The sequence below is a fragment of the Serinus canaria genome, chromosome 3 (assembly GCF_022539315.1).
Source record: "Serinus canaria isolate serCan28SL12 chromosome 3, serCan2020, whole genome shotgun sequence".
Classification (NCBI taxonomy): Eukaryota; Metazoa; Chordata; class Aves; order Passeriformes; family Fringillidae; genus Serinus; species Serinus canaria.
The window spans coordinates 63,323,358-63,467,536 of NC_066316.1; the positions used below are offsets into that span (position 1 = coordinate 63,323,358).

The following is a 144,179-nucleotide window of genomic DNA, read 5'->3' on the forward strand; positions in this document are numbered from 1 at the left end:
CATCTTGTACCCTCCACACCTAAGTTAATTTTAAAGCATATTTGCAAAGGCAACTCTAAGCACTTTCTTAGACATTCCCTAGTTGTACAAGTCAGGTCTATCCTCTGTGTTAATGCTCAGATTCATCCCTCTCCTGACTCACTTTGGAATTAAGGGAAGGAACGCTGAGTTCCCTGAGGGGACCTCAGGTCCTCTGATGCTCCTGCTTGAGAATCTTGAAATCTGGATGTCTAAGTACATAAATGGCACAAACGACAGTCCAGGTGCCTCTACAGGAGACAAATTCAGTGAGTAACATGAGAAGGAGATACCAGAGATTGGGTGGAAAGAGAGCAATGTATCTAATGAAACAGATGCATTGCTCAATGTCCTCTAACCTTCCCCATACCCACAGGAATCCTTGGCCCTGCTTCATTGCAGAGACAAATAAAATTAATCTCTTGGGCTTGCATAATATGAGAGCTAAGATAACTTTAGAGTGTTGAATCTGAGCTCCTGTGTGTACAAGCATTCAGCTTTATGTTGCAAATCAAATCCCTTGGGTCCATCCCTCTCTTCCCTCTCCTGGTCCCAGCCTGCCCCTTGCCTTTCTGCCATTCGAGGGCTTGTTAGGTATTGTGGGTCAGCGCCAGTGTTTGGCTTTGAAGTTTCTGAAGGAAGCACTTCAGTAAACATCCCAAAGACTAGAGGCTTAAATTCTGCCGCGTAGTGTGCTGTCCAGATGTTAAAAATGGCAGGATGAAAGCTGCACACAAGTCCTCTGACTCGCTCCCTATGCGCACACACACACACACACGCACACACACAGGAGGGACGTCAGGCAAAAGGTGTCCATATCTCATTTTTGTGCTCATTACCAGGGTTTTCGTCATAAGAATCACGTAAAAAAATGAAATCCTCAGAGGAAATATGCTGCTCCATGAGGCTTGCTGGTTATCTCAAGGCAAAATATGAGGACACATATAAGCACACAGTATCCTTGCTCGTGTGTTACTCGATAAGATAGACTCTCTGCTTCGTCTGTCTTTCAGCTGAAGGCTCTTTTTTCTCCTTCCTCGTGCTGCTTTTTAACTACTGGCGAGCAGCAGGCAACAACTGCTACGAGGAATCACTCCAAGTCTCGCAACATGAAAAGGTTTTTAGTTCTCCAAGAGATGCTGCTCAGGTATTTTTTCCTCTGCATTTTGACAATTAAGTCTTTGAGGTATTATAGAGGGAACGTGCCATATGCGGATTATGTACAGTCCTTCCTAAAAAACTTTCATTTACATCTCCCCAAGACTTTCACAGACATTGCCAACGTGGTAAGGCATATCATGATATCCCACATTCCTTCTCTAAAATCCCTCACTGAGGTTGCTAAAACAGAGTAACTATATACAAACCAGGTTAAAAATCCATAACCCGTGTCTGGATTTTATCACATCTATTTTAAAAGAAAAGGGGAAAAAAACTTATCAGGAAGACCACGTGAAAGTCACCACTTCAGTAGCTGCAGCTTTTAACAAGGCATCTAATAAAGAAGCTTGCTCTGCTCAAACTATCAGGCATCAATCAGGATTTCCATATGAAAGCAAAACGTGTGGGGAAGGAATGGGACGCATCCAAGGCAAGGTCTCCCTGTTACTGACTTCTGATGCAATTTCGGTTCAGCAGAGGAGAGTGAAGCACACCTCGGCTTTTTCTTTAAAAGAGCTGAGATAGCCCGAGAGGCAGTGGAGGGGAGAGATCGCTTGTGGCAGCAACGAATCGGCTCAGCCCGGCGCTCACAACTTCGCCGCAGTTCCTCCTTCGGCTGAACAAGGTTACAAGTTGTTAAAGTGTAGCACTTCTAGAAATGTATAGAAATGTGACAAAAGAAAGCAAAGAATTCCTCCAGGCTGGAACTTAGCGCTTAAAGAGAATCTACGCTGTTTAGAGATGTGTGTTTTTAAACAAGTTCAAGCCTCAACGCAGTAACACAGAATTCTTAGGGCGCGGGAAAAAAGAGAAAAAAGAAAGAAGTGTTTTCAGAAAAAAAAAAAAAAACAAAAAAACAAAAACCACAAAATGATGAAAAAGGAAAACTTTCAACTTACCCTTGCTGATCAGCAGTGAAAATGGATCAGAGCACTTCTTTGGAGGGTTAAACTAAAATGGAAGAGCACGTTCAGGCACTCAGACCTGTCTATTTAAACTTTAAAAGTCTACTGCTGTTATGTATTCTTCATCCTTCCTTCCCCACTAATGAAAGAAAAGTGCTGATACCTCGTAAAAGTTTTTTCTAACTTGGAACACTGGGAGAGCTTTTAACAAGTTTTCAAGCCTCTGACTGTGCGAGAGGAGGGGAGAGGAGGCAGCCCAGGAGGAGGGGCGCTCTGCGGGCGGAGAGCTCGGAGCTGGGGGAGGAGGAGGGAGAGGATTGAAGGCACAGCAAAAAACCAGCCCGGGGAAAGTCAGAGAGCGTGGCAGTCCACTCTTGCTGATGTAACAAAACAAATACACGGGCAGTCAGCAGCCTCCCCACAGCCCCCGGTCACTGGGGCACCTGGGTGGCACGGTGACCGCATCTGGGCTCGCCTGAGACAGATGCAACAAGTGGGCTCTCTGGAGTGTGCCAGGAGCTTCACTGCAGGGAAAGGCAGAAATGCAGTGAAAGGCATTCGTGGATATTCTGGATGCTGGGGCTGCATCTCCTAGCCACCACTCAGGAGAGGAAGCCTTCCCAAGCCCTCTCTACTTTTTTGTTGCAAACACAACCTTGTTTACCGAGGTCAATTTCCTTTACGTGCGCACATGAAAGTACACACCAAGAGCAGCGTGTTTGTTTCCACGGAAGATACGCAGCACATATTTTTTTACGATTATTCGTATGTGCATGTATGTGTGTGTGTGTGTGTCTGTCCCACGGGAGAAATGAAGAAATGATCTCACATTCCAGGAAACTCTTTCCAGGAAATTTCAGAAAATAAAGCATAGTACAGAGAATCAGGCTTCAATAGTGAGAAATGTTTTTGATAATTTTGAGCACATTCGACACAATAAAAGCATGCTTCAAAACTGATCTATGCAATTGGAACAAAACTAATTTGGCTTTGCTCCTGCCTAGACCCTAGTTAAATGCTCCTTGAAAAATGCCTTGTCTGTAGAGCAGAGATTAATTTATTATTTTATTTTAAGCTCCACACACATGGAGTTCAAAAGTCGTTAGGACTTGGTCTTGTCCTTGCTCATGTCCTGGAGTATTAGCTGCTCCATAGGACTTAAGAGCTTCTCTAGAAGTGTCCTGGTCAGTTCTCCATGAAGTTTCACACTTTGGGTTGTACAAGGCTCACTTGAGTTTCAACTCATGTTATTCTGAAGAACTATTTCTGGGCTCAGTAGCATGGATAAGCATTTTTTTGCTCTTTGAAGGGGAGAAGTTCATAGTATATCGTATGGAGCTGTTCCTAGATAAATGTCGTCTTTATAGTTTATTTTTGAAATAATGAGTTACATTCTGCAACACAACCTAGATATTACTGCTTATTTTTCACAGCTCTTCCCTAATGTTTTTCTCCCAGATATCTCCAGAGAAGAGAAGTAAGTCAAGATCTTTGTAGAAACAGACTCAGCAGGGAGCTTTGAAGCGAGGAGCGAAACACACCCATCCTTGTTCTTGCTCTGGAGCAGTTAATTGCAGTCCACACTGCCTCCTGTTTGACAAAAAGAGCTAGTACACCACAGTGCACACCTCCCATTCCCTTTCTTCCAGGTGGTGACAAAGACAACTGGTTTGCTCAGTTTCCTCTTTTTCCTTTGTTAGTTTTTGAGTTTTGATTTCTTTTTTCCCTTCCTCTTGTTTTTACAGTTGTCCAAGACATATGGCAGAAAGAAACTTCATGTTTTCTGAAGGCAGTTTTCAGGTTGCCTTTTCTCATCACATTAAGGGAGAATTGGAGCTTTGTGCCTCACAGACTGTGGGCCCTTCTTCTTGAGAACAGATAAATTGTAGTTTACCAAACCATAGGGTTTCACTGTCTTCATGACTGTGGTATAGACAGTGAGCAGAGTACGTGTAGGGCTCCTGCTACTGTCTGTAAAACACTGGTTAGGCTGGAGCAAACTATAAAACCCCGTCCATGTGACTATGTGTGTCAATGTTGAGACACTGAGGACATTTTGGATGTCGTGCATGTTGGTCCTGAAAAAAGTGCCCCTTAGGAAAACAGAATTATGCCAGGAATAAACCCTTGAATTATAGCATGCAAGAAAACAAAGCTATCATTCCCTGTTGAAGCTGGCAAGACACAAGATCACAGGGTCCAGCTTGTCTGATCTTGCATTTCCCCATTATCTTCCAGTATAGGCTTTGCAATTTTTTAAACATTATGGTTTTGAAGGAAAAAGTATTCCTCCACTTAGATTAAAACTTCCAGCATTTGTGAGAAGCCCAGCAACCTTAAAGCCCAGTTTGGAAAACTAAAATGTGTACATTAGTAACAAGGGAAGAATGGTTTTGCAGCCATAGGACTTGGTTTTGCTATGGCATTATCTACATGCAAAAGGGAAAGGTTTACAAGTCTCCACTGCAATACTGTGTAGAATTAGGAAGGACTATTATCTGTCCCAATAAGAATTACTTGGAAATGTCCTTTAGAGTTTGGAAATGTGTCTTCATGATCACATTTTAAAGCCTATTACCAGAACATATCCAGCTTCAGGTGATGCAATGATCTACCATTTCACAAGGTTACAAGAAAATCTCACATTCATTTGCTTGCAAGGGGAGCAGTTGTTTCAGATGGAACAAATGTCCTCACACACAGGACATTTGTGTCCTTCTTCAGCTGAAACTGTGTTCAACAGGAAAGCACAAGGATGTCAGATCTGAGATACTTTCAAATCTGCTCCTAGTTATGGACAAAGAGAGGGGTCAAAAGGTCACGGTTAGATTTGAAACCTTGCACTGTAGAAAAGAGATCCTTTTCACATTAAAAAAAGAAACATTTTGGGGCATTGAACTGTCTCGGAACTCTCTTGCCATCCATTGGTGGTTTGCCTTTTGGAGCAAACAGCACTGTCTTGGCAGTGCAAGGACCCCAGAACCTGTTGGCCTTTGTTTTGACAGGCTGCAGCACGATCTGTAAGGGCACAGCTGCGCCTCAACCCAAGAGCAGTGCTGGAGCACAGGCTCTCAGTGCACCTTTGAGGCTGAACCTCAGGAGGACTTCCACAGTGCTTCTGTCCACTCTCTGCTGAATCCTCAGCTAAACCAGTGAAATAGTTCAGAGCCCACACTGCCCACTGCTGCTGCATTTCTATGCAGACTTACCAAAGGGAACCGAAATTTGGATTATTTAGTATTTCCAGCTTTTGTTACATATTCATGGTTAATACAGAACTCACTCCACTGTTTTCTTTGTAATTATTACCTTAACACAAGCGAAACATTTCATTAAAAAAACCTTTTTTTCTCATATTCCTTCCAAATAATCCCTCAATAATTTTTGAGCAACCTGATTCACTAGAAAAGCCCAAGTGAATGTTTCATTTGGAAGGCTCTATCCAGTCCTTTGACCATTACCAAACCCCCCCATGGATACCAGTGGGGTTCATGGTCTACTTCCAATTAAGCATGTCTGTAGTTTGTGGAGCTCTTAAAATGAATCACATGGCTTCACTTGTTTACAATTTGCTTGAAAAATTCACTTCCCAGTCCTTCCATACACGGCACTGTCCTCGTCCTGTGCATTTTGGGAGAGGAATCCACAGACCGAGTAACATGAGCTGAATATACAGTAAATAGAGATTAATACACACAGGCAGTTCAGTTTTTCTTTCTTTCAAGGTAGCTTTGTGGTCACCCACGTCCCTGGATGGCACATAAGCTTTGGCAGGCTTTCACTGATATCCCTTCTCACACATTTGGCTCTGAAGACAAACTTGTGAATAATGCGTGGCCCTGTTTCATGCCCTATGGAGGTAAAGCTTTTCAGAACATCCAAGGAACAATAATGTGGTATTTCATGACTACCTAAGCACATAAATTTGCAGACTAATGCTTTTTTTTTTCCTTTTGCACCCAGTGGGGTTTTTTTTTGCTTGTTTAAGGAATTTACGTCACATAGAAATACAACTCAGCTTTGAAGTAGCTGGCCACAGTGCTTGCACGTTCCTTCAGCTGGGGTGACTTGGTTGGAGCCCACTGATGCACTCAGCACTCCCTTGAGTCTGCAAAGCACAGCCACATCCACTCCACTGCCCCAAGTTTCAAAGAGTCATTGCTTGTTCAAAAGAGAGAGTTAAAGGCAATTGTCATCCTTCAGGGGGGTATCTGGTCCCACTTGGGTGGCACAGCACGTAGCCTATAAAAATATTGTCTTATAATAATTTTAAGGACAGTAATAATTAAAGGAGGATGATCACAAGACTGCCTCTTAGTGAGTTCACCTTCTATTCCTTGTTGAAACTGGTCTCTCAGATTAATTTAATTCAAAGGCAGATAATCCCCAGGGGAAAAGGAATCTTAGTCAGCATAAGATAGATTCTGCTCTTACTGCCTGCAAAGGAAAATGATTGCCATTGGAAAAGAGACCCTGCTGGAAAAAACAGCAGACTGAAGCAACTAAAATGAAAGTGGGAAGTTCTCCATGACAGATGCCATTGCATCAGGGCCCACCCTAGAGAACAGTCACCATTCTCTGGAAATACATTGCACTTTGAAAAGTCATCTGTCTGCAATCTCAGAGTGTTTTATAAATACTAATATAGAATAAGTTACATTATAGTAGCTTCTTTTAAGGACTTGGAAAGTTTGTCATGGAGAATATCAGGAACTCAGAAGAGTCACAGACAGCTCATGAGTCAACCAGAATAAGAAGCAAAATTTCTTAAGGTCAGGGTCCATCCTTTAAGACCCAAATTATTCTGATTTGATTTCTAGTTGCATTTTGGAATATCAGCTAGCAGGACAAACAACTAAGTAAGAGTTTCTTTTTAAAATTTATGAGAACCACAGAGAAGGAAAACAAAGGGCTCAAGACTTGGGGCAATTGTTTCCTTTCTGTTCTTTGTGCTTGCCACTTGATACCACTAAGGTCTCACCACAACTTCATGGAGACACTCAGCTTGCTCACTTTCACATGCTACATTTAGAAATATGAATTCACTCCTGTGTCACTGATGAAGAAGGAGAGAAGGACAATACACAAAGGTTCAGATGCTCTTCAGCTGTGCCAAGAAACTTCTAAACCTCATTAAAGACAGCTTAAACACCAGAAAAGTAGGTCTGAAAAGGATTTATCCCATGATTGTGACTGATTCCAATCAATATGTCCTCTGAACTAGGTGCCCCTCAAGAAAGATGCCAGAAAAGTATTCAAACAAAGATTGAAGTATGAGTTCACAGATCCTTATGAATTTGGCTCCACCTTCTGTACACAGTGAAAATAAACATGAATTATATTGGATCTCGAATGCCAGGTAATATCTTGCTGTTTATTTTATTTTTCATTTCACATTAAAAAATCCATGGTTTTTCAGTATTTTGTGAGCTTTTGTTTCTCTCTGTTGATGGTGGTGAGGATTCCAAGTCCTTTGGTCCCAAAGAATGGGAGAATTAAAAACAAATATGGCTATTTCATGTTTTCAAACCATAGAATAACAGTGTGAAAGTAACATTGTCTTTCACAAAACTGTCTTTAAATTCTTCAGGAGGTCTGGAAATGATGGAATTTATTAACAATTAAATGAAAGAAAATTTCAGGATATGTATTGACATTGTCTGCTACTTAGTCTAATGGGTAATCTCACAGAAGACAATAAATTTGCACCCATAAAGTATTATCCAGCAATATAAATAAAGGTTGCACAACCAAACTGCAAAATAATAATGTTCACAAACTAAAGAAAACCAGAATAGGTAAGTTCCCAAAATTACTACCAGCTGAAAATATTTCTGTAACTTTATTGACAAAAGAAATTATTATTAAAAAAAAAAAAGCTGTGCAATAATCATTGGGCTTTGGATGTTTAGAATAAGTGAGCTGTTTTGACATAATTCTAATACTTTTTATCCAGGATTTACAAACAACAACTGCTTTCCTATGGAAGTCTTAGAAATCTTGTAGAGATTGATGAGTTTTCCACATGTGGCTGAACTGAAGGACAGAAAGTCTGGCTACTTTCAGAGGAGCAAAGAGGAAATGGGAGAGCTCCCTTCCCCTCAAGGAACCATCCCTTTTCAATCCTGTTCTCAGAATATCCTCAAGTTGTATTTAATTTTGATTTTTGGTCCTATTTAAATAATTCCAGATTCACTCACCATTTGAGTGAATTTATTAGTGTGAGGCACTGTGTTTTATTAAGAGAACAATATTTTTACATTTAGCTGGGCAATATCATTGGTTACAGTGAATTAAACTGAGCTGCTTCAATATTTAAACGAGCATAGAAATCTAACTAAATGGATTTTTTATCTACAACATCAAAATGAAAATTTTTTTATTGCTAGTCTAAACATTGATATTTTTGGAAAAAAAAAAGTCCCTTTTTAATAAATTCTCAAGTAGAAAGAAACTAGAATCAATATTTTATAGGGTCTCCTATTATGTCATTCTCCTATTAGAATAAAGTGTGTTAATTATAATTGTAACTGTACATTATAATTTTAACTGTTTGGGTGTTTTTAAATTCTTCACAAGATTCAAGAATGCTTTTGGGAAGCCTTTTCCTGTAGATACAATTATGTTTAGATTGACATGTGGCTTCATTCACGTTTCACTGAGTGACTCTGCCCACTCACCTGCAGACAGACTATGCTGGTCATTTATTTTAAATTCTTCTCCCCACACAACTGCCAAGGAAACAAAGAGGTTTATATTTTCTGTCACTTTAAGAGGGTTTTTGCCTGCAGAAAAGAGAAATTTAGTGTCATTTGAGAGAATGGGCCTGAAGCGCACTATTTAAAAAAAAATTCTGAAAATCAGAGGCAGAGGGAGTGAGATGCTCCTGGCTGAAAGGGAAAGGTGCACTCACTGGGCTTCTTGATAGCACCACAGGGGTGTTTGAGGACATGAACATTTCAAGGTTTCCCACTCGTTTCCCCTACACCACTCTGTTACCATTTGCTGTATAGCTGCATGTATGTTGGACAGAATCACTTGAGGAACATAAATGCTTCTTTCTTTTGGCAGCCTGCAGAATTAATGGTGTTGAGGACATGAAAGGGTCTGCAAAGAACTAAATGTCAAGAAATTCTACATAAAAGCAAAATAAAAATTATTAATAGGGTTTACTGCTGGTAAAAATACAAATTGATTTAAAATATATTATTAACTAGGAGGTTCCCATAAGAACAGCTTTGGGAAAACAACTGGAAAATTAATCTACTGGAATTAGGAGTTTCTGTTATAGATTTTCCCAGAAGGAGATGTTCCAGTATAATCCATGAGTCATTTTTTTAGGCAGTGAAGAACATCAGGTCCAGAAATCTGCTTTGAATTTAAATGTGTGTACATTCATTAACTTAATTTCTCAGAGATTTTAAAATTAACTGAACTGAAAAAGAAATGTAGTCAAGTTACACAGTATATCAGTAATTTAATAACATATACAAATGATGCGTAAAGAACATCAAAAAATCCTGACTTCACAGTTTAGGCTGGGAACTGCTCATTAGTTATTACCAGCACTTTTCAGCAGACATGAACATAGGTGCAAAAGGGAAAACATCCCATAAAAGATAACAATAACTTCCAGCTATTAAACTTCAATACAAAGTACATTGTGTCAAAGAATGCTAAAAGCATGTTCAATAATGGGAGAAAAATTAGTTGTAATGTAATGAGCATTCAGCTAAGGGCTTTCTTTTACAAGGAAGTGTCAAATTTGAATGGTAAAACCCAGCAGCTTTACAACTTTCTGAGGCTGTATTTGAAATAAACAACTCTCAATTACCTGCCTTAAAAACTGACACCGGTGTATTATCCAAAAACATAGTTCTTGCACACTTGATCACACAATAAAACTCTAAATGGGTACTAATAATCTCAGACTTTTCCATAGGTACGGAATATTTTTAGAAGATGGAAGGTACAAATTAAATCAGTATTCTCACAACCAAGGTTTTTTTCTGGCAAATTCTGTCTAAAATCTAAGTAAAAAATAGTAGACAATGCCTGTAAGAAGTTATCTTGTATGGAAAAAAAAAAAGTCTTTATATAATAGCATATTAATGGTGACCTAGTGTTGTCAGCAGTGAGGATGAGAATGAATACAGAATTTAGGTCCTAATACAGACATGGAGAGCTGAGGCACACAAGTCCTAATTTCTGGTCCCGCTGCCTTTCTTCAGTGATTGCGAAGCTCTGAAAAAGCACAGATTCCTGCAAAGCTCAGGAAGCATCAGTGGTGCTCAAGAGGCCCAGAACCACCCCACACTGTGCTGCACAGAGCCCCCTCCCATCCCTGCTCTGAGCAGAAACCCCAAAACAACACAGATGCTCCCTTCTCAGAAAGTCCCAGTTTTGCCTCATTTTATCTGAAATATCCCAGGATGAGCTGCCATGTGGGGCTCCTCACACCATCCTCTTCTTCCTGGGGGAGGCTGCTTGTGATTCTGCTTCTGCTGCTGCTGAGATTTTTCCTAATTATTGGGTGATCACAACACTTGCTCCTGAAGTGCTAAACTTACTTGCAAACCCTGCTGAGACTGTAAAGTTCAAAGCAGTGTCTTTAGTGTCTGTAGCTTTCAAAGCCACTGCTCTAAATATAAAAAATGAGGACAATCGAAGGAAAACCAGTGCATCCTTTATTGCTGTTGAGAAAGCGGAACTATTTTGCAAAAATACAGCACTAAGGCTATGGTTTAGCTTGCCTGTGCTGGATTTATGGCTGAACTCCATAAAGGTCTCTTCCAACCTTAACAATTCTATGAGGTTGGAACTAGATGATTTTTATGGCCCTTTCCAACCTAAACCATTCTATGATTATATGAAAAAGAATTGAAAAGTTCAATAAAATGAGAAATAATTGAGAAAAAATATGTTTTCTTTCTTAGCATCTTTTTCAAAAATAGTCCCAAAAATAGGATAAGATTTTATAACACAGTGTTAAAGAAAGTAAATTTATTTCTGTCAATTTCAGATGATCACAGCACAAGTGGATACAATCTACATGAGTCTGAGAGGCCATTGGGCCACCCACTGCACACAATTCTGTGGAAATTGTGAGTGACTACTACATTTTGGAGGAACTTCTTTATTTGGATGAATTTCTTTACTCACTGTTCAAACTCCTCTGAGTAAATTCTTTCTCTCAAACCTGGAAAGCAGTCATGGGTATGAAGCCAGTTAAGCTGATATCTGTAGAAGATACTGCTGAAAATGTTTACTGATAAAGGAAGATCCTGCTGATTATCCAAGTGAGCCAGAGAAGAAGGGCTAATCTTGGCAGGGAAACACATTATAAACTGCAAGTTAAATGCTAAACCAGAAGTAAAATCTCTTTGGATTACTTCATGAACGACTATATAAAACACAGACCTTTTTATGATTGCTTATAGAGTCAAGTGATACTGCACTTGCATAATTTTTTTGCTTTTCCACGGCACATAAATAGCTCTTTGTTACTTATTCAGCCTTTGTTCCCTGCCCTCAATACCATTTGATTTCAAGAAGGAATTCTACATCAAGAACAAACAGGGTCTCTACCAGCCTTTGAAATGGAAATGTAGAAAGCTCAGTGTGAAATTGTAAAAGTCCTTGATATGCAATCTCTGCTTGACCCACAGACAGCATCTGAGAAGTGCCTGTGTTGGGAACCCTGGTGCCATATTTACTGCCATAAAAGAGCTCACTTTTAGCAATAGTCTCTGCTGTAACAACTCACCATGAGTTTTATAATAGGTGTTTTGCTCTGATGGTATAGATATGTGTAGATTTATTGTAAGACAGACATCTGGGAATTAAGTATTTATTGCATGTAATTATTGTGAATATTCATGAAATCTAGCACATTAAGGCAATAATATGTACCTAAAAATGAGTGAAACATCTTTTGGCTCCTCTATGAACTCCTGAGAGCAGGATTGATACGGAAAAGCATATTATTTCTTTTGTTCTATAAATTGTCCTAAAGAAGGTTTATTCCCATAAAATTATGGGTGCTTGCCAGTGTTTTCAACTTAGGGATGAAAAAAAAGGCAACAAAAGTATGAACAAAACAATTATAACATCATTGCCTTATTTTTTCCTTGAAGATACTAAGGATATTCAGCAAAGAAGCACAGTGAAGATCTTTGCAGATCAAGTCCATAAAAGGGATCCTTGCACCACAGGACTGGTCAGTACAGCCACATTGGTGACCACCACAAACACAACTTATTCAAAGTCTGCTTTAGCTTAGAAGGGTGCTTTCCTTACACAGACTGAGGCACCAAGCAGCTTCATGCTTTCAAGACCAGCATGCCCCTCAGCAGTCCCAGCAGGAAGCAATTAATGACTTCTCAGAAAATGAAGGGTCTCCAGAGATGGCAGTTGCTGCCTTGGAGCTTCCAGGCTATTACAGCAGGAGAGAAAGGCCTAAAACATAACTCAGCACCAGAAGCAGTGTGTGTATTTAACCAAAAATCTTTGACTTAATTCCAAATGTTACACTGAGACGTAATCTTTCTTTCTGTCCCCGTTAATTACCAGTTCTACGATAAGCTCACATTTCTAAGCAGCTCTGCAGACCAAGGTTGCAGAGAGATATTAGACACAATTTTCACATTGTGCCAAGAAGAATAACTGCTGCTGGGCAAGAAGCCCAAAGGACTCTTGACATCCCAATTCTAGCCAGGGTTTGAAGTTTCGGTGGCTAGAAAGAAGCATAATCTGCCAATACAGCAAATTAGCCTCGAAGACATTGAAGGACATAACATATGAATTTTTACACAGCCCCTATTCATATTTGCCCTACATCTAACTATAAAAGAAGCTCTATACTTAGGAAAAAAATATACATAAAGGAAAGATCGTTTCCATCAGGAAACGATCAAAATAAATATATTTTTTTATTCTTTTTTTTTTTTAATTTCTGTATTACGATACGATATAATTTAAAGATTTTTTGATTTATGCAAGACATTTTGATTTATGCGAGACAGGTTTTGAACGAGAAGGAGGCAGGAGTTTGGCCGGGGGGACCCGGGGCCAGGCAGGACGCCCGCGTTTCCAGCAGCTCCCGCCAGGGGGCGGTGCGAGACAGGGGAGCCCTCCGGGCCCGCGGGGCGGCGGGAGCGCGGCTGGCTCCGGGATGGCTGGGAACGGGGCTGGCAAAGGGATGGCTGGGAACGGGGCACGTTAGGGGCCAAAGGAAGGCTGTACACCAATGGGTTGTGGTGCTTTCCGTGAGCTTTTTTTGTTTTGGTTTGGTTTTTTTTTGGTTTTTTTTTTTTTTTGTTCAGTTTAGGATCGCCAGAATCTACTAAATGTTAAAAAAAGCTTCACTCAGACATTAGGAGCCTTGGTTCATTGTAACCATTCTCTTCTTAACTCGGGAATGGATGTCTGAGAATGAGAAACTAGTGAGTTCTGAAGGGTTCCCACCTGAAAGTAATGATCCAAATATATTTTAAAGTCTTTTATATCGTGGTCTATACTATAAACTTGTCATAACATTTTCAGACTTTGACAAACTGATCAACATAGTTTTGTTTGGTTTTGTTTTTCCCGTAAAAGCCAAGATGAGTTGACAGAATGCTTGACTGGCTATCTATCAGCTGGGATTATCTGCAAAATCAATTAATTTTCAAGAGAGAGAGAATACATCTCAGAAACTTAGTCCTTGCTTTTAACTCATGTGTCGTGTCAGGATTTCTGCATGTCACAGAATCACAGAATAAGCTGAGTTGGAAGGGACCCTCAAGGATCAAGTCCAACTCCTGGCCTTGCACAGAACACCCCAAGAGTCACACCATGCGCTTGGGAGCATTGTCCAAATGGTTCTTGAACTCTGACAGGCTTGGTGCTGTGACCACTTCCCTGGGGAGCCTGTGCCAATGCCCAACCATCTTCTAGGTAAAGATTTTCTAATATCCAGCCTAAACCTTCCCTGACACAACTTGAATCCATTCTCTTCAGTCCTGTCACCACAGACAAGAGATCAGTGCCTGCCCTTCCTCTTTCCCTCACGAGGAAGTTTAACTGCAGTGAGGTGTCCCCTCAGCCTTCTCTTCTCCAGGCTGAACACACCAAGTGACCTCTGCCAGTCCTCATACAGCTTCCCCTCAAGGATGCTATCTGATGGTTTCATCCCTTTTTTATATTGTGGCACCCAAAACTGCCCCCAGTGCGGAGCAATGTGACAATCCCCTGCCTTGCCTGGCTGGTGATGCTGTGCCTGATGCACCCCAGGACACATTTACCATTTACATGGCGTAGTGATTTGGCCAGTACCCCAGGGTTTTCAAGGTCTATTAGTACAACTAATTAATTGTCATTAATTGTTTTCTTGATTCTTTTCTGTCATTCATATTACTCTACTTAAATTTTCTGGTTCTTCTGGGAACAGCACGTTGCATACTTTTGTCAATAAACCTACAACACAGACATTTTTCATTAAAAGTGTCAGTCAGTTGCACAGAAAGTGAGTGATTACTTGTAATTGATTTGGTCAATTCCTTCTGGGAAATATGACAGAGCAAATGTTTTAACATTTTCAATTTTAGAGACTGTATGTCAAGCCTTAGTGTGTTCCTCTGGAGATTATGTTTACCTGCAGAAAAAAAAAAGTGTGCTTAGATCACTTGAGATTCAATTATCTCTAGAAGCATTGAAATTCCTTTACAGTAAGTTAATAGGAAAAAAAGTCAACTGGTAATGATACTTGAGGACATGTTCCCATCTGATGTCACTTCTAGAAAGGGCACTGAATGCATTTGGGAAAAAACTCCCCCACCAGGGATTCCACATATTACCCATGGTTAATTACCTCAGAACCCTGTTCTAAGGTAAATAACCATAGGAAATATGTGGAATCACTGGTGGAGGTAGGCAGCAAGAGTTTAAATGCTTTCTTATTGCTATTTATAGGATAATCAAAGCACAGGAGGCCCTCCATTTGTGCTGTAGATACAAGTAAATGTTGCAGTAAATAAATCAACAAAAAGTCAAGAATTCCATAAAAAGTTAAGACTTCCACCAGTCTTAAGTTGTTGTAGCAATAGTAAGTTATAACCATTGTAAACAGAATTTCTAAATAATTTAGAAAATTCATTTAGATATTTACATTATATTTTCAGGCACAGTTTGATAATCACAAAAGTATCCAGTGCTCAACACTATCCATTGGAATATTTACATTAATATATTTTAGGAATGTCCTGGGAATGCCCCTGTAACATGTAATTCCAACTCTTTACTTCCAGCATAGGTTATTTGTAAACTACAGTTTGTGGCTACTATATCATTTGACTTCTTAAAATCACAAAAGACCTTCTAGAACGTGTACTCCCCTTGTTCACCCCTACAAAAAAGATATATACACACCCATATACAGAAAATAATTGGGATTATAATTAGGCTTATCTTGAATGGCTGTCCTGAAAGAAATGTAGAATACAGAACAAGATAGTAGACAAAAGAGTGCAATCTAAACTCCAAACCAGTAGTACAAACAGAAATGAAGGATAGTGGTAAAGTTTGGGCTTTTCTTGTTTGCCTGATTATTTGGTTTTGTGCAGGGGAGGTGAGAAAATAAGTAATTGAAAATAAAAGGTGGAAATATGCTCTTGAATGAAGGAAAATATTTTCCAGCTGCCAGGGAATGGAAACTTCCTTTTGTTCTCAGTCCTTGTATGGCCTGAGTTGTTTATAACTGACTTGGACTTGAACACTCAAAAGACAGCAGTTTTGAAACAGCAAAACCATAGGTGAGAGGACATAATGAAAGCTATTTCCAGCTTTAAATCTTCTGATTTTGCATTTCAACAACTGGGGTCTTCTCCTTCATTGTGCTGGGGAGACCCGACATATAGTCATAGGAAAATGAAGGATGTCCTCTTCTTGTGTCCTCTTTGAAGGCTTTGAAGATCAGTCTCAATGAAGTGAACAGCATAAAGAGATATCACAAAAGGCATGCATGACTTTTTAAACATCAAATCACAGAAACTGAAACTATCTGAAAAGGAAACAGCACAGAGAGATGAAAACTCCTTATTGAAAGCCATGCACCGCATGATGGATATGCACAAACTTATCCAATATTGCTACATTTTGGCAAACTGCTGTCTCTTTAGAATATACATTTTAGAATTTCCTGTAGCCGGAAGGAACCCTCAACATGGAGTTGCTCTTAACACTGGTGCATCCTTCAGAAGTGTAAGGGGTTTTTATGCAAGAAAAATTTAAAAAAATTTACCATTGATAATTTGTACAAAAAGTACAAATTATCAATGGTAAAAAAACCATAGTGATGTGATTAATGTTTTAATATGGGCTATACTTCCGTAGATGTAATCTGATTTGTTCTTGAAAGAACCATATTGAGGCATTTGTTTTAATGTGATCATTACACTGACATAGATGTTCAGTTCGCCCTTTCAGTTTGGGTTTTTGTTTGTTTGTCTTTTTACCTTGTTTTCTATTTCCTCTCATGTTAAGGAGTGTGCTCTGCTCAGTATTAAAAAAATTTCTGGATGAACAAAGTTAATTAGGTCAAAAGCAGATTTAGACTGAAATAACCTGGACTTTAAATCATGGCTCAAGGTGGAGCAAATAATGGATAAATACAGGAAATGGGAATTATCTCAGTTGTAAGGGCTTCATTTGAAAGATAATCTCTAGAAGTATCTCATTTATGTGAGATTTAATGTTTGGACAGACTCAATAAGAAGTGTACCTCCATTATGAATTTTGTGCAAAGTTAAGGAGTGTACAAATGCCGTGCTGCACCATTAGTGGTTTTGGTAGATCTTACTCTAACTCGTTTGTTTGTCTTTTTCACCAGTTTTTCAAAAAATATTCTCTTTTTATCAAGCAGGGTTACACTTGACACATACCACCTCTGGCAATCTATTGAAGGAAGACATGGCTATAAAAGAGGCTGTATTAAAAGACAGAATCAACTTTTCTCAACATAAAACTTTGGTGGTACCTATTGTATCTACTGTATCTGGGATGGATAACCAGCTTTAAAACTCACAATTAGAAAAATCAAAATCATTGACATCTTGTAAGCAGGTGTAAACTTTTATTTGGAGGTGAAAGGTGAATAAGATAACCATTTGGGGACTATGAGTACTAAATAGGGAATGATATTCCAGTCTGCAAGTTTCAGTGTCTCCTCCCAAAGCTGAAGGTCCACAAGTCCTCCAGTTACCCTTGATCTAATTTCTTCTGTAGGTTAGCCCTTGCCATGCTCCAGATTGTGAACCAATAATTGCTTCCAAGGCTGAGCTTTTGTACAGGTGAGTGCACTAGCGTGATTTGCCAAACAATCAACAGGTTCATATCTTATTCCCTTATCTTAGTACTAGCAGTTCAAAAAACTTTTTTCCATTTTCTGAGATCAAAACTCCCAATTTTGTGGAGACAGGGTTTTTCCTAGCAGTGAAAATCTATGTGGTTCTAAGATCTGATTGCCTTACCCTCAACTTTTCCTCCAGGCATATGAATTCCTGTCAGGTGGTTTTCAAAATAGCTTGGTTATTGAAGGATTAGCATTCAATATCTGTTACATAGTGTTCTTCCATCCAAAGCATAATTTGGCAAACGACTTGAATTTTCTTTCTGTCTTGAACTGGCTGGTTTATGCATGTTTTTAATTTTGGAGTTTAATTACTAAAATTCTCAAGATTTGATTTTGCTGAATTATTAAATAATACTGCAGGGCAAGGTAATTTTTTCATGGTCTGTCCATTTAAAAACATGATGGCAGTTTAATCAATGTTTTAAAGAATTATTCATACTGACACCCAAATAGCTAGCTATTAATGTGAACAATTCTGTCAAACTGAAGCAAGGATATTGATGGCTGTGTATTTGTCAGAATGCAGAACAAAATTGTACAGGACCATTTTTATACAAGGCACTTTCCTCTTCAGCAGGATTTTAGCTGGAGTTTTGTTCCATTATTTATTTGCATAATGTAATAATCTGTTGCAGTGCAATTAAAAAGACAGATTGGATGGAACCTATACTTGGAAGAACAGGATATATCACTTTCTGCTGCTGTAAAAATTCTGTTTAATTAGCACTGAAATTGGCAGCACTTACCTTTCTACCTAAATTACTGCAGCCAACTAAAATGCAATGTTTCCATACCTATAAAATGTTCATTATAATCAGGATGGAGCAAGCTGTGCTTTAGGGTTTTCAGACTCTCCTACAGATGCGGCTGAATGCACTCACAAATAAAATCTTTACCAGTACCAAAGTAGCAGATTACAGAACTGGCAATAGTTTCAGATTTGTTAAAAGACAACACAGCTATTCAATAATTAAGAGTTGAATCCATTACTTTCTTGTTCTGAAAACAAATCTGTTATTTTAATGTTCGATGTGCTCAGTAGAGGCAGGCTGTGGTCTGTGTGTGATTACACAAGAGAAAGCAAGAGGAAAGCAAGACTCGCAAAGCACAGAAACATTAAAGCCCACATGTTCTCAACAGCTGCACAAGCTGGAAAATTGTCAGAAGCTGGGCAATATCAGCCTAGCAATGTCACCTGCCTGAGAGCCCAGGGTGCATGGTTTTAATGTCACAGTCAAATTGCTGCATACGCTGCTGTCTCAATGATTGTTGTGGAGATGCAGCCTGTTCCAAAGCACCCTTGATCTTTCAAATGATTTTAATGAAATGAATAAGAACTTTCTGCTCAGGAACTCCTGGAGAGTTTCAGTGGGATGACTTCCAAGATAAGAGACTGCTTTGCTGAGAAAGGTTGGCAATCGTTGTGATGGAGAATGAATTTGGAGCAAAAAGGTGGGAAAAGCTGAGGGATAAGATAATATTTCTTTAGAAAAAAGAGTTTCTTTACTTTTTGATAATTTAATTTTTGATAAGTTTCTTTATTGAGAGTATAAACTTCTACCTGGACATGGGGAATTTTAGCAAGGGGGAGCTGCACTGAAGGGGTTTGCTCCCAAAGCACTATGATTTTGTATCGGAAATATCCATCTGCTTGTCTGATCCTTCCAGCCACCATTAACCCTTCCTGCTGATCCTACCTCTCCCAGCAGCTGCAGGGCATGCATTTATTCCTATGGAATACCTCTTGTAGACCACCCTTGACACAGCTCAGGGACCTCAATGGAAGCAGCATGGTACCCAGTTATCAAGCTTTAGTAGCTCATTAACCCATAGAAACAATCAAATTTACCTCAGTAGAACATGGAATGAAATCTGTTTCTAACTTGTCACTACAATACCATAATTTTTTTTCTATTGACACATTCTAAAGCTCTGTCTCCATTTGTCTTTGAGAGGCTTGGAATTAAGTTCTGTGTTCCTGCTATGAAACTCTCACCCTTTTGATGGGCTCTGAACTGGAGCTCTGCCTGGGGCTTGTTAGAGAATTCTTCAAGGTGACTTGAAGAGTGCAGCTTTGAAAAATGTTTTTATAGTAGGAACCTGACAAGTATCACATTTCCACCTTGTGCATTTTTATTTTAAAATATAACTACAGTCAGATGCTAATATGCAAACATCCATGCCTTTCTCCTGTCACCTATGAAGAAGTATTTTCCTGATATAGAAAACTAGATTTTTTTTTTCTTCATTCCTGGAAAACAAAACTATGGATTCTAACTTGAGCTTACCTGGGAAAATTAAAAATTGATAAGAATAGCAGATTCTAACAGAGATGTTACTTGAAGGAAAAAACTTGTATGACAGAGGGGGTCTTTTTCTGAGCTAAAAACCTTGGTAAAATAAGGCACTGACAGAGCTAAATTGATCCTCCCATCAGAAATCATAATAATCTGTATTTTATTTATAAAATAAAGAGAAGGAATTAATTGTATTAATTTTCATTTGTTTGGTTTGTGTGTTCACCACTTTGATTCTACATGTATCAAGTGCCTCAGAGTTAAGGGGGATGAGTGTACTAGTGGAAAACAAAAAGACTGAACTAACAGGGTAGATTTCAGTGACAGGTACGCTTTCATACACAGGATGTAAGAGCCTAAACAGAAATTAAGTAGATGTTAAGGATGAAATCTAGTTGCATGAATTGCACATGGTGAGACTGCCTATATTTACAAGTGACTAGGGCCATTTGGTGCACTTAGGATATTCATGGGACTGTGAGAAAAAACAGAAATATAGGAGAGGCTCAGCTCTTTGACAAGATTTTCCTTTAAGTTCAACTAAAGTTTGTTCTTTTGTTAGTTGGCTTAAATCCAGCTTCAGTTTAAGCTCACCTGAAAGTGAACTTAAAATGAAGGATTGATTCAGCAGGCCCAAACAGACACCTACTGCCATTTGGGAATGCCTTAGGGCATTTCAGACACGTGCATGTGTCTGGCAGATGTGACACAGGACAAACAGGATGTCGACACTGTTCTGGAGCATCTGGATACCACACACTGGGCCCAAGAATATCTCAAACTAAAAGCCATTTATAGATAACTGAATTTGATGCTTATTGTCCCGCAAAAGCTTTCAAAACAATTACCCACAGAATTGTAATATAGGAAAAGAAGGCCACACTTAACCCAGGAATTTTCATGTGAATTGCTCTACAATAAAAACTGGATTTGGTTAACAGATGGATCATTTTCCCATTGTTATTTCTACATTGTTCCAAATCATGTTCCCTTCAATTGCAGGGTACTTTACAGTTCTCATTGCCAATGAAAACTCACAAATATCAAGTAAGATGGTTTTGCACTGCCCAGTTCTGCACAGCAGGGTGCTTCACATAGCCAACAGATCTACACTTGCCCACAGGCTACTTCTTTTTCGCCAGTCAGGGACAGAAACAACTTTATGAGATTCCTTTGAGTTCACTAAACAGAACGTTTTAATCAACTGACATTTGTACTTTCTTTCATTCTCAGCACTGATGATGTGGAAATTAATGGCCCATACACAGACTTGAAGCAAAGGCTGGGGGTTGCTGCAAGAGCCCCTGAACCTTGGAGCACTTCTGTCACTTGCAGTCTGTGGGGGAAAAGGGGTAAACAGTTACATTCCAAAGGAGGCCAGACAGAAAAGAACTTTAGTATGAAGTCTTTGACTCCATGTCTTAACATGGACTTCACCTTAGCTAACTCAGTTTGTATTTCCTTTGGGCTCTTGTTTACATGGTTGGTACTTACAGAGATTGTGAATGTAATTTTAGCCAGATTCTCTCATCACTTTGAATATTATAAATGGAGCATGACTTCCAATGGACTAACATGGTGGTGTAAAAAAAGCAAAAAACAGGGAGAGAAATCAAATAATTCTAGATTGCCTACATGTCTCCTATCCATTTACTACTATGCCACTAAATCCCCTCTGATTTTGTTTTGTTTATTTTTCTAGTTAGCATCCTCTCAGTTAAAGAATTCATTTTTGCCTTGTTTCTCTTGGAATAATCTAAAATAACTGACTTCAGTATTGTATAAACTAACTGGTTTATAATCCAGTTCCATTGATTTTTCATTTATGTACATACTTTAAACAAATTAAGTGTTCTTCCCTTATAAGGTTTGAGATTTACAGTTCTAAATTACTTCAGATTTACCCATCAGGATACGTAATAATAATAATAATAATAATAATAATAATAATAATAATAATAATAGTAGTAGTAGTAGTAGTAGTAGTAGTAGAAGAAGAAGAAGAATACAAATCAGAGTTAAAATAGGTAAATTAAAGAACTTTGAAGACTGAGAAAGTAATGGGAAAATATTAAATTAAAAAAAATCAATACTAACAATGTGACACTTTTGAAGAGAGGTGCTAAGTGTACAAAAACATTTACAGGGCAAAATATCTACTACGAAGAAAGCTTTATAACACTGCCAAACCGAAAAGCACAGGACAAATTTGTGAGTGTATGGAAACAAAGAATTCCTTACTGAAGGAATCCATTTATGGTTAAAGAAAAAAATTAGAAAATATTATAATCTCACTTTTTTTAGGAAACACAGCAAAAGCTTAAACAGAAAAGATTCCACGTTTCATCTAAGAATGGCAATGCTTTGTACTAACAAATATTAATCCATGCCACCCCCAACCTGTATTGCAGGAATCTGAAGAAAACAGAAAACCAAATCAAAAGAATCTCAGAAGGTAAAAATCACACAGACTCAAAAAGAAAGATGCCAAGGAAAAGAAAATGCCAGAGACTCTGTATTTCTTCAGGAATTTTTCTGTTATTTTTTTATCTGAAAGATGACTATATGCTGTGATAATGAATTGGAGTATAAACTATATTGAGAGTTATTTTCAAAATAGTAGCTGTGAGACTGGCTAAACAAAATGCAAATCTGATTATCTGAACTCTTACAAAGGTTGCCATTTCTGCCACATCAAAAAGAAAACAAAACAAGGCAAGCATGCACTAGAAAACTGTCCTGGAATATCTTGTAGGGGAAAATTCCTTGACAGACTTTAGGACAGAGTGTATGACCTTAAGAGCCAACTTTCAAAGGGCTTTTGGCTTTGGCTGTAAATTGAGTATGTTGCCTGCAGGCACAAACAGGATCTGTGCTTGCAGATAAGATTTTGCAATGTTCTCAGATCCCTGCTGGGTCAGCCATTTGAATGTAGTAGATCTGCAAGACACCATTAAGGACTCTTTAAAAAAAAAAAAAAAAAGTTGCTATGACAAGTAATTTCCTTCTCTAATTCAAGCATTTCTGCAACAGACCATGCTAATCTATGAACAGCTTATAGCAGAAACATGTACAGGAATGTTCCACCCTCTACATTCAGCAAGACACCATTTCCATCAGCAAGAGCAGATGGCATTAAGCACTGAGTTTATTCCATCAGCAGGCTCACAGCTTTGCACTACTGGGAAAGTAATGTCATTATATATTTCTAATGCCAACTTTAATTTCATTGTGACTTTGTCTTCAACCTACCTCTTTCATTGGAGTTTTCCCAACCCTTTTTGTCCTGGTCTTTCATGCTGGTCCTTCTCTCTTTTTCTGCAAAACTCCTATCTCCTACTCGAGCCAAAAGTATCTGCTCTGGGTCTGCAAGAGGCTGCAGGTTTTACTGTGCTTTCTGGCATCTTTATACTGAGGGTTTATTTTTAAAAGCAGTTGAACTGGAAGAATGCAAACTCTTTATTCAGCTTTCTTAAACAGAAATTTCAAATTTAAATTTCTTGCTGTTATGGACAAGCACTACAAGATAAACTGACACACCATTAGCTGGAGAGGAAGGGTGCAGGAACAGAAGTTGGAATACTTTATTCACAGACAATATTCTTTCTTGTGATGCTAAAGTGGTTCCTTTAATTAGTTTTGGAAGGCTTCTCCCATCACCTAGAACTGATGCAAGAAGGTAGCCTGAAATTTTCAGCATGGGCTGACAGCAATGTGTGCAAAGGAGACCCAAAGAAGCTTTGCAGAGCATGAACACATTGTGCTTCCTAAAAAGCATGCCCCACCAAAGTTTCCTGAAATATACTTAAACACCCCAAAAATCAACTATCCTTTCCGAAAACCCTCATAACCACCTTTTAACATCCTCATAGTGTCACTCTGAGTAAGCACTCGAAGGCAGCTCTGAATAAGCACTTGAAAGGAGCTCTGAATGGCCATCCCCTTTCTCCTCCTAGTGGAACCTTCTTCCATACCCACTGAAGTTAGTCATGTCACTTCCACAGTGATCAAAATTAACACAAGAACTCCAGTGTGTTTTGTTGCATTAAAGGAGCTGCCACTATCACTTTAAATCACCAAATTCAGGTGGTGTTTTGTTTCAAGCCTCCAGCAACCACTGCAAAACCCATGCGGCAGAAATAACCTCTCAATTCAAGTACACCTCTAGCCTCTCTGCCTTTCCTTTATGCTTGATGCAACCACTTCTTTCCAGCAACTTAACACATAGATTCTTTTTTCTTTGTATTCAGTCTTGTATTAAAATGCATTGAGAATTTGTTGTGTAGCTGTAATTATTTTTTGTTCTCTCGCCCTCAAAAGACATGCTTAAGGTGCAGCGAGGGCTGAGTGTTCCTTGAGTGTTATAATTGTACTAAACAATGCCAAAACTTCAGAATTAAGAGGAAATCTTAGCTAGAAGCACAATGCAAAAATGAGGGAAGTGTAGAAAAGATCATCAAGTATCTGTGTTGGAGCAGACCAAATCACAACTATAGTATCTGTACATTTTTTTTTTTAATTAGCAAAGAAAAATAATTTTTTCATGTGTCATTTTATTAAACATAACAAATCCAAATATGCTAGTGTTTTTGTTAAAGCAAACACACAGCCCCATCAGTTTTTTCTCTGATCTGTCAGAGGTTCATATGGCTCACTGGACCCTGTACAGCTTCCTTCTTACTTTCTTCAGAGGACTGCGGGTTTCTGTTCTTCGTACTAGTCAGACACAGGCTGAACTTCGGGTCAATGGCAGGGAAGGTTATATTGCTATACATTAGTGATGTAAGCACTATTTCTGACACCTATAGTGGAAAATTAAAATGTAATATAACCTTTCCTGCCATATGAACCTCTGACAGACCAGAGAGACTGAACATTTGAGTTGGCCATAAAGTTCCCACTTTTTCCACCTACGAGGACAGTGTTAGGCCAGTGCTGCATACTTGATAAACACTGATTATTCACCTTGCTATGTGTGCTGTGTCTGTGTGATTTAGTAAAAGTCAAAGCAGCCTCCTCTTCCCCTCTGTCTACTAATGACACATTTCTGTCCCATATTACAACTTACATTATTACAACTTACATTGCAATGATACAAAAAAAAGAAAAAAAGAGAAAAATGAAAAATAGATGGGGCTGTGTGTTTGCTTTAAAAAACACTAGCAATATTTGGATAAGTCACGTTTAATAAAATGATGTGAAAAAATTCTTTTTCTTTGCTAATTAAAAAAAAATGTACCAATACTGTAGTTATGATTTAGTCTGCTCCAACACAGATACATGATCATCTTTTCTACACTTCCCTCATTTTTGAGGTTGTACACTTGTATAGTGTGGGACTAGGAATACGAGACACTCTGATGCTGTGCTGAAGCAAAAGCCTAAAGCAATGGAAACACCTATTTCTTCTTAGTATTTCTGCCAGTATCACGTGATTATATTCTTAGACAGACCTGCTGTTCCTCCTGCTGGTAATATCCCACTCAGTACATGCATAATCATTAGACCCATAATAGAGTGGGTCTAATGACTTCTATTTGTAGCTAGGTCAGTGGCCACAGGCACTGGCATACAGACTGGTGATGTTTCCTGTACTGCACACTTTGTTAGGCAAAGCCCGTTACAAAAGGAGAAAACCTTCAGCCCTGCTGGGTGGGCAGGGATCCTGTTCTGGCTTCCTGGGACCAGCTTCCTATTGCAGGCACCTTGCATCTAGAGAGCACACAGGATTTAGATTGTGAATGGCTGAATTTATCCTTTGAGTAAATAATAAAGTTCCACTGTTTAAAGCTCACATTGCTGACTCTTGGTTTTTCCCCATTGAAAAAAACAGCAAGGAAAGGAATTCACTGTGTGCAGACTCAACTGGACTCAAAAGCAGCTCAGCTAACACTGGAGCACCATCTCCTCAGGTCCTCTAGACTTGTTAAGTGCCATCTGAAGGTCTGCTCAGGAGCACTGAGAGCAGAAGTCTTTACAACTATCTGTTCCTACTGAACAGATAGTTCAGTAATAACTGAACTATCTGTTCAGTTTTAATTTTTTTAATTTTTCAGTAATAACTGAAAAATATTTTGCAGCCTAGGGAAAAAAAAGAAAAGTAGGGATATGAATGAAATTACCTCTGACTTGTCTAGTAGTAATTTTTTTCTAGTAGCATTCTTTAGAATTATTATTATAGTAGTATTTTTCTAGTAGTATTCTTTAGAATTACTAATATAGTAATTCTAAAGAATAAGAATTTCTCTCAAAATTATTTTCCACTATCCCCCCCCCAAATCTGACTCAAATATTCATTAGCTAAATAACTGCTTTAGATTTAGTGTTTTGTCCTGAAAATCTAGGAAACTTTAGACTTTGTGGTTTTTTGGCCCCTCCAACTTTGTACAGACTAATTCAATCTATTAATTTTCAAAATAATTTAAGTAACTCTTACTGACCACACAGTAAGCTATATTTTGATGTAAAATTAGTTTCATTTTCCTGACTGTTAATAAAACCATTCAAAGCAGCCTTCAGTAATAAAGTGAAAGCAGGTCTATCCCTGTAACAAGTTATCAACTGTGGCGAGGGAAAAACAGTACAGTAAAGAAAAATACTTGATCAGGATGAATACATCTAAGATTCAACAAGCAGAGTATCACTTTACAAAGCACATCTATCCACAATTCTTCAATTGACTGTAAAGAATTAATAAGCTTTTTTTAAATGCAGTTTCTGCCTTTTAAGAAATAATCAGTGAGGCACCTTGTCACTATGCTGCAACCCTCTTGCTGCTTGGTGCCTGCAGACACATTTTTCTGTCCAATTTCATGCTTTTCTCTTCTCCCTCACTTCAGCAGACCACCAGACCACAACCACAGGCACAATGGGGAAATGTTCCTATGATGTGGTTTCTGAAATTTGTCTCAGTTTTGTTTCCTTGGAAAAGGCTTATTCATTTCCATGCTCTGCACCAATCCTGTTCCCAGTAAATGATAGCTGTGTGAATACATGTGAGTGCTGAATTTGGCTTTTTGTGTCCAGCTGGTTTCACAATGACTTTTTCTGCCTCAATGATCATTCTGGCAAATAAATTCAAATTCTAGTAAGTAGGCTTGCCATTTACCAAAATCTTTTTTTATTAGTAAATGGTTTTATTCCTACTACTTTAATTTGGTTTTCTTTTTTTCTGACATTTAAAATCAAATCCTCATTTTTAAGAACCCTTTAGAGTCTACACTAGATTAAATTTTTAGGTGTAAGTAACATATTTTTCAACCTCAACAGAGCTCAGTTTTGCCTGGTGCCTACTGTAAGCAATTTAAAGAGTTACATACAAGATAAGAAGAGTCTTTAAAAAAAAATAAATTTCCAAACATATCTATTACAGAATGCAGACACTGACAGTTGTGCAAAGGCTATATGATAAAAATGCTTGGGAGATCCTTGCTGCAGCCCTGCTACAGAAGACTCCGTGTTGGGGTTGGACTGGGGTGCTCCTGTGATGTCAAAAGAGAGCAGGTCCCAGGGCAGATACACTGGTGGCACTCCATTGCCACCAGTCTTCAGGTGAACACAATCCTCTAACTACTCCCTGTCCTTTGAGCCCAACCATCCAACAGCTTCTTAACCAACTATCTGTCCACCCATTCACAGTGTACTGACTCAACTTAGTTCCATAAAGTTTGAAGGAGACTCTGATGGAAGCCTTGCTAAAGTCAACGTGAATGGCACCCACTGCTGACAGCTTGGTAGGGTATGATTGATCACTCTCTGGAAAATCCATGCCATCTCTGGCCAATCACTTTCTTCTTCCCCTGCCACAAAATGTTCTTCAAGAGGACTTGCTCCATGGTCTTCCTTTGATCAGCATTCTGGAGACTACTCTAACTGGTAGAAATTGTTCCAGCTCCCATATAAGATAATTTGTATTGCCTATCCTTCTCTACTATTAGATAGATTTGAAATCTTCAAAGTGGATACAACATTTAATTAATCACTGAACTTCATTTTAAGTCGGTGTCTTCAAAAGCCCTATTAAATTCTACTTCTTTCATAAGATCTTTTGTCCATTGCTTGTCAGCAGAATTTAAGACTTAGTTTATAAAATCCCATCAAAGCTGCTGAAATCTATGAACATAGGGGAAGGAAGCTTTTTTTCTCCCGGAGATAAGTGATGACCATTATTAATTCATTTGAATTCAGTATAAAATGATGCCTTTATTTAAATTTATTATTAGAATGATACATTTATTTTCACACTCTTAACTATCTGTTGTTAAAGAAACCTGAGTTATGGTTTAAAAAGATAAACACAAAAAAAGTTAGAAAATACATTGCTTTGTTCATTAAATCTGTGTTTGGGGTACATGCCCAATCCTAAGATATGAGTGCTCACTAAGAAGTCTGAAAACTGGTTTTGCAGGAAAACTTCACTTGACATTTCCAATTTATGACTCAGAAAATACATATTTTTTTAGCATATTGCTTCTTGCTCTCTCCTATTATTTTTATTCTGTGACTGTAAACTGACAGGCACTGTTCTTTCTGTGTTTAGACAGCACCTGGGCACTGCAGCCCTGGTGAGTGACTGAGGCTCTTGGCAATAGTAAAAGGAAAGGATTTGTAACATTTATGTACTTGCAAAGTTCTAAAATACTTCTAGGTTGTGTATCACTGCCAAAAAGAGCTTTACCATAACCTTATTTCCTTCCTTCCCTTCTGCATACACATGTAGTTTAATATGATGAAATGGGGATTCCAATCACCTTTTTTATCTGGGAGACAACTAAAAATTGACTCAATTAACAATTAATTCAGCTTTTCTTCTCCCTGTTCCTGCTCTGCATATCATACTTCAGGGAAACACACAAAATGTGGGGGTACTGCAACAGATTTGGTGATAGAGTTAATTCCAGTCTTAACTGTGTATTTTGGCATTGCATGTTGGTTCCATTAAAAAGAATAACTGGGTTTTTTTTGCCTTGGCTTCTGAATCAGCCCAGCCACAGTTTCCTGGTCTTTGAATATTTCAGCTTGCTATCACAGTCTTCTCTTGTGGTCCATGAGCCAAAGAAGGCCAATAGCAGTATGAGGCATTTATATCTCAGCAGAAGCTTACAGAATTTAACAGGACAAGGAAGAAATATTTCATCAATTATAAGTACTCCTCCTCTCAAAATTCTCCAGAAATTATTTATATATAGAGAGAGTCTTGTAGAAAAAATTGCAAGAATGCTATTAATGCAAAGTATATAAAAGCCAAGATTTAACTGAGTTTCAAGATAGTAAAAGGAATGTAACGCTTCATTAAATCTCTGAAGGCTATCTGCAGAGGTATTAGCCAACAAAAATGAGGATATGCTTTAAGAACTGTGTCCAGTTTTCAACTCCACAACTCAAAAAAGACATGCACAGACTAGAGAGGATCCAAATGAGGGCCAAAAAGATGATTCAGTAGCTGGAGAACTTGACTTACTAGGAAAAATGAAGGAATTAGGCCTTTTCTCTCATGACAAGACTCATGTGACCTCAAAATTTTCTAGTACTTAAAGGGCAGTTAAAATGAATAGAGAAGGTTACTTCACAAGGACACACATGGAGAGGACAAAGGACAATGGGCTCAAGCTCCATAAGAACAGGTTTCATCTTGATATAAGAAATAATTTTTTTCAGAGTGAGAACAATCAGCAATTGGAACAATCTTCCAGGTATGTGATAGTCTCCATCACTGTACGTTTTTAAGATACCACTGGACAAGGCTAGATGTCATCAGGGCTCCCCTTCCCATGAAAGTTTCAATCAAATGAATTTTCTGTCTTTTCCAGCTTAGGCTCTTCTATTATTATTAGCCATCTACTACTTTTTTTTTTTAGCATTTGGACACGCATTATTAATCAGTTTACTTTTGCTGGGTTTTTTTTTCTTTCTTTTTTTTTTTTTTTTTTTGGTTGCTTTTTTTGGTTTTTTTTTTTTTTGGTGTGGTGGGGGGGAGTGTTTTGCTGGGATTTTTTGTTGTGGTTTTCTTTTCTTTTTTTTTTAATTCAGGAATTCCATCCAAGCTTGAAATTTAGAAGCAGATGGGACAATTTACCATTTGCTTGCCTGAGCAAGATAACATCAGAGATCTCTCCAAAATGTTTTATTATCTCCTTTGTCTCATTCTCCTTACAATTCTCCTGGATTCTAAATCAGATTTGATAAATTATTTGAGGATTTGGTTTTGACATGAACAATTGTCTTCTGCCATGGCTCCAATTCATAGTCACCATTGAACAAATGGCATATCTGCCTCACACTGCAAATTTTTGGCTGTCTAAAATAGCAAAATATCAGTGTTGCAGTGGCCTCTTTTTTCCATGATGAAGGATCATGCTGATGTTTTTTTAATAAAATAAATTACTTTGAACATCTAAGTTGGCAGGGATATGAAATTGGAAAAAAAATTCTACAGTTGAGAAATCACAGTAAAATGAGAGGAAAGGATTATAAATATCAACCAACAAAATGTATTTTGTGGATCAGCTCACATAGATTTCGTACTATCGTCATTTGATGTAACTTTAAAGCACAAATCCAGCACAAAACCCCCAAAGATTTAAAAACACAGGAAATTCTAGTTATCAAAAAAAAAAAATACTCCAGAGGATATTCTGATTTGTTACTAAAGACTGGAAAAATTGCATCCTGAGGTCAGAAGTAACTGTCAAAAAAAAAAAAAATTACAGAGAAAAGATCTTGTGTAACTTAAGCCAAGAACTCAAGAATACTTGGATATGCATAGTCAGGATATACGTGCCAAGAAGAAAATTAGGAGTTCCAAGATATGTGAAGTAATTTCTTCAATAGCTCATTAAAAATATTAATACATCATGCTCACCTTGTTATACAAATGTACCAGTCAAATATTGAAATTTAAATAGGACAATTTGGCTAATAGGTCGAGAATTTTTAAACTACTTTAAAGAAGTAAAAAAACATTACTAAATTAAGAAGTTCAGTGAAGAGTAACAGAAATGGTCAGAATGTTGGCACTAATTATATGTTGGCACTAATTAAACTTAGCAAGGGGATGACTGAAGGGTAACGTGACCAGTCACAGACATTTCTTTAAAAATGTTAACCTCAATATGATATGAACAAAGTAAAATTGGGGAAAAATTGGGTAATTATCAGTAAAAAATAAGAACAAGCATCTTCTGGTTTTCTTTCTGAAAAATCAAGGAAATTGCATACCATAGGAATATTTGGTATGTGAAGCATCATTTTAAAAGTGTAGATGTATTGTATGAATCAGTTGCCACTTTCTTATTTAAAAAGGGTTTTTTTCCTGTGGAAAGCTATCAAAATTTAATAATATTGTCATCACTGAGAAAGTTATATTTCCAATAGCTCAAGAAACAAGTCAAGAAAGAGTTTCTCACTGTAGTTACCACTTACTATAACAGTGAACAAGTGTTTTGGAGAATGAGGGTGAGCCATGGCATTTCCCTGGATTCCTGGATAAGGTTGTTATGGAAAGAAATTCTGACCAACACAGCCACGGTCTCACAGCCAGTACCAAAAACCTCCCTGAAATTACTGGAGTCTTTCCATGGACTTAAATAGACTCTTACATTCTGTGAATGAAGTGAAATGAACTTCTGGAAAACACTCAAAGTTCAAGAAAGCCCAGAGGACAAGGTCCTGGCCTTTCTGTGCTTAACAAGGGGAAAGGAAAGGATAAAAAAAAAAGAAAAGAACAGTAAGGGAGGAGGGCAGGCAGGAGAACAGTGGAGGCATAAAGGAGAATAGCAACTCTGGGCTATGTACCTCTTGGAGAAACTTGATAGGGAAGGGAAGAGACATGATGAAAGGAAGGTGGGTCAAGAAAGAGGGAGGAAGATGAACCTGGCACTGCAGAGGGAAATGAATAGCACAGTTGGAAGCCCCTTCATGGAGCTCTGATTAAAGCTGCAAGGTTAAACGTCCTCCAAGTACCTCTCCCACTTTCTTATTCTTATTGCAAATTCCAACAAAACTGAAAGCAAAAAAGCAAAGAAGACAGAGGAAAGCTTTTGCATTGATGGCAAGAAGAAGCAAGTAGGCTAGTCATGAGAAAAAGAGAGAATGCAAATCACAGACCAATAAAATACAGTTTCTTGTATTCATAAGTTAACAATGAAGAGAAGGTTTCAGCTGAGAAAAACACTTTGTGATTCAAGTGAAAGACACATAACCCAAAAAGATCATTATCTACAGGCCTGGTAAAAATGGTCCTCTATTACTCATGAGCATGCATGAAGCAGAATGGGTGGCCTTAGAAAGGGATGATGAGATGGGGAAAAAAAAGAAAACCCAAATCAAAAAACTGATTAAATCCTTCATAACAATAAGCCTACATTAAAAATATTTTAACCTAAGACCGCACTGAGAGCTGTAAAATTTTTCATGCTGGGAGATGGTGAGCAGACCAGCTTTTGCTACTGATGAAGACACAGATCTTCACTCAGGCACGGGTCATGGTCTAGATGACAGGTGCTTCTCAGAGCTTTCACCAGCAGTGACTTGAGTGAAAGGGTTTTGCCTCTCTTCCCCTGCCAGCCAGTCCAATCACTAATATTTATTCAAATGGGATAAACAGTAGAAACAATTTTTGGAAGAAAAAGAAATTCAGTTTATTAGGACTATGGAAACTCAATGCCAGATATTTAAAAGTATAATCAAGCCACTTAAGTCTAGCCATAACATTTAGATTCCATTTAATCCTAATGTATTTTTGTAACTGATTTTTGATGAATCAGCCTTTTAAAATTTTTTATGTAAACTGTTCTTTAGATTTATATGCAAATACTATCCTTTGTAAACTGAAATATTGGCATATATTCCTACCACAATTTACAAGTAGCCTAACTATTTACCCTTCAGATTATTCCTATATTTTTTGATGGTAAATAACATCCAAAGAAAGGAAAGTGTTACCTTTTGGTATACTATTACAATAAACTTTTAGACATCACAAAAATTCCCTATGTTAACATTCTTGCTAGAAGGCTAATCTGAACCTGATGGGTTAGCTCAATTTTGATTTGATTGTTTGCTTAACATACACATTAAGAACAGTTTGGGAAATTACTACATTATATATGAGCTACTTCAAAGACTGCTAGAGTTTGTCAAAAGTCATGTCATCTTGCAATGTTCCTAGTTGACCAAAATTGTACTCTTACCTCCAGTTGAAGTGAGAGACCTAAATAGCACAAAATTCAAAAAAAGGCCACAAAGCAATCTCTTAAAGACTTGCTGATCCTTGTATGAGGTCTGTTCAAAAAAAGGGCATAAAACCTTTCATTTTCTCATGTGCCCTGTCTGCTACAGCAATGTGTGCTTCTCAAGACACTTGCTTCTACCTACTCCCATAGGAGCTTCCACACTTACATGTTTGCCCTTGTGCTACAGATATTTTCATCCCTGTCCAGTAAACTGGAGTGGTCAAAAAAGTCAGAGAGCTACAGAAAACGAAAGTCACAGTCTGACTTAACAGGATAAGCAGTGAGACAATGATTTGGCATAGCTAGCTTTAAATATAGTGAAGGGCCCAAAAATGGCCTGCTAGAGAGAAAAGGCCCTAACCTCACCTTTTAAGAGGAGCAGAGATTCAAACTTTATCTTCCATCTCCTCAGATTTCCAAGAGATCTTCCCACACTCTACATTACGAGTGACAGCGAAAGCTGTGATTTCAGTGAAATGTTGATAGTGTTCATTCTGAATTTTGGTGCAGTCTATAATTACAAGCTCCTATAGAGGCTTTCAGGTCTATTTAACTTCCTTTATGTATTTCTCATAGTGTAGAATCACAAAAATACTCCCTCTGAGTAAAACATCCTGCTTAACATACAGAAATATATAAAACCCCTCCAACAACACATTGCTACATTAGGCACCACACTGCAGGTCTAAAATCATGTCACACAATTTTTGGCTAGTACATTCTATATAAACACCGTCAAATATCACATTTGAAATGCAAACATAGAAGATAAGGCATAATTAAATATATACTATATATCTATCTAACATAACATAAAGACAAAACAATACTTTATTTTTCTCATCAGCCAATTAAATCTTGCTCCAACAGACACTATGCATAGTTAGGATTTAAGGAGTGAGACACTTTGAAGAGTTCAGACAAAGCTCTATACAATACTAAAATTTAGATAACAAATGTAACAAGGTTTACCTAGGGACACTTTCATTCCCACATATGTTCTTTAAATGTACTTTGTCCCTTGGTGGTGCAGAAGCAAATTAACAACATGGGAAATCTACTAAGGAAAACAGAAGGTGTACATTAATTTCACACCTAATTATTAACTAATTTTCTCAGGCTCTGCCAGAGTAATCAGCACTTGAACAGCTTCACTTGTTCCCAATGAGCCTCTGCAGTGCTCGTGTTTAAAATTCCAGGGGGGCACAGTTGCAGCAGGATGAATAGTAATGATTGCAGGGAGTCTGAGCCTGGCTTGGGCACTCTTTCCATGGAGCCAGCACCGCATTCCTTTATAGTAACAAGAATGATTTGGACACTAATGCTAGGGCAGACATGTAATTTCTTTCTGATAGATGTGCAACACTAGCATAAAACTGAAGGGGAGGATGATGCAGGTGAAGTAGCTCCATTGGTTTTGTGTTGCTGTAAAACTGTAACAGTATTAAAACAAAGTCTGTGTTATTCACACTGAAAAAATTATTCAGGACAAATGAATCTGCGTGATGTACTATGAACCAAGGCTTTGGTGCTCTGATACAAACAATATGTAGTGTTGAGAGATGACAGGTTCAACTAACATTAAATAAAACACAAATCATCTTTGACAGAGAGATGACATGAAAGGCTGACAGGAATTTTTCTACATGCTGCCTCTTTTGCAGATAAAACTTCTAAACATACAGCACAGTTCCTTATATGTTTGATCCAGATGGTCTTTCAGTTCCTTCTGTACCCCATACAGGTTTTAATTTGCTGTAACACCTGTCTGGTGAAGTCTTACATCTATACAAAATAAGTGAAAATTTGAAGGAAAACATTATGCTTATATAAAGATACAAACATCTTCTACATCCTATCCTTATTATGCTATCCTAGGTAACAAAAATTGATATATAACCCATCATTGACCTAGAAAAAGAGGCACACATGAAAAATGGAAGACATTTAGGACCAGACTCAGAAGGTCTGAAACTGAAAATTAGGGTGCAGGGTACAGTTTCATGCTTGGCTCTGAAGACCCCAATCACCTACACACCTCTTTACACTTCAGTCTCACAGTGCCCACTGACAGTATCTAAATCAGCTCTAGAAACAGGGAACTCAAAACAAACCTGCTTCCAGGAGAATTTTTTAGTGACTGAGAAGGAGGCTAGGCTGAGCAGGGCTTTCCTCTTCTGCTGAAGATTTGTGATGGAGGTAGCGATTTGCCAAAGAGGGAGGGAAATCCAATGAGTGGAAAATTGACTCTGGAGAGACACTTGGGTAGGAGTGAGTTGTGGGACTGTCTCTATTGTCAGGACTGATCATCCATTTCATATTAAACAGTGACTGGACTTAATAAAAAGAAAAGTACATACACTCCCACATCAGTACTTAACCACAATGCTGCAGTCAAGCTTCATTGCTGTGTAGGATTTCAAGGAATTTGTAATTCCTATGGGAAAGGAATGCTTTCCTTCCCCTTCCTTTCCCTCCTCTGTGGAGCTCAAAATATGGAAAGCTGAGAGGAAGGTTTGCCTAAAAAATGCAAATTCAATGGTTCCTTTTGGCTCTTAGGTCCCATTCTGGAATTAAACCAAGAAAATGAGAGCCACACAATGTATTTTTGCAGAGGTAAGCTCATCTCACTAAGCTTAGGATCATATCATAGAACAAGAGAAAACTTACTTAGTGTCTAAATTTACTCTCTTAGCTAAGTATTAAGTCTTTAATGGATAGGAATTGGGATGTTGTGGTCAACATGCAAAAAAATCTGCATGGGATAAATAACAGAAAAATAAAAGGTTTTGATCTGCAAAGTGAGATTCCTGGCATTCATTGCCTTCAGAAGCAATTGAGACTGTGCAATAACACTCAGGAGTGATCTTCAAGTAACCTTTGAGGCAAAGCATTACAAGTATAAACTAATTTTAAAAGACAAGTGTAAAAACAATAAAATCCTAGCAGAGCTTATTTACTGTTTTATATAAAGATCTATGCTTCTATAAAACTTTGCAGAATTGCACCAAATTTACCATGGCTTATATCTTGAATAAAAACTAGGAAGAAAGGTAATAATAATTTCTCTATAATTTTTATATTATTTTCATGACAGTAGATAACCTACCTATAATAAAAATCCACCAATTCTTTTTTGTAATGCTATGTTTATTGTATTGAGTTATATGCAATATAATACACATCAATACCATATGGTGCATAAGCAGTAAAATAAAGAGTATGAAACACAATGGCATTACAATTATTTTGTGCCATAAAAACTATAAAACAACAGAGTAGCTAGCAAAATTATTCTAAAGACAAAGCAGGTATTTTTTAAGTGTTCTGAGAGCTTTGCCAAGAGCAACTCATCTGTGAGTATATCTCGTTCCTCCTTAAAACTGGGGTTGAATCTTCCACTGGTGTATTTTGATAGATCCATCAGCATAAATCAAGTTAATCAACCTACAACAGCCTAGAGTCTACAGCCACATGAGTTCTTCCCTCCAGCTACTGTATTATTCTCCAATGCAAGCTCAGGAACCTCAGTTATGCAAAAAAGTGTGCATCAAAAAAGAATCAGACTGTAAAATAGTAATTATCACATTCTTAGCATACTTGTCATATTACAGGAGTGCTCCAAGGATTCCAAGCAGAATAATCAGTCTCCAATCAAATCACAACAAGTTCACAAAACTCACCTGACCGATGACAACGGGATGAAGATTACACTCAGCCTTATCAAAACAGAATATGCTCCCATTTGCTTTGAATGTAAAGCCAGTTATGAAGTTCCAACCCCCATCAAGAGTTACTTTTACTCCAGAATAACAGCTCTTTCCCCCTCAGTAGCACTGACTTGCACACTGCAGTTCTGGTATGGTAAACAAGACAATTCACAAGACCAGGAAAAAGATACCTTCTGAATCAAGAGACCTGAGTCTCATTTTGTGAATTCAATAAACTTCTAACCCAGGATAACAGGGACTCTGTGTGTTTTTGTTCTGGGAATTGTCCCAGACAGGTGCAGAATAAAATTGTCTGACTGAGAAGGTGGTTCCCTGAAAAAAAAGAATTGAAAAGATGAATTTTCTGAAGAGGGGAAGAGGGATCTGGACAGGCTGGATTGATGGACCAAGGCCAGTTGTCTGAGGTTCAAGACCAAGTGCAAAGTTGTGCACTTGGGTCACAGCAACTCAGCAGTACAGGCTGAATGATAAAATATGGATCACAAAATTTGTAACAGTCAGGGAGCAGGTGTATCAATATACAGAAATATTTTTCTGATTCCTCAGTGAATTTGACTGACAAAATCATGTCTCTATTGAAATATCACTCACATCATGAGGGCACTAAAAAAAATACCAGTGAAAATATTAAATATTCTTCTTGTTAATTGAAGATTATTTTTCATGTCAGAGAAATGTATTTGCAGATTTACTGAATCAAATTCATCCTTAACACTAAAATTCACTGGAATTACATTGAAATGACGGTGGCATATTGACTTCAATAATGCAAAACTATAAAACTTTTTAAGAGAAATTAGAATAATTATCTTAAGGAATGTGTGTTACTAATAAGATTTCACTGCACAAATCTGAAGTAAAAGGAGAAATGTTGAAGTTTCTTTTTTTAATTGATTAATTTATTAAAATAAATTTTTAATAAAAGACCATATTTTGTGCATGAAGGTATTCAGGACTGGTGTTTTTCTTTATCCATTTTTCTTTATTTCAGACACTGTATTTGTTCACTGAATCTCCAAAGAATTTTCTCAGATGTAAAATTCTGTTAGGATCACAGACATTATCTAAGCAAAATAAAAGAAAAAAGTAAAAACAAGTGTTTTCTGGAATTTAAATAAACAATGTTGTTACCAAGCAATGCTTTGACTATTTCTTTAAAACATAACTTTGAGGAGGAGGTCACAGTTTGCTAGGACACAAAACATTTGAAAAACAAAGCACACGGTTCATGTTGCTGAAAGTACACAAAGGAATAAAGCATGGCAAAGGATGGGCCAAATTCTGTCTTCCTGAGCCTGTCTTAGAAGAGTACAGCTTCAAACGAGCAGCAAAGAGGACGATTTGCTTACTTTTCAAGAATTTTACAACATTCCAAAAATGAACAGAACAAAGTTATCTGTGCGTCACATCTGGTCAGATTAATCTGTACTTGTAGAAGAGACTCTTACAAGAAGACTATAACTTATATTAACAAGAGAATATAAAACAACAGCTTACACAGCAAATGTCCCCAGTGTTTGACTCCTGGCAAATATTAAGATTACAGACAGCACTTGGTTGATGATCCAGGAAGGAAACTGTATTGTGCTTGATGCTGGGATTCAGAACTATAGCAGGATAAGCCATTGGGTAAGGAGAGCAGCAGTTTATCTGGACTGGTAAAATTTCCAGAAGACAAATGGGAAACAGGAAAGAGAAGGTGGGGTTGCTCAAGTAACCACAAGTAACAAATTACTTATGCAGACTTTGTAGTAACAATGGTGTAACAAAGTGATATCAGTGACACATATTAGGTAAATCTAAGAGGGAGGAGAAATGCAAAGAGGAATAGCAGTCAGTGTCTGCAAAAGCATACCACATAAGCAGCTCATAGGAGCTGATGACTGAATTCTGAAATGACAATGTGACAAGCACAGGAATTGATGCTGATCTTGAGAGGAAATCATAAGGAAGTTACTTTAGCAATGCTTTACTAAGGATGAACATAAATTGAGCAATTATAAAAATATTCAACTTCAGGATATCAAAGTACTGTTTTGGGAGGTAGCAGAAACAGTCATTGGTAAGGACAAGAAAAAGATGGACAATTCTAAGGCACAGAAATATTTACAACTACTAAAAATGCCACCAGTTTTGCTGAGCAAACTCCTTAAGAAGCACAGTGTTATAAAGACAGTATAATTTAAAATTGTAACGTTTGTGTTCCATGCATATTTAGGAAAGGAGATTACTATAAATAAATTTCTTTCTTACTTTTCTCTCAGGATAAAACATTCAGATCTGAAGGGCATGCAAGGATTAGGGAATCCATTTGGACCAGTGAAAACTCACAAGAAATTCCCTGCTTATGTTTTGCATTTTCTTTAGAAGCATGGCCACTGGCAGCTATGCAACTGACAGAATCACAGAATAGGTAAGGCTAGAAGGGGCCACTGGAAGTCATCTAGTCCAACCTCCCTGCTCAAGTCAGGTCATCCTAGAGCACATGGCACAGGATTGTGTCCGGATGGTTCTTGAGCATCTCCAGTGGGGGAGACTCCACAACCTCTCTGGGCAGCCTATTCCAGTGCACAGCCACCTGCACAGTAAAGAAGTTCTTCCTCATATTCAGGAGGAACTTCCTGTGCATCAGTTTCTGCTAATTTGCCTCTTGCCCTATTGCTTGGCACCACTGAGCAGAGCCTGGCTCTATCATCTTGGCACTCCCCTTCAGATACTGACAGACATTGATGAGGTCCCCCCGTCTCTTCTTGAGGCTGAACAGGCCCAGCTCCCTCTGCCTTTCATCTTAAAAGAGATGCTCCAGACCCCTCATCATCTTCATAGCCCTCTGCTGGACGTGCTCCATGACTTTCTGATACTGAGGAGCCCTGCATCAAAGTGGCATTTCTGGGACAGCAGTACCGGTCCTTGGGCCCTTGTCCCAGATGCATTGTGAGAGCAGCCCTTCTGCTGACAGAAGACTTACAGGCAAAAGAATCACCTGACATAATGCAGCTCTGTTAGCAAAAGACAAAGGGGAGGAAAGCCCTGCTGCCGAGATGTCTTTGTGGGCTTCCATGATCCTACATTTAAATTGCAGTGGGATCTGCAACTCCTTGACCTGGCAACTAGCAAAATGAAAAGAAACAAAAGTTCTCTAAATTATTTTGTATTTCTAATGTTGCTGCAACTGCCTTGCCTCAGCAGCAGAAGCATTTCACAACAATGCAGTATACCACATCTGAAGTAAAAGGAGAAATGTTGAAGTTTCTTTTTTTAATTGAAACCCTGCAGTGCTCTGAGATAGTTGGCCTAACCAGCTCTAGCAGTGATTTTAAATGATTAAGATAAATTGGAGGAATGGAACTGAAAGAAACCCTATAGACTGTAATCTTCCTTTAGTGATCACACATAACATTTGTAGTGCTTTGAACTGCTTGTAGGGCCCACAAAAAAGCTTACAGTTCACTCCAGAAAAAGCCTACAATACAGGCTTCAATGGAGACAATGAAATGGATAATTTTTACTGCAAGCAATGGTAAATTGCTAATTAAAAATATTTACTACTTTAGGAATGCTCCTTTAGTTTATGATTTTTTATCATACAAAAGAATAAGCAACTCTAACATTCCAGGTCAACATAGTTTCTTCATATTTTCCAGTGAAGTTGTACATCCTATGTCTACAATTACAATATCAACATCATCACATTTTGATTTAAGCATATTATTAGTATCCATAAATACAAATACATATACATTGAAAGAAATGCTGCATACAGGTCAGTAGGTTCAAAAGTCAGACATTCACGCAAGTCCTGAATATTGCTGCCACCTTCAGGAAACATATGATAAAAAAGGACCAAAATATTAATTAGAAAAGAAATGGAAAATAAAGTCAAGATCTATGATGCCACTTGGTTATTATGTTGTAAGATTTATTTTCATAATGGCATATAAAGATAATTTTATTGTTCTAATTTCCAATAAAGACCTAAGTCTGATGCTAAGAGATCTGCCTAAGGCCAGTCAGAGCTAGTAATACATGTCCTTGGCTCCTTGAAGTTCACAAATAGAAAGTTGTGGATCAAAAAATTATTTTATTGGCATTTGGATATTTACATTGTCATTGAAGCTTATTTTGTCTTTGATTCTTTGAGGTAGTTACTTAGCATTGCAATATAAATTTTATCACCTCAGTTCCAGTAGTTACTTTTACAACTGCAAGCAGAGCATCTATTGAATGTGCATCATAAAATACAGATGGAAAAATCAGTACCTTTATATTTGCTAAGTTACATTTTTAATCAATAACATTCCTGATTGTTATTGGACAGGCTAGTTCAGAGCTGATGCTTTACAATGTTATGCAAGAGCCCTATCGATTTCCTGCCAGTATCTCACTTTTCAGAAAAAAAGAGATCAGGAACAGCAAAGTAATATCTTCAGTCTTTTTGAAATGTCAGCATAACTGAAGTTTAATCAGCAAATAAGCAAACTCACCCAATTTAATTTTTTGATTCCTGTAATAGTTTATATGTATCTCATACCAGCTCAGCTCTTAACAGGTATGTACAAAGTCATCCGATGTAACTTTAGATCTGTCAGGACACTTTGTATTTCCCTGTTACGGAAGTGAAATAAATTCTGTTTGCATGTGTTTCAACACAAGATTTCTAAGCGCAGCTGATCGCATAAGTGCTCCAGCCTGCAACCCTCGTGACCATTTACCCACCAGTTCCTGAGTGTTTGTTTTAATGGAAACATCTATCCAGGGGTTAGTATTTCCCCAGAGTGCACAGGGAGGAAAGGACAGATGGTCTCCAAAACAGAAAATTTCCTTTGGAGATTATTTTAAAAGATTTTCCCATCAGCTGTAATATTTTAAGAAGTTTCCTTTTTGATATTTATGATTAGATTATGATCTAATGATGTCTTAAAACATGTTCATTGTTCTTCCAAATTTGGGTCACTGCCATAAATGTGATGTGAGAAGGCAATAAATGCCACAGCATTCATACAAGGGTTGATGAAGTTTCCTCATCTTTTACTTGTAGTCTCAAGCACTGCTTAAGGGATGTCAGTGCGCAGAAAGGTGGGGAAGACTTCTTGTGCTACCTCCAGAACCAGAATTCATACTTATTTCTCCTTTCCTAACTTATTTCTTCCTTTTCATATCTTAGTCCCAGTTTGGAAAACCCTAAAGTGAGAACAAGTTGGCTCCTTCTGATCTTGATTTAGCTCTGAAAAGGGAGTATAGAAAGTTGCTTTTGTTTTGGTTTGGTTTGGTTGTCTTAGTCAAGTGGAGTTTGCCTTCCCTTTTAGTTATTTGGTAAATAGTCCTTTGAAAACTGTATCAGCCAAGGAAAGGCTGATAAACTGGAATTTCAAGAGATACTGGCTGTGCTAATTTTTTTAATCAGATACTAAACCCCAATTTCTTTAGCAGGTTCTTCATAGAGAGTTGGTGAAAGTCTTAGCAAAAGAGTCTTGCTGTGCATCAACTGCATAAAATCAAAATTTCTCCAAACCTTTGTGTGTCATCCAGAAAAAGAGTGGTCTTGTAAGTTACAATGAAGGGAAAGAGAAAAGCCAGAAAGAGCAGAAAGAGAAGACAGAAATTATGTCCCAGTTGTAATGACATGGGCACCAACACAAGCTGTTTCCACTACTACCACCAGCTATAAAGAAGATTCTTCTGGTTTTCACAGTTTCCTTTTTTCTGGTCTGCCCCGTTGAAGACACTGCAGAAACATTTCAAATATACAGAAATTTGGCATACTGATAATTCAAACTCTGGGAGCTGTTTAAGGTATGGGGAGAAAACCACATCAATTAAACTTCTCTATAATAATTAAATTACTCACATTCCTATAATGTTTCACAGTTTGAAACTCTGCTTACCTTACATGCTATACACTCTTAAGATTTTGTGTATGGTTTCCTTTAAGTTTCTAAAATTATAAAAGTCAGCACTGTGACTTTCTAACAATGCTGAGATCTTATGAAGACTGTGCCCTCCTGAACCAGGATTAGGAGCCAGGCTTTCCTGTTTGTACAACTGAAGGAGAATATCTGGAAAATTTTTACCAAGGAGAAGGAATTCCTAGAGTACGAGAGAGTGGAATTTCACCAGTGTGAAATCCACATGAACAATTTCACAGTGATTGCAACCTCTCACATGACAGACATCCATTCAGATAAACACTGTACTTCAGAATGGTGTTGCTCGCTCTGGAGAATCACCCTCAGAGGGTGTCTGTCTGGATGCATCCTAATAATCATGGCCAACAGCATCTGACATCTGCCAGCTTTTCTCACAAGAAAGGGCTCCAGGTTCCAATGGCTGCAAAACATGGCTAAAGAAGCTGGATGCAATACGGAAGGCTGGAGAAGGCAGAAAAGAATAGAAGGATTTCAGGAACACCACAGACATCACGAGGACATCTTTCTGTGATGCCACTACAAGTGAAACTTTTCTTATAAGGTTTTTTTATAAGACAGGGAAGGCTTGTTAAAGTGGAGGCTCTTTCAGTAAGGACTATGAATGCTGAACACTATGTACATTGATTTTTTTTCTATTCCTTATCAGCTGCGAAACTGAGATGCTGTCACTTGAATCAGCGCTTGTGAAGTGATAAAGGAATTGGAAGTGTTGCACCATTTCACCTCTCGGTGGATATAAAGACAGAAAAGAAGTAAATTATTCTGTTGTCTGTGAAGGAAGAGCCTGGCATGGATGTGGAATAAGCTGCTGTAACGTGTAGCCCATTGCAAACAATGCACTTAGAAGACGGGAGAGTGCATGGTCAAGCTACCAGGACTCTGGTCAGTTTCCTGGAGCTCCTTTGCAAGCAGTACTCAGCAGACAATTTTTCCAATGATTTTTTGTGGGTACCTGAGCGCACTGGCCTCACCAAGTGCTGAAGAGCTCACTGCTAAAGGTATCACAGAAACTTTGTCGCAACCGATGAAAATCTGCTTTCTGCGAACCAGCAGTGAGAGGTTTGTGTTGCTCCTGAATTGTCCCTTTCCAATAGAAATACGGGGGTTTAAAAGTTTAAATCTACTGTGCAAGTGGATCCCCACAACTAAGTAGGGATCTGTTAACTGAAGGGGCTACAGGCCCAGCTAAAGGAACAAGTGCTCATGGAAGATTAGTGTTACATGGAAGATGAACATTTAAAGGACACATCATCATGAAAAACTAGCATCACCCAACATCAGAATCATCAGAAAAATGTAGGAGGAAAGGATGATAATGCATTATGTAACACCTTGCATGCAAGCACTGAAAAACATTATGATGAGTGTTTACGGTAACCAAATTCTGGTTTATTATAGCTGACTTAATAGAAATTATTTCATATTAAACCGCTTTTGCTGGTTTTATGTTATGAATTTATTTGTTGGAGAAAAAATATTATTTGGTATTTTTGTTATAATTCCTTCATCACAGGAGGGAAAGGAGAGTCAAAGAGGAATGAAAAATTCCCTGCCTTTCATTATTTTATTTACTGAGACAACTCGCTCCCCTGCTGATGTAAATTGGGAATAACGGCATGACTGCATTCCTTCGGTTTCAGTGGGAAACCTGGGGGCCACCACCCCCGGCTGAACACAGAGGAGCCTGAAGCCAGGAAGCGCTGAGTGCTCCTGAGCTGTGCTGGGGTTGTCCGTATGGTCAAACACATCCCGGCTGGCGGCGGAGCGGCTCCCAGTACAGCAGCTCTCCCCGCAGCCCTCACAGCGGCCGCCACCGCCACACCGCCATCCCGCGCGGGGGCGACGCGAGCGGCCCACGCGGCCTCTCGCGATGTTTCCAGGGCCCGGCGAGACTCGGCGGCGGCGGCGGCGCCGCGGTTGCCAAGGGCCGCGGCCGCCCAAGGTGAATCCCGGCGGGCAGGGACGGGCAACGCGGGGATCCCGGGGCGGGGGGCAGCGTGGCGGAGCTGAGCGGGTGGCCGGGCAGAGCTCGCCCGCGCTGTCAGCACTAGCTGAGGGAAACACTTGGCACGACCGGCCGCTCTCCTCCTTTTTGAGTTGTCCCGGGAATCCTGGTTGCCGCCCCGCCCTGGTGCGCAGCCGAAGGACGGGCCGTAAAGCGCCAGAAGGGGCAGGGATTCTCGCACTGCTCGCGTTCTGGGACCTGCTCTCTTCGGCTTGTTGCTAAAATTGCCTCCCTGCCCAGGCGAAGGTTGGTGTAAGGATAAATGCTGGCAACAACGGGCCTCTTCTGAATCGTTGCCCGAGTTGTGGGGCAGGATTTACATTTGGGATAGTGCCGGGACCTTGAAAACACTGCCCAAACTGGGTTTTGGGTAAAGTTGTAATTTAGAGAGAAAATGACCATTTAAGTGTTGCCTGGAAACTGAATGGGGGCTACGCCTGCTGGGAAATAACCCCCAAAGCAACAACCACCAAAAAACCAAGCACAACAAACCGCAAACCTTTACAAAGGAAATGTAAGATATGTATCTTTGTTAGTGATTAAGTAAGTCAGGTAAGACTTTTCGAGGCAAACTGGAGGTGGAGCTGCAATATTCTCATGATTTCTCTCTATGAATAACCTGAGCAGGGCTTTGCACTGACTGCCAGCGAGTTTCTGGATACACTGCACTTCTAAAATTGCCTAGTTATACCAATATACTTGGTGATTTATTTTTTTCCCCAGGGGATTAGGATATTGTCTAATGTTTATACAGACCTAAAAGTGCATAGACTTTGATTAAGTATCTCAAGATTCTGTGAGAAAAAGAAGGCTGCAAATCAGTGAGTTAAGATTATTGCAAGGGATTTGGGAAGTTGTGTTTGTTTGCTATGAGTTTAGTTTAATGAAATTTCTGGTAAGATGATTGAGTTAATATTGAATAATGATAGGTCTAAGTAAAACGTTCAGCAACTCTGCTACTTACCGCACAAGAGTGTTGCCTTGATGAACTATTACCTTTCATAAAAGATAACTCTTCGAGCTATATGGCTTTTTTTTTCTTTCTTTTTCCTCTGGTTGATACTATTTGATACTTAAACAGTAATTTGCTATATTGTCTCTTCTGAGTGTGTGTGTGTGTGTGTGTGTGTGTGTGTGTGTGTGTGTGTGTGTGCTTAGAGAGTCTTTATTTTTTAATTCAGAAAAGTCAAATATCTCTAAATAATTTTCCCTTAGATAGGCTAGAAATAGTTAAGATAAAACTGCCACTGAGGTTTGAAAGTCTTCCTTGGCATATAAAGATTTTTAAGCCATTGATTAATAAATGTCAAAAATGAGCTTGTGTATTTTTTTTTTTTCAGTTCTTGAACATTTAACTGATTGTCTGTCTTCTGAACTTGGCAGATGTTTCCAATTTCTCACTGCTTCTTCTCCTCACATTTTTTCCCAGCAGTTTCTGTTTAATTTGACAGGACTCTGTCAGGTCACTGCTGTTGATTAGCACAGGGCAATTAAACTGTTCTGATAATTCCACCTAGCCCTTGCAAAAGCTGACAGCACTTTCAGTCATGGGCACAGCAGTAGCTCTGAGTAGAGGGATTCCAAAGTCAGAACTGGGTAGTAATAGTGGCTGAGAAGCAGGTGAGAGACTATAAAGTTTTCTTTTCAAGATACAGTCATTACATCTGTTAAACCTTCCCTCCTTTTTATTGTTTTAGCTTACCATGTGGTCTTGTGTCTCTATCATGGGCAAATACAAATAGGAATGTTTAAGCTTTTCTTAATTTAATATCTCCTTTAATAATATTATGCTACAATATCAGGAGTTTTAGTGAAACTGATTTGATTGTTTTGTTTTCAGTTGGTCTTTAGATGGTCTAAGCTCTGTCAAATATTTCCTGTCTGTGATTATGTCTTTTGATGAAAATCCTGTTGGTAACAGTAAAAAAGTGGCAATTTAAGGGATTTGTGCTTTTCTTAGCATCTTGAGGAAAAACAGAACTATAAGAGTTTCTTATTCTTCTATTTGTTTTCTACAGATGTCTCACTTTACAAGCGAAGATGAAGCTCTATTACAGTCTATGCTTAGGCAGTTGCTGCAGAGTGTGAAGGAAAAAATCACTGGAGCTCCATCAGCAGAATGTGCAGAAGAAATTCTCTTGCATTTGGAGGAAACAGATGAGAATTTTCACAAGTAAAAATATTTTTTGCTATTTTTAGTCTTTTGAAGAAGTTGGTATGTCTTAAACTGTACTCTTCCTGGGAAATGTCTACACTTTATATTGCTTTGTAAATGTGTGTGTATTTATACATATGTAGATATTCCTGTCACTAATCAACTCTCAGATGATGCTAATTTAAAGAATAAAATTAATGTTGCCATTTTCTTGGTTTGCTTTTTTCCCCATCCACTCTTGCTAATATATTTTTCCTGTAGTAGTAATTCATGAGCTGAATTTTTGAGAGAGGAATTTACAAAGCTCTGATGCATGTGCACACATAATGTACTAAATGCACGTGTGACAAGGAGCCAGAAGAAGTAGTCACTGGAGACTCTCAGTATATTTGACACCTGCTAGACAGCATAGTCATGTTTTCCAAAATACAGTACTTTTTCAGAGGGCCATTTGGCTTCCATATTTGCTAGTTCTCTCTGGCCTATATTACTGAACATGTCCATCTTATCTATCTATTCCAATCATTGTTTTCATATATGTTTTAAGTAAAACAGAAAAATGTATCCCCATCACACTTCTGTTAAATCAGATTTGACAGTGCGACCTCACATGCAATGTAAATTTCTAGATCCTATGCTCCTCTTTCTTTTCCATGCTGTTATAACTTGATTATTTTTTTACTACATGGGAGATTTTTAGTACACGTTTTATGACAAGCCAAGACAATATCAGGCTGAAATAACCTGAGGATATTTTAATAAGGAACAGCTCTGTGACCTGACTTCTGAGAAAGCTGGTTCCCTATCAGTTTTTTCATAAGTGGCGCTATTTACATTCTCTTAAATTTACCTAGGTATTAGTATTCCTTTGTCAGTGGTAGGAGTTAGGTAAAAGTAAATAAATGAAGTCAAACTAGGGTTTATCTAAAATTTCACTGTAATTTTAAAATCTTAATGCTTGCATGTGTTCTGAAGATACTTTTAAAGGTATTTTAGTTCAGTTTTAGTTTTTGTTACCAATGTATCGAATTACACTGTTGCTTATACTCTTGTGAATTTTGAATAATAGGTTGCTGGGTGACAAGCATGAGAGTAAAATAATTTGGTTTGAGTAAACATGTCAAAGTTGAAAGACATGTAGTTCTGAAAGAAAAAAAAAATATTTATAGAAGATGTATACAATAAAGCTCAAACAAAAAAAAAAATCCTTTCTGTCATTTTTTCTGAGAACCTAATAGAATACCCAGGGTGAGGGAGTAAGGTCTGTGAGTGGTTGAAGCAATGCCTATGTAGCTTTTCCTTTTATAGTAGTGAAACCTTCACATCCATTCTCTTTCTTGTATGTTAGAAAATTAGTGATGCTAAAAATACTTATTTTCATGAGAACACTTTTAATTTACATGTAATGGAAAATCAAGTGATCTTTAAATTCAGAACACTATCTGATGCTGCAATATTTCTGGAGATATTCTTGTTTTGTTTGTGACCCATGGCAGTATAGACTGGTTTTCATGGAAAGTCAGAGAGGTCATATAGTCATTTATAAGTGAGGCCATTAAGAAACTCTCTCCTTAACCTCTCCATGCAGATTTCAAGCTCTGTTATTAGTAATGTGTGCCTTTGGACTGTCCACTGCTGCTCTCAGCCTTTTGAGCAGTGGACAGTGTTTCTGCCTCATGCTTATTTTGACACAGTAATTTTACCAGATTTGGAGGCCTTCCCCTAAGTTCCCACTTTGATGTAGAAAAGACAAAATGCAACATCCTCAGAAAGCTAACAAAAAGGAAAATTGAATCAAGTACAAAATTTCTGTGCAGTAGTAGAGAAAAGGATTTTTATCTACACATAAGTAGCATGTTTTCCGTTACATTTAGAGGTATTTTTAACCCCCAAGTGTGATTCCTTTGTAAGTCCTACCAGATCAGTCTGAATTGATTCTGCTTGTGAAGAAGTAGCATTGTCATTGCTGAAATGCATAATTGTTACAAAACATGTCTAAGGTAGAAGAATAATGCAGAAGATGAAGACTAGAACCTCAGACAAAAAGTAACGGTGTGAATAGTTATGAAGTGTTGCCCTTATAAAACAAAGGGATGACAGTTTCATGAAAGCTTTCATGCAGTGGAGAGTTGTGTGCAATTTCACAAATGAAAATAAAAATAAACATATGTTGCATCTTTCTTGAGACATATTTGTATTACTTTCACTAAGAACAAGAATGGACAGGTAGGGGAAAAGAAAAATACTGACATACCTGATGGAATCTGAGGTAGGCAATCTAGTGAGGAAGTATCTATCATGATACAATTTTGTGTTCTTTGTTGTTGTGTTTTGGGTTTTTTAATCCAAGTTAACGTGAAGTAGTCACGCATGTACTTTTGATAAAATGAAAATAAAATTATGCATCTCTTGTAACTATGTGATTACTTTTTTGTGTGTTTCTCTTTGCTTTGCCCTTTGTGCAAATCAGAGAACTAGCCAAAAAGAAAAGTTGATTTATTCTGAGCAGTACTCTTTAGCAATTTCTATAGGTAATATGAAGCTGGAGGACCCAGGGAGAGTCTTTAGTTTGAGATCTCTCTCTCTGATTATTCTATTCTGTTAACAAGTGTCTGTAGGTATCTGATCATTAGATTGCAAAGTGGTAAATCCTTGAATTTGATATGTTTGTGTAATCACAGAGAGCTGTTTTGTCAGTTTGATTGAGATCTGTGTATTGTCATGACGCATAGAATTTCACAGGCCATAGGTGTTCTCATATGCTCTAATTTATAAACTGTGTTTTCTGTGTATTTTCTAGTTTTGTATGTATAATGCATAAATAATATTGCCAGACAGTTTATACTCTAAGACACGTTAAGAGTGCTATAAGGAATGTTTCTTTTGGAATTTGAAACTTCTTGATACTCGTTGGTTTTTGTCTACAAAATCTTTACCTTTTTATCTGAGTGGATTTTTACATTTAGAAGAAGCACAAAGTGAAAATGTGCATTTTTGTAAACTAACTCTTGGTTTTGTTTCCTCTATTTGGTGTTAGTTCTTCCTACAATATGCAGATACTGACCATATTGAAGAAAATCAAACTGTAATAAGTTATTTTACACTCCTGAAGTTTATTTCTATGTAAGTCATAAACTCTTACCTCAAAGTAACAGATCTACTGGGAGAGAAGATAGTGGTTGTTGATGTAATGTTGAAAATGTTTCACAGTGAATTCAGAGATATAGCATTTTAATTTTGCATATTTCTTACAGCTATGAGTTTGTGAAATACCTTAGACAATACATAAAAAATACTGTGGGACCTGTGATTGAAGAAGAAACAGAAAAATGTACCTCTGCTCAAAGTCAGGGTGAAATATCTGGCTATGACACTCTTGTCCAACATCTCACTAAGAAGGCCCGTGAATCAAAAGAGTGAGTATATACCTATAATTCACATCTCTGTTTCTTCTTTGTCTTAGTCTAGCTTTTGCTTTTCCATAATATGTTTTGAAAAAATAAGATCTGAACCAATAACAATTCTGAACCTTTAACCAACATCAGTGCTAAGAAATTCACATGTTGCCACCATACATTGCAATTTGTCATGCTTTGTCTCATCCTGGACTTAAGGTTGAGAACAATTGCATAAAAAAAGAGAGGTAGCAAATATGTGAAATTTTTGAGGTAGTTAGGATTTTTGCATCAGTGGTCATTTTTATGTGTTGCAAAATAAGAAAATAGGAAAATAGATGTTAGGATGACCATTTCTTAGTTTATGCTGTTTCTATAATTTTGTTTCAAGGATCAGGACCTTAGAGTTTTGCGCATATTAAAATTGGTAGAAGAAACTCTAATGAACTAAAAATGTATCTTATATATTTAATTTGATATGTTGGAAGATATTAAATCACAGTATGATAATCTGTATCTTTGATAACTGTAAAATAAATAATTATGGCATTAAAGTAAAAAATAATTTGAAATAAAACATCAATGTTTCACAATAGGATGCTTTTCTTAAGTTTTTTTTTTTTTTGTATTTTGAATTGCTTCCCTGTGGATATTATTTTGCAATTTATGGAAATTAGAAAAAAACAGGTTTTGTTGAAAAAAAATTTTTTTGTGTGTATGACCTGTACTCAAGATCTTGAATCAGGATGATGTGTTCACTTTTACTGGTTCTGTTCAAGGTTTATAGCAAAAGAAAAACTGGATGTTAAATGATGAGAAACAAACAGTAACAAGGATAAGAACTGGCCTGTTTTCTCAGGCACAGATCCTCCTTTTTGGTGGACTCGTGTTGTCCTTTCTTAAAAACATCTCAAAATAGAATTATAATAGTGGTATTTCATTGAGTGGTTCTGGAAGGGAAAAAGAGTAGTTTTGTTGTGATTTTAAAACATCATTAACTGAAACATGTAAGGTACATATATGTTTCCTTGCTCCAAATGGCTTGGATTTGCTATTCATTAATTTCTGTAAATTCAGGGAGTTCAGGTCCAATTAGCATTAATTCATATTCAGTTGTTCTTGATGTAGCAATTTCTTTTTCTTTTTTTTTTTTACAAAGTTATTTTTATGTTCTTATATATTAAAATCATCTTTACTTTGAAGATACAGAGAAATGATACATGCCTTGAAGAATGTCATGATGGTTGTGGTAGAATCTTTGATTAACAAGTTTGAAGAAGATCGGATGCATGATAAGGAGCTGGCTAGTAAAGCAAAGAAAGAACGTCAGAGTGGCTATTACACAGACAACTGTTCTGACAGTGACTCCTCCTTCAACCAAGTACAATGGCTTTTCTCTCTGTGTTATGAAATAAGCATGATACTGCAAAATTGTTAAGTTTCTGTCAGTGGAATGGCCCTAGAGAAAGATTAATTTTTCCCATCTTTGTTATATCTTAAACCCAAATTATTTGCTTTTCTTTCAGTTTTAAGTACTAAGCTTATACTAGCTATTTAGGCATCATGTGCTAAATGAGATAAATATGATGCCCATGTGGTTCCAAAGCACCTATCCAAGTATGGTATCGAAAGATGAAGATAAAATCATTACATCATCTAACTTTTGTGATTTTACTTTAGAAGCCAAATAACGTGCAGTTCATTTCCAGTCTACTGTACTAGGCTACATTTCTTGCTGAATAAATTATTATAAGGGATTTTTTGAAGATACGGAAAACCTTGAAGTAAAGAAAATAAAATATGTGATAGTGATTTCACTATTGTAAGTTTAACTTTGGGCAAACAGCAGAAAACATTTGGAATGTTGACTTTACATTAAAATTAGTATAAATGTTGAAGCCCTAATTATTAAAAGTAAATTAGGTATCAGAAAGACTGATTATTTTAATCTTTCGCTGTTCAGTTTAACAAAATATACTAATGATCATTTTATAATGTGTATTACAGAGTTATGCGTTCATGAGTCAAGAACAATTGCAGCTGCTCGCAGAAAAGCTTGACCCTAGTCAGCCCAAGGAAGTAAGTTTAAAAACAGAAATGAAATGTTGATGCAAATGAATGTTTTTTGCATATTGTAGAGTAGCCTGCATGTACATACAAGTTCCTATGAACCTGAGTGGAAACGTCCTTTGTTGGTTCATTTATTTTACCTTCGGTGCAGAATCTTCTCTGCAGTGCAATAATTCATTGTTTTATTACCATCTGGTTCAAAAACTAGTGTTGCAGCAAGCATCTATATTTTTTTAGAAATTATGTGCTAAAGATTGGCATTTTTAGTTAAAAAAAAAGTTGTTCCATGATTAATAAAGTTACTGAACATTATTTGTCCTGTATATATGTTCCTTGCCCTTCTTGGTAACTCCTGTGTTCCCCTTTGAGTTACCCCTGTCCAAAGAGAGAGGTGCCTGCTGATTTGCCAGCAACTTGCTGCCAAATGGAAAATATAAATCCAAGTTAGGTTTGCTGTCATGTCAGTGGCAGTACTAATTTGTGTCTCTAACCAGCAACCAGGACTGGCTGCTGGTATTTTTGAAGCTTGGAAAAATACCAGTTTGAGTGTGCTGCCTTGAAAAGACTTGTTGGGGCTTGTCTGGCAGCTGAAACAGGCATGGTAGGTGAGAGGTGGTACAAACAAATTTTTTTTATTAGAACACCAGGTAAAAAGTCTGATCCTATTAAATGTTATTAAAATGTCTTACAGTTTGTTTCAGTAAGATGAAATAAGTTTCTAGAGATAACAGTTGTCTATGAATTGAAAAAAAAAATTACTTGAAATTACTTGGAATGCTGATGAAAATTCAGCAGTATAACACAATGTCTAACAACTGTGTCTGCTTCTCCTAGCTGAGAGCTTTAGGGAGCTATTGTCCCCAGTTTCAAAATATTTGATTACAGCCAGAAAATAGAACATAAACCTTGTATCCAGTATTGAAAATCCATTTAAAATGGTTTTATTACTTCTTCGAATGCACACATTTTCCCCACTCAGTGATGTAGTGTTTTGTCTAAATAGCCATAAAAATATAGGAGAAGATAAGTATTTGTTATTCCTTATCTGTTCTACAGCCAGGTTCTGTTCCTTCCTGTCCTCCCTCGTTTCCTCCCTACCTCCCTCTGACTTGTAAATTACTTATTTCTGAGGCTGCTGTGAATGGATGTTTGGTGTTTATCTTTTTGACTGCTCCAGGTTCGCCAAGAAGCTTTGCAGACGCTGTGCTTGGCCCCTGCCTCTGATATCCTGAGCTCTGAGAGTTGGCCAAGTCTGAGTAAGCATCTGACAATCTCTCTGGCAGATCCTGATGCAACATTCAGTGTAAGGAAATGTTTTGTATCTAATTACCAGATTTGAATCCAAAGAAAGGACTACCAAAGTGGTGTAAGAAGTTACACCTCTTAAGTATTATAAGTAGTCCAGCAGGATTCAAGATGTTTTATTATTTGTGTGTGAATCACATAAACTATTTATTAAGTAACAGAAATACAGGATTCCAGTACATTTTGGTTTAAAGGACTGCAACAGGCTTTCAGTAGGATTTTGAGACACCAAAGTAGTCATTTACATTTCTTTTAAAAGCAGTGAAGACATTTTAATTTCTTTTAGCAGAAAGACACGTAAAAAGAATGGACAAAATTGCTCTGTAAAATAGGCCATGTTAATATTTTTTGTTCAAGTCAGGTTTATGCCCCATGGTGATGAGAAAATGATACATAGTAATATGACACAGGCAGTGATGAGGAAAAGAAATGACAGCTGCTTAAATGGCTTTTAGATTATTTATTATGTCAATTAAACTTCTTTGCTTCTTCAAATTTTAAACTGATTACCAAATAAATAGGAAAATTGCCCCAGCTGCTGTCCTATATTTCTCTTTCACCTGAGTTCTACAATTTATTTTAAAACTGTGATAATTACAAGTTTCAGATTCTGAATTGAAAAGTTATGTTCCTTGGTCTACTTTATAACTCAACGAGGCTTTACATTGGTGCTGTAGCTCAAGAATTTGAGCTACAGCACCAATGTAAAGCTCAAGAATTTGAGCTACAGCACCAATTTGAATAAAATTTCCTTTGAACTGGAGATTTCTGTAATCAGAAACTATATTTTTATAAAACATGCTTAACATCTGCACAGATGTCTAGATGAATAATATATAACATTAAGAATAAATGATATATTGATTATTTTGCGATTATGATACACAGTTAATGATTATTTAATACATTGCTTGCTTTTTTCACCCTTAGGAGAAAATTCTTAGGTTCTATGCAAAAACCTTTTCTTCTTCTCCATTTAATATGACAAAAGAAGTCTATACAAGTTTAGGTATGTGCATTTATTTACATTTCAAACTTCATGAGTTATGTACTTTTTGACAGGTTTAATTTTATAATGAAGTTTGTATGAGACAGTCTGTTTTGTCACTGTTGTCATGGAGCTGAAGTGATTTTTTGGTGTTTGGTTTGTCTTTTTTATAGCACAACACTTGGAGTTATACTTTCTTTCTGAAGAATATTCTCTTCATATTTCAGCTGGTCTGGATGTATCTAACTCAGATGTAAATCGTTTACTTAAAAAGGTAAAAATGAACTTTCTGTCCTTTTTCGATCAGTACTGAAACATTATGCATTAATTATTTTTTAATTTTAATAATTATATTTTCAGGTTCGCCTTTTAAATGAATACCAAAAAGAAGCACCATCTTCCTGGATTCGACATCCAGAAAAGTATGTCACCTTCAAAAGCCTGTAACTGGTTCTTAATTTAATAGTTATTTACATAAAATAAGGTGCATGTAATTTTAGCTAAGGCTTGATTATAGGATACACAGTGGCTGGTCAGTGACAACACAGGAAATAAAAGTAGAGGGTGAGAAAAGTAAAATGGGGAAGTTGCATAGTAGTAATCATATTGAACTGCTTACTTAGCTTTTGGAGTGTTCTAAGTACTTTTGAACAAAAAATAATTTGGATGTAAGTGTAGCAAGTGTAATATACTCAGAAGATGTAATAACTTAGGAGAATATAGATGCATTTTAGTTTTGTTAGTGGTATTACAAAGAATTAATGCACATACAAGAGAGAGTTAAAGATAATTCTGTTGGTATTTATGATTTATCTGAACAAGGTTTTATGAGAAGATTGTTCTAGACTATTGCCAGTGGAAGGACTTCAGTGATTTTTTTGTTTCCTGTCCATTTTTTCCTATTTGTGTCATGAGGTATATGGAAGAAGTAGTGGAGAGTACCTTGTCACTTTTGTCATTAAAGCACAAGCCTAATCATCCTGCCTCTCCAGACTTCTTGAGTCCAGTGCACTTCTTGGCTTTGCTAGATATTAAAGCAGTGTGGTTTAAGAAGTGGACGGTAAGCAAATAATCTGCAACCCAACAACACATAACTTGTTCAGGTCAGACATTTATTTTGAAAAGTTATGGTTTTGACATCATGGCCCTATTGTGTCCTATAACAGCATTAAGGAAGTGTAGGAAGTGTAGTTTTTTAGACTTTTATGGCCACTGCTTTTCAATATTACTCTCTACCTCAATTTCTATTCAGTTACTTCTTTTCATGAAATTTAGGATTTAAAATGAAATTTTAGGATGTTTTCATGAAATTTAGTATTTTCTGTGCTTTGTGTCTTCACTCCCTTAGGAAGAATTGACTGCCACCAAAAGATGAAAGTATTTTTTTGGAATAAGTGATGAGCATGAAAGAACATGTATATATTACACACCACACACAACTTGCTAACTTCAGTGGACATTAGAACTTTTTCCAGCCCACCATATGTAAACTTACAAGTTAGGATTTACTTGGCAATTTTAAAATGCATTGTTTAGCATCTCAGTGTACATATTAGTTTTCTCTTTTAACTATGTGTTCTGCTACACTTTTTTCTAATGATGTGGGGGTTTTTTTGATCATAAATGTACTGCAGACAAAAGTCTCAGTTGAGGATAATACTGGCTTTCTCGAGCTGGAGTTCAATTCATTGAATATGTACGGTATATGGGATCTCTACTAGAACAGAATCAGAGATAATTTCTACTTTTTAGTTAAAAACCAGAATGTTTCTTTATAGTTGACATTACATCTTCTTTGTCATTCAAGCATGCATATTACAGCAGAAGAGTGGTATTTAGGCTTCTGGAAAGGAAATATAAATCCTTGGTAAGTACTTCTATTAATATACTTTATTGATTATATATACAATAATAGTCTGTAAATAAAATTTATTGATAGAACACAGGGTAATGGCTTGAACCTGAAAGAGAGTAGATTTAGATTAGATATTAGGAGGAACTTCTTTTTCTGCCAGGGTGGTGAGATATTGAAAAAGATTGCCCAGAGAAGTTGTGGATGCCCCTCCCCTGGAAATGTTCAAGGCCAGGTTGGGTGGGGGTGCAAGGTGTCCCTGCCTGTGACATTGTTTGGAACTAAGTAATCTTTAAGGTCTCTTTTAGCCCAGGCCATTTTACGATTCTATGAATTACCAAGAAAAGTTTACTTGCAACTTAGTATTTTTTTTGCACATAGCGGTTTGGACAACTTTTTTCCTTTTTTTTTTTTTTTTGGTAGCTATTCCATGTTCTTCAGCTAGATAAGCCTTTTGGATTTTTCAATATTTTTTTCCGTTTTTCTTTGCTTAAATGAATCATTGATAAGTGCAAAGAAGCATATATGGCCAGCTCTGTGTAAGGGGAATTTGGATATTTTATTGCAGGTGTTTACTTAGGATTATAATTTATCAATTTGTTATGTTTCATTCATATTTAGAATTATTTCCAAAAAAGCATAAAAATGACAAATGATGCATGATAAATACTGTAAATACACTGTGCTAAATTTGGATTTTTGTTGAAAAGAGGCTAAAAAACTGACACTGTATTCTCTGAAGCATAAAGGATTCAAAGTCAGCAAGATAAATCAAACTGGGAAAATATATTTATATTTTTATTATAATAAAATTAATTATGTTTTTTATTTCCATTATAATATAGCTGTTAATCCTATCATATATTTAGTATGGGCAGATCTCTTTACTGGGGTAGAATTTTCATTGTTTTTAATAAAATCACTGTAGATGTGAGATCCATTCAGATAAACAGGACTTGGCTATGTTTATAAAATCTTGTCATACAAATGAAATCAAATATAAAATATATGGGACCAATAAAACCTTAAGATGGAGAAAAGGACACAGACAACTATAAGAGAACTTTATCTTTTCTATCTGTCTGCATAGAACAGGACATAGAATAAAACATGATCCATGCAACAAGGAGTTTATAATGGAAAGCCCATAAGCAGGGTAGTCTAATCTAATTTGTAAGCATCCAATTAAGGTTAAGTTTTTTTCATTGTGTATGTCTGCGTATTTATACTTGTGAATAAATCTTGGCAGCTCCAAGCTGTAATAAATCTAATTATTCCTCTCAGATCATAAGAAAAAAGAAGAAATTAACTCTATCCCACCTGATACCAGGGCAATGTGCGTTGTGTTTCCTTGCTACAACAATGCTTATAACTTTTAAACTTTGATATACCTTGATTAGATTATAGTGCTATGACAGTGATACACCACCAAGAACCGTAATAGCACTGACAGCACCCAGCAACCAAACCTGCAGTTTAGTGAGTGTATTGAAGACAAAGTTTTTCACATGTGGAAATTAAAATCTTCCACAGTAATGACAATAGGGCATTCACAGATTGCTGTTGACTTCTCAAAACACTTCCATATTCTGTCTACTCTTTTTCGTAGACTGTCTTTATGTGTATAGAACTGGTTGTGTGATAATGTAGTAATAATGGTGATATGTTTTAATAGCCCTATAAAATTTTGCCTACTCTTCGCTAATACATCCAAAGCACTGAAAAATGAAGTCATTGAAGTGAAAGGATATTTAAGTTTTTATTTTAAAGGACTGTACTTGGATACAAGAGAGAATGAGTTTATTGTGAAATATCAGGTGCTTTATTATTTTGTGTTTTATTCCACAGATTAATGCAGCAGTCCAACAATGTCTTGATTATTTTGAATTTTGCAAGGCAGCAGTTACTAAAAATCCCAAAGTCAGTGACATTTCCCAGCAGCATTGTAGTGAGTATCTTTGAATGTCCCACATTATATGTGCATACATCCACATTCTTTAGGCTTTTGAGCATGCTACCTCAAGAGGAAGACATTCTATCTATTCCATTCCCTAACTGTTGAATGATTGTCCTTTAAGAGAAAATTAATAGCAGTGGTTAATTTCTTAAGCTGTCTTTATATCCAAAATGATCTGCTTGTGTTGCAGGAAGCAGCTAGGTACTGTAAAGTAAACTACAAGAGTAAAGTTCTAATTTTTTTGCTTTATTGTTATAGGTGATACACAGAATTTTTCTTACACTGGACCAGAATTGCAGTACATCTATTTTGTTCATTCACTGTGCCTCTTAGGAAGATTGTTGATCTATAAGGAAGGCCAGAATCTATTTCCAGTACAGCTGAAAAATAAAAAAGGTAGGGGGAGAGTTGAGGAAAATGGAACCTGTTCAGAAAAACTGTGTCCATTCTTGATATATATTTATATATTTTCACTTTAATATTGTGGGTATTGAAGAACAATACTTTGTTCACCAAATCTGAGCCTGGAAACTTTCATAAAAGTGGTGTCTGTGTTTGTATATCTGTATTTGAGAATCTACATGCAGTTTTTTATTCTTTGATGGATGTGGTTGAATGGATTGCTTGTGTGTTTTAATACATTAATTTTGTGCTGAAGGGCAGTTGGATCAGTGCATCAGTGATTCAGTTTTTCTAGGTGTGAGTAATAGCTTCTGTCAAACCATTTGGTGTAATTGGTTGGAAGGGAGACATGTCCAGGGGCCAAAATTTGTTTTAAGGTGTGAAAGAAAAATTTGTATTTCAAGCTAATTGCAAATTGAAAACAAGTTAATTAAGCTAAAATAAAAGTAGAAGAAAAGTTTCATAGCTGTGAACAGAGGCGTTAATGGAGACACAAGAAGTGAGATGGAAAAGCTCTTCAACAGACAGAGAAATCTACATGGTACAGGGCTGGCAAACAGAAATGTGTGAGGGCAACAGTAGCATTCCACTGTTTTAGCATCTCTATTAATTCAGTGTAGAATTCCAAACATTACTGGATACTTGTTCTGTGACTTGTATTTTGTCCCTCTGGTTAGAGGATCAAGACTTGATAGATCCAGTGTAGAACAGTTGTGAGTAAGAAACATCTACTAATAAACTGCTTTTGTCATTTATGCATTACCACTGTAACACCCATCCAGCAGAGATCCAGGGATGGTGCTTGCTTATTTCTTTCCCATCAAATTTAACAATCTTGCCATTTCTCTTCTTAATGGTGTCCTTCTCAGCTTCATAGATGGTAACTCTTTCCTCGCAAGTTGGCTGATTTATTAACAGACGTACATTAAACTTGGAGGAATTTTTCCCCATATTGCATTTAGCTACATTTGTTGCTTCTGTTCCAGACCTGAGAAAGAGTGATGTGAAACCTCTCTTTTCCAGTTGTTTCACTTAATCTGATAGTAATGTAATGCTTTTTTTCTACAGCTAGTATTTTCAAATGTTGGCTGCCGCTTGTTACAGTGAAAGACATTTCAAAATTTAAATTGGCCAAATTGAGAGCAAGATCAAGTCTTATAAGGTGATCATGAAATACCTTAGTAGAGTCCCAAGGACGCGTCTGTCCTTTGCTTTATAGTTTGTACATAATTGATTACCTCTCTACAGCAAGGCATTCTTTACATATATTTACAAAATCCATTTTTTATTTGGAAAATTAAACTTAAGTCTTTAATTTACAAAGTACTTTTTTTTTTTTTTTTTTTTTTTTTTTAATAGCTACTGTATCCGTAACTGATGTGTTGGTATTATTTGCTCAACTTATTTATTACTCTCCAAGTTACCCAAAAACAGCTTTGGCAGCCCATACAGGTAAATGTTTTTTTTTTCCTTATACACTAATATATTTACTTATGATGAGACATATGATAACTTCTTTTGCAATTTTTAATTTGTGTCTGATATTAGTGCATTTTTCTCTTCTTCCACTCTTACCCTTTCTTTCCCCCCTATGTTGAATCAGGACTTAGCAAAATTAATAATAATTTAGAAGCAGCTATAGAGATATTTATGTAAGATAAAATATAGATAAATATTTCTTGTGTTCAACAGAAAATTATTCTCCAGAAAGTCTTGTTATGGAGATTCTGCAGGTTTTTTGTGATCAAACAGGATGTGCTGCTCAATGTTTGTATACAGACACAGTGATAGATGCCCTTCTTCATCCTGTTCAAAGTTTGCTGAATGGCACAGAGGTTTGTAATAATCTTCCAAATGATTTTTACATGTATAAAATATTATACTTTATCCATATTTTCCATGTAGAAGCTTTATTTATTCATTTAATATGGTAACTTTTGTGGTATTTTATACGTTGACTATCATAGTTTGCATTGAATAGTTTAGTTTGTTACTATGATTGGTCTGACATGGAAGTCTTGTGAATATTAGTAAAATATGTGCTGTAATGAGACTGTTTCCTTAAAAATACACTGTTTCCTGAAAAAATACACTGTTTAATTTTTTTCATATGTTTTATCTTTTTTCTGTTGTCACTTGGATATTTCGTGGATGAATATTTTCTCTACCTTCTATTTGAAAGGCAGCCTACTTTTATTTTTTTAATTCAGTTGGCAGCATGTAAGTTAGGTGTTCTCAATAATTAGTGTAATTAAAATATATAATTCTCCATGGAAAGCAACTATTTTCTGGATTGATAAAAGAAAAAGGGTTTTTTTTCTCCTTTTTTTGTTTTTTTTTCCTTGTAAACATTTTTATAAGTATTATGAAAATATTGAGAATTAGTGCCCTCTGTGATGAAGATTTCTGTGTAATGACATTTGAGCATAAGCTGTTAATTTACTGTGTTTAAGACATTAAGAAATCATCAGGAAGGTGACCTTCAGGTTCTGCATACCTAAGACAGACTTGAAAAAACAGCTTTCACAAAACCATTGAATTTAAAACTTCCTTTTTTTTCCCCCTCTTCCAAATAGGTGTATATAAACTGCCTTGAAACAACTTTACTTGATGTAGCTGATATTTTGGCAAGGATTGCTGCTTCAGAAGGTGGTCTTTCTATTCTTCTTTATGGAGAAAATGAAAAAAATGCCAAAGACAGGTAAGAGTGTGTTAATGGATGGCATTAGTGAGCACTTCAATGAATTACATTGTTCTTATGAGATTCGTTTGCTCATCTTTCATTTATCTATAATGTGATACTTTTTAAGTTTTGTTTGAGTAAAAAATCTGATTATAAATTAAAGTCTAGTAGACTGTTTTATAGAATGTATGAGGGAGATCTTTATGTGTAGAACCAGATGGAATGACGATATAAAGAAATGCTAATAGTAAGGGAGATTTTCATGTTTTTCTTCTATTTCTAATTAATGTGAGAGCTTTCCTTTCTCTCAATATAGTTCCGTTATATTTGTGGTGTTTCTTTTCAGACCAAAGGCCTCTCTTCTTCAATTTTCCTTGTTTGATTTTATAATAAGTATTCAAACTAACCAAATTTATTGAAAGAATGGATTTAATGTAGGATTTACATTTTAGTACATCTAGTAGAGACAGACAAAGAAGTTGCCATGTGTAACATTGTACCCAACTTAGGATCAGTGTGCTCCTATGGGTGGAATATAGTTAGCTGATGCTAAAACTTGTAAGAGCAGTAAAACTGAGATGAGCCTTTGAAAACAGCTAAGCTGCAGGTCATTAAAATGTATGGAATGTACATCTTCTAAGTGGAGAAATCTCTGAATTGTCTTCCCAACTGGACTCCTATAAAACCTAGAGTCTGTGTAGTTCATGGTCCTGTGGGTTGTGTGGAAGGCAATCGATGTATTTTTGCATTGTATAGAACTATTTGCCAAGGTTGAATAACTTTCTGTAAGTTTCTTTTCTTCTGTCTGGTGTTACAAGTTATAACATAGTTTGTCCCTCTGCATAGTGGATCATAGTCTCTTTCCATAGCTCCTTTTCTCAAAAAAATTTTAAGTTTAGTCAGAGGATTTGTTTCAAGGCTTATTACAAAACAAAATTTTAACTGCATTATTTTATTTCTAGTCATACAGCTGCTCATGTGCTTGTTCAGTTCACAAAGAAACTTCTTCATGATGACATTTCTCTTTTATCTGGATCTGAGTTCATGCCAGTTGTTAAAGGAGCTTTCATTTTTGTATGCCGTCAAGTATACAAAACTTGTGAAGGCCTTCAGATGCTAATTCCTTATGGCTTGCATGAATCCATTGCAGAGGCCTGGAGAAAGGTAAATTTTGCTTTTGGATTGGGAAAAATCTTACTGTGAGAAGTTCAGCTTGTGTAATAGTTGTTCTTATAGGTTAATTCTTTTTAAGCAGTTAAATAGTACTTGAAAATGTTGTAAAAAGGAAGCTCTACTTGCAAATTTTCCTTCTGAATCTGAACCTAGCAGAAATTTAATTTGAGACATCTGTGCCTAAGATTAAAACAGGAACTTTTGATGCATTAGTAGACCTGTAATTCAGTGTCCTTGATGATAGATGTTGCTCGATGTTGTGATAACCACTAACCACCACAGATCTTGCCTTTGCTCTTGGTTTGGGATATTTTGAAAGAAAATACTCCTGAGATGTGCTCTTATTAATTTTCAATTCAACTGGTTTGTGTTGGGTGTGAGATACAGAGAAAAAAATAGCAGATTGCAATTATTTGTTAAATAGTGAGGTTACATTGAAATATTTTCAAGAGACCATACTGAGAAGTGCCAGGCAGGAGTTTTTGTCTTACCTGTGTACATGGATTTTTTATGAAGTTAGATTGTACTTTCACTTCAGTTTGATTGCTAGTGCAGTGTTTTTTCTACATGAAAGAAAGAGCTTGGATCCAACAGTTCTGTTTATTTTGCTTTTTGTGATCACAGAATTACAGAATGGGTAAGATGGGAAGGCTGGACACAGTGGGTCTACTGGTCCAGCCTCCCAGCTCAAGCAGGGTAATCCTAGAGCACATGGCTCAGGATTGTGTCCAGAGGGTTCTTGAGTATCTCCAGTGGGAGAGATTCCACAACCTCTCTGGGTAATCTCGTCTAGTACTTGTTCACCTGCACAGTAAAGAAGTTCTTTCTCATGTTCATGTAGAACTTTTTGAGGATCAGTTTCTGCCCATTGCCTCTTGTCCTGTTGCTTGGCACCACTGAGAAGATCCTGAGTCCCTCCTCTTGATACCCTTCTTTCAGATACTGACAGATATTGATGAGATCCCTCTCATTTGTCTCTTCTCAAGACTGAACAGGCCCATCTCTCTCAGCCTTGCTTCATAAATGATGATGCTCCAGTTCCTCATCATCATCAGTTCTATTTTTATTGTTCTGAAAGTCACATGCAGTGTGAAAATCCTTGTGTGTTGTAAAAAATTACTTAAGATGGAGAAATGATGGCAGATCCTGCAAATGCAGTTTTCAAAAAGTTCACAGGGAAACATATTACAACATTTGAATCATTAAAATTACATTGGCACAATTTAGGTAAAGGTAGCAAACAAATCTTCAACTTTGGCTTCCAGCTTAACTGAAAGCATATTTAAACTGTAGGTATTAGGATTCATAGTAAAAAACCAAAGTCTAACTGTGTTATTCGCTTTACCCTGAAAAATAGGACTATCTTTTTATGTCTTAGAGAGGGATCAGATCAAGCTGGAACCAAGAATGGACTAAAAGACTAAATTTGTTTTTTTTCTGGAGGCGAGGAAGTTGGAGGGAAAATGACTGCAAGGGGAAAATAATGGAAGAGCTTTTCTTCCTTCTTGTATGCTTCTACTGTATGCTTTTATTATGATTTTTTAAAAATACAGTCACAATGTAAACTAAGTCAGAATATACCAGAAGGGAGAGCTTGAATAGAAGGTACTTAAATCACTATTTTGAGGGTATTTCTCACTGTTTCATATATTAATATTGCCACAAAGCCATACATTGTATTGAAAATAAAATATATTATTACTAAAAATCATAATTATATCACAATAAATTCTGTTTCTCGTCCAAGAATGTTGGTTTTGAAACTTATGTTATTCCTTGCATTGAAAACCTGAGGATTTTTATTGAATTAAGGAGCTTAGTTCACTTGATCCATGCTGTAATATTCATAACTCAGTAATTTTTTTTTGCTGCTTTCCTATTGTGTAACTTGTCAGTCTTACTCCAACAAGCCTCTTACTCTATTTAACGTTTATCACAGGCAGAGTGTTAAAAGCTTTTGATGGGCATTTCCAGTTATTTCCTCTAAGAACCACAGCATTTACACTTTGTACAAAAGACTTCTTTCCACATTAAAATCCCTTATTAAGGTATAGAACATAATTTAGACAAATTGTCTTGACATGTACAAGATACGTAGACTGTTGAGTGGAAACAAAGTTTACTCTACAAAATGCTATTTCTTCACTTCACTTTGGTAGTCAGATATAAACTGAAGTAGAATCAACATATTCTTAACTTCAAGATTCAACAAGCTATAACAGGAAAGTCAACTCCATCATCTTACTACTTTTAAAATTGTTTTTTGTCATTTTTCAATTTTAAAACACCTGAAGTTTATAAAATATCATGCCATTTATAGTGTAGTGAAAACAGTGGACTATGGTGGATTCTTTCCAAGCAGAAGTATCAAATTTTTAATGGCAGGACTGGTAATTAGTATCCTTTTATTTTACATGTCTCCTGGAGTTTTAAGACTGATGGAGAAAGAAATTATTTTTTTTTCTCAGCAGATTCTGATGAAATTCTGAGACAGAATTTATAAAGAAGATAATAAAAGGGGAACAACAGATCCAGTATGATTGACTAGTTTAATAGAATAATCTTTTGTTGATTTTTTACATTTCTTTCATAAGGTAGTAAATTAATAACTTCTCACTTTATTTCAATGGTGTAATTTGCTTTTTATCCCATAAACATAAAACAACTGAAATAATTAATTTTGAATATGCATTCTTTCATGCCAGGTATTTTCAAATATAATTTAAATGACCAAATATAAAAATATGTATATAATTATGTCTGTAACTCCAATGGCATCCATACCAATATAGATAAATTTATATAAATTAATTGATAAGTTTAGCATAGTGACTTTAGAGGCTGTTATTTCCATTTCCTGTGACAGAAGCAGAGCAAAGATATGTGTTACAATTTTTCCTTTTTTAATTTTAAATACCAATTTTTTATTTGGGAGTCTCCAGTTGGAAAGTAAAGAGGTTTATTTAAGAATTCTAATAAAAAATTTAAAATGTACTAGCTTTACAATTGTTTATACCCAAGGAAGAAGTAAAAAATAAGCTTTTCTGGAATAAAAACAATATAAAGGAATAGTGTATCCTGTACCAAAGACTGGACTATAACCAGATCACTGTGGTTTTTTTTATTTTGTATATAACAAGAGAATGAATTAGAGCTAGAGTTTAAAAATGCTGTAAATAAACATTAAAGTGTGGCGACAGCTCTCTTCGCAGAGAGCAGCAGGCACAACCTTCCCAGGATTTCTCCTGGGGAAAGCACTGAGAAAGCACAGAGAAAGAAGAGAAAACAATTCTTATCTCTATTTGCTGCTCCTGTTGTTTGGCACAGGTGGGATGTGTTATGGAGATTGTTTACAAAAAGTGATTTCTTAATTGGACACTGGTGATGGTTGTTTTGACTGATTAACCAATTAGGTCAAAGTTGTGTTGTGACTGTCTGAAAAAAGGTCACAGATTTTTTTCTTGAGTATAGTATAGTATAGCATAGCGTAGTATAGTATAGCATAGCTTAATAAAGCAATTGTTCAGCCTTCTGAATCATGGAGTTACTGCACGTCATTTCCTGGCAGGGAGATGTCCTGCATCAATATTAAGGAGGTGTTTTTTTATTTTTTTTTAAGGAGGTGTTTTATTTATTTTACAGACAAGTTTGCTTTCAGAAAGAGTACCTACTCCTGTAACTGATGCAGACTCCACTTCATCAATAAGTCAAGAATCAAAAACCAGGTAACTTAATTTATGCACGTGTATCAGTAATTGAATCATCTTGTAACCCCATGTCTTTCTTGTGGCTCGATTCCAGCTGGCAACTAAAACTGCACAGCCATTTGCATCCCAATAGCGTAGAGAGGAGAATCAGGAAAAAAAATTATGGGTTGAGATACAAACAGTCTAACAATTTAGACAAAGTAAAATATAGTCATACTAATAACAGTAATGCTACTAATGGTAATAATGACATTAATAGTAATTAAAAGGGGAGAGAGAAGTAACACACAAGAGAAACAAGTGACACACAACTCAATTGCTCATCGCCCTCTGACTGATGCCCAGCTCATCTCTTAAGACTGGTTTTTTGCCGGCTTTCTGGCCAACTCCCTGTAGTTTATGTACTAAGCATGACTTCCCATGCTATGGAATATCCCCTTGGCCAGTTTGGCTCAGCTCTTCTGGTTGTGCTCTCTATGGTTTCTTGTGTACTTGCTCACTTGCAGAGCATGGGAAACTGGAAAGTTCTTGACTTTGAGAAGTGCTACTTAGCAACAACTAAAATATGTGTTACCAACATTATTCTTGTCCTAAATCCAAAAAACAGCACTTTACCAGCTACTTTGAAAAAAATACACTCTATCCCAGCCAAACCCAGGACAGTCTTTTTTGCCAAGAGGATAGTGGTAGGTAGAGAAACTATCCTAACATAGGTCTCAATAGAGCTACAAAATTCTTCCTAGACCTTTGAGAGCTTCCTTGGCTTAGAGAGTGGTGTCTGATCTATGTAAAATTGACTTAAAGTTAATTCTCTCTGACTAAAGAATTTGGTTCAAGGAAAATGTGAGTTAGAAATCACAGAACAAACTAGCTGTCTATCTTACTCCTTTGATGTGGTACTAATTTAAAATGTTGTTCTGCTGAATCATATTTACACCTTCAAAATATTATGTAACAAGATTGGCAGCATTTTTGCTGATACCAAGTGAAAGGTGTCCTTCCTTTTATACTGAAATTTAATGTCCTTTGATAGAAGTTTATATTCATTAAGACGAGAAATGCACAAGTATTTGGAATTCTGAAAATTCAGGACAATGTTGATTTTCCATTTACTGCTCTTATTATGTGAAGCTATTGTGTAAATATAGCACCTTTCTTCATAAGTCCATACCAAGTTCTTGTAGGAACCTTTAGCTCCTCAAATGTGAGTCCCTCGTAGTGTTTTTACATTGTTGAGAAATTCTGTGCCTGTTTTGCCAACATCTAACTTCCATGTTAATATCTTAAGATTGTATAAAGTCATACTGTAAATCACACATATGTTTAGAGATTTTACAGGTCTTTTGGGTTCCCCTTTACATCGTCTCTCTCTTCTGTGCTCCTACATAACATTAGTTTTGCCCCTCTGAGTTTGAATATTCACATAAAATGCAGTCTGGTGTATTATCTTTTTCTCCAGATGCTTTTTTAAATCTAATATAAGCTTATAAATTAAATGAGTAAACGAATTTACAGTGAGTAAAGTACTGTTGTTTTTCAAAGTTAGGAATTGTACTTTTTTCATTTTTCCCATGCTATTTTACATATAGTTTTTAATTAGTGTTTTGTTACTCTTGCAGCTTGTTATGGGAAGAGACTTTGTTGGATGCCTTGTTAAATTTTTCTACCACACCCAAAGGACTATTTCTGCTTCATAGTACAGATGCCATGAATGACTGTGTGAACTTTATGTGTAACAGTTTATCAAAAAAAATCCAGGTAAGCATGGATTGCATGCTTGCAGTCTTGGTAGTTTACTTTTTGCTTTTTATCTGATTTTTTGTTTATATAAATATAAACAAAAAATCAGATAATGTGCATTTTTAGTCAGATAATGTGCAAAAAAGTAATGCCAAAGGCATCCTACTGAATGTGTACAAAAACATTATAATACTAATGGTTTCATTTGCTCATATTGCATATCTCAACCACAGTATTTTGTGTTTAAGTTTTTATAAGATACTTCATAAAGATGTTTGGTTAGGAATCTGACCCTGGTAAGTCTGTAGAGGATAATATCTATGAATTGTTCAAGTCTAAACATAAAGTGGATTAAATTCTGTAAACAAGTGTACGAAAGATCAATATTTAAGAGATCATTTGAGAGTTTCATGTCTTCTGAATAACTAACACTGCACTTTTATACTTCTTATCAACAGACAAATGAATATGAAGATTTTGGTAATAGAATCATTGTTACACAAATGGCAACAACACCAATGGCTTCAGTAGCTCTGCAGAATTCAGGTAAATTGAAGGATGATGTTATTATTAATAATTGCATGCTGTAGTCCTTCATTTTGAAAAAAGACAGTGAAAAAGATGTTAAAAAAAGAGCAACTGTGTAAAATAATTACACAGTATTAACAAAAACTTCTAAATGTTTGTTAAATATTTCTTGATGGAAATTAATTCTCTCAAGCTTTCAAGTCATTCATTAATCTTGATGCAGCATTTTAGGGTTTGTTTTATTTTTTCTCCTGATATTATGCAAAATCTTTACTTCACTAGTTTGGATTTCCAGAAATTTCCTGTATGTGTGTGAAGACATCTGTACCATTTAAAAATAAGTTTGCTGGTGCTTCTTTTTGATCTGCAGATCAGAATTAATAACTGTTGATGTCTGTAATTTTTATGTACATTTCCATGGTTACTGACTGTCCAAAGAGTGAGGAACTGCAAGGGCCGAAATGTCATAGGTGAAGTTACACATTAATGAGATGTAAAAGAGATTGTGGTGTGAGAAGAATTGTCAATTCAGACAAAGTCCCTTCAAGAGCCAGTCTCAGATAACCTGACTGTTACTGTTATCATTAACAGTCCACGTAGCCATTATATTAAAACTAGAATCTCATCAATAAAATGAAGGTAATGTCTTAAGCTGCTGAGGAAGTCCATGAGGTACAAAAGTTGCAAATCATCTCTCGGAGTATCTAGAAGGGGCTGGTGTTGACTGAAAGACTGTCAGAAAGGCAGGCAAATTCTGCCACTCAAGGAAACTGATTGGTTTCTTAGTTAGTTGCTATTTATGCCTCTGGGATTTTTCACAGAGCAGGGAGCAGATCCACTGAGGAGTTACCCATCTGTCCTCTTACCCAGTCTAGCTGTAAGGTTTTCAGCCAAATTTCTTCTTATGGCCCTTTTATGCCCTTTGTTGTCAGAGACAAATTATATACCAAAAATAATCAGCATTGATTTTCAACCCTTATATTTGAAGATTTCAGAGTTAGAGGGCTCTTTCCTCTTCTAGTCAAATATTTAACATTTTACATTTTACCAATTTAAATTCAGCTAGTAGTGCTTCTCTTAAAGTTGGTGTTTTTCTAGTCCTTTTCACTGTGGTCTGTTATAACTTATTTAGGAGTTATAGTGAATCTGTATTTTTAGAACCACAGAGACAATACTAGCTAAGCCTTGATCCATTGCAGTTAACTTTTTAAAGATGGTCAGAAGCTCATTTACATAGAAGATATATGAATGTAATCCTACTCTAGTGTAATAGTCTTTGGAAACCATTGCTGCAGATTGTAGATTGAACATAAGCAGACTGCTCTAGAAAGGCAGTTTTGACTAAAGGATTGAGAACAGCAGGGATAATAACCCTAAGACAATCTGTGTTGTGAAATTTCAGCTTTCAGTATAGAGAATTTTGCAAATCTTGGTTAGAATTGTGGTATAAAATATTTCTAATATGAAACTCATGACTAGAACGAACATTTGTTTTAGGCTTTATAAAGGCAATTGTGACTGAATTATGGGCTCTTTTGGAGTGTGGAAAAGATGATTTGAGAATAACCCAACCCAAATCTACTCCAGTTGACCCTATTGACCCAAGTTGTCAGAAGGTGAGAAATTATTTAATCTTACGTTTTTGTATGGAAATAAACAGTGCTGTGGTTCAGATAGGATGATATACCTTTCTGTAAGTTTTTATTATACCTGCTTCTTTGTACATTTGTCAAAATTGGTGTAATACACTAGTCAAATGATGACTGATAGAGGATTCTTATGTTACATGGTGGTTCACAATGCCAAGGATTAACTATGAAATAATGAATAAAAATCATGACAAAACTAAATTTTAAGTGCTTACCATCAGTTTATGTCCAGATTACTGTAATAAAATCAGGAAGAGTGACATTTTAGATTATTCTTTGTCTCCAAATTTTAGAATTAAGTGGTAATGAAATACTGTAATTTTCAAAATTGTATGTGCAATTTGATAGGGAATAGATATTTCAGACACTATTGCCCTTTTAGATTACATAGATGCCTACCAGGGTATGCAGTCTTATTTTGGACAGGTATATTTATGTTAAGTTCAGCCTGTAAAGGATAAGAACAAAGTTAATGTAAATGGCAAATAATTGCTAACACTTACTTGGTTGCACTTAACTGATTAACATTCCCTGTTGTCCCTCCTTTTTTTTCTTTCTCTAGTCGTTTTTGTTTCTGGTAAACTTGCTCACTTACCCAGCCGTTTTTGAGCTCCTGAGTAAACGAGATATACCAAATAAACCCATATACTCATTCCGTGAAGTACCCACAGATACAATTGTAAGTATTTTGAAGGAAAAATAATTCTGTGAAGACATTTTTACCTGAGAAAATGTTTTTGTTATAAAAGAGTAAGTTTTTTTCCTATTAAAAGATTTTGAATTTTTCTGCATTTTGTATTATATACAGCATGAGGGCAGTATATGCACATATCACTTCATATGAATCTAAATTTTCATTTTGAAATCTTAAAGGTAATATAAATTTTGATGCCTAATTTAAAGATCATTTTTCCTGACTTGTGTTAGAATTCTGTTTTTTTCACAGAAAAAAGGAACATAAATAATCATGTTTGTATGTGCATACAGTTACATATGGGAAAATGTTAGAAAATATGTATAATTGTGTTTTGTACAGCATTGCTCTATCACACTATCTGTGGATTTAAAAAGAATAAAAGAAAAAAAACCAAAACAAAATGAAAACTCAAAAGCCTCATACCTCAGGCTATTTTTTAATAGGACACATAATTCACACAAAGGAAAAAATCAGTAATTGGAAAGCTACTGATTAAGACATACTTCAGAGAAATAGCTTCACCATTTCTGTATTTAGTATTATTTTGTATTCAATCATTCTACTGCAGTCAATTACGGCTTTTTTCTCATCTACAAAGCAGAGACAATTTGTGACCTTGTGTGGCAGTTAAAATCAGATTTTTTTTCCTAATGAGTTAGCACTTTAAATTGCTGTTATGTCAAAGTGTTTGTAAAGCACAGGCTCTGGATTGGTGGTATTTCAAGTTGTTTAGACAGAATTTATCATAATAGTGTATATTATGTTTGGAAGGGATTTTGAATTCTTTTTTTTAATACTGTTTTGATGATTTCAGGAGGAAACTGCATGATAAATTTCATTTTTCCAATCTACTCAATGCTAGTGTATTCATCGATGGATAGCTTTGTTCAGTTATCAAGTTTTTTAAGGAACTTGGAGTGAGTAAGATAGATGTATGCTGAAGATCATATATATTTGAGAGCATTCAAAATGTGGAAGATCTCAAGAATGATTTTTGCAGCTTTTTGAAGCCAGTGTTATTTTAGCTTTAGAAGCACTTGAGTATTTTTCTGAAATTTTCTGTTTCTAGAAATGTCAGTATTAATACAATTGTTCAAAGTTCCCTGAGGAGATAAAGATATTTTGGATGAGGCTTGTCTCAGTTAACTACTGTGCAGCAGTGGGTTTTGTGGGCCTAGCCATCCAAGATATGCCTAGCTATGTAAGATAGGCATCCAAGATTATGTAGTTAACAGAAAGGAAATAGCCAGATCTTCTGTTAGTTTAATGCATAATGGCTGAGTCTAAGCATTCAGAAAGCTTCTGAAGTTAAGAAGAGATACAGGCTTGTTATGACCATGTTTTTGGGCAGTGATTCCAGAAAGCAAAAGGTAAAAGATGTATATTTTATCTGACTAGCTCTATCATTGAGTGAACAGATTATCAGTTAGTAACAACTGATAATTGTGATAGTTGATAACAACTTTTGCAACTTTTAACTGTAGACTAATCAGGTTTTCATTTGTGCTTTTAGTGAAAAGAAATCTTGCATGTATTAAGAAAAATTTTCCTGTGTTTGTCATGTAAAATTACTTTTGAGAATGGAACACATAAATGAGGATTTTCTGCCTGCCTGCAGTCTTCAAGGGTTTCTGCAGTGTATATATTCTGGGGAATCTAGTTTGGAAGGTACTCTCTAGACCTGTAGCTTTGAAAGACATTAGAAAAGGTGATTTTCTTCAGTGATTCTAGAGAATCTTAGATGGTTTGTCTTGGGTATTCAAAGTAGATGACATCTGACTTGTAATATTTAAACTATGCTCTGTAGCTGAGCAGTGCAAATCTGTCCACATATTTTTTGGATGTAATCCTGTGTTAGACCTCGTTCATTATCTTCCTCCCTGAAATCCCAAATCAGAGCTTGGTCTCCTTTCTCAGTAGTCCTCTCACTGTGCCTGCTCTTTGTACTCTTTTGCAGCTCCAAGCTTTGATTTATAAATGAGAGAAGGAAGATAATGTCAGAGAAATATCTCTTAGCATTTAACTCTTTGTATGTACAAAGATCTGAAAAAAATCTTAATTCCCAAACAAATAAATTGCTTGCATTATCAGTTTTATAAACAGCCAGGTCCAAGCTGAGTTTTTTAATTGAGAATTTTATTGTAAATCTTCTATGTGGTAAAAGCTGTCTCCCCCTCTGCCCGAAAAATCTAATAGGAAAAGTATGCTTTCACTGAATTTTAAATAAGAGTATATTCTATGAAGACAGTTTGATTTGAAAAGTTCTAGACTTTTTTTTTTTACTATTGTGAGTTTATATACTACTTATGATTTTTACTTTTCTCCATTGAAAACCAGAGGTTTTTTTAATTTCATTAAAGTATGGGTCTTAACTTTCCCTTCATACCTTATTGAAATGACTCAGTGATCTAATTAGGTGCATAATAACTCCCTCTGCTGTCTCTGAAACTGTACTTCTAAAATGTGGAGAAAATAAAACTTTGTATTTAATCAAGATTAAATAAAGCTCATAAGGATTTTGTAATTTGTTTCTTGTGACTATAGCACAGCAATCTCTCTCTGACATGATAACAATGATAACAACACTGAACATGAACAATGTTTTTGTTCCTTCCGTAGTTTTTTTAATGAAATAATTTTTTCAGAAGCAGTTTGCATGTGCAATGAGCCAGAGGGGAAGCTAATTGGGTTGGCTTTGTGGAAGAAGTGGGAAGCAGCCACAAGTCACTGTTTGCTACATGAGATGCTCCAAGATGAAGGGTGTAAGCCTCAACATCTGAGCCAAGCCTTGTTAAACCAAGACTAAATGGCTTTGTCTTGAAGCATGTAGTACTAACTGGTGTGAGAAAGGGTTATACTGAAGGAGTTGCTGTTCTCTTTATTAAAATAGACATGTACACACTTCAGACATACAAAATACATTTTAATTTTTTTTGTGGTGTAATTCTAAAGAAAAAAGAGGATAGCCAATACTCAAGGATTTTTTTGTATTTTTTTACATTTTTAATAGATTTTTTTCCTAACCTCCTACATGGTTAGTAAAGTTTTGCCATTTTTGCCTTCAATTTTGTTGTTTACTTTTGCGTGGAAAACACCTCCTGTTACAGAAATAATTTCAGTGTTTGTTTTAATAATAGCTTTCATTCAATAGTAAATATTCCTATGAAACTATGATGTTCATAAATTATAAAAGCATACATGGTTGTTCACATTTTTCTTGCTTTGACAGGATATCATTGACAGACTTATAATTTTGAACTCAGAAGCTAAAATTCATTCCTTATTCAATTATGAACAATCCCATATATTTGGTCTGAGGTAAGGTGCATGTTTTTTATTCTCTGGTCACATCAACTAAATAGGATAAAATATGCTTGGATGTGTTACTTCTGACAAGATAACATTGTTTGGGTTTTATTATGTATGAAGGTGAAATTCCCCCTTTTTTTACCATAAGAAGATTTAATGAAAAATGGCCTACAAAATGAGAACAGTGGCAGATCTAATCTTATTATCTGTAAATAGATATATTGTAATATGAGAAGCAATGATAGAAATTGCATGTTATTTTGCCTACTTGACTGTAAAAAACAAGTTGTACATCTACTGTACACCAAAATACTAAAATTATTTTTACTATGTTTATGTCATTTTGGTTTATGTAGTTTCCCCATACTTAAAATTGTTTTTTAACTATTTGTTTAATTATCACCTATTTCACAAAAACTTAGTTTAAGGAGTAAACATAGTTTAAGGAGTATAGTATTTGGTTCCAAATATTTCTAGAACCTAAAGGTAGACTTAAAAGATGCTCACACTATTTTGCTCGTGTATTGTAATATTAAGTGCTTTATAATTTTAACATAAAAATTAGTTTCTGCATTTTTATTCTGTTTTCCAAGGATGACTATGTAAATCCTTGAATTCACATTTTTGTTGGGAACTTATTATAGACAGTTGAAATAAAAATCTATTAGATTGTACTTCATAATATGGAAAACTTTGATTACCTTGCTTGAGCAAGATATAGCCCAGCTGATTAAGTTCTGAAACTTTAGCTTGTTGCAGCCATATTTGTACTTCATTATCACAGTAAAATTATTACATATTATATATGAATGACCATGAGATACAGTACAATTTGTTGATAAGGATGAGCATAGAGGAGATGAACAATGGCAGAGATTGGAGTTGGGAGATATATTTGATTTTGACATATAAATCAGAAGTTATAAATGCTGCTTTGGAGGAAATCACTAGTTTATATAGGAATGAGATGTCTTAAGATGAAATTTGAAAAAAAAATTGTTCGTTATTTAGGATTAGACTGACTCCATAGAAAACTTGACAGAACTCCCAATGATTTAATTAGGATCAAGAGAAAATGAGATATTTTACAGTTTAAAATAAAGGGTGCTTGGGCACTGGAACAGGCTCCCTGGGGAAGTGATAAAAGCACCAAGCCTGAGAGAGTTCAAAAAAGCATTTGGATGGCACTCTCAGGCATGTGCTGTGATTCTTGAGGTGTCCTAGGGGTGCAGGGCCAGAAGTTGGACTAGATCCTGATGGGTCCCTTCCAGCTCAGGATTTACAGTATTAAGACTTATTTAGAGTAGTAAGACTTGTAAGTAATCATGGCCTATATTACCTGAACATGAGAGGTATGCAGTTCATTTCAAAGTTCTGTGATCTTTCCTGTGAATGCTACTGACTGCAGACATCCATGTTGTGTAAAACAAGCCTTGCCTTGTGTAGTTGATTTGCTCCTTGACCAAATTCCATCAAGAGTTCTAAGTTCAGCAGGAGCTATACCAAATAATATTAGATACTTAACAGATCTGAAAATGTGGAAATTATAGGAAAATATATATTTTCTCTTTGCTATTATGTAGAATTTAAATATTTAGGAGATAATTGCAGATAATTGAAAAACAGTATGATTTTGTGAAGCAATTGTCTGGAAACATTTCTGCTAGACTTAATACCAAAGGTACAGCCAAACCCAGATCTACACAGCCATACACTATATATGTGGCTCAACTCAACCCATAGTTGAGTGCTGAACTTCAGATCTGTTTAACTTACAGTGTTATACTGTGAGGTCCTGCTTTTCTTGTTCAAAACAGTAACACATTTACTTGATTGTTAAACAACTTCTGCAGTTTAGAACTACATTTTCCTTCATGTGTATATGGAGCTTCAGTGTCTTAAATTATTTTGGTTATGCAATTGCATATAAAGCATAAAATACATTGGCATTTCCACAGTCTGTTTAATCCAAAATGCGTAGGTATTTGGGATATTTATGTTTGTAATGTTTTTATTGCATTTTTGGTGGATAGTTTTTTTTCATTTTGAATAAGCGTGAATTCTGAATTACAATTTTGAAGGACAGTCTGGTAGAGGCTTTGCTGTTAACTTCATTTTTCAAGTTTAAACACTGTAAAGTGGTGTGCATGCAGTAGAAAGCAAAGGGAAAACATAGGGAAGCAAAATAGGGTGTGCATAGCCAATATCTCTTAGTCTTTAACGAATACTCCCTATGGTGCATTCATATAGATTAGGGTTTGTGTGGTCAAGGGTTAAATACTCAGGTCCACCACAAGCTGTAGCTAATTTCAATTCTGTGGTTCCCTTGGTTTTCTTCTTGTTGTTATTCTTTGGTTTTGTTAGGGGTTTTTTTGTTTGTTTGTTTGGGGTTTTGTTTTGTTTTGGTTTTTGTTTTGTTTTTATTTGGTTTTTTTTAAGTTCTTGGAAGTATCTTTGCCTAGGATGATTCTTCAGTAGTTTCAGACAGTGATCTGGTATTCTATTGATTGAATCCATTGTGTGTTTCTGTGATGAGATTTGTACACTTGAACGTCCTTTTAAGCTAACTGGAGAAAAAAAAAGTGTTATTATCATTATTATTATTTATTTATTAAAGGGAAACCTTAGGCAAGAAGTTGGAGATAGGAATAGAAATGTCTAAGTATATAGACAGTTCCTAATTTGTCTATAGAAAGATTTTCAAACTGTCAGTTCAGGATTTAGCTTCAAAGCAAATTTACACCTATTTAGAATAGAGAAGTCTCCCAGTTGGCCAATATCAGTTGATAAAAGAATACTGAAGGCTGTCTCAGGCACTCTTTTGTACAGACTGTAAATGTGGATGCACAAGAGTGAATGCAGCAATACTCAGTGGTCTTCCTGTTGTAGAAGGTTTTGAACTTGCCATCAGAGCACAAATCCTAAAGAAAGGAAATTAAATCAGTAATTAAAGCAATATTTTTTTAACATACGAAACAGCATTTTCTTATTTTAATGATCAGCTTTATTTCTCTGATACAAGTATACCCATAAATCTGATTTTAAAACATATTGCATATGAGAAATAACAGTTTTCTTAAAATGTGATACTAGAAGTCTTCACCACCTCCCTCTTGAGGCCAAGCTCTTTGAAGAGCTCTCTAACTGTCTCTAACTTATATTAAAAAGGAATCTTTTTAATATAAGTTAGAGAATATAAGAATAATGATATTATATATTATCAACACAATTTGTCTACTATTTCAGTACAGTAAATGCATTCATGAGTTTTTAAAGCCTGCCAAGAAAATATATGCCTAATATATATATTTTCAAGGTCTTTGCCTGAAGGATTATTCAGCAATTTACATATTACTGTTCTCTCTATTCAGAAAATAGGTTTTCTGTGAATGTTAGTGACACTGTTTTGTTAGCTGTATTAAAGTGTGGCAGAGTAAGAATTTCTAGCTTTGATAGTCAGGTTCTTGTCTCTAAACAGTATCAATTCCCCAAAATAAATTAGAAGATACTCAATTAGTAAAAAACAGGAGAAACAACATTACTGGAAAATGCCTAGACTGTGGGCAGTGGGAGGGAATAGGAGTTGGTTTACAGGCAGATTCGCAAAAATTCCCTTTTACTTAATAGAGTTCTTTTGTATCACATTGTTCTTGGAATCTCTTTTTTGTGGATATATGATAAAATGGCAGTAAGGGGCATTTGAATACTTTAAAGAGGAAAATTAGACCTTTTTTTCTTTGGCTATCATTTTTTTTCCCCAGTGGCTTATTTTGTGCAAAAATCAATAAAACTCCTAAATATTCTGAAGTCAAAAGATCTTTTGTACGTACATTCTGAATCAGAAGGACCTTTGTTAGCTCCACACTTGTTCACTGAGGTGCTTCCTGCTAGTGAGCATCAAGCGACTCTGTTAGAGTTTGGCCTTCTGCAGGGAAATACCTGGGAAATTCTGAGGGTAAACCCTTTTCCTTCAGATATGCAAATTGTGACTGTCTAATTTTAAAGATTCAGTGTGTTTGCCTGTCATTAGAGATCTCTGAAGATAACCCATTTTGTAGAAGTGTAATTTGAACTGCAATGGAAAATAGATTTATTTTAGGCTTCTCTAGGGCAAGGCTGAAAACCCGGTATTTTATTACAATGCTCTGTGTGAATAAATGCATTTTTTTTCCTTTGGAATGATAGAAAATTGTAAATATTAGTCCAAGTCATATGCTCATCTGTATCAGCCTCAGGATTGTAAATCTACTGTCTGCTGCAAATAGAAAAATTATATTGGCTTGTTATTTTCAGGTTTGTGTAATAAAGATTTTGACATTGTTAGGTCACATTTTCTTTATCATATAAAATATTATGTTGAATATGTCTTTTGTTTTTGTTTTCTTGCTTACCAAGTAAGTGCAGAGAATGATAAAAATGCATTGTATGTATTTCTGTTGCCCTAAAAAACTAGCAGAAAAAGATTTAGGAAAGAAAATTTAAATGGCTTATACTTTACTGACATCAAAATCAATCAGCATCTTGAAATTTGCCTTAAAGCAATACATATCTGTCAAAATTTAATCTAGAGCATTCCAGTGAAATCCAGGTGAATGAATTAAATGAAAAAATGTGGTAGGCAAAAGATAACTTTGTGATTTTAGGAAATACAAATAATCACTCCTGCATTCTTCTCCATTACTTTTGTCAACTGCATTGTAAACACCCCCCTTGTATAATAGCATTTTAATAGTGAGGTAGCCTCAGCATTTGAAATAGGTCATTCCTTAATTGTACTTGCATTATGTGTGTTATTATTAATTAAGAGAATGTGTGATTTTAATGATTGCAACACAATGCTGTTTATATTATTCTCTCTTTTTCTCTGTATGAAAAAGCATCATGAATAGCAGAATCCAAAGGTAAAAGCGGACAGGGTCTGAATTAGCAGTGACTACTAATGACGGGGATTTACAACAGGATTATGTGGGAATGCTTCCACATCATCTGTGATCATGTAGTTGCACAGTTAATTCTATTTTTTGCTAACTTAAAATTGAATGGAAGCTCATTAGGTTTATTCATTTAAAACAAATAATTATTAATAAAATAGGAACAGTAGATTCTGTGATCAGATGTCACTTGTTTGTTGACTTTTTTCTTTTCTTAACTGAGGGAAATTAAAATTTTTCACTTCTGATCCTCCAGGCTGGCAAGTGATGCTCATGAAAAGCATTTTTATTTAGCTGGGGAAACCTTTATCATTTGCAATCACATTACATGTCATTTGTAGGTACATTGGGTAGCTGAAATGGTGTAGGTGCTCTTCTGAAAATCTTTTCATGTGGAAAACATTGTAAGGAATACATTAGTCCCTGAGTTTTCTTTCTGGGAGAAACATGACTGTCCTGAGGTAGTGGCTTCCAGCTCCCCAGGCACCAAAGGTGTATCCAGAAACTCCTGTATACAGAAACTCATATTTTTTTTTCAAAACCATGCATTGTCCTCAGTGAAACAATTAGAAGCCTCAATCCTTTAGCTAGACCAAGTGCAGAGGCATCCTCTATCTGCTCATTGCTAATGCCTTTTGTTCAGTTGGCAAAGGCAGTGTGCAAGGCTTTGCTTGGCTGAAGCTTCCAAATGCCCTTTGTGTTCCAACACTAAGTGGTTTTGGACTTCTGCAGGGTATTTTTGTTAGCCGTTGCCTCTGTCTACTGGTCTGGCACTTGATAATAATTGCTATTCAATGTTTGGATCCACATTCTCATTGAAGTTTAGGCTCTTACTCATGGCATAATAAAGAATAAATCAAATTGTTAATGAAAGCTCTGATGTTAAATGTTTTGTGGCTGTGTCCCATGATGATGACAACTGAAATTGTTTAATGCAAATTTGGCTTTGGATTTCACTTTTGTTGTACATAGTCATTTAGTGAAAAGGAGGTCCTGCTACTGCACAGAGGTTCCAGTCCTGGTTTTATTGCTCTTAAGTTTTTAACATTTATTCCTAAGACATGAAAAAAAGCACCTTACCTTGTTCCACAGCTGAGCTCTCTACAAATATCATGCTATGTATTTTGCACTGGCCTGATTCAGCCATGTCTATATCTGGAGAAGGCAGTAAATACAAGCCAAAAGAAAACCTTTTACTAAAGACCAGTTTACTCCTCTATTTCAGCATCATGTCACTGTCTGCAGCAGAGATGTAAGCATTTTGTGTTTAGTTGGCCATTTTATGCTGCGTGCACACATCTATTACTGAGATTGTAGTATAGTTTACTTGGATGAGCTGCTTGCTTTTTTTTATGTGGTGGAGATTTTATGCTGCTTATAGCATAAAATTGTATCTTGTTTCTCTGGTACATACAGATTGGGGGCAAGCTTTTTAATAGCACCCCACATGGGGGCTGTGTTTTGAGTTTGGGACTAAAAGAGTATTGATAACACAGCATGGTTCCACAGACACTGTGCAAGCAACAGCTCAGCAACAGGGCTTTCTTTTTTATCAACATTACCCATACCTAGGAATGTGTGAGAGGTTGGGAATGAAAACAGCTGGGACAGCTGGTCTGAACACCAGAGGAATGTTCTATACCATATAGCATCCCACACTGAGGGGCTTGGAGGTTGTTCTTGCAGGTCTCATTGCTCAGAGACTGGCCAGGCACAAGTGGCAAGGGAGTGAGTAGCAGGGTAGGTTCTTAGTTGCTGACTGGTGTCAACCCACCACAGACTGTTACAGCTGCTGTGTTCAAGAGAAATATCTTGCATCTTTCACCACCAGCTGAACATTAGCAGATATGCCTGAAGTGAGGACAGAACATCAGAGTGGCTTTGGAAAGAACAGATGAAAGTAAGGAAGAATAGTGAATAGGTGGTGTAATGGGAACTGCAGAAAAATAGAATTGGGTTTACCATAATAAAGGTCCTGTTTGAGAGAAATGTGGTTTGATATTGGGAAAAAGAATGAAGAACATACTCTTTTGTGTTCTTAAAAGGAACTCCTTTTTAAAAAATAAATAAAAATTGAGATGGTCATAAGCTATCCTCATAATATGCATTTTTAGCAACTCAGATTAAATAATGGGCAGTTTATTATAATATTTTCAGGCAAAAACATTTAGAGAGACAGCATAAAAATTAGCAAGGCTTATTTACTTGCTGATTTATACTCCACAAAGGACCTTTTGTTGTGTCATTATGATTCCATATACCAAAACCAAGGAGATAGCCTGTGGAACAGAGTACCAGTTAGAATGGTTTTTTTTAGATTAGGGATTTCTGCAGTGAAGTATTAGTTGTGAAATTGTAGTTGAAGGTGTAGAATCCAGGGAGCACTTTTCAAGAAAAACAGATAGGGCAGGAAATGCAGAATTCAGAACAAAATTACTTATTCCTAGCATATTTTCACAACTATGATATGTATTTTGATATTTCTGTATTTCCTTGACACTACTTTTCTATAAAGAACTGCCTTCAGATAAACTTTTATTTTTTATGCATTGCACTTTGTTCCTGGGTGAATGGTTTATCTTACTAGTAGCAATCACAGAATTACATAATCAGAATTGAAAGGGAGATGGAAGATTGCATAGTACAACTGCTCTGCTCAAAGTAGGTTCAACTATAGAGCATTACTGAGGCCTGTGTCCAGTCTGGTTTAGAGTATTGTCAAGGCTGGTGATGCTCCAGCATCTTTGGGCAATTTGTTCCACTGTTTTACCAGTGTCACAGTATATTAAAATGGAATTTTCTGTCTTTCAATTCATGCCCTTTGCATCTAGTCCTTTCACTGAGTGTCACTGAGAAGAGTCTGTCTCAATTGTCAAACCTTCCTGTTTGATATTTATACACATTGACAGGATCTCCCCTGAGGATCCTCTTCTCTAGGCTGAGCAGTCATAGCTCTCTCAGCTTTTCCTTTTGTCAGATGGCCCAAGCCTTAATCATCCTCTTGGCCTTTTGTTGAACCTGCTCCAGTGCTTCCATGTCATGCTGTTACTGGGGAGCTCAGAACTAGACCCAGCACTCCAGGTATGACTTCACCAGAACTGGTAGAGGGGCAGGGTGACCTCCCTCCAGTGACTTTTGGCAGCGCTCTTCATTACACAGCCCAGATGGTGCTAGCCCCCAAGGGCCTGTTTCTGACTCATGTTCAAGCTATTGACCATTAGGACCCCCAGGTCCTTGTCTGCAAAGTTGCTTTATGACTGATTGTCCCCAGCCTGTGCTGTTGCATGGGGCTCTTCCCAGGTCCAAGAACTTAATCAAAGTGTATCTTCCAATTTTCAGCAGTATTTAGGTTGGGAGTCTTTCTAAAGAAAATTTAAAACTATATCTCAAAAATATATGCTTTAATCATATTGTGTTGTATCTGTAAAGATTTTATACGTTCTCATAAGCCTATACTTCCTATAGATGAGATATTGAGATGGGGAGTCTGATCCAATTCTTATGTTTCAAAAACAAACAAAAAAGACAAAAAACTCCATAGCTGTATTCAAGCGTTGTTACAAATATACTTACTATAAAATATGTTGGGGTTGTTTGTTTGTTTGTTTGTTTTTTAATTTGAAACTTTATACATTTATGACTTTGGAAGGTAATCAATGGAATATTACAATTAACGAAATAACCTGTACTTCAATAGTTGCATTTTTAAATGTCTTTTTCTATATAGGTGAAAATTTCATTTGAATGCCCAAGCAGCAGCTGCTTACACTAGATCTTGTATATTTCATCATTTATTCTACCACTATTCCATCTGCTTAATTTTATTTGCTCATGGTTGGTTTCTCTTTTTTTTTTTTTGCTCAGTCTTGCCTACCAGAGGAGACGATGTTATAAAGCATTCTCAGCTACTAGTCTTCTCCCAAGTGGTTTTTAACTGCTGGTCTTAGCCATTTATTGTACTTCACAGAAAAAATTATCCATCTTCATAATGGTTTCAGTGCTCTTTCCTGAGTTTTTTTCTTCTAAATAATAATAAAAATTACAGTTGAACTGTCATTTCTTCTTCTCTGATTTAAAAAAAGTACTGAGAACAAATTGATGTCACAAAAGAGTTAATGTAAAAGAAATAAAGCTGAAGAGTACTGAAACTGAAAAAGTCAATTGTTTAAAAAACAACAGAAAAAAACTGAGACATATTCTCATCTTGGCTGTTTAATCCTTGGCCACAACTGTATAAATGTACAGGTGTTAAATTATTGAGAGAATGGCTTATGAGTTTTTGCTATTGTCAGTAGAAACATATTAGGAATTGCATGGAAGAAAATAAGCTTTGACTAACAGACTATGAATTTAAAACAGTATATTTTCTAGTTCATATAAAATCTTATGTGAATGCAAAATATAATGCTGATCAGCCTTAATTTATGTTGCATTTTATGACTGTGCTAAAACAGGAAATAAAACCAGTAACAAGAATGTTTAGTTACATTGTTTTCCTTTAACTGGAAGACCTCAATGAAATTATCCTGTTGTGGTTTTAGAGTGAATAGATTAGTTAAAACAAATGTAATATGATTTGGAGTATTTTATTTCAGATTTATATGAAAATATATTGGAGTACTTACCCTGTTAATTTGCCCCAAAGTTATGAAAGAAAATTGTATATAATGTACTGTCTGTCTTGTTCACTTGTTATTATTCATTTCATTTACCATTTGTGTTTCTCTGAAAAAACCCAACCCAGCAGATTTGTTGGTTATGTTACATGTTAAATCTTTTATTGCTTTTGAACTGCATTAAATGTGGTTATACAGAAGGTCTTAAAAGCCTCTTTTCTAAATGAAAGCTATTTTTTTTCCTCCCTTCCCTCCTCCCCCTTCAGACAACCTAATTCTGAGTTGCTTTACCAACCTATTATTGTATAATTTCCTTATATTTCAGATGGAATGTCTTACTAAGCCTGTATTATTTTTGTTACACTGTAATGTAAACTCAAAAGTGACTGAGCTGACCAGTAGATATTTTCTCTGGTTGTTTCATGCACACACAAAAAGGTTGCTAAAAGTTGTGCCACTTGAGTGGTTAAAAAGAATATAAAAGAGTGTTCCTGACCTTGTTGAGAATTTTTTTCAGACACTTCAAGTGAAATTTTTTGTTGTTTTTTCCTCCTCTCCCTTTCCATTGCAAGATCTCATAAACGTGCATCCTTGTCTTTCTGTGCATTACTGGAGTCCTGACTGATGTGCTACCATTTCAATGTGTCCTTCTGCAGGCTGTTAAATGTGCTGTGCTGTGAGCTCAATACCCTTTTACTCTTGGAGACTCAGTATAAAGTGTCACAAGTTTTACTAACTGCTCAGGAGGAAAATGTCACAGAAACTTCAGAAGGACCAGGGTAAGAAGTGATTGATGTAAATGTTATTTTAACTATCAAACTCTTCTCCTGAGAACAAGTACATGAATGCCTTAGTAGCTTTAAACAACAAATGCTTTCAGTTAAACTGGCTTCTAACGTCCATAAGTTTCCTTACATGCAGGTTTGTCAGCAGTTTTAAATTATTAAAAGATACAATAGCCGTCTCTTTCTCCCATGTTCACCCCAAAAGTATAAAATTAAAAAAAAAATTTTTCTTTTTTTAAATTGTATTACTCTTAAGTTGTTTCTAAAACAAAAAGTGTTTGAAACTTTTGAATGTGTGTATGCATTTTAATTTTATATATTTTAATGTTATGTATTTAATATAAAATCAGGGTATTGTTTTAATGTTCATGAATTACAGACATCAATACTATGGGGTTTTTATGCAGGAGTATTTTTGTTGTTGTTGTTATTGTTTGTTTTGTAGCTTTGTCAACTCTCCAACAGTTTATTTGTATCTTAGTCATCTCTCCAGCTTTTAGGATTTTCCACTGCTGTCTTCTAAATAAAATTGCCCAGCGCATCCTTTCAAAAGGAAAAAAGTATTTTTGGGACAGAAGTGGAGAGTCATTTAGTTACTGACATTTTTTCCTTTCTCATGGCATGCTGAGTTTTAAGTATTTTCCTCTTACTGTTTGCTATATGGGACCATTACAGGATGTAAGTCAAACAGTATGGGTGCCAGGTGATAGTTATTTACTATTTGAAGATGTAAGCTACTATTTCCCTACTAAGGCAAAACTTTTATTAAGAAACTTGGTGAATAAAAACTGGATGTTACTGCTTTCAAAAATTTTGTACCTTAGGCTGCACAGTGACTTCAGACAGCAAGTTGTCTCTGTTTCAAGTAGTGAATAACTCTGCTAATTTGAGACAGCAGAAATATACCGGTAGGCCAAATAAGGAGCAAATTTTTATGGTCCATTAACTGTCACTGCCCTAATTATATAATTTTTATGTGACATAAGAAAATCTGTGAGATTTTCTACTCTTTTAGATCCAGTAATTGCTCAAATTTTTCTAATCAGTAGTAGGGAGGGAAGAACAAAGTTACGACAATGCTTGGAGACATCTCAAAATGCTTAATGTTTCTGTTTATTTATGCCTATATGTATTCCAGCCTGTGTTGTAACTCTGGTATGTTTCTCAAAATATTCTTGATTCTTTAAGTTTTCTGAATTAAATAGTCAGTAAATCACAGCTTCTAATTTTTGAAGGTTTTTTGTGTTATGTTTGGGTTTTTTTCCACAGAGTTTTTATAATAGATGGTCTGTCAGTGGAGAGGAACCATGTTCTTGTAAGGATAAATCTGATCGGAGGACCACAGGAAAGGATTTTGCCTTTGAGAGAATTAGATAAGGTTAGAATTTAAAGTTTACCAGTTTCTTTCTGTAACTTCTGCCTTCATCAACTGAACATTTTTGCTGATAATTCGGCATGTGAAAAATTATTTAACACCAGACCACCTTTAGCTTTATGAAGTGTTAATATTTTAAAGAAGTGATACACTGAGCAAATACAGTGCTCCCTCTATCTGGGGATTGTCATGTACCTAGGGCATACTGTGTTTAGACAACATGTTTATTTTGCTCCATTTTAATATTACTTTTAAGCGAACACAATTTGGATTTTTTCCTTTTATATTTCTGTGTTTTCTTTACTAGCTTTCCATTTATCTTTGTATTATTTGATATTTTTTCCATTCTTGGGTTCTCATATGCAGTGTCTAATACCTGGAGCTTTCGTCAATGTTCTAACAAAGTAGTGTTTGTTAAGCAACTTCTTTAAATGTTCTACTTCTCCCTGGCTGTCAGTCTTATAAAGATGAAATGCAGATTACTGTCAGCACAACAAAGACACCTAAATCAATTTATAAAGTTGGAAATACAGTTTAGTATGTTGTTGGGGTTTCTTTTTTATATTTTTTATAAAACTTGCAATTTCCTTTGTGGTTGAAAAAAGGAACTGTAAAATCAAAACTGTCAGTGGTATATACACCATAAAAAAATATTCTCAAATGCATTTTGGATTTTCTATGATTTTTTTGTAATTATAGCACATCTCCTTGGAAATTGTAGCATCAAACAATTTTGGTGCATAGGCTGTAATTCTGGGAACTGTACCTTTGTGTGTTAATTGAGAAAAAGCTATTAATGTTTCTGCTAAATTTATTTATTTATGGTCCTGATTTCAGGACAGTGGTCTATATCCTTGGCCAATGTTTTCATCGTTCCCTGTGCCAAAGTGCTATCTTGCAGAAATTCCTAGGAAAGCTGAATTCAGACAAGGTAGGTAGAAAGCATGCAAGCAGTGTAGATTTCATGCAAGTGTCTCAGTCAATTTTAAAAATTTCTTTTTCCTTCCTCCCTGCACCCTGCTCCCAACCCTCACATCCCACTGATCATAATCTCATTAAGTACTTAAGGTTTTTTCAGTGCTGGCTGCAATTGTAGCTAAATAAGTTGGTTTGGTTTTGCTTGTGTGGCTTTGTGCAACTGTCAATCTGAAAAGCTGTTTGGTAATCTAATTCTTATGCACACTTCAAGATTAACCTCCTGGCTCGTCTCTGGTGGGTGACTCATAAGGTACATTTATATCATCTCTCTAGTAACTGAAGCAAGACAGTTTGCTTAAACTGCCGAGTTCTTTGTACACTATTTTCGTGATTCACATCCCTGTGTTTACTGAGCTTGGTGGTGTGTGAAATAGACAGCGTTTAGGATAGTTGGTTTCCGCATTGAACATCAATTTGGAATGTGAGCAGACTGAAGAATCCTTTCAAGAACTACCTAGGCACAGCAGTTTAATTCACACAGAGAAACTGTTTTAAGGTTTTAGTTTGCCTAGACAATGCAAAAGGTGAATTGTTTTGTTAATAAATAATTAATTGTATTTGTTCATGTTTACTGTATCCCTGAGATGAACCTCTTAGAAATTGTGAATTTCCTTAGCAGAGACAGATTTACAGGAGTGATAGAAATTTTACATTAACTGTGGACTATAAAATAGTCTGTTTGTATATATCTGGGGGAAAAAAAATAAAAGGTGATTTCCTGCTCTGACCAGAGGAAAGGCCATATAGTTATAAAAGGGAGTTTTCTGTATCTTAGCTTTTGTAATACTGTCCCAGGCTTCCCAAGGCAAGTTTCATAGGACAACAGTCAGATAATGGTAAAGTGGGTGTCTTCAAGGAGGCAGTAGTGTCAGTCCTGGGTTGGAAAAGCATATTGTATTGCTATTATTATTCTCAGAACATGTTCAAAGGATCCCTTGGTTCTCTTATTCAGAATAATTCTGTTGCTTATCATTACCAAGTGGGCTAATGAAATCAATATTGCAGTTGTCACGTTTGTGGATGACAGCCAACTATGAAAAATTGGGTAAAACTTTTTGTAAAAGTAATTTTGCTGAAATGAAGTTTCAAAGGTTTGCAATGAGTTTGATGAAAAATTGACATCAAAGAAATGTTTTAATTTGGAATGGCATTTTTGATGTTAAAGGTAACTGAAGTAAAAGATTATGTAACTGCAAAATGAACAGAACATTTGGTAGTGGAGTCAAAATATTTTGTGTTTGTTGTTTGAAAATAAAAGGGAAATAAACCATTGAAAGTGTTCTATTTCAGTACTAGGTTAAAAAAAAAACAACAAACCACTCAATTGTGACATCAATCACTCAAATGTGAGACCAAAGCTTTCAGGATGTGTAAGTTATTTTGAAAGAAAGCATTAGAAGAAATAGATTGAAAATTAAAATAATGAAGTTCATAAATTGCTATTGTAGTGCTTTCAAAAAAAGAAATCAAAGAGCATGAATAGAAAATGGAGAATATCTGATATTAAGTGCTATGATATGGCAATGATAGAAGTTTTCTTTCACAAGAGAGGTTAAAAATACGATTACAAGATGGATCCATGAGTTACATTTATACAAGATCTTACAAATTTGTTGTTGTGAATATTCAGAATTCATGTTGTGTGCTACTCAGATTGCTTGGAGTTAAGAAAAATACTTGTTAAATTTTCATTCTGCTTTAGTGCAAGGAGATAGAGAGGGTTCACACAGACTTGTGACTGGCAAGAGTTCTGCAGCCATTGCGTGAGTGGGAATGCATGACTGCTTCTTTGTATCTGTTGACAGAGGCTGAAGGCCAGCACAATGTCTCTCCTTCCTTGAACCTGTCTGTGTTCAGATTTCATGCTGTAGTGTTTCATTATGTAACCTGAGAGGTATCATTCTGGTCCTCTTTGCATGTTTCTGTAACATGAATATTTAAGACTAGTAGATTCTTAGTACTGTTAATGAATGTATCATTTATTTGGCTGAAAAAAACTGTAACTGTAGGTTTTATTCTGTCTGTCCTGACCTCTTATTTGAGTCCTCTTTTATTGCTCAAGAGCTTACCTTTTTTTTTTACTTTGAAAATGTATCCTGTATACATCACCTAATTGTGATGGCAGATGTAAAAACATAACCTGAGTTGATTTTTAAATATATTTATATAATAGATGGAGATGGCTTGTGAGCATTAAAAAAAATAATTACAGATGTGCCTTGAATAAACTGCTAATAGTATATTCAATATGTATTCTGTTTAAAATCCTCCTTTCAGATGAAGTTGAATGACAGGTGCTATAACAGAACATTTTGGAGCTAGTGTGGCAAATTGAGATCAGGGAAAAAGAAGCTTCATTTCCAGATCTCTGGACTTTATTTGTCCTGTATGTGGTATAATAGAAAACATGGATAAAACTGCAAGTAGCTTATGAGGGGTGGTTAATTAAAAGGACTGGTTCACACTGAGTTTTCCAGCATGAAAACCCAAGAAGTGGGTAGGATTTTTATTCTATAAATTCTTTTGAAGGAAGAATTGTCCTTCTTTTGAAGGACAGCACAACTTGCAACACTAACACCTTATGGTTCAGCTGTAATAAAAAGCAGAGCAGTGGTAAATCTGAGTGTATGGAGCATGTTTCCCAGCACCAAGGCCTGAAGGCTTTTTTTAACTGATCTCTTCTTTTAACTCTCTTGCTTTTATTCTGTGCCATTACAGTGATCACAGACACTGGCAAGTGGATATTTTGACTCACTGAATAAAAAAAGACTGTATTGTAATTTTTTAACTGCATTGACTTAGTGGAGTATCTCTTCCATTTCATGAGGACACTTTGAGTAAGCTGACTCACCCAAAAAATATGTTTGTATTTGAGGAAAACTTGTAGTGCATCAATGCTTACAAATATCTGTCTTGGTTTTGCAGATGTCAGGTATTTGTTTGTGTGGTATATGGGTCTACAGGAAAGGATTTATGGAAAAATAAATTTGGTTGAGTGTATATTATTATGCTCTAATACTTTCAGCCAGAAGTTAGAGTTAGAAGGCTACTGGATAGCCGTATATTAATGATTCACTTCTATCAAAGATAATTTATAGTGAAACTTCAAATGATTTACGTGGATCATTATTTATATATGAAAATTAATTATGCCATTTCTACCTGTTCATACTCCAGCAAGATACCCTGTTGCTTTTCTTTTTTATTTGTTCAATTATTATTTCATTAAGGTAATTTGAGGAAGAACTCTTAAGTAATTTTCAAAGAGTGATATAATCCTTTTATATTCAGGATACAACTGTGAAAAGATTTTTATTTTGCTTGTAATATAAACTATAGTGTAGATTATTAAAAGTTAAACTCTTTAGAAGGCTATTAAACTCTAATATTCACTCTTCTATTTGCGCAGAATACATTTTTCTTTTTTACTCCTAGCTCTGCAGTTATGACAGTTGGTAAGGAATGTGGCTGAAGAATATTGTCCATAAATGTCCTGCAGTGATGCATTCACTGCTTAACATTTCCCTCAACTTGGGTACTCCACCATTCATTAATCTTATTTTCTTCTGAAATCATACATTCCAGAATTGGTACCAAAAATCTGGGGTTATTTCTTATCGAAAGTAATTTGATAATTTATCTCAGCCACTGTTCTCTGAGTTCTTTGCTTTAAACATCTGACTTGAATGGGAACTTGCTGCTGTGTTTCAGGTTTGGTTTCATTGAAGGTTTCTTGTTTATTTGTTTGCTTGTTTGTTTTGTTTGGTTTTGTTTTTTAAATATGATTTCATTTTTTTTTGTAATATCTGGTATTAGCAGTGTCTTTAAGTTTTTTTAAAATTTTCTCTGTCAAAGAATCAGCCATATTATCTTTCCTGTTATTCCTTATAATGTCATATAAATGCCTTTATCACCTACACTTCTTTGACTTGTACTCCTTTTTATATTTGTCATGGTATTCATGTATAAGTCTGTTGCCTTTTGCTTGTAAGTCCACTCAATTAAAAAAAGATGAAAGAGTAGTAAGGTTTATGAGAAATGAGCTTTTCTTAATTATATATCTATATATGGATTTGCTTCTATGTACTAGCCAAATAAATTGTAGTCAAGTTATTCATCTCTCAATTAAGATTTTGAATAAGATATGCATGGATTTACAGGTCTTAGTTATTAAGCACAGAAAAACACTTCTGCCACAAAGCACAGTCAGATCAAAAGGGGCTTGTTGCATTTCTTATGTTTTATAAAACATTGATGAATTTTCTGGATCTTACTTGCTTTGGAAGATCTAAACAAGCTAGCTGAAGAATCATTTGAAGAACTATAAAGCAGCATCTTTTACAATAGGGAGATCAATTTAAACTTGCTATTATGATGTAGTGGTTCAGATTTCATACGAGCATGGAAGTAGAGCTTATTTAGAAAGCAATTTCATAGCTTTATAAGATAGTAAATGTGGAATATTTGGGGTTTTTTCATGGGTTTACACAGAATAACCAATGGTAACACAAAGTAAGTACACGTAAGGGATGGGATGGCAAAATATAACCTCATATGAAGAAGAAAGCAGAAGTGCAGCAGATTAATTAATTTGACATTAGCTTCTTTTTAATCATGACCATATTTAAAAGCTTGCTAGCATCAGTAGAGGAAGGTCTTAGTCATTTTCTTCCTCATATTCTATCCTTTACATCATTCAGCAAGTCTAGTATTTTTCCAGGAAAAAAATCAAATTCAAGTCATTAATTTAGGATAACTTGTGAACTCATTTAGTGACAAACCAGAAAAGAGAAGAAATAAAATCAGGACTTCTGTTTCTCGGTGTTGGTGTGTTTAGAACACCTCTAGTGGTAGTGGTAGTGTGACAGCCTGCCCTCAGTAACACATAACATAGATAACCCAGAACTGTGTTGTTGCTTAAGTTCCAGCTACAGCGTAATACTGTTGAGCAAGTTGTAGTTGCCTACTAAATTGTGAAAGCAAGCTGGCATTTTTTGGATATCATGAGTGTTTGAAGCAATTGTCATTCCAAAAACCCCCCAAGGTTCTGTCTTTTTTTGGGGGTGTTTTTTTTTTTCTTGTTTGTTTGTTTTGGTTTTGGTTTTTTTGGGTTTTTTTTGCTGTGATGACCTGCTGGCAGAAGGGGTAGCCCTCATTTAATGACAAGGGAAGCAAGTGGTTTACCTGGAAGAAAATAAGCTGCAGTAAGTTTCCACAGTATGATACCCATTTTAGTTTGTACTGGATATATTAAATACATGACTGCACCACAGTATCTTGGTTGCATGGGTCTCTGGTACATGGACTGATTAGGTCTCAGCTTGTAGTCTCTGATTCTTGTCTGCCAAACTGAATTACTACAGTCCTTGAGGAAGTAAAATAACTATTTACCTTGTATCAAGGAGTGTTTCTTTGCAGTTCTTCAATACTCAGCTGTTTCAGAAATAACAAAAAAGGGTAGAGAAAGAACTAGAAATCATACTGATAATACTGTAAGAGTTATGTCCTTCTTCACATTAAATTTTCATAAGTAAGCTGTTCTAAGCATCACTGCATGTTATTTGGGAGGATACTGAGGACTTATTTATTTGAGGATAACAAAGAAATTTCAGGTTAATTTGGAGTCGTTATTAATTATAATAATTAAGTTATTATAATAAGATTGTTTTGAAATGTTATGTATTGTATAATAAATTCCAATGACAGGGATACAATCTACTAATTAGAAATCATTAAGGTCTATCGATGAGCTCAAAATGAATTACATGCATAATCATAATTCTGTTGAAAATACTCTAATAATCTAAAAAGAATAAGATCCTTTGAAAAGAGCGTTTTGAAATAGAAATGCTGTAAAGAAGTACAGCAAATATTCTTCATATCCAAAGTACCAGCAAATATTCTTCATATCCATAGACTGACTCAAACAATTGCTGATGCTTGTCCTGGTTTAGTGCAAATTTAGGGAGGAAATCTCTGAAGAGGTCCCTCTAGAAAGCAGATTCAAGCAGCTCCTCCCCCCACCAGTTTGGGAGAAAAAAAAATCTTTGAGAAAAATGGAAAAAACTTTATTTAACAAGTAAAGTATTCACAAACATAAAAAAATGAATAATAATAATGGTCCAGCAGCAGAGGGATTGTACCCAGCTGGAGTGAATGCTTGTGCATTTGCTTACTGTTAGGTACCATCTTTATTTTTCCCCTCCAGGTGGCCAGAAAGTATTTCCCAGCAGCATCAAGTACTCTGGGAGCCAAGTTACCTGGTAGCTGCCAAGTGCCAGGGCAGCCAAGAGGGCATAACTGTGTCCTGGGGGGCATTAGACACAGCATTGTCAGGAGGGGATTGTCCCACTCTGATCTGCGCTGTGGTGACCTCACCTCAAGTGCTGGGGGCATAACACAGAAAAGACATTAAGCTATTAGAGAGTGTCCAGAAGAGGGCAACAAGGATGGTGAATGTCTGAGTGGATATGCAGAGTGGTTGGGGTCACTTGTTCGTTCTGTTCAGCCTGGGGAAGAGGAGACTGAGGGGAGACCTCACTGTGGTCTTCAACATCCTCACAAGTGGAAGTGGAGTTGCAGGCACTGACCTTTTCACGCTTGGAATTAATGACAGGATTTGAGGAAATGGTAAGATGCTGAGTTAGGGGAGGTTTAGATTAGACATCAGAAAAATGCTATTCATTCAGAGGGTGGCTGGGTACTGGTGCAGGCTTCCCATTCAGAGGGTGGCTGGGTACTGGTCACAGCAACAAGCCTTTATGAGTTCAAGAAGCATTTGTACAACACTCTCAGGCACATGGTGTGACTTTTGAGGTGCCCTGCATAGGGCCAGGAGTTGAACTTGATGATCCTGATGGGTCCCTTCCAACTCAGCTTATTCTATGATTGTATAATAAAAAAGCAAAAGCCATGCACACAGACAAAGCAAAACAAGGAATTAATTCACTGCATCTGGGCAGTGGCAGGCAGGTGTTCAGCCATCTGCAGGAAAGTGGGACCCCATCACCTGTAATGGTTACTGTGGGAGACAAATGCAATCACAGAATCAATTAGATTTGAAAAGCCCTCAGATGCCATTGAGTCCAGCCTTTGACTGAACACCACCATGTCAACTGTCATCATGTCAACATCATTCAGAATGTTCCTCTCCTTCCTCTTTCTTCCCCCACTTTATATACTGAGCATATTGTGTGGTATAAAATATCCCTTTGGTCAGTTTGGGTCACCTGTCCCAGCTGTGTCTCCTCCCAATTTCCTATGCGCCCCCAGTCTCCCTGCTGGGGTGGCAGTAGAAAAGCAGAAAAGTCCAGATCTTTGTAATCTCTGCTCTGCTTACACAGATCTCTAGAACATCTCTAAATTATCACCTCTGTGTTCAGCACAAATCCAAAGCATAGCCCCATACCAGCCACTGCGAAGAAAATTAATTCTACCCCAGCCAAAATAAGCACAAAATCCCATCAGTAAATAGAATGTTTTGTATAAAGTAGAATGTCATCAGCTTTGGGACTGCTTCTCCAGCTTAATTGTCTTAGGAAAAGGCATATTTATGTAATCTTTTCTTATGAAGTCTGCCAAAAATACTTGTGGGAATGCAATTTGGCCTACGTGATCTCTGAAGTCCCTTTCAACTCAAACTATTCTGTCAGTGTATGAGCATTATAGAATACCACTAATTTTTCATTTCTTCTAGATAAGGATCTTGACAAGCTCTTAAAACTCTTGACAAGTCTGGAGAAGCCAACCGGGTGGGCAGAAATTTGTAGAAAACAGTTCTGCAAAGTCATGAAAACCAGACCAGATAGCATCAGTGGACCAAGTGAGTATGACTTGAGAAGTTTAACAAAGAAAGCAAACAAAAGACCACTAATAAGCAACTCTTCTTATTTTTTTTTATTGAGGAGCACATTATCTATACAAGTAGTCCATAATTTTGTGTCACTTATGAAAACTATTTCAATGGTATTTTCCCAAGAAAGCAAGTTTTATGCATTTTATGTTCTATTTTTCTCTTTACGACTGTTATCCCTCTATGTTGTCAGTGAAGTTTGACAGAGAAAGAGGGCTCAAATACAAGTCTTTGTTCCAGATCTCTAGAGGGTCCATTATTGAGATACTGAGAAAATGAAAAAGAAAGCCTGAAAGAAAACAGACATCTCTCAGAGATTAGTGAATGAGTTAACATGGATTGGGAAATTATAATAATGGGCAATTTCTGTAAAAGAAATATCAGAATTAAGCCATACTAAACAAAGAATTTGTTCATTCAGGTTTTTCTTAGTTTTCATATGCGTTTTTAATGAACAGTGTGATCATGCAGGAGCATTGCTATAGCTCAGTTAAAAAACCAAAGCAGCCAAAGCAAAACCGCAGATCATCCATATGACATAAATCATCAGAAGTAAGACATAGTAATTCCCTTGTGATATCTTATAAGCTTGTGTAGCCATAAAGAAGTGAGGTGTTCTCAGAAATTGCTGGCTTCCTTTCCCATAGGAGTTCTGATTTTGGTCAGTATGTAGTGTAACTTCTTGTTTACAGGTGCCCAGGGTTTCCCTTTATGTTATTTAGATAAGCAGTTAATATAGCTGGCTGTGCAGATCTCTTCAGATGTTCTGTATCTGCTTGGAGATATTTCAGAAGCAGCAAAGTATCTGCAGCTCTGTGGTTTGAGAAAACATCATGTTCACTGAATCCACTTCACAAGAGACAACTGTGGTGCTGTGTATCTTTTGCAGCATGCCAAGCTCTCCCAAATTCCAGAGGAGTGAGAGACTTCAGTCCAGATGCCCAGAAGTCAAAGCTTTCTCTATAGTTACAGATAGAGCAATCTCCATGGTTTACAGAACAAAGATGTACACTTGTGCTTTCTTTACTGGGCCAATTCTAAGGGGACTGACATTAACAGGAGTTAAACCACAAAATAATGAGCATTATTAACATTAGACTCAAGGACTGTATGGAGTAATGTGTATTGATTTGTTAAAAATATTCTGTGTTCTGGTGTCAGGATTACCAGGTGCTGAATCTATAGAACCTGCTTGAACTCCATCAAAAAATTCTTGAGAAAACTGTACAGTATCAATATCTCTAATTCACCCTTCCCATGATGATTACTCTCCCATCAATTTGGTCAATACATTTGTGCTAAATTCTCTGCTAATGCGTCGCTTTTGGGATGTCCTTAGACTGGTGTTTTCTCTGCTAAAACATCACCTCTCTCTTTTCTTTGGGTCACTTATCAGCAAGAGAACCATGGGGAGAGCCTTTGGCCAGGTTATGGCTTCTTTTGGACTACTCATTACAGTATTTGTGGCTTCCCTCTAGTGTCTTTAGTACATCTAGAAAAGAACTTTCTGTGTATTTGCATCTAAGCTTTGGCAGAAAAAGAAGCAGGCAAATCAACTCCTCTAGATATCTGTAGAAAGTAATTACTGTGTAAGAATTTAGGCTTAACGTAGTGCATGTTCAAATAGGTCACATGACTGAGAGGTGACTTGTGGTTTTGGTTATTTTTTTTTCCTCTTGAACCAGGATCTCATATTGACTATTTTAGCCATGCCTTTTTCAATTATCTCCTCCTTTTGTCCTTCATATATGGCAGAATGTTGTTTTCCATTCCAGCAACTTCTTTTTTCATCTGTTCCCAGTAAACATTGTATCAGCATCTCATTTCTGGGAATATTCAACATCCTTATTTTACTCCACTTTTATAAGACTTGAAACCCAAAGCAAAATAAATTAAGGGTGTTGCAGAGATATCAATTATATGCTAACATTTTTCCTTTCATAATGAGATACTCTGCCCCCAAATCCTGTTCTTTTTAAGTTTTATATCCGTATATGATGTGGATAGGGAAAGTAAACTCAGCTAAAATTACTTGCTCCATAGAGTCTTTCAGATTTTCCATCACCTATCTCCCTGAGGATCTGGATTTAGATCTCAAATATTCTTTAGGGCCTATTAATTTACCTCCAAATAGTTTTTTCTTAATAAAACCCAACCAACCAAGAAAAGAAAATATAGCAGCTCTTGAACTTGCATGTGAGAACTTACTGTAAAACATAGGAATTTTCTCCAGCTTTTGTAAATGAAATGTTTGATGGAAGCAGAGTGGTTACAGTAAAAACGGTGTTCTGGAATCCTTTAATATTTTGTGAGCTCTGCATCATCTGAGATAGCTCTATCAAAACATGTTGACAAAAAATACAGTGTGCCTTTGAGGCAGTGTCATTGTTTGTGATGTATGTGTGCTGCAGCTTTTAGCAATTGCAACAAAAAGTTGAAACTAACTGCAGGACTTTCCCCATAGGATAAAGAACCCATGACTGTTGTGTGCTGTAGTAGTGTTTTTAGTTCAGGATAACAAAATGCTGATGTTGTACTTTCAAAATAGGTTTTTAAAATAATACAAATTAGATGTTTGCATCTTTATTTTTATGTCCTTGATTTTTCAATGAAGCCGTGTTAGAATTTGAGTGAAACAGTGGGTCTTTATGTTATGCAGAAAAAATAATTGCAGATCAGAAATTCTTTCTTCTGATCCCCAAATCAGTTTTGAGCCGCTGTAAGCAGTGGCACATGGGTGCATGTGCAGGTGTGTAAAGATTTGGTTTGGTTTGAAGGGTTGTTTTTCCCATTAAAAAAGAAAATACTTGTATATTGATATAACATATGCAATGTTCGTCTCTAATGGAAGCACTGTCAGAATTATTATCTTGTTCTCTTCTTTTCAGAGAAAATGTAGGTTGTGCATTTGTCATTTTAATGTACAATAATTGAAAGTCCTCCTTGTTCTTGCCATCAATAATGGAATTGCTAATCCTGTTTTTCATATACTTAATAAACTGAAGTATGGTTGATGGAGTTAAAAATTTCTGACACTACTCTTGCAAAAAAGTAATCTGTCCAAGATTTTCACTCTTGAATTTCTAGCCTCTAACAGAAGTCAAAGAGCCACAGAATCCCTTCCACTCAGCAGAGTTGGAGATTGTCAAGGATCATTGAATACAACCCCTGGCCCTGCACAAGACCATCCCCAAGAGTCACACCTTGTGCCTGAGAGCAGAACTGCTGTTAGAAAAAATCCTTTGTATTTTCTTTTAAACTCCTTTGAAACATCTGGATCATAGAACATGATCCAGTTGCAGTAGTTAGAGGATTTTTAAAAGTCTGATGATTTTTGCTTTTTGATCTTTTTGACTTAAAACTTTCAGAGTAGGAATTAGGTTAGTGCTCATGGTTGTTACCTATTAAAAGAGTTTTAACCACATACTTTTTTTAAAGCAGTATTCTTATGCAGTTTTGAAGCTGTTTCAGTTGCCTTCCTTCTGTACACTACTTCTTCAAGGAAAAAGAAAACCCTGGAGGAAAGTAGGTGTTTTATAAGCATACTGCAGTAATTTAAGAAATTACTTTAAATTTAAAAACATTTCTGTATTTCTGTTTATTTTGTATATAATTACACACACCGAAATTAAAATTCTGTTTATTTTGTGTGTAAAAATTAAATTTCCATCAGATTATTTCTAGACTCTTAAAAACTTCAATACTAACACAGCCAAACTAGCATAATTTAAGAAAAACAACATTTTCACTGTGTTGGTAGGTCACATAAACTTTACCTAAAAATTTTGAGTTTTACAGAATACTGACTGTACTGTACAATCAACCTGCCTAAATGTCTTTTGTCTAGTTTTCCAGTTAAATGAAGAATCTCTGAACCAGTTTCTAAAGTGGTGTCCAAATGGCAGCTAAATAATGTAGTATTAAAACAAAAAAAATTAAATAGCTACTTGTCATTTTACATGAACATTCCTTTGGAAAAGGCAGTGTCCTGTGAAAACCATTTATTTGTGTATTAACCAGATGTATTTTGAGACATATTCTTGTGTGTCTTCATCTCTCAAACTTGATGAAAATATTTTCAAAGATCCGATAGGCACTTAGATAAATACTTTCAAATGGTGGAAATCAATTTAGTGCTTGAATTTCAAAATATTGCTTAGCAGTTGAACTCTCACTTCTATTAACTCAAGCACTGAATTGAAGTATTCACCTGCTAGGTCAAGCATGTGGCTGCCTTATGACAAAAAGAGAAGAAATGTCCAATGTCCCAGCTCGGGTTTAAATTTTCTGAATTATGGGATATTTTAGTCTTAACATAGTTCCCATTTATTAATATAGTATGGCATATTTCAGTAATTACTGTACTTATAGTCACACAGTAAATATATAGCTAGTTACAAACCTAAAGTCTGATTTCTGCTTTTTGCTGTCTGCAGTTTCAGGAATAGACACGTTTGCTCATTTTACACAAATATTTGTTATATTGTTTGTGGGCCAAATTCTACTAAGCATATTAGTGAGGATTAGTGAGTTTGTATATTCTTTAAAAAAGAATAAATTGTTACTCTTCTGTAAAGTAAATTGCTTTTTTTAGCCCCATGTGTTTTATTAACCATGATTAAAAGTAGCTATGTTATATTTAATTAGCAGTTTCATTTCACTGTAAGAGTGCATAAGAATATAAATTACACATGTAGGTTTTTTGTTTTAATTTAGTAGTCCCTTGCAATGCAAAATTAATTTTGTTACTGTTGGAGTTGGAACTCTAACTGTAAATTCATGTTTAGCAGTTGTAGTCAAACTTTAATATTACCAAAACACAACCTTTTAAAAACTTTTCTTGGACTCATTCAGTGTAATTTCTATAAATGTTTTAGGCAATTAATCAAGACAGAAGAAGATTGTGATTTAATGTCAGCATATTAGCTTAAAATAATTGGAAGAAGAATTAAATATCTTTATTATATCTTTTTTTCATTGTTTTTCTGGCATAACAAGCATCAGAGTGTGGGTGGAAATTCTGTCTTTCTCCTCCTCCTCATTCCTAAAAGAGCACGCACTACTCTTTAAGTGCTTGTGGCAGTTTTCCTGTCATCATGGCTAGCTCAGGACGTTTCTAGCTTTCTCTGTTGCCACCTCCAGCATGTGTCATTGCTCTGCCTCCCTTGTGCTGCTGCAGCTGCTCCTACCACTGTCTGCTTAAACAGTGTACTGGTGCTGGTACCAGTGGTACTGGGTCTTCTTTATGGTCCCTTCCAACCCCTGCCATTCTATGATTCTTTGAACTATTCAGCTTAAAAGCAGAAAACCCACCTGGGCAATGGGTGCCTGGAGTTATGTGCAAGAATGGGGGAACAGGAGCTGAAGCTTCATTGCTATTAAGTGGAAGTGCTGCCAGGGAAATGGTAACATGGTCTTCAAACAGGAAATCCCACAGGCGGCAGCAGTTGTTTCTCTCTACACTCCCTTGCTTTGCATTCTTGTGAGGCGTATCAGCATGCATATCTGAATGCTTTATATCCTGTTCATGGAGCCAACAGCAGGTGTTTTAGGATAGCATTTACTTATAAAAGAAGTTCATAGTTGCTATCCTAAATTGCTTGAATGGCTTATCTCATGCGGGCCTCCTCTGTGCAGTTTGTGTAAAGGCTTCCTCGTAAGATTTGTTTAAACTTGTATGGTGTCATGTGTTCAGTTGCCATAGCCTCAGACTTGGGGAATTGAGGAATCAGGGACAGTTTGGATAATGATTTGTCACTGAGAGGTCTTGCTAACTTCCTGGCTAACATCCTATCAAGGTGGGAGATATGATTTCCTCCCTAGGGAACAGGTGTCAGCATTGGACTTAGCTTTCCAGTGTCTGCAGACTCAAAGTTCCATAGCAAGAACTGAAGAAGAACATTATGGTCATCATTAAATACAGAATTTCCCAAATTAAATACTCCTATTGCATAAATTGAGGTGAATAATTTTTATCTTGTGATGGCATAGGTAGTTTTATATTGAGGCTTGTTAGAAACAGCCCTTAAACTTCATGTGCTTTGGTTAGCAAAATTTTGGGATGGTGTCAGCTTTTTGTTCTTTGTGGGTTGTTTGGTTTATTTGGGGTATTTGGTTGGTTAGTTTTGTGGTTTGTTCATTTTGCTGTTTTCCTTTTCTGTCTCCATACACAGACAAATGTGGTAAGATATTATAGTTTAATTATAGCTAATTTTCATTTCATATTGAAACCATGTAACAAATTCTGAAGTAATCCTTGGAGGATATGGAGATAATATGAGATTCTCTTTCTGTTTACACTGAATATATTCTCAGTAAAGCTATTAAAATTTAATTTACGTTAGGAATGGTGTAAGGAATGTAAAAGTGCAATGCATATTTTGAGTTGTTCTCCCATAAAACTATGAAAAAATATGCTGGAATTTAAATAGCTTTACTTTCCCACATATTGTCATTTAGTTAGGTGATGTAGTTCCATATTTTGTTTGTTGCCTCTAATTTTTTAATGGGTTTTTACTTCTTGCAGTTTTGGCACAATTAATTGAAAAGTTCGTGTCACATCTTTCTGAAAGCAAAACAGATTGTTATTTCAGCACAGGAAGCTATAAAGGTCAGTCTTCTAATAATTTATTGCCATGCAGCTTCTTCATATTTAAATTGCCTTTCTTCTAAATGTATCTGTATCATTTTGGGGTTGTTTAAAATGTTCTTTAACAGCTCAGAAATTCATTACTTCACTGGTGGGAAATGCTTCACTTTTTAGAAGAAAATTATGTGCTTGAGTGAACAGAACAGAATTATTAGTGATGGGCTTTCACATTTCGTTGTGTGTGTAATGGAAAGATGATGCAGAGCAGGTGAGGATGCGATTCAGAGTATTTGTTGACACCTATTATAGATGATTTGCAAAGCTGATGGCATAAATATTTAAGATGGTGTAGGCAATCTGGCTCACCTTTTGAAAGCCCCACAAAGGTATACACTTTATATTGTATTAAGGGATATGTATTAAGGAACTGTTATTGTTGCCTGAGTAATCTGAGTGTTAGTTTTGTACAGATGTTGTGCTTACAGCCAAGAATAAAAGATGAATGATAAAGCTGATTTATTCTGAGTGTAAAGTAATGTGTTTTAATACTTTGAATCACTGGTAAAATTAGAAGATTTAGAACCAATGTTAATATCTGCTGGAAGATGCACTATCATTCTTCACTGTTTGTCCACGGCTTTTCTCTCCGGTTGTAGTTCAGCCATTTAGATTAGATAATTAGATTATTCTGTTACTAACTGTGGAGAATCAAGCCTGCTTTGGGGAGTGTCTGTTGTTTATACTGATATTTTACTCTCCTATCCATAGTATGCAGATATAGTTTCCTTGGAGACTTGGGGCCTGCCTTTGAAGCTTCAAAGCATAAAACCCCTCTAGAAATTTTAGAAACTGTCTTTCTTTATATTCAGTGGCCTTTACCATCCAAATGCTTGCTAACAGGATACCCTTAATTTCATTTGAGAATCTGTCTCCTTGCTTTATGAAGTGAGTTGTTGATGGGACAGTTATTTCTATCACAGTTTATTTTTTCTTAAAAGATGCCGCCGGCCGGGGGCTATGTACAAATCATGAACGGGACGGGACTGCTGTGGGACGTGCCTTGAGCTGTTTTATTTTTCAGCATCAGTCTCATTACATGGCTATGACAATGGGAAGATGCGAGCAGCTCACATCCCAAGCAGCAGACGAAGAACTTAATGTTCTTCTTTTTTAGTGAACTGAGAGGGGGAATTGTGGGAATCCACAAAATTAGAGGGTTTTGGGAAAGCTGCAAAAGGCAGGCCTCAGAGACAGCAGAACTGTGATTAGAGCTAAGCAATAGCCATAAGATAGGTCAGCAAAAAAATTACTTAAAAAGTAGAAAAGCAAGGACGTGTAGAACAATGGTCCATGTATTAACGCTTGTCTATGATAACTTCCTAAGCTGCAGAAAATTTTATCTAGCAAGATATTAGGAAGTTTGAAGCTTAATAATAGAGCTCTGTGCATTGTGTTTTAAGGCTTACAAGCAGGCATTGTATTCTAAATAAGCAAGCATTGTTTTAACCAAAGGTACGTGTGCTTATAGTGGTTGGATGGAACCACTGTCAATATGCTTTTGCTTTGTGTGATTGGTCAAAAAAGTTATAAAGTAAATTGTAACATTAAGTTCTTTGTCTGCTGCCTGGGATGTGAGCTGCTGGCATCTTCCCATTGTCATAGCCATGTAATGAGACTGATGCTGAAAAATAAAACAGCTCAAGGCACGTTCCACAGCAGTCCCGTCCCGTTCGTGATTTGTACATAGCCCCCGGCCGGTGGCAAAAAGATACTGATATCTTTGTCAAGGACAAGATCTTTGTCTTGTCCTGTACTACTTTTCAACTTCTCATGAGGCATAATGAGCAATAAAGTAATTCCATGGACTCAAAAGGCTTGCTAATTACATATTTCTGGGACTTTCTAATTCAAATAATAATTTTGGTTGTTCCTTTAAAAGCTAAACACGCAAAAACTAACTAGAAGTAGAAGAAACATCTGACTTGCATCCTCAGAATGGATGCCTTGCCCAGCAAAGACAACAATCCTGCTCTTCTTTAATTATGATAGCTAAGTGCTGTCATCTAATGTGAAAGATCCCTGAAGAGAAGCAGTAGGCCTTACTCCATTCCCTTAGTCATCAAGAACCTTACTTTTAATCCACTCCTCTCAATCTTCTGGTCAAAGTTATGGGATTTAAAATACATTCAGGAAGGTTGAAACTAGGTCTTCTATTTAACTCATTTCGCTATGAACCACTTATTAGACAGAGGTGGCATCAACGCTGCATTATTTATCTAAAATTTAATGTCAACTTTAAAGAAAATGAAGTTTGAAAATCCTGTGACAATTGCATATATTCAATGAATTATCTAGAATGAAAAATCCAAAAGAATAGATACAGAAACAAAGGTAACATAGTGAAAACCTCAGTTCTTGGTTTTCTTGAGCCTTAAAGATTTTCTTTTAATGATAAACCATCTCTGTCTAATATTTAGTTTTGTATTTTCTGTATGAGGGGGTCTTTGGGTCTTATACAGGCACTACTAGACATTAATTCTGGATAAGTTTGCCTGCTCATTTATCAAATAAAGGCTCCAACATTTAACAGGTTGTCTAAGAAACAGTTTTCATGTGCAAATGCTTTTGATATTCCATGTGCTTTAATGAAGAAAAGCTTGGAAATGGGAGAATAAGAAGTCTTCTCAAGGTTAGTCAGTAATCTGGTGGCAAGAGGTAGGCAGAGGACTGGTGGTGCCCTATTGAGTTCTTTCCCTGTCAGCAACAGCGTTATGACAGACTTCTTTCGTGAAGAGTTCTCCAGCACAGGAAAGAGTGTTGCTCAGGCAAACACCATGTATCATCAAAGGTTTCTTTTAACTTTTATAGCAAAACAGTTATTAAAACTTCATAGCACCTTTTCCAGACAGGTGTAGCAATAAGGGTTAACCAGGGAAGTTAGTTTGGGCCAATAAATTTATGCTGATTGATTGACATGAAACAAAAGTCTGGCTCTAAAACTGAATCTGTGATCATATTCTAATTCTACTCTGAAACAGTAAAAGGGCATCATTTTAGGAATTGGTCATATAGCTAAAATTACATTCAGTTTGAGTTCTTTGTTACATCATAAAAAAGCCAGTATGGCCTTCCTATGAAGGGAGGGTAATGCACATTGAGAACCCAGGATGCATTATGCTTCCTTTATTTGTACCAAAGGGACAACAAAACACACTCAAATCTTTATCAGACCTTATTTTTTTAAAATTAGATTCCTCACTGATTGAATAATGATTGACCAGATTTCTGCACATTTCCCAAGGTTTTCTGGTAGTCTTTAAGGAGCGCTGCAGTTGCTTCAAGGAGAATTACTGAATGCCTTGTTATTTCATAGTATGTTTCCATATAATCCTGTAAGAGCCATCTAACCTAAATCCTAAAACTAGTTACAGTAGAGATGTTTTTCTGTATGATGTAAAGCTAATAAGTTGTTAGAAGATAGCATCTTTCTAGCTCCACATCTAAGTTAGCCAACATGAACTTGGCAATGGTATGTATCCACCTGTCGTGGTTTGAAAGGAAATAAAGTTTTTTGTGATAGTGTGGACAATCCAATCAGTGTTCAGATTTAATATTGACACCTGGTTTGTCCACTGAGGGCAAGATACGCCTCTGAGAACACAGAGGTTAAAAGCTGTGATCTCCCAAAGGAACTTCCTCTTGGAGTCCCGCTGGAGAGTGAGCAGACCCCCCCCTGCCCAGATCTGGCTGGGCAGGGGGGGGAGGGGAGCCATGTGGCCGGAGAGAGAGGTAGGCCAAGCCTGGGCCCAAGGGTGGAAGAGAACATTGCAAGGGCTTCGAGCAGCCATCCTCCATTCCCCCCCCCCCCCCCCCGCAGAGGGAGAGAGAGAGACAGAGCCGGTGCCTGTGATAGTGGCCCGGCGTGAAAGAGAAAGAGGGGTGCCCAGCAAGGCAGCCAGGCGTGGGAGTTGACGAAGTAAACCAGCAGAGAGCCTGAGACTTTTAACCCCTCCAAGGAAGATGAGAACCTTGCAAACGCTGAGTCTTCCTGAAGTTGATGAGATTGAGAAGATGTTGAAATTGAAAAGATGTTGAGGAAAATTCTAAGTGGGAAGAGATGATGAAGTGGCTTTGGGCTAGACTTTTCTTGTGTAGCCACAGCAGAACCACGGGTGTTTCTGTGCCACAGAGACTGCGTTCTAGGGGGAGGGGATGACTCAGAGCCAAGAGAGTGCAGTGATGTAGAGGAGTGAACAGAGACGACAGGTGAGGAGGGTGTAGTGGTGCCCTCCACTTCGAAGAAGAGAAGAAAAAGAAGACGATCTCTGTTCAAGAGACCCCTCAACCCCAGGGGGTGAAATTTGGGGGGGACAAGTGTCCCAGAAAGAGAAGGACTGTGCTCCCTTTAGAACTGGTCAAAGTATCCTTAAAATGAAAAACCCCAGAAGCAGCTCTGATCCATGTGCAGTGGTGAGAGCACTGGACATGGAAGGCGTGTGGCGCAAGAAAGACTTCTCTCTCCTCAAGAGACTGAGAATCGACTGTCTGAAGGGTGACAATGGAATTAGAAATTTAGTGAGGGGGAAGAGGAAGAATTTTGGAAAGTTTTCATCTTATGTTCTATTGTGTTTTGTGTGTCTTCCTTTGTAGTTGTAAGTTAATAAATGTTTTTTTTTTCCTTTTAACCTTAAATTGGAGCCTGCTTTGCTCTGTCTCTGATCATATCTCACAGTAGGTGCCAGAGAAGTAGGTGTTCTCGTGGGGGCACTAGTATTGTGCCAAGCTTAAACCATGACACCACCATTCTTTTAAATAAATTTGGGTCTGAGGAACTGAAAGCCACTTTCTAATAGTTGTTTCATTTCAATGAAGAAAAGTCACATTTTTCACAAAAGTGGATTCAGTACAGCACATAGATATTCAGTGTTTATCATGTTTCCTGAAATTAGAATTTGATTATCTTAAAAAAAATGACAGCCTTGTAAACCTGTAGCTAGTTGTAATTAGAATAACACAGTCATCCATCTGCCGTGGAGCCCCTCAGGATTTCAGTCTCTTATAAAATTTGCAAATATGGAAAAATTAAATTAGATTGGGTCGTTACCATTTTCAAGATAAGAGAGAAGGGAAAAAATCTGATAAAAAACTATGCAGTTGCAATATTCAATTATAAACAGTAACACAAATCTTACATGAAGTTTACTTTCTGCTAGCAGCAACAATACTGCTGTGATGTTTATTCAGATGGCTGAATCGTGCATATGTTGATGGTCTCTGTTCCCTTTCCTAGAATGAATAATTTCTAGTTTGCTTTTATTTTTTATTTCTCCTTTATAAACCCTAAAACATTGAAAACCAAATCATTGGTGTCTAGCTGTAATAGGTAATAAAATGGCAAGAAACTGAAATTTGCTGTAGTAATAAATACCATGCATTATATATTACGTAGATGAAGTTCCTAAAATAGCCTCTTGGTCTTTCTGTTAGCAAATTCCAGTTCAGTGTAACAGAAACGCTTTGTGAAAATGTCATTGTTTTCTCAAGGTTTAAAAAACCCATTTATCAGAGCAATGTGAAGTCATCTAATGTATTGGTGTCTGTGCTTCTTAATTGATCTCCATGATGTGTTGCAGACCCTTGGGACTGCTGCAATGTGTTGTGATCAGCAGGTTTTTTTTTGGGAGCTCTGCTTTTGCAGATGACTTTGCAGTCGAATCCTCTGTTTCCACTGGACTTTATCTTTGAAACAGCTCTGCCGTTTACTGCCAAAGGGACAGAACCTCTGGGATTTCAGGTCTTGGCCATAAAACTCAAATGTCGTGGTGTGTTCCTTCTCCTAGATAAGCCTAAGTTCTCTGACTGAACAAAATCTCTAGCAGCTTTCTGTCATTTAATGAGCTCTTAATCTTTGAAGGGTCAGGTAACAAACTGAGAAGTTTTAAAACACCAGGGGTAATGTATCAATATAGAGCTGTTCAGAAGGAACAGCAAATGAGAAACACAGGATTACAACATGAAATTGTGCTGAAAGGGAAGGAGAAGGAAGGGAATTTTTCCATTATTTCTACATCATTTGATAAATTCATTTCTTCAAACTGTCCACCATTTTGAAGATACTGTTATCAGAAAGCATTTTACCCATTGCCAATTTACGTAACTGGATGGAAAATGTGGTTCATTCTTAATGAAGCTATTGCCAGAAACAGCTTGAATGTTTGAGATGATCATTACATAAGTCAAAGTTCTAGATATTAATATTTTAGTCCTGTATTGTTATGACAAGAATACTGATGACATAACAGATACTTTAGATAGTCAAAGTAGAATTGTGCATAAGATTACCTCTGAGAAGCCATCAACATTCTCCAGCAGTCACTCTTAGATCTTGTTTACATTGTCTCCATTCCCAGTTCAAATCCAACAAAAGTAATACTTTTCTTTGAAAAAAAATTATTTTATAGACATTTCTAACAATGAGTGTGAGGTTAGACTGTCAGAAGTGTTCTAGATAAGTAGTCGCATGGAAGGAGGTGACATCGTGGAGAAACGGTAGCAAAATGGCAGAACAGATTATGGAGAAAAAATCATAAATTTTGCTGTATCACAAGTCCAAATAATGTTTAAAGTAGAGAATTTTCACAAGAACATCAGAATGCAAAAGGATAATTACTGGCATAGCATAAAGATTAATATTGACTGCCTGGGTATCTGCCAATGGACAGGGCCAGTGTTTAGGTACCTGTTGAAGAGTAAGTGAAAACCCGCTGGTTTGTTAACAAAAATAATAAATCATAGGAAAAAATTACGAGTTCCATAATTCCAGTGTATATGGACAAAGCCATGGACTAGAAATCTGATAGCAAATATGCCTATATACTTCTAAGTATTTTAAAGCATTTGTGAGAATCATGTAGGTGGCTCTGGCTATCATGGTATTTTCAGCTGTTTGCTGAACCTTTACTTAAATATTTTCTTTGAATCAAAAGTCTTTTTCATCCATAGCAAGAAACCTAACCTTTCTTACTGTCACTGAAGTTAAAATTTAGCATCCATTAATATATTCCAAAGATTATTTATATAGACATGAAACCATTTGTCCTGGGCACCAGGAAGGGAAAGAGCTAAACCAATAATGTGTGTGACAGCTTTATAATATTTAAGACAAAAGGGAAGCCAGTGGTGTCTTTGGCGTAACAGCACTTTAAGCAGGTAAATAAATTAAATATTATCCAAATACCATACAAGTTACATGACATATGCTGTAAAGCTGTTTCAGCTTGGCATCCTGTCATTTCAGTATGAATGTGATGCATCCCATTTTCTGAATTGAACACAGAAAAGCTTTGTCATGGTAAGGGGGAAAATGAATAAGAAGGTAATCTTTAATATAAATTGTAAACTTAATTGAAGTGTAGGCTGATCAGAAAGAATGCCCCAGGACTATGCATGGCAGTTAACTTATGCTGGAGTGCTTATAGCTATATACTGAGTTTAATAATTTTTAAAAAATCATTCCTCATGGGAGTCTCTTTTTGTGCTCCTGAATGCTACAAAACATTTTGAAAAGTGCTGCCCATTGAGGTGCTTTCTAAGAATTTTCTTAAATTGTAAATCAGATCCTAGAGAATTTTGATATCCTTCAAGTCACCAGTTTAATTTTGGCTTCTGTTTTAAAGTGGTTTTCATTTTTAAAGAAAAAAAGTGTGAAATATCTGTTCAACATATTTTTTTTTTTGCTTTAAGATAAATAAAAAGGAAGCTGCCAAAATAGGTTGTTCATTCAATTTAATAATAGCCAGAGTGCTGTATCATATTATTAATTCACAGTTCAGAGAGATGCTCTGGCCTTTGATTATGAATGGCATTCTTATTTAAAGAACTGATTTTTCTCCATGCCTTTTTGTTATGAAACCTTTTATGTTTCAAGACAGTTATATCAGGTGTATTGAAAAATATTTGTCAAAAAAAATTTGTATAAAATTAACTCAGTGCATTAGATCAGATATTTGGGCATCATCACAATAGTACAACAAGCAAGATTTTTGTCCATGGATTGAAATATTCAGTATTCAAATATACCATTTGTTTTTCATAGCATTTTTCTAAGTTTAGTGGAGTGTTTAAGGTTTCTGGGTCCAGTTTTTAATCAGTAGAAAGTAGTCCTTTGGGTATTCTAAATGACTTTACAGTGTTCTTAGGCCTAGTCTTCCCAGTTTGTTAAGTAATAAACAAAAGGGAAAATAAAACCTTTTGATCCAGGACAAAGAAGCACAATTTTTGGATTAGCAGGACACAAAAATGTGATTATGTCGAATACAGTGGTGTCTGAAAGCAAGAGGTTTTGCCTTGATAAGGTACTGTGTGTTAGAGAATTATTATTCAGGCCAGACTTCAAGTTAATTTTATCTTCCTTCACAATACAGAGTAAAATACCAGAAGGAAGTGTGGTGGGGAAAAAAAAGCCCTTTCCAGCCACTAAGAAATTGTTGCAACAAAGAAGAAAAGTCCATGAAAATCAGTGAAGTCAGTTGTGATCTTTTAATGTTAATGGACAATGAGCATTCAGTACTTGCTATGAAGTATTACAGAGTGGACACTGGGCTCACACAGTGGGCTGTGATACAGCTTTTCCTTGTTACACCCTTGCTGGACTGGGATACCTGCATTGCCACCCACAAGAGGATCCACCTCAAAGTGGAAGCAGGACTGCATTGGAGCTTAGAGGTCATTGCTCTCCTTGCCCTCTGCTGCCATTAAACATGGTGGTGTTAGCACTGAATTAGTGATTAGCCACAGCCAACTAATTTAAATTCCCCCTATTTCCTAGGATGTATGTATGCCTCTTGCCTTCCCACTTGCATGCACAAACTCGAAAATACATTGACTTAGTATGGCAATTGCAGCTGAGTAAACAGGTAACTAGGAACAGGAGCTGTAAAAAATGATGAATTTTTCAGTTGTCTCTGTGGGGTTTTAACTGAAATATCCTGTGAACTTACATGTATTCTTCCAAAGATTGCACTGCTGGTATGCTATGCAAAAGATATTTGAACTTCTGTTCTTTGGATTGCAGAAAACCTCTCTGATGTGTGTTTATTGTTTTGGTCCCATCAGATTATTGAATAAGATAATTTTATTCAAAGAGCAGTTGATATTTGTTATGTATAAATATATTGTCAAAGGTACAAGGTTAACTTCTCACAACTCTAACACTTAAATTATTGTTCTCTGTGAAAGTTATAAAACAAAGTGAGGTTTTATTCTTGCCATACTTCCTCTGCTTAATTTTATTGCTTTATTGTTAAGTGTATTTTGCTGTATTATTTCTTCATAAAAATTTTGTCGTACCTCGTGTGATAGGAGCAGATGGAATCTTATTTTTTTGGTTTTTGGTGGGTTTTTTTGGGTTTGTTTGTTTGTTTGATTTCCCTTTGAGTCTGTTCCTCCCTGAACTTGCAACTATTTAATCTTTAATACCTCAGTCCCTGTTTATGTGGCAGGAACATGGTCTTTACCTACATGAATAGCCAGGGAATCCTTCACTTTGTTTTCTCTGACTGAGGATATAGAAAAAAATACATAGGAAGTTACTGTGTGATTTGCTTAATTAGATTTTTACATTTATCATTTACATGAAAATACTTTAACTGCTGCTGCCATATCTATTATATACATTTTAAACAAATGTTGTCAGTTAATAAGGGTTCTAACTTGTTTCATTTCTTTCTGGTTTTAAACAGCACTTTCAAAGAAGTATGTTCAAGGTTTATTCCCTCAGCTTTGTAACTCATAATATTATTAGACTGCAATATTTATCTTTGGTATAGTTTTCTTAGATGATAACATGTACCTGATAGGGAAAATACCCATTTAAAATTTAATTTAGAATTTAAAATTTTCAGGAAATGCTACAGCAGTGGTTGCTTTAAATCCTTATTTATTCATTTTTTCTAGCTTGGATTTTTAATTTAAACAACTGCAAAAAATGGGGTATATTTTACTGTATGAAAAAAATGCACATAAATATAGGATTTAATTAATTTATTAAATCTATCAGTTTTAAAGTGTTCTGTGATTCATATCAGAATAGAATTTTTGTTAATAAAGTTGGAATTACAGCTAGGAAATTTTAAGGCCTCTGGAATGGAAGGAAGTGGATCAGAATAGGCTGCCTTGTCTGATTTCGAGGCCAGAAAGGATAAAGTTGTACTAAGATATGGGGCTGAAAAAGATGTTGCTTGCTGTAAATGTAATGATAACCATACCAACCATGAAGATTTCCTTATAAAAAGGGTGATTTTAATTTAAAAAAGTCTTGTGCAGAATTGAGAATTTTTATGAATCCTTTCCAAACACTGCTAAAATAATTTTGAACAGGAGACAGTTCTCCAGAATTGGTATTCATACACAGAAAGAGCTTTACATTAGCATTCAGTTCAAATAATATTTCTTATAATAGTTTATTTATTTTATTTTGTTTTAGCCATGGATGCAGATGTGAAGAAAGAAAACCTTTCATCTCTGCAGCAGCTTGGTGTTGAAATGACAGTCAGGTACATGGTATTAAAGTATTTCCCTAGAGTATTTCTAGGATTTGTTTGATTTTCATGGAATGACTTTAATAATACTTAATCCATCAACTCATTGCTATATAGCATTTAAATCTAAGATAACTTTAAGAAAATGAATTCTAACTGGAATTGAAAAAGGTATTAGTATATAATTAAATTATCTTTACAGTTTATGTATGCTATTATCCTTTATTTTTGTAAAGACTAATTGTAACGTGCTAGTAAGATTTACCATAAAATTGCATTATCCTGAATTATGTGTCTTTTTTTCCCCTCGCATTATTTCTCTAAATGGCTCTGTTTAGATAAGCTTAGTTATATGCCATTTAAACATTTTATTTGGCTGGTAATTGGTAGAGCTGTGATGAAGGAAAAGCTTAGATGTCTGTGCTTCCATGGATTGCTATCTTTAGCATTAATGTTTGAATTCTGATTATAATAATTACACGCACATTAATTACATAGAATTCTAAATATTGTACGTGAAGAAACTGAGTTGTGTGTGTTGCAGTACTTGCTCCTCCCCACCACTGTCTCTAAAACTGAACTAAAGGGAATTTGGGGGAGGATTTGTAACAATGAGCAGCTGATGTTTGCTGTGAATCCATTCTAGGTAGAGCTCAGGTTTTATTTATAGATCTAGGTGTATATCTACAGCATAGTTTTAGTTGTGAAAAACTTTATGACAGCTTAACTTTTACAGGTTTATTAAATATGAGTTCTTCCTTTTTAGACATCAAAAAAATTTTAAAGTGTTTTTTTTTTTTTTAACTTCTTGAAATAGGTATGGAAAATACTTAAACTTGCTAAAAGAAGATGCTGAAAATGGGCTGTGTTTTGTGTTAATGAATTGTGAGGAGTTTCTGAAACAACAGCAAAGAACTGTGGTATCTTCACTTTGTATCCTTTCCTGATGGTATAAGTTATTTTGTCTAAAAATTTCAGTGGAATTTGAAGTCCCGGTTTGTACTTTTAAGAGAGGTATAGCTGTGTTATATTTATAGAAAGAAGAAAAAAAATTAAAGTGCACTTTTACTTTGAAACTTTATTAAGTTAAATGCCTTCCCAATGTACTTAAGAAAATGTCCACCCTTTTGTTCCAATACTTTGCTAGAAGTGCAAATCACATTCACTTTTGTCATCAACAGTTTTGGTGTGGGATCACATCTTTGAACATGATAAAGAGCCTGCAGCAATGCACCTTTGAACATGAGTGAGTATTTGTGGTACTCCCACAATACCAACACTGTTAATGATATTGCCCATGTAGTGATAAGTGTGATAAGTAGATGTAGTCAGATCAACAGGAGTGGTTAGACTCTTGGTTCTTTTGGATCTACTGTGGAACTTCCTGTAAAAAAATTATTAAAACAGATAATAGCTTTTCAACCGGTTTTGGTACATTATCCTCTGTTAAATTTGCATACCACTATGAAATTATACTTCAGGTGTATTAGTCAGAATGTGCTGAATCTCATTTTTAAGGCTTTTCTTTTACTTTTTCCCCCCCCAATAATTTTAAGTCCTGTTTTATTCCTCCACTCTTCTTTCTTGCACTTTATAAACCCACTCATTTTGGTGGAGATTTTTTTGCATTTACATGCTTTTTTGTTTACTTTTACTGATTTAGCTTGACTACATATGGACTAAAAAAAATTAGTATATGGGGAAAACAGCTTAAATTGTTTCTCTTAATTCAGTTTTATGGAGAGCTGTGCCTTGATGCTGCCTTCTGTGCAGCTCTTCTCTGTTAGACCATGCCTAGGAACCCAGCTCCTGGCTCTATGTGTGTGTATCTCGGAAGGAGGAGGGATGTGGTTGCTGCAGGAGAGTGAGGAGGAGATCTCTGCCCAAGTTCCTTAACCTTCCTGTTCAGGCTGCTTGCAGGAGCACTATGCTGGTTATGACTGGTTTGCATCTTCCATCTTCCTCATAATGTCAGGGGACAGGGAGAGGACACTGACATTTCTTCAGCAATTTTCACGTCTTCTTGTTTCAGCATTTCTCTGGCTACCAAGATTGCATTTATCCGTAAGAATGTATAACCTTTTTCATTCAGAAAGGCTCCTTTGAAAGTTTACAAATGAGAGTTTATTAATCTCCTTAGTTTTTTTTTTTCTTGGCAATTTTTTCTAATGCATTATATTATCCTTAAGCCCCGCTAGCTAAATACATGACCCTGAAAAATGTAGATCTGATATTTACTCAAATTTTTGTTTAAAGGGAGAGAAGTAGCAGGTAGACTGAAGACAATGTTAATGAATTTTAAAGCTGGCAGTAAAACAAACTTTGGTAGTGGCACTAAATTTTGTGCCACTAACAAAGTCTGAAGTCTGTGATATTGCTGAATTACCTTTTTTTTTTTATTATTATCAGATTCAAGTAAGAGAGCAAGTTTGTTGATCTGATTTTTGCTTTTTTAGGAACAGTTTTGAAATTTACTTAATACATTCAAGTATATGTAGTAAATTTTAAAAATTATTACTGCATAAATACTGTATGATTGACGATTTTAAATTGTCAGTATCTAGATTGAAGTTGTAATATAGGAAGCATCACTTCTATCTTTCATTATGGGAGTTCCCATCTATTTAAAATAAAACCCTTTGTACATTGTCATGTTGTGTTTTGAATATAAACTAAAACTAATATAAACTCTAAACTGTAGTAGAGAGTTCCAGAGAACTCTGAGATACAAAAAAACACAGTTTAGATTCTTGTTTCTTCTGCATGGAGGCTTCTGTAGTAATACCAAGTGATCTGTCTTGTCACGAGGAGGGGTGATGATGGTCCATTCAGCACTGTCTGGCCTGAGGTTGTTCCAACATAATGAAATTTGTGCTGAAATTTGCTCCACTTTGCGAGTGCTGAAAAACCACTGGTGCCAAGGATTCATTAACTGGAACTGGGCATTGATATCCAGAGCCTTCCATAGTGATAAAACCTCTGCTTCTTTTGTTGCACATAACAGAATTTCACTCACAGCCTCCACACATACTGCAAAGATATGTGCACACAAAAAACAACTTGAAATATCATGCAGAAGTTCCACTCCACCACAAAATGGAGGAAAAATATTCAGCAGAAATCAATCCTTTTTTTTTTTCTTCTGTTCTCCTGCTTTAAATATAGCAACAGTTTCGCCATCCCTGTTTTGACAATTAAAGCCTGTATACAATAAGGAACTAGACTACTAATACACAGTAACAATCAGGATATATTTATTAACATTTTTCTTTAGTTACCTACATGTTTTTCTTGATGGAAGTACAACCTATTTTTTTATCCTGTTTCCTGTCTCTAAAATAATCAGAATTATTTATCTTCCATATAAAAGATATTCCGTATATTTTTATATATTGTTCTCAGCAAGGCATAAAAACCAACACATTTCTGTAGTCTGTAATCTTGCTCCTCAATTTCATTATTGATGATGATGATGATGATGTTTTTGTTGTTTTTAACCAGATGCACCTGCCTGTTACAACAGTGGAATATGGCATCCATCCAGTCTATTTTTGCAGTGCTCACCATGTTGAAATGTTGCTGAAAGCTGAATTGCCCCTTGTCTGTTCAGCCTTCCACATGTCTGGTTTCACTCCATCCCAGGTAACTGATCAAAGTGTATTAAATTATCATCAACCTATTGATTTGCATCTACAAAATCAAGAACACTGAGGAACTACTGGCTGTTTTTTTCTAAATGGCACTTGTGTGGTGGTTATAAAACTGAGGGTAAGAGATAAGAACACATTGTGACTTATCTGAGCATCTTAAAATAGAAAGTGACTGGCTCATAGAATAATACCAGTGTTTGGGAGCTGATGACCTTTTATTACATGTTCATGCAGAAAAATTGATAAAAATAATATATACTAAATCCTCAGATTTAGCATTTAAAAAAATACCTTATTCCCTGGAATAATTATCTAAATTTTCCATCGGAGAGAAATGGGTAATTTGCAGTAGTTATATTCTAGGAAGAAATTCCTGTGATGTTAGAGAAAAAATAATTTTATATGAGCCACTATAGCTATTGCAACCAGGTAACACTCTATTCTTTCATAATAAAGAGGCATTAAAACAGAAGAATAATTATCTATAACATCAGCTTTCACTTTGCTTCCTTAAAACAACTGTTTGGTAGTTTGGAAAGCTATGGATGAAGCATTGTTTGTAAAGATTGCTATCATGATGAGGGGTAAAGAGCTCCATGCAGTGAGTTAGATTGTCCATGCAAAGGACATCTCACCAGAGTGAGAAAGTGTATTGCTGTGTCAAGGCAAGAAAAATATTTTTCACCTTATGCCTTCAAAATTCCTTTCTGTTGCAAGATTTGCAGCTGAAAAGACTCTTTAATGGGGGCAGATGCCAGTGTGGTACAAACATTGCTTAAAGCAGTCAGCTTGGGGTTTGGTTTTTGAGGAGAGAAGAGTAGCAGATGAAGGAATTTATCTTAGCGTAGGAATAAGGTGCTTATAATAAGGTTCCTGTTTTAGGAAGAAGAAAATACATGGGGACAGTCACTCCTTCAGCTATTCTCGTGCACGTTACACTATTTTCTTGTTTTAATTGTAAAACTCAGTAGTAGACTAGATACTGTTTTAACCTGCCAATTAGGATTTTTTTTTTATTTAATGAGTTACTGAGAGGCCACTCATGGGTGCCACTGTATCTTCTCTGTAACTTTGCAGTTCTACTGCAGCATTAAAACCAAACTGTGAACTGTGGAAACAGTTCTGATGTATTTAGGTGATTGTGTGCCTCAATAAATACCTCCAAACAGATTTACTGCCAGGCTATGGTTGTCATCTAATTGGAATTGTGGTAATTCTGCTGAATATTTTTAAACACTTTAAGGAATGATTAGCAGAAGGTTTGTGGTCTAGAACCAAATGAAATGTGCATTATACCTCTTAATACACTGTAATTTAGATCAGGGCAAAGGAGTCACTGTGTTCATTAAATGAAAATGTGTCTTAGGGAAGGGCCTAACATTCATTTATAATGAAGAGAACTACTTTAATTGAAAACAAAACCCATGCTGAACCTGTCTTCATCACTGTCATTATCCTTTAGGCCACATTTAAAACAAAATCTTGGAAAAAATCATTTTGCTTTCATTTGAGTCTCAACCTCAGCAGGTGCTGGAATACACTCATACAAGTGAGATGCCTGGATAGAGGCTGTAATTTTTAGTCTAATTCACTAGGAATTTATTCAGAGGCTGTGCATTAAAAATGGTGAATCTTGGCTTTTGTACTTTATCCCTTTTATTTTTATAGGGGTAATGCTATAGGGAAAAGGTTCTATAATATAGAAAAGAGATAAAGCTGATTAATTATGACTGGATGTATAGAATGATTTATTTATATATCATTTCATTCTCATCTAGATATTTCTGCAATGGATAACTCAGTGTTTCTGGAATTACATGGACTGGAGTGAGATCTGTCACTACATTGCCATATGCATTTTCCTTGGTCCTGATTATCAAATATATATATGTATTTCTCTGTTCAGACACCTACAGCAAGACATCCTGAAGCACACAGAAGCCCGAGATCTTCAGGTTTTTCTGAAAGTAAGAGTTTCTTAATTTTTCAACTGCTGACTAAAGGTCTGAATACTGAGGATATATACATTACTTAATCTGAAATTCTTACTGAATTTCACTTAGTCATTTTAAACAAGTGAAATAATACTTTAATTTTATTTGTTCTCTGGCAGCATATTGTGTATAGTATTTTCCAGAAAATAGCTTTCCTGCATATTTTACTGAGCAATTTCTTTCATGAGCCAAAAAAAAATACGCACATGAAGTTAGGAGAGCATTTGATTCCGTTCTCTGTATGTAGGCTCAATCTCACTGAACGAGGTGCTCTCCAGAAAAGTGGGTTTACACTCTTGCTGAAGCTTGTAGAGATGTGGCACAAAGCTGATCAAGCTGGTTGTTTGAAGAAATGCCAATTACCCTGTAACCAGCCTTGCAATTTCATATTTTTTCCCAATTATAAATTATATTTGGGGCTTTTTGCAGGGTAGTGCATAGCTGTAGCTGCAGTGATAAATTGATACAGTATCCTACTCTTCTTCACAGGGACATTTTTGTCTTTCTTGCTAGTTTTTTTTCACCTGTCAAGATTTTTTTCAGAACTAGATATCTGCATCTTAGTCTGTCCCAAGAATAATAGTTTGGTGACTAGTTTGCATCCAACTTACTTATGCTTAAATATGGAAAAGTATCTCAGCCCAATCAGCTTCCTTGAAAATGTTTGCTACACAGTCTAAAGAATGTATTGTTTTGTTTTCCCTGGTTTTGGACAAAGTGTCTTAAAAGCTGTATCTTGATGGCATTGTTGGATAGAATACGTAAAATATAGAAGAAAGAATTCTTACATTGCCACATGCAGTATAAACAGACTAAAGGTTTGGCATGGTACAGTTAAATTAATGAGAAAAGAATGTAAATTAATGCAGTAATGGAACACATGCAATTTATTGAGTGACCAGTGCAGAAAAAAATGGAGCATACTTAACTTGTACACCTGCTATTGATAAGTCTTAATTAATTGAAACCAAAAAAAAATTGAACTGCAGAATGGTTTGGGTTGGAAAGAACCTTAAACATTATCTAGTTCCAATCCATCCTCCACTGCACCATTGAGCCTGGCCTTGAACACTTCCAGCGTGTTCCACAACTTCTTTTCAGTGCCCCACCATCCTCACAGTAAAGCTCTTCCTCACACCAAATCTAAACCTACCCTCTTTGAGTTTGAAGCCATTCCTCCTTGTCCTGTCACTACATGCCATTTAGTTCCAGGTATGTGTGTGTGTATATATGTATATAATTTTATATTCCATTGTAGTCAGCTTTCTCACAGTGCATGAGGAGCAACTTGGAAGGTAAAATATTACTTTTGCTTTACTTCTGCATGGAGAAGAAATATAGAGACTATTTTGAATTCCTGTTCAAATGCCAAAGTGCAGTTTTCCAAGCCTGAGTAGATGTTCTCAGGAGAATTCTACTTAGCAGAGATTCACAGATAATACACCAGAGATACATCTTACATCCACAGAGACTGGCTCCAGAGAGTTTTTTGCAGCACATGCTGCCAACAGTGGTAATACTGATTAGTAGATTATGAGTACACAACAGGAACAAATTAACCCTTTTTACACTTAATCATTCTTCAGGATCCTGAGATCTGTGGGGCATCCTCCTTATCCCTCCAATATAGTAGCCATGAGAAGGAACATTGTTTGCTGAGGGCACTTTCTTTTACTCTGTGTTTTGGAATTAGTAAGAATTATTCACTTCTAGTGGCGCAGAACAGTTTATTCTGGTTTTATTTAAGCACTTCATGATGATCTTCTTTTATCATTGATTTAAAAAAAAACCACATCTCCTGTTTTTCTTTAGAATCTAGGTGGATGTAAAAGCCACACTTATAAACTTATGCCATGTGCTGGTGTAGAAATCTTCTTTCAAAAGAATATTTTAGTACCTGGCTTTCCCCTCTTAAAGCTTACTTTCTTTTCCTTAAAGATCTTCAATGAAATGTTCTCCAGAAATTAGATAAACAACATCCCAGTAAAATGAAATTCTCTGATACCAAGTGTGTAATTAGAAAAAAAAAAAGCTGTCTGGAAGCAGATATTGCTAGATCTGTATTTCTAAATAAAACATAATAAAATCTATTTTAAACAGCCAGGCTCTGGCAGTCAGAAAAAAATGAGCTATCTTTAGAAGCTTAGAATTCATTAAATTGGAGTTGTACATTTTTTTTCCTAGCTAATAAATGCTTTCTCTGTGTATCTGTGCAGGAGGAAGCACTGCATGGATTTCGAGTGAGTGATTATTTAGACTACATGGAAAGCTTGGAGGAGCTCTACAGGCCAATGCTGCTGAAAGATATGAGGACTATAAGAACACAGAACACATAGATGAAGCAAAAAAGCATCATCTTTTTTTATTTTACAGTTTTGATTACATCCTTTAAAATGATGATAATTGATTGTTTGATACCTCAGTCTCACCTAAAATCAGCCAGGCTGTTGAAATGTACATACTGTAAAATAAATAAGAAGTGTTTTCAGAATATAAGTTTTCAATAAGACATAGCCTACTTTTGATAACCAGATTTTCCCAGACAGGTTGTATGCACAAACTCATTTTCAATTAGCAGAAGTCAGCTTCAGAAGCCACCTGTAGGATGCTGAAGTTTCTTCCTTATAAAGCCTTGAACCTGTTTCAACTCATTCTCTCTTTGTCATCTCCCTGTAGCACTGTCCTAAAGCCTTCGTATTTTGCTTGGGTCTGACAAAGGGATTTTGTCTTTAATACTTAGAAACAACTGCTACTGTGTATTCATGTGCAGGAAAAGTCAACAAATGGAAACCAAATTCTCTGTTCCAACTTTGTGGATAATGTTGAGAAAATGGGATGTTTGAATACTTGCAATGAAAAAAGACTTGATATTTCTGTTTTTTAAAAAAACAAAATAAATAGTTTTATGTAATAAAGCATTATTAACCTTGGTTGTGAATGAAATTAGAATCTTTAAAATTATTATTTGGCTAAAGAAGAAGGGGAAATACTATGTTTTGTCAACACATGCAATAACACTTTCTTTACAGAATGTCCATCTCAAAATATTTTGACTATAAAAATTAATGACACAGTGTTTTGGAAGTCCAATGGAAATCACAAATGTTGAATTTAGATTTATCCAATATTGTTACCAGAGATAAATTAAACATTACTGCAAAGTTCCTGAAAAACAACTTTGCTAGATAAAATGGTTATATATACACTAATTGAGCCCATACTCAAATTCAAATTATAAAACCCATTAGAACCTGCTGTGAAATTTTTGAAATTACATGCAACCTAAGAGTGAACATTGACAAAGGTTTTGCCACTAATTTCTACTTTCCTTACTGTGCGTTTCATAAGTTCAAAAGTTTAGCTTTTTTTCCTGTCTAGCAAAGATATGTTTTAAATATTTTTGTACTTTTGTGAACTGTGTTAGCTCACCTACATTAAAAACAGAGGCTGGCAAGTGTGAGGAAGGAATTATGACAAGAACTGATAGAACCAAGTGTTTGCCTGACACTGAGGCCAGTGAATGCTATGACTCACATGGTATCTAGTCTTTTAACCTTGATAGCAGTTTCTCTTTTCTTAAATAACCTTATTTAGGCATATATCTCAAACCAAGAAACAACAAATAAAAAACATCCAGGTGCTGAACTCAAACACTGCTATATACATATTTCTAGACAGACCATAGGTGATTAAATATCCATTATGAAGTCATCAGTTCCTTTAGCAGCAGCAGAAATTTTTCAGGAAAATAGGCCTTTGTGATAGGCATGTAAGTAACCCAGGGGTCTTGCCAAATAAATAGCTGTCATTTTTTATTCCTTGTCCCCCAAAAAAGAAGAGAGAGGTACTGCAGAGCTGACCCTTAATATTCACAACTTTCATCACTATTGCATCAATTTATTCCAAAGAGATCCAGCCCACAATAACCAGAAAGAAAAAGTCAGATACAAATAGTAGAAAACAAACAGCCTGACTACCAAGCAGTGCTACTGATAAAAGCAATTTTTGCATTTCCAGCAATTCAATTGACTGCAGTTTTCCCATCTGGAAAACAGCTACATTTTCATACAGTCTGTATATGCTGAGATGATTAATTAGAACACATCCATAAAATAGTTATTGCATGAAAATCTTATGTAAATGCTAAATCTTAATACCTGGTAATAATTTAAAATTCTGTTGCACCCTATGACAGAAACAGGACATTGACACCAATTACAAGTAGACTGAAATAAAAGCTTGAAGTGTTGGGGAAACCAATGGCATCTTCTTTAGATCAATAACAGTCTGAAAACAAATGACCATTTTAGCAACAGATACCTGAAGACATGCTCACATGCTATATTACCTGCAGTCTGAAGACTCCCTTGTACAGCTTTGCTGGTAAATATATAAGTTTCTCCATTCAGCTCCCTATTTTCTTTCAGGGAGCTATTCTACTGAGATGTAGACAGTTTCTGTCTCAAAATCTATTTGTATTTTTCTGGTTTCCTCTTCCAGCTTCTTCTTCCTTGCTTTTCATCATGATTGCATTTACCTCTGTCAGGCTTTTTCTCTGTTATTTTCAGCTGTCTCATTGTTCCCAATCCCCAGTGACAGCCCAAGCACTAAAGGATAAGAAGCATTTCCTTCCTTGTACCTAAAATGTGTAACTAAACTTGATTTAAAATAAACATAATGGTGCAAAACCCCCAAAACAAGACAATAAATAAATCCCCAACTTGGAGAAACCGAGAAGCCAGTAGTAGGGAGACATGACCCTCCCTAATATGCTGTCAGCAGTCCTGACCCAGGCTCCTACTGGAGGAAACTGAGCTCTGCTGCATCTGCCTGTCTGTCATATCCTCCCGACCATCAGCTGGGATGCCATGCTGAATAGAAATATCTGTGCTGTTTCTAAAAGATATGTATTTTCCAAACTACCTCCTTTAGTCTCTGCAGCATGAGCCAGCCTTTTGGGATAAAAACAGTAATGTCCAAAAATACTTTTTGCCTCTTCATGTCTGCCCAGTTGCCTTTTGCCAATTCCTTTTTTTTTTAATGACAGTTCTGCAGGTAGAAAGTTTCTCCATTGCTATATATAATGTTCATGCAACAAGAGAAATACTGACAGTGAAAGCAACTAGAAACTTGAAAATAAAATATTCTAGATGGGGTAGGAAAATAATAGATAAGTGGTAAATAGTTGCACTCAAAATTCTGGGTTTGACTGTTTTCATATGTCTAGCTCAATCACTAGGACAACAGATAAAAAAGTCTCAGCTTTTCTAAACCATTCTGTGTTGTCTGAAAGTGCTTTTTAGCTAATCCATAGCAATTGTCCATAGATTCAAGAATAAGTGGTAATTCCAACATACATTTTCCCTTTCAAATTATAATACTATCTATATATCACATTGGACTAGAATGGAAAATAAAATTTTACCTAATCTGAGCAGATAAAAATTAAAAATTTGTTTGAAATGTAACAATGTATTTGTGCCAGGAGAAGTAGCTATCATTTATTTCTCACGAGGAAGCCATTTGGAGAGCTGCAGTGTTTGTACTGTTTCTGCAATTCTATGGGCTATATTTATGACACTTCTTCTGGCATTTTGTTTATTAACTGATCATACATAAGTAGACAGGGATATGACTCTTCCAAGCTAGATTACTCAAGGTAGTTTCCAGTAATTTAAAATGATGCTTCCATTTACACAGATCCTGTCCTTTTAGAGTTCATTTTTATTCAACATCTAAGCAAAAGGAGAACAATTCTTTAAATTTCAGATCATGACTAAGTTACCAGTTTTACTACTTCACGTAGTAAGAACTGATTCAAAATTCTTGTATACTCATCAATGTATAGGGAAAAAAAATCTTCCCTGTTCCTTTGATGCCAAAACACCAGTAAATTAAAAAAATCCCCTCAGCTCCAAAGCATAATGTTGTTTGATTCTGTTTCATTCCAAAAAACAAAAGGCCTTAAAGCTTAATATACAGAGCAGTGGTGCATAGGGAGGCTTCAACATGGTTTGAAAAATTGGCTTAGATGGTGTTAAATCAGGAACTGATACCTGACTAATATTTCACACGGTCAGTTTCCTGTTCAGAAATAGAACAAGACAAGGAGAACACATGAAATTCACTTAAAATGATGAATGAGGAAAGCAGGCATTTTTTGGAGTAGGTTTTTAAGGAAACAAACACTACAGGAATAAAAACTCCAAGGGAAGTTAACCATTTAAAAGAAATTAGTGTTTAACCTCTCAAAAGATTTCATCTGCTCTTGGTATTTTCTCTGCTCTAACTAAAAGCCTGTCATGGAATGAGATTCATCCATGTTATGGGAATTAGCTCCTTTAAAATTTGACTCAGCTTTAAAAATGCTGCTTTAGTTTTAATACAGACATTCAGAAGCACAACAATCCAATTAAACTTCCCTCTCCTCAAAAATTTTGGTGGCTTAGATATGATTTTTTTTTTTTTAGTTATCCAGGCTATCTATTGCCACACAATTTTCACTTAAAAAGCATATTTACAAGTGTTTTTTTCAGATCAAACAAACATTTTTGATTTGTAAAACCCGCTGTTGTGAACAATGCTATAATGTGTATACTGTCACAATTTCTGTAATGGATTTTTTAGGCAAAGATTTCTTCTCAAAGAAAGCTTATTTCTTATACTGATCCAGGATGGTGTTTGGTTATACTGCCATTTTCCTCTAGCTCTAAATCAGAAGAGAAAAGCCTCCTGCTAGAAAATAAAAAACCAAAGTTTGGAACAAATCCAATTTTGGCAAGGAATTCCTTCTGAGGGAAACTATAGACCCATGAAGCCGGTTAGACCATCTGTCTAAATCACTTTGGAGTCATTCAGATATTTGTAGGAAATTAATTTTGTACAGAATCTGGAAGTGAGAGGAAACCATGGTCTCTAGATATCCCAACCCTTTAAGACTCCCAGGAAAATTAAATTTGATGAATTTTGAGCCAAGTCACTTGGAGCCATGCAACTTTGTCCCTTAGAGAAAGTAATTTTATATCCTGAATAATTGCCTTGACCTTCAACGTGCAGTAGACTTGAAGCTTCCAAAACATCCTGAACTGAAGGAGTGGGAGAATTATCAGTGTAGTGTTTAACAATCACTGTTCTGTTTTTAGCCTGCAACACTGCTGCAGCTACCACCCTGGCTATTCTTGGTGCCAGCTGTTTCACACAGCTATGGGCAACATCATGCAACTGCCTAATGAACTAACTAACTAACTAACTATGCTGAGGAAAACAGGGATATCTCCCACCCTGAATCAACTAGCTCATCCTCTCAGGTGAATAATAATGGAACAGTTTGCCTCAACAGAATTTTGACAACAGGTTTCATCAAATATTTTCCAAAAGCACAGTGATTGATTTCAGAGGGGCAAATCCTTTTAAATGTCTCTCATAAAAAAATAGTCCACCTCACCATCAGCACTGCCCCCCAGAATTACAGAGAACTATTTCAAACATAATACTCATTACAGAAAAATGGCAATACAGAACTGCTGGGACATGCTAAAAAATCTTAACAAGCTGCTACCTTTTGTAATCCCTGCCGGAGCGATTAAGTCTCACTGCTTGCACCACTCTAATTCCTATCAGATCCTTCCACTAGCTGCTTTATATAATTAACCAGCAGAAGGACATCATCTTATTTTGTGAGGGTTGTTTTCTAGATGCTCAGGTGGGGTGTGGAAGGTCCATCAAGGTTGCAAGGTGAACCTGCAGCATGACTAATAGCATGCACATGGAAAAATCCTCCACTTGTGTCACAAGCACTTAAACTGTCATTTGTTACAGTAGAGAAGATGAAAGTGTCAAAATCCCAAAGTAAGAATAGTTTCTTTCCCCAAACATGAACTTATTTCTACTGTAAATTTCAGCCGCTGAAGTAGTCTGAAAGATTTAAATAAATACCTTAACATTATTTATGGTACATCATGGTCTCTGGATTGTGAGCAGCCAGTTTGACTTGACTTTGAAGAGCAGAGGAGGTAAATGTCAGAACTGGTCTTCCAAATGACCCTTCAGAGGATAAAAATGGGCCAGAAACTTGAAAAAAACCCCAAATATTATTTCTGATTCTAACTAAGTGTCCTGGTTTAGGGCAAATTTAGGGAGGAAATCTCTGAAAGGGTTTCTCTAAAAAGCAAATTCAAGTGGCCCCTACCCCCACCCAGTTTGGGAGACAAAAATCTCCTTAGAGAAAACTGAAAAAAAAAACCCTGTTTATTTAACAAGCAAAGTACTCACCAAACATGGAAAAATAAATAATATCGCACAATGGAACCTCTCTGGGTGTTCTTCTAGGTTTTTGATCCAGAACAGGTTTGAACAGTTCCAAGAAAAAGAAAAAACACAGTCCACGGAACTTTTCTGCCTCAGCTAGCTAACAAAAACTAACAAAAAAGCAAAGGAGAGCTTTCTCCTACTGTCCATCCATGTTGCAGACAACACAGTCTGTGAGAAGGAAAGATTAAGCCCTTTATGTTTTTGAATACAACCACCTCAGACATTCCACTGCTTCTTCTCCCACTCTTCGCTCTCAGATCTAGTTTTAAAGGTGCAAAAACTTATTTCTGGGCTAAACAGATGAACAGGGATACAATTCAGCATCATAAAGTCACCCCAGGACACTAAGAAAACAAGCTTAGCACCTATAATAAACCAAAAGTTTTCCTTCAAGAAAAACCCTGGTAAGAGCCACAGCAGATTTTCTTTGGCACATAGCTTTTATTTCAGCTTGCTGATTGAACTGTCCTTTTCTTCCACTATATACCACAGCTACTAGTGTCTATCCCTAAGGTCGTTGTATACCCATGTCACCTACAGCTTTTTAAAAAACAACAGTGAAGTTACACAACAATTGCAGCAGTAGAAGATAACAAACTCCTCTTAGGGGTACTTTGCGGTACAAACTGCAAAGGGGTACTTGAAAAATTACTTGCAAATTCCAGATTGATGACTATACAGTCAACTCAGATTGATTTTGGACTGTGGTTTTGGATCAGCCAAGGTTTTTTGGTTTTTTTTTCCCAGCCTTTTTCAGACTTTTCTCCAGCCTCTCTGACATTAACCACATAACCACAGCCTCTTTACACAAGGGTTTGTTCAACTTCCTACTCTTTAAAAGTTGTCACAGGTCCTAACAGAAATCTGTCTGGAAGCTTGTCATAAATTGAATACTCTGAGTGTTACTTAAAAGTATGAGCAGTATGGAGAACTCCACATACATACCTTCAAATGTCTTTTTCCAGGAAAGAGTTGTGCTTAGCTCATTTCACATCCCTCCTCATGGGCAATGGCATGCAAATCAAGTTCTCCATGCTGCAGGTCAAGAGCTGTAGAACACAGAGAAGAATGTTTGGTCCCTCTCCAACTTGGCCCATGCTAGATCTTCAGGAAGAGCCTTCTCCTTTGTATTTGTACCAGCAGTTTCTATTGCAATTTCAAAAAATTTCAGGTCATGGGACAGAATGTATGAAGTATTCCTTGAAATACAGTAGCAATTTAATTGTTTGTGTTTATGAAAAAAACATTGACAAAAAGAATGTGCTGCTCACAAAGACCAAGGGACGGTACTACACATTGTCACTGTAGCAAAACATTCAACTTTACTTCATTGGTCATGTAGTAAAGGCCAATGTTGACACATTTTTGTTTTATTTAATCCTGATGACAATTTCACTAAGATTTTAATAATTGCAAATTCTACCTCAAAAGTTTCATCTGTGAATAGAGAAAGCAATGCCAACACTTACAAAGTCTTTTTCACAAAAAAGGTAAATTAAGGAATTTAGGGTAGATATGATAGATAAGTTAATATGTAGCTTCAGACATATTTATTCTGTCTGAAGAAATTAAAGTTTTGTGTGTTCTGCTTGCAAAAATAATTTTAGCATCGAAGGCTCAGTGCACAAGGCAAAGCACTCAGTTTAAAACTGTAGCTTGGAAAAGTACATGCTTTTCTCTGTTGGCCTCAAACTAACATTAAGATACATCATTACCTATACAAAGAAGAGTATTGGGATTTTTTTTAGAATTCTCTTACTTTTATTAATTCCAGAGCAACTGACCTAGTAAGATCCCAGTTTTTGTTCTGAAAGAGCGGAACGTTAGGTAAAGTTCCCAGCTGGGTATCAATATGTAGAGGGAAAGCTCATCAATTTCAGCAGAACTTTGAGCAAACATACTTTGATCATTTGTGAGGTGACTGTGCAGTTTCATAGATTGCAATTATTATCAGTTAAAAGTTCAATTCTTTCCACAAAGTAATCAGCCAACAAAGATTAGCTCATTATGCAAATCCAGGCAGTGAACACTGTGTGCACAGTGGTGTAGCAAAGATGCGCTGGCAGAAAGCTACTTAAGGTACAGAGAGAAACCAGAGCTTAAAACAGTAAATGTAATAATAAAAAACAATTAGAAGGAGCATAAAGATTAGGTCTGAGACTAAGAAATTAGAAAAGAAATAACTATCAAATTAGTATGCCAGCATGAAGCTGGAAAGCAAGGTCCTTCATAAAATAATCAGAGCACAACAGAGACCATCTGAATTTAAAATTGCACTTTCAATGGATATGAAAGCATCATCTGCCTGGAACAACAATCAGGCCCTAGGGGTACATGAGCTCTTACCCTACTGTAGAATGGTGTTTTCTGTGCAATGCCTTGCTATGTTTGCACAACCATAAATTTCTTGACAGAACCTTTTTTTTTAGAACTACCAGTGTATTGACCTGAGGCAGTTCTTTTGAAATATCTTACAGTGAAAGTTCTCTATAAACGCATGGCCAATATTTAGAAAACCCTCCTTGCCTTACCCAAGATCAAGCTCTTCCTACCCTCCCAGTCTGGCTGTTCTGAAAGTGGTGGCAACTATACCAAGAGCAAATTTTCAGGCAAGAGTGATCAACTTTAAACTAGCATGTCTTTTCCCATATCCATGTCAGCCTAGCCAGTTCAAATCTCACAAAATAACCTGCAAACTTTGAAAACCTTCTTACAAAATGGAGAGCTCAAATAATTCCAGTTTTTTCAATCAGAAAAAAATAAATCTACTGGAAGTTCCAACTCTATACATTTGCTTAGATATAGTCATTCCAATAGCGCTGCAACAGATAGCAATTCTTGGAAACTAGCTCAAAGAAACATATTTGTTTCAAAGTTTGGGGCACCACTCAACACCTGGCATCCAATTCCTTGTGTAGGCATTCAAATTGACATATGTACTCATATCCTTCTGAAGGTATTGCTCATATCTTCAGAAGGATCAAAGCCTTTAAAAATGGTGTTTGGATGTTTCATGGCCAACCATGGGTGTGTGCCATAAGAATTTATTCAGTTTTGCTGTCCAGTATTTTGGTCATTCAGTCAGTTCAAATACACTGGTCACTGATACATTACCATTTAACATCTAGCTTCAGATTGTTCACTGCTTTACAATGTGATCTTCTTCAGGCTTTATTCACAAGCCACCAATAATCCATATCTCAACTGCTTTTAGGACAGCAGGAAGCAATAATGGATTTTAATTAGCCACATGCAGTAGGAAAGCATTCATTCAGAAGACTGCTTTGTTTCTCACTCTCTTCAAATTGAGGCTAACCCCATATCATTCTGCAAAGAGCTATTCATTTCTTTGTGAAGAGAGAATGCTCTTAAAGAAAATCTGTTCAGAAATGAAGCAATGCAGCACTTCACCTGGTCTAGAGATGAAAGGTACAAAAGCTCTTAAGGAGCAAAGGCTGTTCATCAAAGAGAAGGAGTTCAGGCTGAAAAGAAATGAATGCTCTTCACTGACAAAAATGCAGGGATTAAGCACATGCACAGTTTGATAGAAAACACGTTCCTTGTGGTATGTTATACTGAAAGTGAAACACAAGTATTAGAACCTGATATAGATTAGATGTTTGCCAAAGAGGAATTACAGAGGAATTAATGACAAAACATTTTTGTTTCTCAAATTTCCAATGAAACAGCAAAAGTTAATTGGAGAAGGAAGAAATGAAAGGAAAAACCTAAAAATTCCTCAAACCACTACAAATAAATAAAAATGGGGCTAGATAGTGATCTTTTTCTGATTATCTTCTAATAAGACTTAGAGTTTCAGTTCCACACAGCTGTCAAATGCCAGTAGGAGAAATGTATTTATAATTTATGTTCTTGATAAAATTATGATACAGGCCACTTCCTGTAACACTGAAATAATTAAGACCCAACTACTTAAGAGTATTTTGACTAATCTGCCTCTGATATTGTAAGATTCCATGCTGTTCTCTGATCTAACTCTGTAGACATTTCAGCCTGTGAAACTTCACGTGGGGAGATCACCAAACCAAAGTCAAACTCTAAAATTTACACCTGGCTGTTCTATAATTCCTAGATCTATACCAAATAATACCTAAATCTTAGCTATAATCTCTGCCTGCCTGCCTGTGCACCAAAGAGGTCAGTAAAAGAAATTTATACCAGCTACTAGTGCTAAGTGTATAACATTTCAAAAGAAACTGTAAGGATCTGTTATTTCACAACCTAAGACCTCTGTGTTTACTAGGAACACTTTTTCAAGTTTACCTCTTTTTCTGTACTGTCTGTGCACATGACAGTGATCCTTATTTTTACTGCTTCAGTTTACCTCGAGGCCAGTTTGCCCATGACACCAGAGCTGCAGCAGGCTCAGAAACAGCTGTGGATTAAAGCAGTAGAGATTAATGAATTACAGGCCAGAGTTCTTTGACAAGCTTTGTAGCTAATGACCCACCCCAAATTATATCAGCACTTAAAAAAACTCTTATTTGCGTAGCATTTCTCCTCGTTCTCTTTCTGCTTTATGTCCAGGAGCCTGGCAGGAGCACTCAGGGCCACAGCTGTGTGAGGCTCAGTTTGTCCTTGGCTCCAAGATGTGGCATGTGCCACTTCCAACATTGAAGCTCATACCTGCTGAGTTTCCAGCAGATCCTTTGAAATACATAAGTCTTTAGGGTTTTTGATATGTTTTTCTGAACCCTTACTAAAAACTGAGTTTGTATTTTGCATTTAAAGCTAATATTTTAAAAATTGAAAGACTAGCAAGGCAGGCTCCAGCAGCCTAGTGTGGGAAGCACACCAAGAACAAAGCAGTAAGAATATTTCAGCCATCCTTTCCAGTTGTCCGGATAAGTTATTGCTACAGTTTCTTTCTTTCTTTTTCTCCTCTCTTCTACCACATATGCTAAAAACTCTTATTTTCCTCCTTTGTTTTTTTTCTCTTTTGTTCCTCCTAACACCTGTTTTCTGACAGAGTGAAACAGTGGCAACTTTGTAGTCTGGCAGCTGGCTGATGTCAACATCGCACAATCTGGTTTCCTCTGATATTGCTAATCGCGTATTTTCTGCACTTTAAGAGGAAATCAAATACATTGTCTCCAATTCTTACAGCGTCTTTGCTTTTCTTCCACACAGAAAATGAACAACTATTTTTGGTATTTTCTACATTTTTGTAACACTGGAGTAAATAATGTAACTCGTTGGGTTTTGCTGCCTTTTTTTTTTTTAACAGATAACAATTACCTCATTCCCATCCTTTCAGATGTTACTTTCCCAGTGTACTGATGAATGGTGCCATGAAACTTTCACCATTGCCACAGCATTATCAATAGCCAAGTTCAGCTTAAGGCAATTTAAGAATTCAGCTGTGGAAAATCTCATTTATTCTAACCCACTTGAAAGGATAAACCAAATCATAATGCGTGATCAACTGAACAGATAGCAGGATTTGCTACAGTGGCTGTATTAAGAGGGCATTATTTCCAAATGCAGAGAGAAAAATATGTCTATGACAGTGAATACAGACTGAAATTTTGAAGCCCTTCCCAAAGTTCTGTTGCATTCATGTTTTATATCCAGTTTTCAAAGACATATAACCAAAGAAATTGATCAAAACATAATCAACCAAACCTTAACCAAACACCTGGATAGAATTATTTCTAGTGATGACACTTGTGTGTGCATTATTACAGCAGAGGATATCACAGTGATCAATTCTGCATGTTCTTTTCTGAAGTATAGAAACAGTTAACTCAGCGATTTGTCTTGCAGACTTGCAAAAACAATCCAAAGACACCTGTATAATAGGTTATAGTCAATTTTCACACGTTGATGCACAATTCTATTTATGATTAAGCTACCCGAACCCTGCATACAGTACTTGGCAAAAGAATTAGCAGACGTTTACTGATTTTCCTTACCATTTTTCACAGTATCCAGATTGTTCTAGCGGGAGATTACTGCTTTCAACACTTTCAGGATATACACTCAGTTCCACTACTGCCACTTCAGTCAGCATAGCCAAATATTTCTTATAATACCCTAAAACCAGTTTCTCTCCACGTTGTATACAGACTGATCATTTGTGCTTATGGTCTTAGGGCCCCTCACAGTCCTGTGTCTGTACTTTCAAGACTTTTGCTACCATCCCAGGATTGTTATTTGAGCTTCTTAATGGTTCTAAATTATCTTTGCTCTGAGGTGCAAACTCAGCAGACCTTATTTCTGACTGGTACGCACGTTTATTACAGGGCAGCTGAAAATTTGTTCTCTATAGTTGTGTTTCACCAAGAGAATCTATCAGTACAAAGTATGCATTTATTATCCTTTATTTTGTCATGGAAAAATATATATTCCCAAAGATAAAACTTTTCTAGCCCATGAACAGTTAATGACTTTCAGCAGCATTTGATGTTCCTGACCAAAAAAGTACTTGGAGAGGAGATGGGCCATTGGTATTTTTGTTTCACAAAACACCCAGCAAGACACCTTGTCCTTTTCTTGACCCAAAAGGTCTTCACCACATTTCCTCTACCCTGTCCAGCTGAGGGGAGGAGTTATAAAGAAGTTTTGGTGGGCACTTGATATCCAGCTGGGGTGAGCCCAACTCTACTGGTCACTGATTATTCTGTTTTAAATGTCACTGGACACTGATTATTCTGTTTTAAAGGTATTTTACTGTGCAAACTCTTCTGTCTTAAGCAAAGCAATATTGGCTACACACAGCAGACCTGAATGTTGTCTGCAATAGCCCCAGGGGAGCCATTACCACCATCCATTGCCACAGGCCAGAGATTGCAGTGCAGGAGGATTCTTTCCCTGTTGATGCATCATGCCAGGTATTGAAATAAGACTGAGTAGAAGCAAATTGAGCTATATGCCAGCATGGGGGAGATTTTAATGAGAACAGAAGCTCCTTTGGCATCAGCATTATTCCCAGCTAATTTTCTCTTTTTCTGTGGATATCAGAGCAGTAGATGAACTTCCCCAGTTATATTTGTTAATAGAAACAAATAAGCTTTTCTTTTAGACGTCAAAGGAGTCTACCATCATCCATCAAGCCCTGCATTTCTTCTTCCCCCTTAGAAAATGAAAATTCAGAAGGTTTTGATCCCTTCCGTTTAAATTCTGCTTTCCCTTCCCCACTGTCCTCACACAAATAGCAAACGACTGGGATGTACATCCTCGGGAACAGACCCTGCCCTAGCTCATTACCCCTCCACCTGCATTGCCTGAACCATGACTACAAGTTACAGGCAAGTGAGTGGAAGCTGGTGAGAGCCTGAGGTGTGCCAGCTAGCCAGCCATTCTTTCTGCACCTACTGCCAGAACTGAACTCTCAGTCGCTTAAGAGTTTACTTTAAGTTCACACTGGCCTCTGATGAACTCAGGGTAATTTTCTCGTCTACTCAAACCATTGACAACACCCTTGTTCTTTTATTTGTATGTGAAAGGGAAGATTTGGTGGCATATCTTTCACATGCTCAGCAGTGCTTGCTATGGGGAAAGCACTGAAAAAATAACATAAAGAAACAATCATCTTACTGTTATCACCTTGCTGTTTTAGCAGCATGCTAAGAGCTACACATGTAAAAAGATTACAGAGTGCATTGCAAAGCTCTAACGTTTAATTTTGCTTCAAAATATCCAAGCAACCTTCAATAATTGCATTTATGGCTACAAAAATGATATCCCTAAATTAGCAATGGTTTATTACCAACATTTTTTCTCCTTTCTAAGAAAAGCAAAGTAGTTATTCCAAAAGAGTTAATTAAAGGTTCATTAAGCCAGAAACATCAGAAAGAAATACTTACGCTATTAACATTCCAGTTCCACTTTAATGTTGCGGGCTTTAACCGCAGGTCAGTAACAAACTGAAGTTTTTCAATTCAAGGTAATAATAAAGAAACCTGGCCAATTATTTATTCCTTCCTACCTTAGCACAAATTTCTTTTACTCTATTTGTATGCCACTGTTTGTTCTCTCCATCCTGCTATGCTGTCTGCAGTGATTAGCTCTAATTCAGTCCTTAGCTCTGAACCAGACATTAACATGCCACACCTGCACCTACCTATGGCAAGGTCAGCTCTGCCAGCAGTTGGATTTCTGAAGGTCCCAGATGATTAGCTAATTCCAGGCTTTTTAATGTCATCCTACCTAAGTTTTCTAACACATCATGATGCGGCATAAAATGTTCCATTTTTTTCTGTGGGGATGCCTGTTAATCTAATAGCAGCTGTGAGAAAGAAGGGAGACTTTGCAAGGAGGTGTCAATTTTGTGTGTGCAGGGCATCAGGGAAAACTGACATTTGGTTCTTGTTGATCAAGAACTGATCTCTCTTCAACTCATAGGGTGTGACTTGGTGTCTGAGCCTCTTTGAGGTATTTAGGATCATCCTCTGGGCTCTCAGAAATATCAGAAACATAATCCCTTCTAAGAAAATAACAGCCACCATCAGAAGTTCATAATTTGAGAAAGGAGGGAAATTTAACATGTCCATTTTGCCTGGCACTGCCATCTTGAGCAATAGCTTTCCATGATAGGCAGTGAGACAGTTCTTATAGAATGCCATTGCTGATGAATTGATGCAAAAGTAACACAGACAGCTAAAGGGGCACACGAGGAAAACAAGGAAACGTTTACATTGCTTTCCCTTTCATGTAAGAACTGATGCCATGCTGCCAGGACCGCTCAATTACAAGTTGTCCCTTATTTGCTGTCAACATAACTGACATTCATTTGATCAACCCTCCTTATCCTCACACAGAATCAAATTGTTCTACTGCAAATATGCAGGAAGTTTACATTTCTGTAAATAGAAGTAACAATTTGTGATCCGTGCATGCAGAAATCATTACAATATATGGATAAAGTCACCAAAAATTTTAAAATTTTCCACCCTCCTCAATTCTAACAGAAGTTGCAAGGCAAAATTTCTATAAATTGATTATATTTTAGGAAAAATAAGAAATCATACCTTTTTCCATTATTCTTAGTTTCTGATTTATTTTTTAATAACATTGAAAGTTCTTTATGGCTTCACGTTTATCTCATTACAAGAGCTGATTCTGTGCAAACCTATTAAAGACTCTCAGAAGCTTAAAAATTTTTGTGAATCACCATTTAAAGATCCAACTTGCATAGCTGAGACATTTCCTGACTTTTCAGCAATGCTTACATCACTTATGCAAAAGTGATATGCCACAGTAACACAGCACTAAAAGGAGACTGGGAGTTTCAAATGATTGTTGTACTCCTGAAAACTAGTCAGAGATATAAATGGACCTAATAAAAATGTCCCCAGCCAATGCTTCTTCCAAGAAGCTGTGAAGATTTCTGCATACCTCATCTGATTCTGTAACTTTTGTGATCTCTGACTAAAGTAAATAAAACTGTTTCTCTTTGGCATTTTATTTATTTCTGCATACATCCCAACTGACAGTGTCGATCCCCTCACTATTCATTCAGCAGAGTCTGGAGAGTAAGACAAATATAAGATCCTGTCAAAGATCTACACTGCTTTAAACTTTTTCTTTCCTTACTTTAGCTACAGTAAAATCAAGAGAAACCCTCAAAACACAGTCTACTGGGTATCCTGGAGTCCATTCAAAAGCCTTCCCTGAGGCTGTTTCGGTTGTTGCTTCCCTGTAGTCATGAGGCCACCTTCAAGAGCTCCTTAGCAAATATTACTATACTACAACTTCTCCTACTTCCTCAGATAAGTGTGAAAAAATAAAAAAAAAATTAAAAAAGAAACTTTTGGTTCACTGATCTCCAATATCACAACTTTTCATAAAGCATAAAGCTCAAAGTTCTATTTCAACAGAGCCCTTTGGGACAATGTAATTTCTATTCTACAGCAGCACACAAGGAATGATGTGTCTATGCTGTCTCCTGGCAGCACTGATTATACTACATCTTTTAAACCTGTTATCAGCTCAGACTGAATACTGATGCCTTTCTCTACAGGTTGGCACAATTTGATGAGAAAATCACATTTTCCTGACTTTAATTTAACCCACTGGCATTTTCTACTGCATTGGGTTCTCACTGTCTCCCCAGAGGCACATCTGGGGGCAGAATATTTGCAGCAGATAGGTCTAAGTGCAACTCCTCCCACAGTTCCCTCACCCACTGCAGTACCTGCAGGCTGGACATGTACAAACTCCTGCAGATGCCACCTTTGTGTGAGAAACATCTTTCCTGAAAGAGGCAATATATGGTACTGCACTGCAAAAAATTCCCATTTTGTCAGCCAGTTATGGCCAAATATCTTACCTCCTATACCTTTATACCATCGTCTCCCTGTCTCATCCTCCCTCCAAAATCAATCCTACAATGATTTACAGTTGCAGAGGATATTGTCTCTTTCCCATGACTCCATTTTTTCCCTCAAGAAGAGATGAGAAAACTCCCAGCAGGATGAATGGAATATTAAGCCTGAGGAGAGACTATGCTCTCCTGACAAAGTGGTCAGTGCTTCCTCAAAATATCTGGCAACTATAGAAATTAACTCATGTGAGGCTCTGCAACTAAGACTGCAAAATGAGGATTAAATTTGAAGAGTGGGTTTAGCAAGAAGAAATGTGAATTTACACAAATAAATAAAAGCCATGGTACTCTAAAAAAAAGGGTGAAGCCTTAGGTTAAAAAAAAAAAAGAACAAAAACCCAAAGCAGATATTTCCTCTTCCTTCCCCTGAAACACAGATATGTGGTTTCTAGCTATAACAGTGCAGGAGTGGAGTAAAAGCAGGAGTGCTAGATAAAAGCTGAAATAGACTTCAACTTGAAAAACATCCAGAATAGGTATTTTTAAATCCCATTAAGAATATACTATTCAAAATATCCTGAAGTGCTGTTCTGCACCTTCGTAGAAGTTCAGACACATTTCAGTCCCAAAAATGAGTAGCAAAAAGAGCAAAGTGGTTATGTTTTCTGTTCTTAGCCTCAGAGCAAGCTTTATTAGTAAAAGCCTAATCTCCATTCTGGAATCACAAATTGAATTCAGCTGAAAAGATGTAATGCATTTGGCCTCTAGTTCCTTTACACACAATAAATAGACACTTCAACTGCTATGAAAATTGTTTCAAGCCACATCTAGAAAGCACAGCCCACACCACAAATGACATTTCATTATAAAAGAAAGTGATTTTCTGCAATTTTTAGGAGCAGCAGCGTCATGACTTCAGACTTCTGTGACATTTCTGATTTAGCTAACAAGGGCACTAGAAACCCAGATGTTGCTAGCATTGCAAGGAAGCGAGGCTGACTTATTCATTGCTTCTGGTTTCCTTCAGAACTGATAGTCCACCTTGGGAAGCATAATGATCGGATCTGCAAGAAATTAATCTTCCTTAGGATGAGTAAAGATGGAGTAAACAGTCCGTGGACTGTTTAGTTCTTACCACTTCACAAATCCTTCTTCCCTGCTGGGTTTTCAGTCAGAAACAAAGTGAGCAACTTTCTTCAGTATTTGTAATGCAGTTAAAAGATTTTCACATTGGAATGAAAACTAGCCAAATCTATTCATTCGGAAACTAAATTAAATGATGATAAAGACCATGCTAAGTGAAATTAAATTATGATATCGACTTTTGACTGTCACTAAATCTGTGACCTACCAGGTCCACAATGACTGCTTAGATAGCCAGACACAAACTGTGTACCAAAACGTGGCAACGTCCTTGCTAAGATGAAACCCTCAATACTGGGTATAAACCAAACCCACCTCAATGGAAAACTTTGTCTACAATCATTTTTGTTGTTGCTATAGTTGAGTCATAAATAAACAAATAAAAAAATATGGTTTTGTCCTCTTTAGTCACTGACAAACAGACTGCATCATCTATATGGACAAAACATAGCATATGAGGACAAACGTGTGTTAGCACTGCTGGCCAGTCCATATGCTCTGCACAGTGATTACACATGGATTGCCATCCTCAAGGCTCCAATTCTATGCCATGTTGAGAGCACAGAGATGGTCTATGATGCCTGTGGCCAACAAGCATGCATAGTAAGAGGAGATCTACTTACTGCTACCCAAGATCCAAACAGCAGATATGGCACCAAACACCTTGGCAGCAAATATTTTCTCAGGGAAAATGCACTGCCTCTGGACATCCAGGCAACACTTTACTGGTCTCTGAGGGACCTTCCTTGTTTCTGTACCAAAACACAAACCACCACATTGTCAAAGAGCCATGAAACTTGATCCCAAGTCCACCCCAACTCCAGCTAGCAATGCACAAAATATAGTTTTACTTCAAAACTGCCAAGGAGATGGATGGATTATTTTTAGGGAATTACAATGTAAATGTTAAGATGTTCCTAAAAAGCATGAATTCTCTGAGCAACCTAGCTGTAGGTAAATTGAGGATTAAGAGACCTTTGATGGAATGGATTAAAGCACCAGTAAGGACACAGCTTTTACAGAAAAGACAAATCTTCAGGCTAAACAAGTGATTTGGGGTCAAGTACTTGACCATAAACAAGCCAAATACCCAACCTTGCTCTATTTGATCTATGAATCTTAACATAAGGCTCAAGCATTAAAGACTTGCCATACTCCTTGATGGCCATATTTAATTGGCTGCCTTAAGAAAACTGAAAAGCAGCAATGTATTCCTTGTAATGGAAACACATCTGCTTGGATTCTGCCTTTCTTTATTAAAGCAGCAGAATAATGTAAACTACTAAACTACTTAGTTCCAGGAATCCAAATTACTTGGTATTTCTGTATTGCAATCGATTTACCTTTTACTTTGCTTCATATTAAAATAAACACCAAATTGACTGGAACTCTGGAATTCTTAGATCTCTCAGTAAAGTAGAAAAAATTTTAGGGCTTTTATTCTTATTGTTGAGTTTTTACTCCCCCCCTCTTTCTCTAAGAGTTGAATTTTTTTTTTTTAATAGAAATATAGAACCAAGTTTTTAGTGTGCTCCATTGTGTCCATTTAACTTCTTCATTGATAGATCCCACAGTCTTTTCTAGCACAGGAGGGAACCAATAGTACACAGTGCACTGATAACCTATATGACACATTCTCACCTCCAAATGCATTTCGCAGAAGTAACCCATTTTTTGTTAGTTTTTTTCAAATTCATTTGTAAATACATGAACTTAAAAGCAGAGAACTTCAACATGCAATTGTTAACTGTAATGGCATAAAATGAAAAGTATTGTCCAAACTGAAATTATTTTTTTAACTCTAACAAGAACAGAATTCTTCTCAAGAAAAGCATTCATTTTACACATATTATTTTCCTTATTCCTACTCAAGCTTCAGAAAGGTTGGCCTGTGCTCCTAGGTTTGTTCTTTTTATTTTCATTTTTCTTTTTTCAAAATGGCCTTTCTTCCATTAACAGAAAACTTTTACATGAACGATCACTGGTTTGAATTAGTCATAGGATTCCTGCTAAGCCAAACATCTTGTTTGGTTGTTCTAAAGGACAAAAATATCATCTTCTTCCTTTCAACCTTTCACAATAAAGCAAAATTCCCTACTGTATATATATTTTTTCATAATTTCATGTAGCACTTATGAGATGACAAACCTTCCCACTTGATATTTCAGGTGACATTATGAAGGGCTTTTTTTGTTTGATTTTGGGATTTTTTTGGTTGTTTTGTTTTTTGTTTTAAAAAAAATTAAAATCCCAGTTGTTTACCAGAAAGCTACAATTTATGTAGTATCATCAGGGTATTCTTTTGACAAAACCTTCTGCAGTAAATGTTCCTCCTGAAGATTTTTGTCTGTTAAAATACATTTGAAATTCTCCCTAGAACATTTCCTGCACCAAAGAGGAGTAACAGCTAATATTCTATTTCTCTAAGTAAAAAAGAGTTGAGATTCTCCCCCACATTTGTAAGAGGTGGAAAACAGATAAATAGCTAGAAGGATTGAAGAAATAAAACCTGAGCAGAAGAGTATTTTCTAATACTTAGTTGCTACAGGCTTGGTCTTTCTGTACAGTTGTTCCACAGTTAAATTCCACCGTAAGAGGTAAGTCCAAGGCTTTAGCACAAAACATACTACCTGCATTCAAATTAAATGTAAATGACTGTTCTGATTCATTTTGCATTCTTGTACAGTTATTGGGAAAGGCCTGAAAGAGAAGATAAAAGGAAAGTCACAACCTTTCTTTTGTATTCAAATGGTATCCCACATAGATTACAGGTTCCCTTTTTGGCGTTCATGACTTTCCAACCTACAAAACTGAATTAGATCCAAAATCCTTTGAAGGCACATCAAGGTTTCTGCAGGACCCAATCTATTTCCCATCATTATTATATGAACTCTGTCAAGTTTTCTGAGCAGTATTTTAATTAATTCCCACTTCTTTCTAAGATACTTAATAAAAAGTTCTTACTAATATTCAGTACTCCTGAGCTTCAGGACATAGGAATCATTTATGCAGCACCTGCCTTATTTTAAAGGCTCTCTCCTGCCATTTAGATGAGCATCTGTGTACTAAAAGAGTTTTTGCATTTCCAATCCAATAAGCAACATGCATGTTCAGCCAGTTTCTGTGAGTGCAAGAAGAGTTTTAAAGTTCTACATAATTTTCACTGGTTTAATTAAAATGTGTAAAGGGGCAAAAAGAAACAAAAACATCTTCAGGAAAAACCCAAACAAATGAATAAAAAAACCCACAAAAGAGGTCAACAAGATTTCACCTAAAATACTAATACCTTTTGAAAAGCAGGTACATCATCTGTACCTATACTTAAAAACTTGGAAATTAAAAAAGGTAGATTTTCTTTTTCCCTGTGAGATTTGTTCTCAGTTGCTGCAGTGGGAAACTCTACTGTGGTGCACATGGGTGTGTTAAGGGAATGTCAGGGGAGCAGACACACCTGCCAGGAGCTCACAGCTTGTGCCACAGTGGCAAATGAGACCAGGGTGAGGCCAGAAGCCTTGGCAACCAAGCACCAACCCTATGAAAGAAGTCCTTGAGGAGGGCCCATAGCCAGGATGTGGTGTGTCAGCAAGGGCATGGATTGACACCTTGAGCAGAAAGGGGCACAGGAAGAGCACTGAAGCCCAGACAGCTCAGCCAAGGAGCACTGTTACCCCCAGAGCAGAAAGCAACTGCCTCACCAAGCTCTGCACCCACCATGACTGATCCAGCTGCCCAAACAGTGCTTTGATGGGAACACACTATCATCCAGGTTTATATTGGATATTATGAAAAATTTATTTATCGAGCTGCGCAGGGAAGTGGTAGAGTCACCATCCCTTGATGAAGTTAAAGAATATATAGCTGTGGCACCCAGAGACACCATTTAGAGATATACTGGGGAATGCTAGGTTAACAGTGGGACTCAATAGACTTAAAGGTCTTTTCCAACCTAAATGAACCTACTATTCTTTGTAGCCTATTGAAATGCAGCATTTCTCAGCAGCTAATCAATTGTCTTTCATATCATTCTCTGTCCTCAGATTTTGCTGGTTAGGGTGTAAATCTTCAGGGATGAGGATAAAGAAGTTCCATGCATCAGTTCAAATCTGCATAGCCTATACCAAAATGACATAGCTTCCCTGGACCTGTAAAAAAAAAGGTCATTGTAGTATCCAAGCACTTTTCACAGTCCCTGAATTTATAGACCATAGGCTGCATAAATAATGTCCAATCTTTCCCTCACTTTCCAGAGGAATGGCTACAGAATGTTTTATTTTAGTGGGGCCCAGATTTGGATTTTCTTTAGTGAGTGGTGCTGAACTTTAAGCCCTGCTCATCACTAGTTCGGAATATTCCTGCACTGCATTGGGCCAGTGCCAGTGAGCTCTCTCTTCCTCCCCTACTCACCTGTAGAAACCTCTCTTTTACCTGAACCAACTTTCAGGACAAGGTTTCCACCTTGAAATGTTGGGTATCGAGGAAGAGCTTTGAGAACACAGTCTAGACAGTGCTGAATCCCCAGCTTTGTCTTGACATTCTATGGGAAAGCCATAACCACATGACAAAGCTGGTCTGATGTGCACTTGGAGGGCTAACTCCTTCACAATCATAAATGCTATTACCTCAGCTGAGTAATCCATTCCTCTGGATGGGAAGAGGTGGGGGCCGCTGCAAGAGACTCATGACAGAAAACATTAAATGCTATTTTACAACATCTGCAAAGCCACAAATGTGTCTGCTACCAGATTCAATTACAGTAATCATCCTGAAACACCCCTACTGGAAAAACAAAACACACCATCGCTCCTGTTTGAATGAGACAGGGAACAGAGATCTGCTGCTGTCACTGTGCCTGCTGTCCATCCAGCCTTTTCATAAGTAATTTACCAAGAGCATTTTATGTATCCTAGGATAAGGGCCAAGCACTATGAATGTCAGTGTCTACTGACAAAGTGGATAGTGCAATACTTTTTACTGGGCCAACAAATAAAATATTATGCTTTAGCTTTCAGGTCAAAAAAGCTCTGTCTTTTGGATGTTGTCAGTATTTCCAGAGTATGGCATTTAAATGAGGCACCTGATTTAGGGCATATCAACAGCCCAACATCAATCACATCTTAGGGCTACACCAAAAAGAAAAGCCTGCTAGGAGAAAAAGACAGGCAAGATGTCTGCAGGCCCTATTTTCTGTTTTAGAGAGCCTGTCCTGATAGCTCTAACCTAAAATTACTCTAAACTTTTATTCAAAAGTGTTACACAGCCTGTATAAAAATTGTCAATATAAGGATCAGGTGTGGAGATGCACAAGGAGAAATTACACTGCCTATTTAATTTGAAAGTGGCTTAGGAAACCTGAAAAAGAAGCAAGAGATTCTTAGATCATCTTCCAATGAAACTGATAAACATCAAGAGAAACAAAATAGAGACAGAAAGAAGCATTAGAGCCTCATTTAATTTAATCTAGACCAAGCTAGATAGAAGGAAACAAAAGAATTTCATCAGGAAAAACAAAAACAAAGACAAAAAATCCTGTGGGCCAGCTGCCCTGATCTAAGCAGTTAGTTATCTGAGTAACATGACCAATTTCTTATGCATAACTAGTTTTTGGTGAAAGTACATTAAAGATCAGATCATATTGTCAGTAAAGATTCAAGGATGGGAAACTGAGGATGGGAAATTAAGGAGTAGCACCAAATTTTCAAAATGGTGCTGAAAGTATTTTGCTTCCTTCCTTTGATTGAAACTTTGAAAACTTTAATCATCTCAAGTGTAGATGTTTTTACTAGTCTTATTCAGAAGAGTAATATAAAGCGTTAAATTATCTTAAAGAGTGTGTAAGAAATGCAGAACATGAATATAGAGACCCTCTGTAAAGGGGCTGAGCTAGGCAAAGAAGTCCAGACAAAATGCTGACAAGGGCCCCTCTGTAACCTCTCAGCAAAGCTGTAGCTGGCCAGGGAAACCAGAGCAAGGGCTTACATTCCTCCTTTGTCTGAAATACCTCAGCCTGTGAATAAACAGCTTTCCTTAGGAAGGGATTGCTCTTAGGCCTTCAGTTAGTAAGATGTCTCGAGCTGTTTCTCCAGATAATTTCTTTCACTGATGCATCCTTGGGGAGATAAGAAACCATTTCATTATTAAAAACTCTTGATGCTACATGTGAAAAAAAGCAGATTATTCTCATCCTACTTCATAGTGGCCAGTAAGTCTCATAGATAACTTCCACTGCTTTATGACCCATTTCATGCTTTTACATCTCTTCCAGTATTGTCCCCAAATCCCGCTCTCTTCCCAGAAGGCTTAATTTAACTGCTCACCCCAAGATGATGACAAATCACTGTATTTTTAATCCTTTTTTCAATGGCAAATTGAAAAAAAGGATTAAAAATCTCTTTGCTGGAAGATGGCAGTGAGCAGCCTTTAAACAAGTTTCCTTAGTTCCCAGTGTAATGGAAGAATTACAGCTAGCAATATGCAGTAGCTTTAAAACAATCATGTAAGGACACTGGCTCACCAGCACCTTGGCTTAGAAGATTTATGGTACTCTCAAAATCAGGAAACTGCTTGACCTATACTATCCAAAGGGCAATTTTATACCTTGAATACACAAGAAAATTCTATTTCTTTACAATGAAAGCAGGAGATGTAGTCTAACATCTTAAACTAAAAAGCCTGATACTAAATTAGATCAAATTAAGAAATGTAATGCACCTAAGCAAAAGTTGGTTTTCATAATTTGTAGATTAAGCTTTCCTATTATTTTAAATAAATTACAAAGTACTTTAATAGCAGACTATCAGACATTTTTCTCTTATTTTCTTATAATAGCCCCTCTGGTATTCCCTAAACATTTTTTAAT

At 36.3% G+C, this 144,179-nt stretch overlaps 2 protein-coding genes across 6 annotated transcripts in view; one reads left to right on the top strand and one right to left on the bottom strand.

Moving 5' to 3' along the window:
* The window catches only part of GJA1 (gap junction protein alpha 1), a 9,365-nt gene extending 7,022 nt beyond the window's left edge, over positions 1-2,343 (bottom strand). Inside the window, exon 1 of one of the 2 annotated variants that reach the window (XM_009092600.4) lies at positions 2,079-2,343. The gene's annotated coding sequence lies outside the window, so the exon portion shown is untranslated. Of the gene's footprint in view, positions 1-857; positions 1,056-2,078 lie in introns of those variants that run through there. The other variant, XM_050972145.1, reaches the window with a different exon arrangement.
* A 42,184-nt stretch (positions 2,344-44,527) lies between these two features.
* Positions 44,528-120,512, top strand: TBC1D32 (TBC1 domain family member 32). Of its 4 annotated transcripts, none has more exons than XM_018917124.3 (34): positions 44,528-44,601; positions 46,683-46,837; positions 50,074-50,235; positions 51,418-51,595; positions 52,222-52,293; positions 53,462-53,587; positions 54,520-54,598; positions 54,751-54,851; positions 54,938-54,999; positions 55,493-55,637; positions 56,385-56,444; positions 58,278-58,377; positions 58,645-58,782; positions 60,148-60,240; positions 60,481-60,623; positions 61,365-61,489; positions 62,434-62,635; positions 66,287-66,369; positions 67,971-68,109; positions 68,550-68,637; positions 70,117-70,235; positions 70,831-70,947; positions 74,195-74,283; positions 84,478-84,600; positions 85,876-85,984; positions 86,819-86,912; positions 94,656-94,781; positions 101,338-101,421; positions 111,884-111,953; positions 112,756-112,871; positions 113,848-114,002; positions 115,440-115,580; positions 117,367-117,555; positions 119,799-120,512. In XM_018917124.3, exons 1-34 carry the CDS (start codon positions 44,530-44,532, stop codon positions 119,916-119,918), a joined length of 3,975 nt encoding a protein of 1,324 aa, XP_018772669.3. In that variant the 5' UTR covers positions 44,528-44,529; the 3' UTR covers positions 119,919-120,512. The 4 variants fall into 4 exon arrangements, with proteins under 4 accessions (XP_018772669.3, XP_050828732.1, XP_018772674.3 ...); XM_018917129.3 differs by lacking the exon at positions 44,528-44,601 and adding an exon at positions 44,609-44,910; XM_050972775.1 differs by lacking the exon at positions 101,338-101,421.
* The last annotated feature ends 23,667 nt before the right edge of the window (positions 120,513-144,179 follow it).

Coding starts and splice junctions, on each gene's coding strand:
- TBC1D32 (XM_018917124.3), top strand. CDS start 44,530: ATGTTTCCAGGGCCCGGCGAGACTCGGCGGCGGCGGCGGCGCCGCGGT. Junction 53,588..54,519: donor ATCCTGATGCAACATTCAGT/GTAAGGAAATGT, acceptor TTTCACCCTTAG/GAGAAAATTCTTAGGTTCTA. Junction 112,872..113,847: donor AACTGTGGTATCTTCACTTT/GTATCCTTTCCT, acceptor CTTCCTGTTCAG/GCTGCTTGCAGGAGCACTAT.